General features: G+C 47.2%; 1 long non-coding RNA gene across 1 annotated transcript; it reads right to left on the minus strand.

Moving 5' to 3' along the window:
• Positions 1–1,672: 1,672 nt before the first annotated feature.
• Positions 1,673–116,360, minus strand: LOC135051351 (uncharacterized). The gene is made up of 3 exons (XR_010242205.1): positions 116,230–116,360; positions 3,457–3,572; positions 1,673–2,809 (listed from the first exon to the last, which is right to left on the minus strand). It is a non-coding gene; the product is annotated as an uncharacterized LOC135051351 (long non-coding RNA).
• Positions 116,361–144,179: the final 27,819 nt, after the last annotated feature.

Consider the following 144,179-nt stretch of genomic DNA (forward strand, 5'->3'; position numbering starts at 1 on the left):
TGCAGTTAGTATTGTAAACACAAAACTTAGTAGATTTACTCACGTCCAAACGAAGATTTTTCATCGTTGAAGTGATCGGAGTGTGATTGACAGGAAGTGGGTGTTTCTGGGCGTAAACTGGCCGTTTTCTGGGAGCATGCGGAAAAACGCAGGCGTGTCAGGGAAAAACGTGGGAGTGTCTGGAGAAACGGGGGAGTGGCTGGCCGATCGCTGGGCATGTTTGTGACGTCAAACCAGGAACGAAACGGCCTGAGCTGATCGCAATCTGTGAGTAGGTCTGGAGCTACTCAGAAACTAAGATTCTGCTAATCTTTCGTTCGCAATTCTGCTAAGCTAAGATACACTCCCAGAGGGTAGCGGCTTAGCGTGTGCAATGCTGCTAAAAGCAGCTAGCGAGCGAACAACTTGGAATCACCCCCTATATGTATACTACTGGTCACCAAAATGCTGCACTGTCCTACTATATACTGCTCACAACAATGCAGCACAGATATGGATAGTATACTTGACACAGAGCTGCAAGATACAGCAATGGCCTACTGTACTGTACTACTATAATTATATACTGGTGGTCCCCACAATTCAGCACACTGAGCACAGATATGTAGCGTTTTCAGGCAGAGAATGTAGATATTTGCAGCACAATGAGCACAGATATTTGCAGCACACTGAGCACAGATACGGAGCTTTTCAGGGAGAGAACGCAGCCACGTCCTCTCCGTTCAATCTCCAATGCACGAGTGAAAATGGCGGCGACGCGCGTCTCTTTATATAGAATACGAATCTTGCGAGAATCAGACAGCGGGATGATGACGTTCGGGTGCGTTCGGGTTAACCGAGCAAGGCGGGAAGATCCGAGGCTGCCTCGGACCCGTGTGAAATAGGTGAAGTTCGGATCTCAACGAACCGAACCCGCTCTTCTCTAGTAGTTTCCAGTCAAATTGGAACGACACATCGGCCAGATCACTCAGGGGGGGTCATTCCGAGATGATCGCTCGCTAGCTATTTTTTGCAGCGCTGCGATCAAGTCAAAACTTGGCAAAACTGCGCATGTGTATGCACCGCAATGCGCAGGCATGTCGTACGGGTACAAAACAGATCGGTGCTGAGCGATGGATTTAACTAAGAATTCATTCGCACAGCCGATCACAAGGAGATTGACACGCTGAAGTGATCGTAGCGGCTGAGTAAATCCAGAGCTACTCAGAAACTGCACAAAACTTTTTTGTACCGCTCAGCTGCACAAGCGTTCGCACACTTGCAAAGCGAAAATACACTCCCCCATAGGCGGCGACTATCTGATCGCAGCTCTGCAAAAAATAGCTAGTGAGCAAACTCCGAATGACCCCCAGTATGTATAGCCAATCTGTGTGCTCCCGCAGACGCATGCGATATTGTCCGATCGCCCGTGGGTGATATCACATGCAGCGCTGTGCAGTTTAATGCTGTATATACTGATGAACACAGCATTACTGGAGCAGTGTGTACTGTTGATACAGGGGATTATTCAGAGTTGTTAGCAAACCCAAAAAAATAGCAATTGGGCAAAGCAGGTGGGGCAGATGTAACAGAGAGAGTAAGGATGGAGAGACAGACTTACCGGCGAAACGCTTTGTTGCCAACCAATAATTGAGACAAGACCACGTAGCTTGGGCAATAAAATCGGTCACAGCTTTATTTCCATAATACAATCACAACAAAACAATCGCAAAACAAGGAAATGGGAGTAGTGCACACAAAAGGTCTCTCAATGTTGGAACCACCTGGGGCATGGCCAACCCAACCTTGTAGCTACATGATCACGCCCCCTACCATTTGCGTTTTTGCACAGTGGGTAATCAGGTCTGAACTGCACATGCACTGCAATGTGCATGCGCGTCGGACAGCTACAACAGGGATTGCCAGTCAGCGACGGGATGCTGCGAAAGATCCGATCGCACGGGCGTTCGCAAGGAGATTGACAGGAAGAGGACATTTGTGTGTGGCAACTGACCATTTTCAGGGAGTGTCTGGAAAAATGCAGGCATGTCCAACCGTTGGAAGGGAGGGTGTCTGACGTCAAATCCGGTCCCAGACAGGCTGAAGTGATCGCAGCGGCTGAGTCAGTCCTGGGCTGTGCAAAGACTGCACAAAATTAAAATTACATACACAGAATTCAAGCTTACTAAACACACAGGCCCTCATTCCGAGTTGATCGCTCGCTAGCTGCTTTTAGCAGCATTGCACACGCTAAGCCGCCGCCCTCTGGGAGTGTTTCTTAGCTTAGCAGAATTGCGAACGAAAGATTAGCAGAATTGCGAATAGAAATTTCTTAGCAGTTTCTGAGTAGCTCGAGACTTACTCCTACACTGCGATCAGTTCAGTCAGTTTCGTTCCTGGTTTGACGTCACAAACACACCCAGCGTTCGCCCAGACACTCTCCCGTTTCTTCAGACACTCACGCGTTTTTCCCAGAAACGCCAGCGTTTTTCCGCACACTCCCATAAAACGGCAAGGACCCGCCCAGAAACACCCACTTCCTGTCAATCACACTCCGATCACCAGAACGATGAAAAATCTTTGTTAGGCCTTGAGTAAAATACCAATCTTTTGTGTTAATTTACTTGGCGCAGGCGCACTGCGAACATTGCGCATGCGCAGTTTGCGACAAATCGCTCCGTAGCGAAAAAAAAATAACGAGCGAACAACTCGGAATGACCCCCACTGAGCGCTAAAAAATGATGTGATATTACGTCCTTTGAGTTTGAACATGAATACTCTTATGATGAATCTTCTTCCAATGATAAATGTCCGATATGTCGATTCCAATCTGAAAAGTAAAAACAGAAAAAAGCAACCATTGTGTTGTATGTTTTATACAAAAGGTAGGTACTGGTGATAGTAACACAGATGTTGTACTGCAGCGTACCCCACTCACACAAATAATAGTGAATATGTGCACATCATGGTATCTTTATCACAAACGTCCAATCCCGTGCCTATCAACCCTCACGGTTCAGAGGAAAGGTGGATCATAGGTAAACAAATAGCTTACAACAGTGTTTCCCAACCACGGTCCTCAAGGCACACTAACAGTCCTGGTATTAGTGATATCCAGGCTTGAACACAGGTGACTTAATTAGTAGCTCAGTTATTTTGATTTAACCATCTGTGCTGAAGCCTGGATATCACTAAAACCTGCACTGTTGGTGTGCCTTGAGGACCGCGGTTGGGAATGCCTGGCTTACAAGGTGAGAGGCATACCCAGAGGGGTAACTAGGATTTTTGCCCCCCCCCCCAAGGGAAAAAAAAAGAAGAAGAAAGAAGTTGCATAAATAAATTGTGTGCCGCCATAAAAATGGGCGTGGCCACATACCAGAAGGGGCGTGGCCACTGAAAATGGGGCGTGACAACATGACACGCCACCTGTTTCACGTCCCACTGGGAACATTCTTTTCAATTCAACATGCACCTTACCTGTATGATGGTTTCTCACAATATGGAACCTCTGGAGAACTGTATCCTCTGAGGCAGACGGCGTCTTCAGTCGGTATTCACTATTCGTGTAGGAGATCCCATCGTCCAGAAGATGCCTGTTTGTGTAGGAATATTAACAAGGTCAGCATCATGCAACAGCGGTTCAACAAAACTCAACATACTGTCCCCTGTGTCACATCCTGACTGCTGTGTCACATCCTGCGTATCTCAGCCATACCATCTCCCTCTCGTGCCATCTCTCAGTCACACCATCACCACCCTCTGCATCATCTCTCAGCCACACCATCACCTCCTCCTGCGACGTCTCTCAGCACACCATCACCTCCCCCTGCATCGTCATTCAGCACATCACCACCTCCCCCTGCAACGTCTCTCAGCACACCATCACCTCCCTTTGCGACGTCTCTTAGCACATCCCATACCCCTGCGTGGTCATTCAGCACACCATCACCTCTCCCTGCGTCGTCTCTCAGCACACCATCACCACCCTCTGCATCATCTCTCAGCCACACCATCACCTCCTCCTGCGACGTCTCTCAGCACACCATCACCTCCCCCTGCGTCGTCATTCAGCACATCACCACCTCCCCCTGCAACGTCTCTCAGCACACCATCACCTCCCTTTGCGACGTCTCTTAGCACATCCCATACCCCTGCGTGGTCATTCAGCACACCATCACCTCTCCCTGCGTCGTCTCTCAGCACACCATCACCTCCCCCTGCGTCGTCATTCAGCACACCATCATCACCCCCTGCATCATCTCTCAGTCACACCATCACCTCCTCCTGCGACGTCTCTCAGCACACCATCACCTCCCCCTGCGTCATCATTCAGCACGCGCCATCGCACTCTGTGTCTCTGTGTGTGTCCCTTGCGCTGGGAGCCCATGCTGATGCCGTCAGGGAGACTGCACTACACCTGAGCGCCCTGTGCTGGCATTCTGACAGATAGGGCGGGATGTATTAAACTACATTGCCACCAATCGCCACCTACTGCAGCGATGCTAATCGCATATGTACAAACATATGCAATTAACATCGCCCTGCGATGTTGAATGGAGATACTCACACTGCTGGCGGGGAGGGGGCATGGAGACACACTGGTGGGGGGGGGGGATGTAGGGCATAGACACACACACTGGAGGGGGAGGGGGGCATGGATTCACCCACTGCTGGTTGGGGCATGGAGACACACTGGCGGAGGGAGGGGAACATGGAGACACACACACACTGCTGATGGTGGGGAGGGGGGCATGGAGGCACACTGGTGTGGGGAGAGGGACATGGAGACACACACTGGTGGGGGGGACATGGAGACGCTCACTTCTGATGGGGGGGAGGGGGACATGGAGACACACTGCTGCTGATGGTGGGGAGGGGGACATGGAGACACACTGGTCTGGGGAGAGGGACATGGAGACAGACACTGGTGGGGGGGACATGGAGACACACTGCTGATGGGGGAGGGGGACATGGAGACACACTGCTGATGGGGGAGGGGGACATGGAGACACACTGATGATGGGGTGGGGGGACATGGAGACAGACACTGGTGATGGGGGAGGGGGACATGGAGACACACACTGCTGATGGTGTGGGGCGGGGACATGGAGACAGACACTGCTGATGGTGTGGGGAGGGGACATGGAGACACATTGCTGATGGGGGGGAGGGGGACATGGAGACACTGCTGATGGTGGGGAGGGCGACATGGAGACACTGGTGTGGGGAGAGGGACATGGAGACACACACTGGTGGGGGGACATGGAGACAGACACTGGTGATGGAGGGGAGGGGACATGGAGACACACTGCTGATGGGGGGGCATGGAGACACACTGCTGATGGGGGGGTGGAGGACATGAAGACACACACTGCTGATGGGGGGAGGGGGACATGGAGACACACTGCTGATGGGGGAGGGGGACATGGAGACACACACTGCTGATGGGGGGAGGGGGACATGGAGACACACGGCTGATGGGGGGAGGGGGACAAGGAGACACACACTGCTGATGGGGGGAGGGGGACACGGAGACACACACTGCTGATAGGGGGGAGGGGGACATGGATACACTGCTGATGGGGGGAGGGGGACATGGAGACACACACTGCTGATGGGGTGGGAAGGGGGACATGGAGACACACTGGTGATGGGGGGACGGGGACATGGAGACACACACTGCTGATGGGGGAGGGGGACATGGAGACACTGCTGATGGGGGGGAGGGGGACATGGAGACACACTGCTGATGGGGGGAGAGGGACACGGAGACACACACTGCTGATGGGGGGGAGGAGGACATGGAGACACACTGCTGATGGGGAGGAGGGGGACACGGAGACACACACTGCTGATGGGGAGGAGGGGGACATGGAGACACACTGCTGATGATGGGAGGGGGACATGGAGACACACACTGCTGATGGGGTGGGAAGGGGGACATGGAGACACCTGTGATGAGGGGAGGGGGGACATGGAGACACACACATCTGAAGGGGGGAGGGTTACATGGAGACACACTGCTGATGGGGGAGAGGGACACGGAGACACACCCTGCTGATGGGGGGGGGAGGGGGACACGGAGACACACACTGCTGATGGGGACGACGACACGGAGACACACACTGCTGATGGGGGGGAGGGGGGACACGGAGACACACACTGCTGATGGGAGGGATGGGGACACATGGAGACACACTGCTGATGGTGTGGGGAGGGGGACATGGAAACGCACACTGCTGATGGGGGGAGAGGGGGACATGGAGACAGACCCTTGTGATGGGGGGGACACGGAGACGCACACTGCTGATGGGGGGAGGGGGACATGGAGACACACTGCTGATGGGGGGGAAGGGGGACATGGAGACACACTGCTGATGGGGGGGAAGGGGGACATGGAGACACACACTGGGGATGTGGGGGACATGGAGACCCACGCTGCTGATGGGGGGAGGGGCACATGGAGATACACTGCTGATGGGGGGAGGTGGACATGGAGACACACACTGCTGATGGTGTGGGGAAGGGGACACGGAGACACACACTGCTGATGGGGGGAGGGGAACACGGAGACACACACTGCTGATGGGGGGGAGGGGGACACGGAGACACACTGCTGATGGGGGGGAGGGGGACACGGAGACACACACTGCTGATGGGGGAGGGGGACATGGAGACACACACTGCTGATGGGAGGGATGGGGACACATGGAGACACACACTGCTGAAGGTGTGGGGAGGGGGACATGGAAACGCACACTGCTGATGGGGGGGAGAGGGACATGGAAACACACACTGCTGATGGGGGGAGAGGGGGACACGGAGACAGACCCTTGTGATGGGGGGACACGGAGACGCACACTGCTGATGGGGGGAGGGGGACATGGAGACACACACTGCTGATGGGGGGAAGGGGGACACGGAGACACACTGGTGATGTGGGGGACATGGAAACACACACTGCTGATGGGGGGAGGGAGACACGGAGAGACACACTGCTGTGGGGGGAGGGGGACACGGAAAGACACACTGCTGATGGGGGAGGGGGACACGGAGAGACACACTGCTGATTGGGGAGGGGGACACGGAGAGACACACTGCTGATGGGGGAGGGGGACATGGAGACACACTGCTGATGGGGGGAGGGGGACATGGAGACACACACTGGTGGGGGAGAGAGACATGGAGACACATGCAGTTACGGTCACACACACACACACACACACACACACACACACACACACACACGTGCTCTCACCTTTTATGACTTGTAGCCTCCAGCAGCTGCCGGTTGATGCTAGATCCAAGTGGCCTAAGGGACGTTTTATGTCAGGGGGAGGAGCCACAATACTAGGGGGAGGAGCTAGGCCAGCAAGATAGTTCCTCTACTATCCACGCCACCAACCATTACATTTAGTAATCAGGTGGTGAACGAAGGAGAGCGAGCCACCGAGCCCGAAGCGTGACGAGCGAAGTGAGCCCGCGAGGGTACTTTTCGGGTACCCTGTTCGGCCGTAGCTTCTCCCCCTGGTGACGTGTCTTCTCCCCTAGTGACGTCAGAAGGTCCCTTCTTCCACTCCGATTTAGAACCAACCATCACAGAGCAGGCACCCGGCAGCAGCAGCACATTAACGGAGGCGAGCAGGTACGATGGCCTGGCCGGAGGCGCCCCCTTCTGCTGGGCCTGTCACGGCGCCCAGAGCACGTGACCTATTCGACCCCCCCTTAGTTACGAGACTGGGCGTACCCCAAAACTTACAGGAAACAAACAGGTTGCAAGCACATCTAGGTATCTTTGGGGTGTAAATAATTATTACACACAGCGTACCCCGACTCACAATCAAAGGTATAAAGCTGCTCCTATCAAGGTATCTTTGCGCATATAAGGACGTATTCTTTCCTTAGATCCCTTTCCAGAAAAATCACTTGTATCCACAGTTTGTCATAAAAAAGTAACAAATTTATTGGATCATACAGGGATCCTCACAGAAGGCAAAGTCACAATGTAGCATCCAAAAGACAAACAGTATCAATAAAAAAGGTGTCCAATATGCAAAATATATAGGGGTATATGCAATTGCGGTCGAATTCCGGCTGGAATTCAACCGTTTTTGGATTCGACACAATTCGACAGGCTAAACCCTCCCGCCGGGACCCGAATTCGACATATTGAATAAATAACGGATTCGACAGTCCCGCTGTCGAAAAACGGACCGATTGATGAATAGTGGGCGGCCTGGATTCGACTTCATGGACGGCACAAAAGTGTTCAATAAATCCTGAAAAAAATTGCATGAGGTCCCCCCTCCTAAGCATAACCAGCCTCGGGCTCTTTGACCCGGTCCTGGTTGTAAAAATACGGGGGGAAAAATGACAGGGGTTCCACCGTATTTTAACAACCAGCACCGGGCTCTGCGCCTGGTCCTGGTGCCAAAAATACGGGGGACAAAAAACGTAGGGGTTCCCCGTATTTTTAACACCAGCACCGTGCTCCACTAGCCAGAGAGATAATGCCACAGCCGGGGGACACTTATTTTGGTCCCTGCGGCCGTGGCATTAAATCCCCAACTAGTCACCACTGGCCGGGGTACCCTGGAGGAGTGGGGACCCCTTAAATCAAGGGGTCTCCCCCTCCAGCAACCCAAGGGCCAGGGGTGAAGCCCAAGGCTGTCCCCCCCATCCAAGGGCGGCGGATGGGGTGCTGATAGCGTTTTGTGACAAAAAAAGAATATTGTTTTTTGTAGCGGAACTACAAGTCATGCTGTTGGATTTTTGGAATTCCTATAAATTTTAAGCCATTCGGATTCTTGCCATGATGGTCCGAGAGTTTGTAAGGCAAAGATCCATCCATCCATGTGTCGAAACATTTTCTGGACCATCATGGCAAGAATCCGAATGGCTTAAAATTTATAGGAATTCAAAAAATCCAACAGCATTGGAGAGGCGGAAACATCTCAGATCTTCTTAAGAAAAAAGAAACAGAATGGATCTTTGCCTTACAAACCCTCCAACCTTTTGGTCTAAATGTGGACATTGAATTAAATGTATTCTTGAAATAAAAAATAAGAAAAACATACATATATATATATAATTTTATTTTTAATAATTATAGAATTTATATACATATAGAGTGCAATACCTATAGGCATTATTTTTGCCATGTGCATGCCGCTTTTTATCTTTAAACTTCCTGGCAAAGAGACCTTGGAATGTTTTTTTATTAATAAAGTTTTTTACTTTTTAATTAAAAAAAAGGGGATTGTTTTCCTATAAAAAATCAAGTCGGCTAAACCTGCTCCATCCATGACTAAGGGCTTGCAGCCTGAAACGCGTTGGAGGAAGCGCTGATCTTACGGATTCCACCAAACAAAAAAAAGACTCCTTTTTTCTTCATCCAGCACGCTGCTGGTTTCTCTTTAAAGCTGCCTCACAGACCGGGACAGCAATTAGTCTTTAAGTGCCGTACAGCGCACGAGTCGAGCGGCCGGAGAAAGCAGGAAGATGGAGCGGGGGAACCAGCCGGAGGAGGACGGAAGCGGACGGGCTTCAACACCCTGTTAAGGTTGGTAGCATAGGGAAAGTTAGGTGACCGGGACTGTACCTACATCTACCCTCCAATAAACTGCATATTTGGAACCTGAGAATAACATCTGGAGACCGCAGCACATTTTTTAAAAGGGCTGTAAACATTTATCTAACCCCTTTTTTATTTCAGGTATTGCACTACCCCTTACACTTTAACGGTCACAACTTACACACATTTATTACATATATTCTCAAGCGCTTTGTTTCACAATTAAAAAAAAAAAAACGAAAAACCCGGACCACGCACTGAAAGGGGTCCCATGTTTACACATGGGACCCCTTTCCCCGACTGTCGGGAACCCCCATGACTGCTGTCAAAGAGGGTCCCTTCAGCCAATCAGGGAGCGCCACGTAATGGCACTCTCCTGATTGGCTGTGCGCGTCTGAGCTGTCAGTCAGGCGGCGCACTCGAGATACAATGTAGCGCATAGGCGCTCCATTATATCCAATGGTGGGAACTTTGCGGTCTGCGGTAGACCGCGAGGTTGTGGGGGCAACCACAAGAGTGACCCCACTTAACCTCGTGGTCTACCGCAGACCGCAAAGTTCCCACCATTGGATATAATGGAGCGCCTATGCGCTACATTGTATCTTGAGTGCGCCACCTGACTGACAGTTCAGGCATGCACAGCCAATCAGGAGAGTGCCATGACCTGGCGCTCCCCGATTGGCTGAAGGGACCCTCTTTGACAGCAGTCACGGGGGTCCCGCCAGTCGGGGAAAGGCGTACCATGTGTAAACATGGGACCCCTTTCAGTGCGTGGATTCGGGTTCTTCGTTTTTTTTTTTTACCAAGTACATGGATTACAAACAAAGAAGAGGACCAATCTACACAGGATTGTTGAGAGTATAATTTTATTTACAGGTACCCCGTGGATTCTACGTGGAGAAGGATACCGACTCTTCATGTTAACATAGGTAAGTATGTATGTATGTTGGTGTGCATGTATGTAATAAAGTTATACTGTCACGGTGTCTGTGTATTATTTTTATTTGGGCATTTTTTTTGTAGTAGAACTACAGGTACCATCAGGCCCGTCCCCCCCCCCGCGTGCTGGTACTTGTGGTTCTCCAAGTACCAGCTTGTGGGGGAGGCTTGCTGGGACTTGTAGTACTGCTACAAAAGACAATATTCTTTATTTGTCACAAAAGGCTATCAGTCCCCTATCCGCCACCCATGGATGGGGGGGACAGCCTCGGGCTTCACCACTGGCCCTTGGGTGGCTGGAGGGGGGGACCCCTTGATTTAAGGGGTCCCCACTCCTCCAGGGTACCCCGGGCAAGGGGTGACTAGTTGGGGATTTAATGCCACGGCCGCAGGGACCAATATAAAAGTGTCCCCCGGCTGTGGCATTATCTCTCTGGCTAGTGGAGCCCGGTGCTGGTGTTAAAAATATGGGGGAACCTACGTCTTTTGTCCCCCGTATTTTTGGCACCAGGACCAGGCGCAGAGCCCGGTGCTGGTTGTTAAAATACGGGGGAACCCATGTCATTCCCCCCCCCCCCCCCCGTATTTTTACAACCAGGACCGGCTCAAAGAGCCCAAGGCTGGTTTTGCTTAGGAGGGGGGACCCCACGCATTTTTTTTCAGGATTTTTAACCATTTCACACCCCTTCCAACTGAAAAACATGCACTGATCTCTTCATATTATTGTAGTTAGTAAAAAAAAAAATATATATATTCTTTAAAAAAAAACTGATTAAATAATACTTGTGGCTTCTAAATAGACAAACCAAGTAGATAATCCCTTCAAATATAAATAGATATGCTATTAGCAATAAAAAAAGCACCAAAAAATACATGTTTTTAAAAAAATTTATTAGATCACAGAAAATTGAGGCGGAATGAATTTGACTAAATGACTGTTGAAAAGCACTGTTGTCGAATCGACAGCCTTCAATTGAATATACTTTTGTCGAAAAGCCGCATTTTAACATTGCAGACATGTCGAATTGAAAAAATCTCGAATTGCCAAAAGTCGAAAATGAAACGTCAAGTTTTTTGTCGAAAAGTACTGTATTGAATTGTCGAATAAAATGCGACAGGTTTTTTGTGTCGAAAATGACAAGTTTTTCAACATTTTCGGCAATTCGACCGCAAGTGCATATACCCCATAAAGTAAAAAAAAAAAAAAAAAAACAAGATCCAAGTAGTTAAAAACAGCTACTCACACTCCAGGTGTCCGTATCAACGCGTTTCAGTCATGTAACCTTTTTCAAGATGTAATGGAGTGTGCAGGAGCTGGATATACTGTATATAGTGCAAGTAGCCAATTGCATAGGAAACAGGAAATTACATTGCATAACTTTTAAAATGATTTACCCGTGCTCTATTCAGTAATATTACTTTTCAGGTTATATACATACACAGAACATAGTCACAGTAATTCTAATAAAGACAGAAATATTTTTTTTTTACATAGAACAATAATCAAGTGAATTCCATCGCCGAAACAGGTCCATGTACTAAACAGGTCATGTCAGGTTTGTGCAACTCTGCTACACATGCGATCCCACACTTGCACAGCAAAAATACACTCCCCCTGTAGGCAGCGACTATCTGATCGCAGGGCTGCAAAAATCGCTGCTTAGCGATCAGGTCTGAATTACCCCCTTAGTACATATCACACCATGTGTATAAAGCTTGCGATTCCAATGCGCTGTCCCGCGAGGTCAGCATCGCTAGGAAAAATAGACTGTGCAGGCAGGCCAATATTGACTATATCGGAGGTTCATGCCCGCGGCCAGATCGCATATTCAATATCGGCCATAGCCTGCATCGCACTGTGTGTATGCAGCTTTACCTACAGCAGCTACGTGTTGTAGATGGGGATGAGAGAGCAGGTACTATATTACTAAGTCCCTCTCCCTTTTCAACTTTAGATTGTTCCCAATTACTAATTTCTCTTACGTCCTAGAGGATGCTGGGGTCCACATTAGTACCATGGGGTATAGATGGGTCCACCAGGAGCCATTGGCACTTTAAGAGTTTGAGAGTGCGGCGCTGTGAGGGGCGCCCTGAGCCAGCGCCTGATCCCTGCACTGGTCAGCAAGCCTGTCGGGGTCCGTGGATCTCAGCCAGCATTTACCTCAGGCCAGTATAATCCTTGTGAAGAGTGGGAAGGCAGCGCCATTTTGGGGGCGGAGCTTCTCCTCAGAGCGGACCCAGCAGCGTTCATTTTCCTGCCTGCACAGCGCTGTCCAGGAAGAGCAAGTCCCTCCACAGCAACTCCAGGTATCTCTCACGGTACTAGGGGGTTGTAGAAGGGGGAGGGGAGGCTGCATAAAGACTGTGTAACCTATTAAGGTGCACAGTCAGCGCTGGTAGGGGGTCTCCCTTTACCTTAAAAGCGCTGTGTGTGGATTGGCTCCAATCTCTGTGTCTCTCTTGCCATTCTTGGGGGTGAAACTCTGTCTGTCCGTGTGTGTGTGTGTGTGTGTGTGTGTGTGTGTGTGGAGTGTCTGTGGTCTCCATTAAGCTATGTCCAGGGACTCTGTGCCATATGCTGCAGAGGGTATGCCCTCTCAGGATGATCCCATTCCATGTAATCAGAATTGCACTGGTTTAGCACATATACCAGCAAGGGAGCCGGAGTGGTTATCCTCTATCAAAATAGGGTTGCACAAAATGAATCTGCAACTCAGGCTTTACAGAACTCTATGGCAGTAAGTCCCCCCCCCCCCCCGCTGTATATTCACAAAAACGTGCTCTTGCACAGATCATGCAAGACGACATGGATACCGACTCTGACACTGCGGAAGGTGACGGGGATGTGTTGCGGGGGGCAGATATCTTGCAAGAGGGGTGCAGATGATGATAGAGCCCATTAGGGATGTGTTGAATATTGCCGATACACCACCCGAGCAGGTTGAGGAGGCTTACTTCACGGAAAATAAGAAAGCCTCGCTAACCTTCCCTGCGTCAAAAGAATTAAATGCTATTTTTGAAAGGGCTTGGGAAATCCCTGAGAAAAAATTCCAGATCCCTAAAAGGGTCCAGGTGGCGTTTTCCTTTCCCTGAGGTGGATAGAAAAAAATGGGAAAACCCACCCATTGTTGACTCGTCAGTATCCAGACTCTCAAAAATGGTGGTTTTACCTGTTCCAGGATCTACTGCCTTGAAAGAGCCGGCTGTTCGTAAAATTGATAATACGCTCAAATCCATGTACACGGCTTCAGGGGCTATACTACAGTGCTTGGATTAACAAAGCTATAGTAAAGTGGTCAGGCACTTTACTTGAAGATTTGGATACTATGGATAAGTGGGATGTTGAATTGTTTTTGCGTCACATTCAGGATTCGGCAGGATTTCTGGTGGAATCCATGAAAGACCTGGGTTCCATGGCTGCAAGAATTTCTTCCATGTCTGTCTCCGCTCGTCGAGGACTGTGGCTGAGTCAGTGGTCTGTCGACATGGAATCCAGGAGAAGTGTGGAGACCCTACCCTACACAGGTCAGGCTCTCTTTGGGGAAGCGCTAGATGCGTAGATCACCAGGGTTACAGCGGGTAAGTCACCTTTTCTTCCCTCAGCTACACCTGCTCAGAAGAAAGCCTTTTCTTCAACTGCATCACAGCCCTTTCGGGCTGCCAAACCCAGAAAGGCCAGGCCGTCCAACACCTTCTTTCGGGGAGGTCGGCCCAAGTCCAAGAAACCTGCTGCTGCAGTTTCCCAGGAACAGAAACCTGCTTCAGGTACACCAAAGTCCTCCACATGACGGTGGACTGCACGCCCCAGAGGTGGGGCCGGTGGGAGCGAGACTCGGGCATTTCAGTCATGATAGTGTCCCAGGTGTACAGGCTAGAATTTCAAGCTCTGCTGGCAGACAGGACTGTCCTGCAAGAAGCCGTCCAGAAGTTTGTGTTTGTGGAGGCACAGGTCATTGTGCCAGTACCACCTCATATGCAAAACAAATGTTACTATTCGAACCTTTTCGTGGTACTGAAACTGGATGGTTCGGTCAGGCCCATTCTGAACCTAAAATCGCTGAACCCCTTTCTAAAGGAGTTCAAGTTCAAAATGGAGTCTCTAAGGGCGGTGATATCAGGTCTGGAAGAGGGGGAATTCCTGGAATCCCTGGATATCAAGGATGCATACCTCCACATTTCGAATTGGCTGCCACATCAGGCTTATCTCCGCTTTGCATTGTTCGACTGTCATTTCCAGTTCCAGTCCCTGCTATTCGGCCTCTCCACAGCACCAAGGGTATTAACCAAGGTGATGGCGGAGATAATGGTTCTCCTCCGCAAGCAGGGGGTGAACATCATTCCATATATGGACGATCTGCTGATAAAGGCATCGTCCAAGGAGAAGCTGTTGCAGTCCATTGTTCTCACGACTCACCTACTCAGAGTCCACGGCTGGATTCTGAACCTTCTAAAATCACATTTGGAACCAACCAGGAGGTTGTCCTTTCTGGGATTGATCCTCGACACGGAAGTGCAGAGGGTGTTTCTTCCACAGGTAAAAGCGTTGGTGATACAAACAATGGTCCAGGATGTCCTGAAGCAAGCCCAGATGTCGGTTCATCAATGCATTCACCTTTTGGGAAAGATGGTGGCCTCATACGCGGCTCTCCAGTAAGGGAGGTTTCATGCACGGTCCTTCCAGCTGGACTTTCTGGACAAGTGGTCAGGATCGCATCTTCACATGCACCAGAGAATACGTCTGTCGCCATAGGCCAGGATTTCACTCCTCTGGTGGCTCCACTTACCTCACCTTCTGGAGGACCGCAGGTTCGGGATTCGGGACTGGATCCTTCTAACCACGGATGCAAGCCTCTGGGGCTGGGGCGCAGTCACCCAAGGGGAAACCTACCAAGGAAGGTGGTCAAATCTGGAAGCCGGCCTACCGATCAACATTCTGGAACTAAGAGCCGTATACAATGGTCTTCTTCAGGTGGCCCATCTTCTAAGAAATCGGGCCATTCAAGTGTAGTCGGACAATGTGACGACAGTGGCTTACATAAACCGACAGGGCAGAACGAAGAGCAGAGCTGAAATGTTAGAGGCGACAAGAATCATCCTCTGGGCAGAAAAACACGCGTTGGCAGTGTCAGCAATCTTCATTCCGGGAGTGGACAACTGGGAAGCAGACTTCCTCAGCAGACACGATCTCCATCAAGGGGAGTGGGGCCTCCATCCGGAGGTGTTTAAGGAAATAGCAGACCTTTGGGGGGTGCCCCAAATAGACATGATGGCCTCTCGTCTCAACAAGAAGCTTTGGCGTTATTGTTCCAGGTCGAGGGACCCACACGTAGTGGCAGTGGATGCCCTAGTGTCTCCGTGGGTGTTCCAGTCGGTGTACGTATTTCCACCTCTTCCACTTATCTCCAGAGTTCTAAAGCTCATAAGGAGAACAAGAGTTCAAGTGATCCTCATTGCTTCAGACTGGCCAAGAATGGCTTGATACGCGGACCTTCTGGATCTACTGCAAGAAGAACCGAGGCCTCTTCCTTTTTGGGAGGACCTGCTGCAGCAGGGGCCGTTCGCCTATCAAGACTTACCACGGCTATGTTTGACGGCATTGAGGTTGAACGCCTGATTCTAGCTCAGAAGGGCATTCCGAACAAGGTTATTCCTACCCTGATACAGGCTAGGAAAGGAGTAACGTCTAAACATTACCATCGTATTTGAAAAAATTGTGTCTTGGTGGGAGTCCAAGAAGTTTCCTATGGTGGCGTTTCAACTGGGATGGTTTTTCCTCTTCCTGCAAGCAGACGTGGATATGGGCCTGAGGTTGGGATCTGTGGTGGTCCAGATTTCGGCCTTATCCATTTTCTTCCAGAAACAATTGGCTGTCCTCCCTGAGGTTCAGACTTTTTTGAAGGGAGTTCTGCACATCCAACCTCCCTTTGTGCCGCCTACGGCGCCATGGGATCTTAACGTGGTGTTGCAGTTTCTCCAGTCTGACTGGTTTGAGCCTCTACAGGAGTTTGAGGTCAAATTTCTTACGTGGAAGGCTGTCACTTTGTTGGATTTAGCTTCTGCTAGACGTGTGTCGGAGTTGGGGGCTTTGTCCTGTAAAAGCCCATACGCGATCTTCCATGAAGATAGAGCTGAGCTCTGGACACGTCAGCAGTTTCTTCCAAAGGTTGTGTTGGCTTTTCATATCAACCAACCTATTGTGGGGCCAGTTGCTACTGACTCCTCAGTTTTATCAAAGTCCTTGGATGTTGAAAGGGCTCTGAAAATCTATGTGAAGAGGACTGCTCGTCACAGAAAATCGGACTGTTTGTCCGATATGATCCCAAGAAAATTGGGTGTCCTGCTTCTAAGCAGACTATCTCGCTGGATCAGGTTCACTATCCAGCATGCGTATTCTATGGCAGGATTGCCGTGTCCTACGTCTGTTAAGGCCCACTCTACTCGCAAGGTGGGGTCTTCCTGGGCGGCTGCCTGGGGTGTCTCGGCGTTACAACTTTGCCGAGCAGCAACTTAGTCTAGGTCGAGCACGTTTTCAAAGTTCTACAAGTTCGATACTTTGGCCTCTGAGGACCTGAAGTTTGGTCTATCAGTTCTGAAAGAGCCTCCACACTCTCCCTCCCGTTCTTGGAGCTTTGGCACATCCCCATGGTACTAATGTGGACCACAGCATCCTCTAGGACATAAGAGAAAATAGGATTTTGGTTACCTACTGGTAAATCCTTTTCTCGTAGTCCGTAGAGGATGCTGGGCGCCCACCCAGCACTTTGTTTTCCTGCAATCATTATCTTGTTCAGTACAACTTTGTTTTGCTTACGTACTGCATTGTTACTTGGTAAGTAATGTTTCAGCGGTTGCTGAGTTTTCAAGCTAGTTAGCTTGATGTGCCTTGTATGTGTGAGCTGGTGTGAATCTCGCCACTATCTGTGTATAAAGTAAACCTTCTCTCGAAGATGTCCGTCTCCTCGGGCAAAGTTTCTAGCCCGAGTCTGGTAGAGGGGCATAGAGGGAGGAGCCAGCCCACACTGTCAAACTCTTAAAGTGCCAATGACTCCTGGTGGACCCGTCTATACTCCATGGTGCTAATGTGGACCCCAGCATCCTCTACGGACTACAAGAAAAGGATTTACCAGTAGGTAACCAAAATCCTATTTTTTTTGCCCTGAAATTTGCCATGCAGCATCGAGCAATGATTCTATGTACCCATGCGTGCCCTCATAATCTGTAGTGAGGACATTGGCCAATTAATCTATTACTCCTTACACACAGCCATTTTTCAAGGTTGCAGCGGCTGCGTTTGACGTCACACAGCTGCCCCAAACCCACCCCCATTTCTGATGACCCACCCGCCCAATGCTGAGTTGACGCCCCCCCCGCAACGCTACGTTGCCACTCCCTTCCACCCCACAAATGCCTCTGCCTGTCAGTCATAATAAGATGTGATCGCATTTTCCTGGCTCGCGCAGTGTAGGTCCCACACATGCACACTACAGTGGGACACAGGGAGATGCGATCGCATATTAGTAGCAATTGCTACTGAATAGGATCCATAGTATCATTTTGCCAAATACAAATAAATACTATTTACGTTTAGATTTACATTAACATATAATTATATGGGTCATGGGTGTGTGGTTTGGGGACCCTATGATGGGGGCCACGTTGGTGCAGTTCTTCCTCATAGTTTTTAATATTTCCTTCCCTGCTACAGATCCGGATTAAGGGCCTCATGGCCCTGGGGCTGAAAATGTTCACGGGCCTGTTATGAGAAGTAGAGGCTAATGCTGTGTACAATAATCATGAAGACCAAATACACTATCTGTCCTGAACCAGGGGGCATGTTATGAGGGAAAGGGGACTGTGTGCAGTGTCTAAGCAATCCCCCCTCATGCTGGCACATGCACACTGTGCTACAGTCTACTGCACGTGCACATACATTATGGAAAATGGTGTTGGTGAAAGTTAACTCAGATGTTGCACAGGGTAAGTACATTTAATGAGTGCAGGGTATGTGGTGTGGACCCCTGGAGTCAGGGTTCCATGTGCACCCATTGCAGATACGCTACTGCACAAGATGCTTCTATATGTAGACATCCTGAAGGGAGTAACATATGTTAATATAAAACTGATCTGTTGAAACAGTGCTGACATAGCAGCACGTTGCAGGGTGCCTAGCATAGCTTCCTGATCCCCATCCAGGAGGGGACCTAAATCTTCTCACTTGGAATGAAACTGGAGAGGTCATCTTCCAAAACAGTTATAAATGGCAATAGCAATTGATCGTAAGCTGTCCTTCCGGAATGCGTTTAACATACCATCCGCTGGAATCCCGGCGGTCACAATACTAACGCTGGAATCCCAATAGGGGTACAATGCTGCCTCTGGAATACCGGCGAAGTAGGTGATTCTCCCTCTGTGGGTGTCCACGATACCCATAGAGCGAGAATAGAACCTGTGGCGAGTGAAGCGGGCCACCGTGACTGCAATGGGCTTCGAAGCACTAGTCCGTGCCCCGGGATCCCATACCATCCTGTCCTTCCGGAGTACGATCGCATCATGATAGCCCTATTTACTGTTGTGACATTAACATGAACTGATCGATTTGAGCCGTTTAACCACTTAACTGACAATTTTTTTTTTTATCAAATACTGCTCAGAAACTCATTTTTTATGAGTGAATTAGGTAAAGAACCTATATTTAACTTACCCAAAATTATTATTATTATTTTTTAATGTTTGAGTTATCAAACATCGGAACATGGGCCAGCACCATCAGAAACATAGTAACCATCGCAACTTTAATTCTGAAAGCCAGGCTGCCACCAGGTACACACTGGGGAGCTGGGGGTAATTTACACACTGGGTGGCCAGGACACTAATTTACAATTCCCCAGTGGCTGCTATTGTCTGCAGCAGTTGGGTGGGGAGTCTTGCCTTGCTGACTGATTATCAGTGATCGGTAGCACGACAAACACTGGGTGAGGGTGCAGGGCGGCAGAGGGTGATTTTATTCATGTATACTGCTTTAGTGAATGCCTATATGCATGGGGTGAGTGGTGGGATGCTGCGATGATTAATACATCCCATCCCCTATCTTGCCTCTCTCCCCTTTCTGTTTCTCTATCTTGTCTCTCTCTACCTAACCACTTCCCCTTTCTTCCTATCTTTTCCCCACTTCCTCCCTCTCCGTACTTTCTCTCTCTCTCTCTCGTACCCATTTCCTCTCTCCTTATCTTGTCTCTTGCTCTCCCCCTTACCCACTTCCCCATCTTTCTATAATATGTCATGCTCATCATGGACATATTCTCACCATGGACATATGTGCGCCATCGGTGTGCAGATGCGTTCTTCACCGATCAAGAAAAATGTCAAAATTGGTGAAAGATGGGGTGGCTTTGTTATGCAAGGTTACTGGGTGGGTGGTTTGTGCAAACTCTGCATAGTCTCTTAAAGACCAGAGGGACAGGTAGTCCTTCAGCCATGGGTCCCCAGAGGTTTCATCATCAGGGGCTATTGCCTCTTCTGAGTGCTGATTGATGATTCTATAAGAGTCATGACACTTCCACCATTTTGTTCCTCTTATAGGACAAGTTTGCAAGAATTCTGGACCAATCTTGGTAGTATAGGATAGGAAAGTATAGAAAATGGTGTAAAATAATCAGGCTTAGATGACAATATAAATTAGTAGGGTTTATGGAGAAGTTATGAGAATAAATCGATGCCTCAGAGTAATACGTGATTAAGAATTGGTAGGGAAACATTGTAAAAGATTAATACATGGCAACAATTTTATTGTATAAAGGGAAGAAGAAGAGTGAAGAAGACAAAGGGAGGGGGAGGAGACAAAGGTGACGAAGTAGAAGAAGATGACAAAGTAGAAGATGATGATGACGATGAAGGAGAAGAAGGGGATGGAGGTGAAGAAAAAGAAGAAGAGTGAAGAAAAAGTAGACAAAGAAGAAGAGTGGTAGAGCATAAGAAGACAAAGAAAAGTGAAGGAGTTATGAAGATTAAGGGAAGGGGAGAAGATGAAGGAGATGAAGTAGAAGAAGATAATGACAAAGGAGACGACAAACAGAGGGGGAGGAGGAAGAGATGAAGGTGATTAAGGAGAAGAAGGCAGAGTAGAAGATTAAGATGGGGAGGAGACAAAGGTGATGAAGTAGATGAAAATGACGACAAAGGAGAAGACAAAGGGAGAGGGAGGGGGAGGAGATGAAGGTGATGACGAAGAAGACGACAAAGGAGAAGAAGATGAAAACGAGGGGAGGGGGAGGAAGAGGAGGAGAGAAAAGTGATAAAGTAGAAGAAGACAACAACGAAGAAGACAGAGAAATAGAAGAATAGTGAAGAAGATGAAGGTGACAAAGTAGAAGATGATGATGAAGGAGAAGAAGACGAAGGCCGCGAAGAAGAACAAGGTGGCAAAGAAGAAGGCAGCAAAGAAAAAGAAGGTAGCTGTTATGAGCCACTGCTGTGACTCATTCCTGTTTGTGTTCTGTGTAACTGCAGCCTGTCTCCTGTATGTGTGGCCTGTGCAGTTTCACCTGTCAGATAATTAGGCCATTACCTTGTGTCTAGTTTTCCAGCTGCAGTTAACCTGTGTTTCAGGAGGCTTGTCCTTTTTCAGCCATCCTGATTAGAACTGGCTACATTTTTTACCCAGCGTGCCCTCTACCAGAGGCCAGTTATAGGTTCGTATTCCTGTTTGTACCTGGTTCCGGTCCCTGTCCTATGGTGGGACAATTCAGACAGCTCCAGTTCCAGCCTTACCTTGCCATGCCTGGAGTCCAGGGGACTCCTGCAGCTAAGTTATCTCATTATCTGCACCTTGCTTTGCTCTGCCAAGTTCCTTAAGGGACTCACAGCTAAGTTATTTTCTCTTACGTCCTAGAGGATGCTGGGGACTCCGTAAGGACCATGGGGTATAGATGGGCTCCGCAGGAGATATGGGCACTCTAAAGAACTTTTAGTATGGGTATGCACTGGCTCCTCCCTCTATGCCCCTCATCCAGACCTCAGTTAGATTCTGTGCCCAGAGGAGAATGGGTGCTCTACAGGGGAGCTCTACTGAGTTTCTCTGATAAAAGAATTTTGTTAGGTTTTTTATTTTCAGGGAGCACTGCTGGCAACAAGCTCCCTGCATCGTGGGACTGAGTGGAGAGAAGCAGACCTACTTAAATGATAGGCTCTGCTTCTTAGGCTACTGGACACCATTAGCTCCAGAGGGATCGGAATGCAGGTCTCCCCCTGCCGTTCATCTCAGAGCCGCGCCGCCGTCCTCCTCAGAGAGCCGGAAGATAGAAGCCGGGTGAGTATAACGAAGAAAGAAGACTTCTAAGGCGGCAGAAGACTTCATGATCTTCACTGAGGTAAGCGCGCAGCGGTAACGCTGCGTGCCATTGCTCCCACAAGTTACACACACGGCAGGCACTGATGGGTGCAGGACGCAGGGGGGGCGCCCTGGGCAGCAATATATACTTCTATTTTTTGCATGTTAGATACATATGGGCTGCGGTGTCAGTGAATACGTTCATCCCCCGTCATTGTTTGTGAATTTGAGCGGGACCAAAGCCCGCCACTAGAGGGGGCGGAGCTTGGTCGCACAGCACTAACCAGCGTCATTTTCTCCACAGTGTGCTGAAGAGAAGCTGTCTCCCCGGACTCTCCCCTGCAGAATGGTGATACAGGGCTGAAAAAGAGGGGGGGGGGGGGAGAGCACATTTTGGCGCAGTGAGTGTATTACACGATTGACTTAATATAAACGCTAAATCTGAGAATTGTTTCCAGTGTCAGTTGGCGCTGGGTGTGTGCTGGCATACTCTCTCTCTGTCTCTCCAAAGGGCCTTGTTGGGGAACTGTCCCCTTATAGATATATCCCTGTGCGTGTGTGAGGGTGTCGGTACGCGTGTGTCCACATGTCTGAAGCGGAAGGCTCATCCAAGGAGGAGGTGGAGCAGATGATTGTGGTGTCTCCGTCGGCAACGCTGACTCATGATTGGTATGATATGTGGAATATTTTAAATGCTAATGTGACCTTATTACATAAGAGAATGGACAAAGCTGAGTCCAAGGAAACAGCAGGGAGTCAATCCGCGGATGTGACTGGGTCACAGGGCCCGTCAGGGTCTCAAAAGCGTCCCTTATCACAAATAGTAGACACTGATACCGACACGGATTCTGACTCCAGTGTCGACTACGATGAGACAAGGTTGCACCCTAAGGTGGCCAAAAGTATTCATTATACGATTATGGCAATAAAAGATGTTTTACATATCACAGATGACCCCTCTGTCCCTGACACGAGGGTGCGCATGTATAAGGAAAAGAAACCTGAGGTAACGTTTCCTCCATCTCATGAACTGAACGAATTTGAAAAAGCTTGGGAAACTCCAGACAAAAAACTGCAGATTCCCAAGAGGATCCTTATGGCGTATCCTTACCCTGCAAAGGACAGGGTACGTTGGGAATCCTCGCCCAGGGTGGACAAGGCATTAACGAGTCTGTCCAAGAAGGTGGCGCTACCGTCTCCCGACACCGCGGCCCTTAAGGATTCAGCGGATCGTAGACAGGAGACTACCTTAAAGTCTATTTATGCACATACAGGGGCTTTACTCAGACCGGCAATAGCATCGGCATGGGTCTGTAGCGCTGTTGCACTTGCAGCATGGACAGATATCTTGTTGGCTGACATGGATACCCTGGATAAGGATACCGTTGTCCTGACTTTGGGCCACATTAAGGATGCAGTCTTGTATATGAGAGACGCTCAGAAACATGGGACTGCTTGGCTCCAGAGCCAACACCATGGCAGTTTCGGCAAGGCGAGCTCTGTGGACCCGCCAATGGTCGGGTGATGCCGACTCAAAAAAGCATATGGAGGTTTTACCTTACAAGGGTGAAGTTTTGTTTGGGGGTGGTCTCGTGGACCTGGTTTCCACAGCTACAGCGGGTAAATCTACTTTTTTGCCTTTTGTTCTCCCACAGCAAAAGAAAACCCCACAATATCAGATGCAGTCCTTTCAGTCGCATAAGTCCAGAAGAGGTTAGGGCTCCTCTTTCCTCCCCAGAGGTAAGGTTAGAGGTAAGAGAACACCTGCTTCGCTTGGTTCCCAGGAGCAGAAGTCCTCCCCGGCTTCTGCTAAATCCACCGCATGACGCTGAGGCTCCACGGAGGGAGTCCGCACCGGTGGGGGCACGTCTTCGACTCTTCAGCCAGTTCTAGGTCCTATCAGGCGTGGATCCTTGGGTGTTGGAAATTGTATCCCAAGGTTACAAACTGGTGTTTGAAGAGGTGCCCCCTCGCCGATTTCTCAAGTCAGCCTTGCCAACCTCTCCCCGGAGAGGGAAGTGGTATTAGATGCAATTCAAAAGCTGTGTCAACAGCAAGTGATTGTCAAGGTTCCCCTAGGCCAACAGGGCAAAGGGTACTATTCAACAATGTTTGTGGTCCCGGAGCCGGATGGTTCGGTCAAACCAATTTTGAATCCAAAATCACTAAACCTATACTTGAAAAAGTTCAAATTCAAGATGGAATCACTCCGGACTGTGATATCCAGTCTGGAAGCGGGGGATTTTATGGTGTCGCTGGACGTGAAGGATGCCTACCTTCATGTCCCCATATTTCCTCTTCATCAAGAATACCTGTGTTTCGTGGTACATGACTGTCAGTACCAGTTTCAGACGTTGCCGTTTGGGCTTTCCACGGCCCCGAGGATTTTCACCAAGGTAATGGCGGAAATGACGGTGCTCTTGCGCAAGCAGGGTGTCACAATTATCCCATACTTGGACGATCTCCTGATAAAGGCGAGATCAAGGGATCAATTGCTGAAAAGTGTGTCACTCTCCCTGAGAGTGTTACATCAACACGGTTGGATTCTCAATCTGCCAAAGTCACAGTTGCTTCCAACGACTCGACTATCATTCCTAGGCATGATTCTGGACACGGAACAAAAGAGGGTTTTTCTACCAATATAAAAAGCCCAGGACATCCAGAACATGGTCAGGGACCTGCTAAAACCAAAAAGAGTGTCTGTTCATCAATGCACTCGAGTTCTGGGAAAAATGGTGGCAGCCTACGAGGCTATTCCCTTCGGCAGGTTCCATGCGAGGACGTTTCAGTGGGACCTTCTCGACAAATGGTCGGGGTCCTATCTACACCTTCATCGAAAGATAAGCCTGTCCCCCAGGGCCAGGGTGTCTCTCCTGTGGTGGCTGCAGAGTACTCACCTTCTAGAGGGTCGCAGGTTCGGCATTCAAGACTGGGTTCTGGTGACCACGGACGCGAGCCTCCGAGGATGGGGAGCAGTCACAAAAGGAAGAAATTTTCAGGGGGTATAGTCAAGCCAGGAGGCTTGTATACACATCAATGTACTGGAATTGAGGGCCATATACAACGGCCTACGACAAGCGGAGTATCTTCTTCGCGACCTACCGGTTCTGATCCAATCAGACAACATCACAGCAGTGGCTCATGTAAACCGCCAAGGCGGGACAAGGAGCAGAGTGGCGATGGCGGAAGCCACCAGAATTTTGCGCTGGGCAGAAAATCACGTAAGCATTCTGTCAGCAGTCTTCATACCGGGAGTGGACAACTGGGAAGCAGACTTCCTCAGCAGACACGTTCTCCATCTAGGAGAGTGGGGACTTCATCAAGAGGTCTTTGCAGAGATAGCAAGTCTTTGGGGACTTCCTCAAATAGACATGATGGTGTCACGCCTCAACAAAAAGCTTCGGAGATATTGTGCCAGGTCAAGGGACCCTCAGGCAGTAGCGGTAGACGCCCTAGTGACACCATGGGTGTTTAAGTCGGTCTATGTGTTCCCTCCTCTACCTCTCATCTCAAAAGTGTTGAGAATCATAAGACGAAACAGAGTACAGGCAATACTCGTGGTTCCAGATTGGCCTCGAAGGGCCTGGTATTCAGATCTTCAGGAAATGCTCACAGAAAATCCATGGTCTCTTCCTCTCAGGGAGGACCTGTTACAGCAGGGGCCTTGCATGTTCCAAGACTTACCGCGGTTGCGTTTGACGGCCTGGCGGTTGAACACCGAATCCTAGCAGAGAGAGGTATTCCGGAGGAGGTTATCCCTACTCTGATAAAGGCTAGGAAGGAGGTAACGGCGAAGCATTATCACCGTATCTGGAGTAAGTATGTATCTTGGTGTGAAACCAAGAATGCTCCTACGGAAGGTTTCCATCTGGGCCGTTTTCTCCACTTCCTACAGACGGGAGTGGATATGGGCCTAAAATTAGGCTCCTTTAAGGTACAGATTTCGGCCCTATCTATATTTTTTCAAAAAGAATTGGCTTCTCTCCCTGAAGTTCAAACTTTCGTGAAGGGAGTGCTGCACATCCAGCCTCCTTTTGTGCCACCAGTGGCACCATGGGACCTTAACGTGGTGTTGCAGTTCCTTAAATCACAATGGTTTGAACCTCTTCAAATGGTGGAATTAAAATTTCTCACCTGGAAGGTGGTTATGTTATTAGCCTTGGAATCTGCACGGCGGGTGTCGGAGTTGGCGGCCTTATCTCACAAGAGCCCCTACTTGATTTTTCATGTGGATAGAGCAGAATTGAGGACTCGTCCTCAATTTCTGCCTAAGGTGGTCTCTTCTTTTCATTTGAACCAACCTATTGTGGTGCCTGTGGCTACGGGTGACTTGGAGGATTCCAAGTCCCTGGATGTGGTCAGGGCCTTAAAAATCTACGTAGCCAGGACGGCTATGGTTAGGAAAACAGAGGCTCTGTTTGTCCTGTATGCAGCCAACAAGATTGGCGCGCCTGCTTCTAAACAGACTATTGCTCGCTGGATCTGTAACACGATTCAGCAGGCTCATTCTACAGCTGGATTGCCAGTACCAAATTCGGTAAAGGCCCATTCCACTAGGAAGGTGGGCTCTTCTTGGGCGGCTGCCCGAGGCGTCTCAGCATTGCAGTTGTGCCGAGCTGCTACTTGGTCGGGTTCAAACACTTTTGCAAAATTCTACAAGTTTGATACCCTGGCTGATGAGGACCTCGCGTTTGCTCAATCGGTGCTGCAGAGTCATCCGCACTCTCCCGCCCGGTTTGGAGCTTTGGTATAAACCCCATGGTCCTTACGGAGTCCCCAGCATCCTCTAGGAAGTAAGAGAAAATAAGATTTTAAGCCTACCGATAAATCTTTTTCTCCTAGTCCGTAGAGGATGCTGGGCGCCCGGCCCAGTGCGGACTAAATCTGCAAGACTTGTATATTGGCCCTCATTCCGAGTTGTTCGCTCGCAAGGCGAATGTAGCAGAGTTACACACGCTAAGCCGCCGCCTACTGGGAGTGAATCTTAGCTTATTAAAATTGCGACCGACGTAGGCGCAATATTGCGATTACAAACGAGATAGCAGTTTCTGAGTAGCTTCAGACTTACTCTGCCTGTGCGATCAGTTCAGTGCTTTTCGTTCCTGGCTGACGTCATAAACACACCCAGCGTTCGCCCAGGCACTCCCACCGTTTCTCCGGCCACTCCTGCGTTTTTTCCGGAAACGGTAGCGTTTCCAGCCACACGCCCCTCAAACGCCGTGCATCCGCCCAGTAACACCCATTTCCTGTCAATCACAATGCGAACGTCGGAGCGATGAAAAAGCCGTGAGTAAACTTACTTTCTTCATAGTAAAGTTACTTGGCGCAGTCGCAGTGCGAACATTGCGCATGCGCACTAAGAGAATTCTCACTGCGATGCGATGAAAAACTCCGAGCGAACAACTCGGAATGAGGGCCATAGTTGTTGCTTACATAAGGGTTATGTTACAGTTGGAATCGGTCTTTGACTGATACTGTTTTTTTCCCCGTTCATACTGTTAACTAGTTGCGTATATTCTAAGTTATATGGGGAGTAATTCCAAGTTGATCGCAGCAGGAAAAATTTAAGCAGTTGGGCAAAACCATGTGCACTGCAGGGGAGGCAGATATAACATTTGCAGAGAGAGTTAGATTTGGGTGTTTTTTTTTGTTTCTGTGCAAGGTAAATACTGGCTGCTTTATTTTTACACTGCAATTTAGATTGCAGATTGAACTCACCACACCCAAATCTATCTCTCTCTGCACATGTTATATCTGCCTCCCCTGCAGTGCACATGGTTTTGCCCAACTGCTAACAAAGTTCCTGCTGCGATCAACTCAGAATTACCCCCAAGGTATGATTGGTGTGGGCTGGTATGAATCTTGCCCTTAGATTTACAAAATCCTTTCCTCATATTGTCCATCTCCTCTGGGCACAGTTTCTCTAACTGAGGTCTGGAGGAGGGGCATAGAGGGAGGGGCCAGTACACACCCATACTAAAAGTTCTTTAGAGTGCCCATATCTCCTGCGTAGCCCATCTATACCCCATGGTCCTTACGGAGTCCCCAGCATCCTCTGCTGACTAGGAGAAAAAGATTTACCGGTAGGTTTAAAATCTTATTTATTGCTTATGCTTAGTTGCTTATGTATTGTTGCATTCACATACAGTTTGTATTTACTTGCTAATACCATCATGTGTGCACTCACATACAATCTGTTACTTATCCCAGCCCGTGAATTGGTCAGCTAAATAAAGTTATACCATATTGTGCATTGTTGCATTCACATACAGTTTGTGTTTAGTTGCTAATACCATCCTGTGCATTGTTTCACTCAAATATTCTGTTACTTATACCAGCCTGTGAATTGGTCAGCCAAATCAAGTTTTAATCCAGTGAGCTTTTCTCTGCACTTGTATTTACTCTTGTCCAGCCTCCTATAGTCACCTTGTCCATCCATAAGTCCTTGGGGCATCTGAGTACGGGATGGACCTAATTCACCCTGGAAAAGTGGCTGCTAAAAGTCTAGCATGCCAGGAGGCTAAAAGACTGCTGGGCAACTGTAATCATTCGAGTGCCACCTTGTACCACCTGGTGGCCTCTGTAACAGCACCAAAGAAGAAGGTGGCAGCAAAGAAGAAGGCAGCAGCAAAGAAGGCAGCGAAGAAGAAGAAGAAGGCAGAAAAGAAGAAGGCAAAGAGGGGGAGGAGACGAAGGTGATGAAGGAGAAGAAGGTGGAGGAGACAAAGAAAGCAGTAACGAAGAAGAAGGCGGTGGTGAAGAAGGAGATGATAACGACGAAGAAGAAAGCAAAGATGAAGGCGATGTAGAAGGAAGAAAGAGAAGAAAGAGAAGAGAGAGAAGAGAGAAGAAAGAAGAAATAGAAAAGAAATAGATATGTACAAAATAACAATAAAATTATGTATATTGCACTTTTCTCCAGTAGGACATACTATGAACAAAGGCCCTAATTCAGGTTGGATCGCAGTGTGCATTCTAAACAGAATTTTTGAGAAAAAGATGCAGGCGGGGGAGCTCCAGAAAATGAGGGGGAGCCCCAGAAAATGCAATAGCCTCTACCTGTGAATAAGGCATAGGCGGTCGCGGGGCGGAGGGGCAATGCTCCGTTTCCAGGAAGGAGACGGAGCATTGCGGGGTCGGAGCCTGACAAACGGGGGACAGTGCAACACGAATGGGGGCATGTCGGGGGCGTGATCACTGTGGCTGTGTGATGACACACGCAGCCATCGTGACCAGGAAGATGGTGGCGGGTCTCCTGCGGGCACAGCTAAGCTGCACCGGCAGGAGACTTCCTCTATTTTTGCTAACAAGCAGAAATTGTGATGTGATCGCAATTTCTGCTTGTTGAAGTGGGGGAGGCTCCGGTCAGCATGGTGGGCAGCCTTGCCCAGCGATGGGTGGCCCCCAGAATGTGCTCCATAGAATAGCAAATTCTGCTAATTAGCAAAATTTGCAATCCTTTTGTTAGCATGCTGGGGGCCGCCCATCGCAGGGCAAGGCCACCCAGCATGCTGAACAGTGCCTCCCCCCTTTCAACAAGCAGAAATTCTGATCGCATTGCAATTTCTGCTTGTTAGCAGAAATTAAGGTTGCCTCCTGCGTGCGCAGCTAGCTGCGCTGGCAGGAGGCAACCTTCATTTCTGCTAACAAGCCCGCTGCCATGTTTCCAACCATGGCGGCTTTTGTGTGTAACATCACGCAGCCACCACGGTCATGCCCACTGTTTCACTGACTCTGCCCCCGTTTTTGTCGCCGTCTCCGCAACACTCCGTCTCTGCCTTGGAAACGGAGCATTGCCACCCGTCCCCCCCACCCTGCGATTGACCCCGGCCTGATTGACAGGCAGAGGCAATCACATTTTCTGCTCCCCCCCCCCCCCCCCCCCCAACACACAGAAAATGCGGGTGCATGTACAGGACGGGCACTATGCATGCGCCCACATCTTTTTCGTATTTTTTGCAGTTGGATCGCACACTGTGATCCAACCTGAATGATGCCCATAATACAGATGTTTAGGTTTACATAAAATACAGAAACCATGAAAATACAAAAGTGTGGCTGCCATTTTCGGTTATCAATTACAAGAATTATTCATTTTACTGACGAAGGATCCAGATGAGGCAGCCATTTTAGGCACAACACATAGGGATTATACTAGGCAGAATAGACAATGCCTGGAAGAGATTACACCTAATTGGAGAGAGAAAAATACTAGGAGAGATCATTGCTAAATAATCAGAACTATGGATTGTTTTTTCTACACAAGAGAGCAACAGTCCATTGAGCTTTCTTGGGCGCACTATATACTGTAGGATACAATCTGCAATACATGAAAATAAGGCAAGCAAGGGTAAAATTAAAAGCTACTAACAGGATTCCCACTGCAGACTAAGGAATATTGGCCCTCATTCCGAGTTGATCGCTCACTGCCGTTTTTCGCAGCGCAGCGATCAGGTTACTACGCGCGTCGTATGGGTACAAACAGCATCATTGCTGTGCAATGCTTCTAGCGACGAATCCATTCGCACAACCGATCGCAAGGAGATTGACAGGAAGAGGGCGTTTATGGGTGTCAACTGTCTGTTTTCTGGGGGTGGTAGGGAAAATGCAGGCGTGTCCAGGCAGGGGCGGATCCAGAAGAAAATGATAGGGGGGCACCATGGAAGGGGCAAGTACATTTGCGTGCGGCTTTGGTGCATGTGAGGTGGCGCTTCTTATACAATGCCCACAGTTGTAGCGCTCATTATGCAATGTCCACTGTACTGGTAGTGCCCCTTATATAGACCCCATAGTAGTGGTGCCCCTTTTGCAATGCCCGTATTGCCCCCAGTAGTAATGTTGCCTGTAGTAATGCCCCTAGTCATTATGCTCCCAGTGGTAATTCCCCTGCAGTTATGACCCCAGTAGTTTACCCCCCCTTTAGTTTAGCCTCCCAGTGGTAATGCCCCCAGTAGTTTAGCCACCATTAGTAATTCCCCCCTGTAGTTTGCCCCATTGTAGTTTAGCCCCTGTAGTTATGCCCTCTTGTAGCTTAGCCTTCAGTAGTAATGCCCCAGTAGTTTGGCCCCTGTAGTTATCCCCCAGTAGTTTGGCCCCTGTAGTTAAGCCCCCAGTAGTTTGGCCCCCCTGTAGTTTAGCCCCCAAGTAGTAATGCCCCTGTAGTTAAGCCGCCAGTAGTAATACCCCTGTAGTTACGCCGCCAGTAGTTAGCACCTTTGTAGTTGGCCCCCAGTAATAGTCCCCCAGTAGTTTGCCCCAGTAATAATGTCCCCCAGCAGTTTGCCCCCAGTAGATGCCCCCCAGTAAAAATGTCCCCAAGTAGTTTGCCCCCAGTAGATGCCCCCCAGTAATAATGTCCCCCAGCAGTTTGCCCCCAGTAGATGCCCCCCAGCAGTTTGCCCCAGTAGATGCCTCCCAGTAATAATTTACTCCAGTAGTTTGCCCCCAGTAGTAATGCCCCCTGGGAGTTTGCCCCCAATAGATGACCCCCCAGTAGTAATGCCCCCAGTAGAAGCCCCCCAGTAATAATGCCCCCAGTAGATGGCCCCCAGTAAAAATGTCCCCCAGTAGCTGCCCCCAATAGATGACCCCCAGTAATAATGCCCCCAGTAGCTGTCCCCAATAGATGACCCCCCAGTAATAATGCCCCCTACGAGTTTGCCCCAATAAATGACCCCCCAGTAGTAATGCCCCCAGTAGATGGCCCCCAGTAAAAATGTCCCCCAGTAGCTGCCCCCAATAGATGACCCCTCAGTAGTGATGCCCCCCAGTTATAATGCCCCCAGTAGTTTGCCCCCCAGTAGTAATGCCCCTTGTTGATGCCCCCCCAGTAGTAATGTCCCCCGTAGTTTGCCCCCAGTAGATGCCCCCGCTGCATTAAGGAAGAAAAAAAACATACTTACCGAACCCCGTTCCCGCTTCCAGGCCGCTGCAGTCCTCCTCCTCCCTGGGCGTCCGCTCCTCAGTCAGCACTATGAGAGAGACGTCATGACTGACGTCTCTCCCATAGCGCACGCCGCACAGTGACAGCGCCGGAAGCTGGAGCTCAGTACTGAGCTCCTACCTCCGGCTGCCGCTGTGCAGGGAGATGGGCGCCCGCTAGTAACACAGTCTCAGCGGGCGCCCGTCATCTCCCTGTGCGGCGCCGGGGGGGGGGGGGGGACGGACGGACAGAAGGCCACAAATGACAGGGGGGGCACGGGCCCGGGAGCCCCGTTCCCCCCCCCCCCTGGATCCGCCACTGTGTCCAGGCGTTTGCAGGGCGGGTGTCTGACTTCAATTCCGGGAATGGACAGGCTGAAGTGATCGCAAGGGCTGAGTAAGTCCAGAGCTCAGAAACTGCAAAAACTGCAAAAAACTGTTTCATCCCGCTCGGCTGCACAAGCGTTTGCACACTTGCAAAGCGAAAATACACTCCCCTAGAGGCGGCGAATATCTGATCACTGCTCTGCAAAAAATAGCCAGCAAGCGATCAACTCGGAATGAGGGCCATTGTCTTACTCAGTAATTGCTTTTATCTACTGTCTCATTACAACATATTTAAAGTGAGCTGAAGGGACAATAATAAAAAGAGGGTCCAGTCACACACAATAATTCCATATCTGGCCAGAAAAAAAGCTATATTAATTCTGCAACACTCTTAAACTCATAATCTGATTTGCTTAAAATATGTATGCGAAGTCCACATGGATTGCTGACACCACAGAAGTGATGCAATAAGTTTGGGCTGTGGTAAGGGTTGCATTGACACTGACTTTGGTGCAATATAGACAAACGCAAGCGCTATGAGACCACCTAAACATATATTAATAAATATATTATATATTAGTGATGAGCGGGTTCGGATCCTCGGGATCCGAACCCCCCCGAGCGTGCCCGAACGTCATCATCCCGCGGTCGGATTCTCGCGAGATTCGTATTCTATTTAAGGAGCCACGCGTCGCCGTCATTTTTCCCTCGTGCATTGGAGATGATCGTAAGAGGACGTGGCTGGCGTCCTCTCAGTTTCTATGTTCAGTGGGCTGCAAATTGTGCTGCAAATATCTGTGCTCAGTGGGCTGCAAATATCTATGCTCAGTGTGATGCAAGTGCAAATATCTACGTTCTCTGCCTGAAAAACGCTCCATATCTGACTGTGCTCAGTGTGCTGCAAATATCTGTGCTCAGTGTGCTAATTGCTTTATTGTGGGGACTGGGGACCAGCAGTATTATATAGTAGGAGGACAGTGCAGAGTTTTGCTGACCAGTGACCACCAGTATTATACGTTCTCTGCCTGAAAAACGCTCCCTATCTGTGCTGCATTGTAGTATACAGTAGGAGGACAGTGCAGAATTTTGCTGACCACCAGTATAACTATATATATAGCAGTACGGTACAGTAGTCCACTGCTCTACCTACCTCTGTGTCGTCAAGTCTACTATCCATCCATACCTGTGGTGCATTTCAGTTTTGCACAGTTTGCTGACCACCAGTATATACTATATAGCAGTACGGTACAGAAGGCCACTGCTCTACCTACCTCTATGTTGTCAAGTATACTATCCATCCATACCTGTGGTGCATTTAAGTTTTGCACAGTTTGCTGACCACCAGTATATACTATATAGCAGTACGGTACAGTAGGCCACTGCTCTACCTACCTCTGTGTCGTCAAGTATACTATCCATTCATACCTGTGGTGCATTTCAGTTTTGCACAGTTTACTGACCACCAGTATATACTATATAGCAGTACGGTACAGAAGGCCACTGCTCTACCTACCTCTGTGTCGTCAAGTATACTATCCATCCATACCTGTGGTGCATTTCAGTTGTGCGCAGTATATATAGTAGTAGGCCATTGCTATTGATACTGGCATATAATTCCACACATTAAAAAATGGAGAACAAAAACGTGGAGGGTAAAATAGGGAAAGATCAAGATCCACTTCCACCTCGTGCTGAAGCTGCTGCCACTAGTCATGGCCGAGACGATGAAATGCCATCAACGTCGTCTGCCAAGGCCGATGTCCAATGTCATAGTAGAGAGCATGTAAAATCCAAAAAAATAAAGCTCTGTAAAATGACCCAAAAATCTAATTCAAAATCGTCTGAGGAGAAGCGTAAACTTGCCAATGTGCCATTTACGACACGGAGTGGCAAGGAACGACTGAGGGCCTGGCCTATGTTCAAGGCTAGTGGTTCAGCTTCACATGAGGATGGAAGCACTCATCCTCCTGCTAGAAAACTTAAAAGAGTTAAGATGGCAAAAGCACAGCAAAGAACTGTGCGTTCTTCTAAATCACAAATCCCCAAGGAGAGTCCAATTGTGTCGGTTGCGATGCCTGCACCTCTTTTTTCTTTCATTTTTCTTTGCATCATGTGCTGTTTGGGGACTATTTTTGGAAGTGCCATCCTGTCTGACATTGCAGTGCCACTCCTAGATGGGCCAGGTGTTTGTGTCGGCCACTTGGGTCGCTTAGCTTAGTCATCCAGCGACCTCGGTGCAAATTTTAGGACTAAAAATAATATTGTGAGGTGTGAGGTGTTCAGAATAGACTGAAAATGAGTGGAATCTAAGATCACACTGGTTGTGACTTGAAGCTATTGTAGCTACTGGTAAGGTTACACACGCATATGAAATTGTGGTAGACCTGTGTATTTGAACTTGTTATCCAAATCCCTGAATCATAAGGTCGCATACCTATATGAACTTGCGTTCAGGCCTATGCGTTTGAACTTGTTATTCAAGCACTTAACCATAAGGCTTTATCTAACTTTCACCTGTGTACCCCACCGGTGTGTGGTTTTTTCAAGTATCCAGAATACGTAATTGCCATTTCATTGATGCACTAACAGTATTTATCAAGCACTAGAGACATACCTCTGATGAAGTCTTAGAGTAAGACGAAACGCGTCGGGTTATTTGTTCATAAACATCAAATCTCCGAATTGTCAAAGGAGAAGGAGGAATCTATCAAAGTTATTTCAACTGGTCCTCTGTACTATATGGTGTTATCTGCAAGAAGAGATACTATACCGTTTTGTATCATTGCTTTTATGTTGTAATACATTTTTACATGGAACATGTTAAATGTGGTTTTATGCTCACGAATTAGGAGTAAATATCTTAGGGAGACTGCTGTTTTCCCCATTGAATATTGGGTGGAAAAACAACCCAAGTGCGCCCATTCCTCTACGCACATATATATATATATATATATATATATATATATATATATATATATATAGACTCTATACGAGGCGGGCTGGACAAAAAAACCTTTGAGGAGGCTGCCTCCTGAAGGAGAAACCATAACCGAGAGATACCACCTAGAGATGTGCACCGGAAATTTTTCGGGTTTTGTGTTTTGGGTTCGGTTCCGCGGCCGTGTTTTGGGTTCGAACGCGTTTTGGCAAAACCTCACCGAATTTTTTTTGTCGGATTCGGGTGTGTTTTGGATTCGGGTGTTTTTTTCAAAAAACCCTAAAAAACAGCTTAAATCATAGAATTTGGGGGTCATTTTGATCCCAAAGTATTATTAACCTCAATAACCATAATTTCCACTCATTTTCAGTCTATTCTGAACACCTCACACCTCACAATATTATTTTTAGTCCTAAAATTTGCACCGAGGTCGCTGGATGACTAAGCTCAGCGACCCAAGTGGCCGACACAAACACCTGGCCCATCTAGGAGTGGCACTGCAGTGTCACGCAGGATGGCCCTTCCAAAAAACACTCCCCAAACAGCACATGACGCAAAGAAAAAAAGAGGCGCAATGAGGTAGCTGTGTGACTAAGCTCAGCGACCCTAGTGGCCGACACAAACACCTGGCCCATCTAGGAGTGGCACTGCAGTGTCAGGCAGGATGGCCCTTCCAAAAAACACTCCCCAAACAGCACATGACGCAAAGAAAAAAAGAGGCGCAATGAGGTAGCTGTGTGAGTAAGCTCAGCGACGCTAGTGGCCGACACAAACACCTGGCCCATCTAGGAGTGGCACTGCAGTGTCACGCAGGATGGCCCTTCAAAAAAACACTCCCCAAACAGCACATGACGCAAAGAAAAAAAGAGGCGCAATGAGGTAGCTGTGTGAGTAAGCTCAGCGACCCTAGTGGCCGACACAAACACCTGGCCCATCTAGGAGTGGCACTGCAGTGTCACGCAGGATGGCCCTTCAAAAAAAACACTCCCCAAACAGCACATGACGCAAAGAAAAAAAGAGGCGCAATGAGGTAGCTGTGTGAGTAAGCTAAGCGACCCCAGTGGCCGACACAAACACCTGGCCCATCTAGGAGTGGCACTGCAGTGTCACGCAGGATGGCCCTTCAAAAAAACACTCCCCAAACAGCACATGACGCAAAGAAAAAAAGAGGCGCAATGAGGTAGCTGTGTGAGTAAGCTCAGCGACCCTAGTGGCCGACACAAACACCTGGCCCATCTAGGAGTGTCACTGCAGTGTCACGCAGGATGGCCCTTCAAAAAAACACTCCCCAAACAGCACATGTCGCAAAGAAAAAAAGAGGCGCAATGAGGTAGCTGTGTGACTAAGCTCAGCGACCCAAGTGGCCGACACAAACACCTGGCCCATCTAGGAGTGGCACTGCAATGTCACGCAGGATGGCCCTTCAAAAAAACACTCCCCAAACAGCACATGACGCAAAGAAAAAAAGAGGCGCAATGAGGTAGCTGTGTGAGTAAGCTAAGCGACCCTAGTGGCCGACACAAACACCTGGCCCATCTAGGAGTGGCACTGCAGTGTCACGCAGGATGGCCCTTCAAAAAAACACTCCCCAAACAGCACATGACGCAAAGAAAAAAAGAGGCGCAATGAGGTAGCTGTGTGAGTAAGCTAAGCGACCCTAGTGGCCGACACAAACACCTGGCCCATCTAGGAGTGGCACTGCAGTGTCACGCAGTATGGCCCTTCAAAAAAACACTCCCCAAACAGCACATGACGCAAAGAAAAAAAGAGGCGCAATGAGGTAGCTGTGTGACTAAGCTCAGCGACCCAAGTGGCTGACACAAACACCTGGCCCATCTAGGAGTGGCACTGCAGTGTCAGGCAGGATGGCCCTTCCAAAAAATACTCCCCAAACAGCACATGACGCAAAGAAAAAAAGAGGCGCAATGAGGTAGCTGTGTGACTAAGCTCAGCGACCCTAGTGGCCGACACAAACACCTGGCCCATCTAGGAGTGGCACTGCAGTGTCAGGTAGGATGGCCCTTCCAAAAAACACTCCCCAAACAGCACATGACGCCAAGAAAAATTAAAGAAAAAAGAGGTGCAAGATGGAATTGTCCTTGGGCCCTCCCACCCACCCTTATGTTGTATAAAGAGGACATGCACAGTTTAACCAACCCATCATTTCAGTGACAGGTTCTGCCACACGACTGTGACTGAAATGACGGGTTGGTTTGGACCCCCACCAAAAAAGAAGCAATTAATCTCTTCTTGCACAAACTGGCTCTACAGAGGCAAGATGTCCACCTCATCATCATCCTCCGATTCATCACCGTGTACATCCCCCTCCTCACAGATTATCAATTCGTCCCCACTGGAATCCACCATCACAGCTCCCTGTGTACTTTGTGGAGGCAATTGCTGCTGGTGAATGTCTCCATGGAGGAATTGATTATAATTCATTTTAATGAACATCATCTTCTCCACATTTTCTGGAAGTAACCTCGTACGCCGATTGCTGACAAGGTGAGCGGCGGCACTAAACACTCTTTCGGAGTACACACTTGTGGGAGGGCAACTTAGGTAGAATAAAGCCAGTTTGTGCAAGGGCCTCCAAATTGCCTCTTTTTCCTGCCAGTATACGTACGGACTGTCTGACGTGCCTACATGGATGCTGTCACTCATATAATCCTCCACCATTCTTTCAATGGGGAGAGAATCATATGCAGTGACAGTAGACGACATGTCCGTAATCGTTGGCAGGTCCTTCAGTCCGGACCAGATGTCAGCATCAGCAGTCGCTCCAGACTGCCCTGCATCACCGCCAGCGGGTGGGCTCGGAATTCTGAGCCTTTTCCTCGCACCCCCAGTTGCGGGAGAATGTGAAGGAGGAGATGTTGACAGGTCGCGTTCCGCTTGACTTGACAATTTTCTCACCAGCAGTTCTTTGAACCCCTGCAGACTTGTGTCTGCCGGAAAGAGAGATCCAAGGTAGGTTTTAAATCTAGGATCGAGCACGGTGGCCAAAATGTAGTGCTCTGATTTCAACAGATTGACCACCCGTGAATCCTTGTTAAGCGAATTAAGGGCTCCATCCACAAGTCCCACATGCCTAGCGGAATCGCTCTGTGTTAGCTCCTCCTTCAATGTCTCCAGCTTCTTCTGCAAAAGCCTGATGAGGGGAATGACCTGACTCAGGCTGGCAGTGTCTGAACTGACTTCACGTGTGGCAAGTTCAAAAGGTTGCAGAACCTTGCACAACGTTGAAATCATTCTCCACTGCGCTTGAGACAGGTGCATTCCACCTCCTATATCGTGCTCAGTTGTATAGGCTTGAATGGCCTTTTGCTGCTCCTCCAACCTCTGAAGCATATAGAGGGTTGAATTCCACCTCGTTACCACTTCTTGCTTCAGATGATGGCAGGGCAGGTTCAGGCGTTTTTGGTGGTGCTCCAGTCTTCTGTACGTGGTGCCTGTACGCCAAAAGTGTCCCGCAATTCTTCTGGCCACCGACAGCATCTCTTGCACGCCCCTCTCATTTTTTTAAATAATTCTGCACCACCAAATTCAAGGTATGTGCAAAACATGGGACGTGCTGGAATTTGCCCATATTTAATGCACACACAATATTGCTGGCGTTGTCCGATGCCACAAATCCACAGGAGAGTCCAATTGGGGTAAGCCATTCTGCGATGATCTTCCTCAGTTGCCGTAAGAGGTTTTTAGCTGTGTGCGTATTCTGGAAAGCGGTGATACAAAGCGTAGCCTGCCTAGGAAAGAGTTGGCGTTTGCGAGATGCTGCTACTGGTGCCGCCGCTGCTGTTCTTGCGGCGGGAGTCCATACATCTACCCAGTGGGCTGTCACAGTCATATAGTCCTGAGTCTGCCCTGCTCCACTTGTCCACATGTCCGTGGTTAAGTGGACATTGGGTACAACTGCATTTTTTAGGACACTGGTGAGTCTTTTTCTGAGGTCTCTGTACATTTTCGGTATCGCCTGCCTAGAGAAATGGAACCTAGATGGTATTTGGTACCGGGGACACAGTACCTCAAACAAGTCTATAGTTGGCTCTGCAGTAATGATGGATACCGGAACCACGTTTCTCACCGCCCAGGATGCCAAGGCCTCAGTTATCCGCTTTGCAGCAGGATGACTGCTGTGATATTTCATCTTCCTCGCAAAGGACTGTTGGACAGTCAATTGCTTGGTGGAAGTAGTAAAAGTGGTCTTACGACTTCCCCTCTGGGATGACCATCGACTCCCAGCAGCAACAACAGCAGCGCCAGCAGCAGTAGGCGTTACACGCAAGGATGCATCGGAGGAATCCCAGGCAGGAGAGGACTCGTCAGAATTGCCAGTGACATGGCCTGCAGGACTATTGGCATTCCTGGGGAAGGAGGAAATTGACACTGAGGGAGTTGGTGGGGTGGTTTGCGTGAGCTTGGTCACAAGAGGAAGGGAATTACTGGTCAGTGGACTGCTTCCGCTGTCGCCCAAAGTTTTTGAACTTGTCACTGACTTATGATGAATGCGCTGCAGGTGACGTATAAGGGAGGATGTTCCGAGGTGGTTAACGTCCTTACCCCTACTTATTACAGCTTGACAAAGGCAACACACGGCTTGACAAATGTTGTCCGCATTTCTGTTGAAATACTTCCACACCGAAGAACTGATTTTTTTGGTATTTTCACCAGGCATGTCAATGGCCATATTCCTCCCACGGACAACAGGTGTCTCCCCGGGTGCCTGACTTAAACAAACCACCTCACCATCAGAATCCTCCTGGTCAATTTCCTCCCCAGCGCCAGCAACACCCATATCCTCCTCATCCTGGTGTACTTCAACACTGACATCTTCAATCTGACTATCAGGAACTGGACTGCGGGTGCTCCTTCCAGCACTTGCAGGGGGCGTGCAAATGGTGGAAGGCGCATGCTCTTCCCGTCCAGTGTTGGGAAGGTCAGGCATCGCAACCGACACAATTGGACTCTCCTTGTGGATTTGTGATTTCGAAGAACGCACAGTTCTTTGCTGTGCTTTTGCCAGCTTAAGTCTTTTAATTTTTCTAGCGAGAGGCTGAGTGCTTCCATCCTCATGTGAAGCTGAACCACTAGCCATGAACATAGGCCAGGGCCTCAGCCGTTCCTTGCCACTCCGTGTGGTAAATGGCATATTGGCAAGTTTACGCTTCTCCTCCGACGATTTTATTTTAGATTTTTGAGTCCTTTTTTTACTGATATTTGGTGTTTTGGATTTTACATGCTCTGTACTATGACATTGGGCATCGGCCTTGGCAGACGACGTTGATGGCATTTCATCGTCTCGCCCATGACTAGTGGCAGCAGCTTCAGCACGAGGTGGAAGTCGATCTTGATCTTTCCCTATTTTTGGAACCTCCACATTTTTGTTCTCCATATTTTAATAGGCACAACTAAAAGGCACCTCAGGTAAACAATGGAGATGGATGGATACTAGTATACTTATGGATGACGAGTGACTGCCGACAGAGGTAGCTACAGCCGTGGACTACCGTACTGCGTCTGCTAGTATAGACTGGATGATAATGATATAAAAAATATATATATATCACTACTGCAGGACAGGTATATATTATATAATGACGGACCTGCTGGACACTGTCAGCAGCAGACTCCTAAACTACTAGTATGAAGAAGATAGAAAAAAAAAAACCCACCACAGGTAGGTATACAATTATGGACGAGCACTGCCGACACAGAGGTAGCTACAGCCGTGGACTACCGTACTGCGTCTGCTAGTATAGACTGGATGATAATGATATAAAAAATATATATATATCACTACTGCAGGACAGGTATATATTATATAATGACGGACCTGCTGGACACTGTCAGCAGCAGACTCCTAAACTACTAGTATGAAGAAGATAGAAAAAAAAAACCCACCACGGGTAGGTATACAATTATGGACGAGCACTGCCGACACAGAGGTAGCTACAGCCGTGGACTACCGTACTGCGTCTGCTAGTATAGACTGGATGATAATGATATAAAAAAAATATATATATCACTACTGCAGGACAGGTATATATTATATAATGACGGACCTGCTGGACACTGTCAGCAGCAGACTCCTAAACTACTAGTATGAAGAAGATAGGGAAAAAAAAACCCACCACAGGTAGGTATACAATTATGGACAAGCACTGCCGACACAGAGGTAGCTACAGCCGTGGACTACCGTACTGCGTCTGCTAGTATAGACTGGATGATAATGATATAAAAAATATATATATGTATATATCACTACTGCAGGACAGGTATATATTATATAATGACGGACCTGCTGGACACTGTCAGCAGCAGACTCCTAAACTACTAGTATGAAGAAGATAGAAAAAAAAAACCCACCACAGGTAGGTATACAATTATGGACGAGCACTGCCGACACAGAGGTAGCTACAGCCGTGGACTACCGTACTGCGTCTGCTAGTATAGACTGGATGATAATGATATAAAAAATATATATATATCACTACTGCAGGTATATATTATAATATAATGAATGACGGACCTGCTGGACACTGTCTGTCAGCAGAATGCGTTTATAGAATAAAAAAAAAAACACCACACGAGTGTTTAACTTTTTCAGGCAGACAATATACTGGTGGTCACTGGTCAGTTACACTGGCAGCAAAAGTGTGCACTGTTATGTACTCCTGCTATAACTGCTCCCCAGTCTCCCCCACAATTAAGCTGTGTGAGCAGTGAGCACTCAGCACAGTCAGATATACATAGATGATATTATTATCATGCAGCACACTGAGGCTGAGCACAGATATGGTATGTGACTGTGTATCTTTTTTTTCAGGCAGAGAACGGATTTTAAATAATAAATAAAACTGGTGGTCACTAGTATAACTATCAGCAAAACTCTGCACTCTGTGAGTACTCCGTCTCCTAATGCTCCCCAAAATTACTAAAATTAAATTACTAGTAAATCAAGTGTCGCACTCTCTATCTAAACGGAGAGGACGCCAGCCACGTCCTCTCCCTATCAATCTCAATGCACGTGTGAAAATGGCGGCGACGCGCGGCTCCTTATATAGAATCCGAGTCTCGCGATAATCCGACAGCGGGATGATGACGTTCGGGCGCGCTCGGGTTAGCCGAGCAAGGCGGGAAGATACGAGTCTGCCTCGGACCCGTGTAAAAATGCTGAAGTTCGGGGGGGTTCGGATTCCGAGGAACCGAACCCGCTCATCTCTAATACCACCATCTGCACCCAAGCATCTGTCGTCGACTGTTGCCATATGTGTGCAAACTGAAGGAGTCGGCTCCAAACCCTGGAATCCTCCAGGCTGAGGCCTGTATCCTCAGGCTGATGGCTTCTGTTCATTCTTGGAAACTGGCCTTCTACTAACCCATTGCTTCCTACCCCTTGCTGATCTATTGAACTGGGGTTGATTAGGCTCCTCTTTAGCTTTTGCTTTGCCTAGCCATCGAAATGGCCGACATTTTGAACCCCTAGTCTTAGGGTTATAACTAGCCGGAAATCTGACCTTTTTGGAATCAGCTTCTGATTATAGAATATCTGACAATTGTTTTCCAAACAGTATATTATCAGTGAAAGGCAATGCTTCCAGAGCTTTCTTGAATTCTGCATCTGCTTTCCAAGTGCGTAGCCAAACTGCTCTACGAGCGTCTACTGTCAAGGCTGATGCTTTAGAGGCAGTTGTACCCATATCAATTGCTGCTTCTTCCAAATATTGCGCAGCTTGCCTTATACGGCCTAGATGAGACTCCTGCACCCTATTAGGAGGAGAGAGGTCATTCTCTAGTTCCTCCACCCATTCTACCATTGCCCTTGCCATCCAGGCTGAAGCCATAGCAGGCCTTGCCACCGCTCCTGATAGCTTCTTTAAAAATATTTTTTTCTCTATCTACCCTTCTGTCTGTGACATTTAGTGAGGTAGATGACAATGGTAAAGCAGATTTATGCACAAGTCGCAGCACATGTGCATCTACTTTAGGAGGAACTTCTCTTTTGAACAATCCGCAGCTGGGAATGGATACTAAAAATCCCACTTTTTCGGAATCTTATATTTTTTACTGGGCGTAGCCCAACGTTCTTCCATCATTTCCGTCAGATCCTCTGACCCTGGGAATTCAGTTTTAACTGATTTTGTTCGTTTAAGCACAGGTGCTTTCTATTTTGACACTGTTTTGGCTGCTTCCTCCAAAGAGAGAATAGCCTTCATTGCATCAATAAGCTCAGCTATATCCTCTGAGCTGAAACCCTGCGACTGATCATCATACGGAGTATTTGAATATACTGTATCATCATCTGTTGTATCATCTTGTGTAGTCTGCAGCATTGTCGTATCTATATTAGTCTTACCTGCACCTTGGTTAACCTGGTTACTTGTAGATGCTACTGGAACCAAACCATAAGCTGCATGTATGGGTTAATAGTGTAACCTATTCCCTGGGGTGGAACTGCCGGAGTTAATCTGTCCGCTATTGAAGACAAGGTCTGCGCGAACATACTCCATGGTGGTTCTACTGGTTGCTGAACCAAATCCTGCTTTTTTACTTTGCCGATAAGCAAAACAGTTTGCACATAACCCCTCATAAGTGACCAACTGGACTATTACAATTAACCCTGTTTTACAAGATAAACATGTTAAGGATGCAGGAGTGGCTGATAAATTATCATCGTCACTTTTGCCGCTCACAGACATAGTAAAATATTCTGTTTTCACAACTACACAATTTGTGACTGAAAATCACCTATATATAGATATATAGAAGTGAGATCAATCTGACCACAACCGTGCACCTGAATTGAGGTTCAGAACAGAACTGACAACATATAAAAGTCAGCACACATACTAGCAGTCAGTTACATGTTAAAATATTAGACATTGTCATATGAGAATACAATCACCATCATAATAACTTACAAGTAAGTGGGAAAATTGTATTTCTGTTTTTAACCAGTTTTTCAGACATATCATGCGGAAAACAGTAATATACAGGCCTCATATGCAATATGTACCAAAATGTGGTAGCGTCTGAGACGGAAGTGAGGTCATTAGTTCATGGACCGGAGACGCGCGGAAACTGGTCATGAACTTGGGGGAGGGGCGACTAGGAGAGCGTCTAACTCCCCCCGTTGACCTAAACTCTAAGGATCGCAGCCTCAACCTAGTCCTGGCGCCTATGATCCCTAAAGCATAGCGCTGTTGCACTTAAGAGTGGCGGCGCATCAACCACTGTTTCTAGTCTCCTCCAATACAGTGAAGCTGTGTCCGGACCCCCTAGTACTGGCTGGAGGCTGCAGTACCAACAAACTACTCTGTCATCCACAACCCAAGACTGGACCGCAGGGGTGGCGGGGTGGCTATCTGCTTCAAAAAAGAACTTAAACTTAGGGTCCACCCTATTGAAACTACTCGCTCATTCGAGTGCATTGCTGCCCGGAGTTCGACAGGATTAGGTTTCAGAGTACTTCTCATTTACCGGCCACCTGGAGATGGAAAGATATTTCTACAAGAAATTGCAGACACTGTTGCTGGCCTGGTTCTGGAACATCAAAGATGGCTCATCCTCGGGGATTTCAATGCATGGGTGGATGATGAGCTCTCACGCCTTGGCCAAGACCTCCTGTGCACAATGAATGGTCTGGGCTTCACACAGGTCGTTCCCTCTGCCACACATAAAAGCGGTCACACTCTCGACCTTGTATTTCAGATTGGATTAGAAGTCACTGACCTAAAAATAAACCCAGTCATCTGGTCAGACCACTACTCCCTCTGGTTCTCAGTTGCAACCCCTCAAATAAGATCTCTGCCCGTGGAGTTGACCAGGTATCGTCCAAGGAGGGGTATGACTCCCCAGGCTCTTGCAGCAAATCTGGATCTCTCTGCTATACTGGGTGCCTGTGAAGATCCTTGTTCCCTAGTCCGTTATTATAATAGGGATGTTATGGCTGCAATTGATGTTATCGCCCCTGTGCGTTTAAGACCTCGTAAACCACAACGTCAAGCTCCATGGTTCGACAACAGTGTTAGTGAGCTCAAGAAAAGGGGGCGTAGACTGGAAAGACGATGGAGGAAGACTAACCTAGTGGATGACAAAATAAAACTAATAAAGCATAACGAAGAATATCAATCGACAATCACTCGTAAGAAGGCACAGTTCCTGTCAAATGAGATCACAGCAGCAAACAATAGGCCAGCTCAGCTTTTCCGCACAGTGGAGATGCTTTGCAAGCCAGCATGCCTGCAGACTGATGAGACCCTCTCCCAGGCAAGATGCAACGAGTTTGCAAACTTCTTTGCAGATAAAATATCCACCATCCGGGCTGGAATCTCCACAGTGCCATCAAAGGAGTGCCAAACTACAAAGCCTGCCAATATAAGCTACCTGCCTTCATGGACCAGCTTTGACCCAGTGGATGTAAAGGACACTGCTGAAATTGCTCGAATTTTGCGCCCCACCACCTGTGATCTGGACCCAGCCTCAACCAAGCTTCTAATAGGTTGTATGGATATAATTGGTCCTGTCTTTACAAAAATTGTTCAATGTTCTTTGCAGACAGGCATTTTTCCTGGACCCCTAAAGGAAGCAATTGTTAGACCGCTTCTTAAAAAACCTAATTTAGATCCCGACTGCATGACCAACTACAGACCGGTATCGAACCTTCCTTTCCTAGGAAAGGTTATTGAGAAAGTCGTTGCAAATCAACTGGAAACCTGCCTGACAACCCATGATATTTATGATCCATTTCAATCAGGATTCAGGAGAAGACATAGCACTGAAACAGCCCTGGTGTGTGTGTTAAATGATCTTCTGATGGCAAAAGACAGAGGTGACTGTTCAATATTAATCCTTCTGGATCTCTCAGCAGCATTTGATACCGTGGACCATGGGCTTCTGATTGAGCGACTGATACATTTCTGTGGTCTGGATGGCACAGTCCTAAGCTGGTTCAAATCATTTCTCACAGGCAGGTCACAGAGAGTATCATCTGGATTATACTCATCACCACCAGTGCCATTGCCATGTGGTGTCCCACAAGGTTCTATACTATCCCCCATGCTTTTTGCAGTATACATGCTCCCATTGGGCGAAATAATCAGGCGCCATGGCCTGGTCTACCACTGCTATGCAGATGATACACAACTGTACTTGTCCTTTGCTCCGGGCACTGATAACCCAATAGCAACCCTAAATGGCTGTCTAGCTGAACTACAGGAGTGGATGAGCGCCAGTTGGCTGCGACTGAACCCGGATAAAACAGAGGTCCTTTTGATACGACCGCAACATCAAAGGACAAGACTGCAGCATAGCCAACCAACTGGACTTACACTGGGGGATTCAGAATTACAGACCAGTGATCGTGTGCGGAATCTTGGCGTTGTCCTGGATGGTGGCTTGACACTTAAACATCAGATATCAGCCACAATCAAATCCTCATTCTTTCACCTGAGGAACATAGCCAGAATCAAGCACTTAATTCCCTCAGATGACATGCCAAAAGTCATACATGCATTTGTATCATCTCGTTTAGACTACTGTAATGCCCTCTACCTTGGTCTCCCAGCAAAAGAATTGCAACGCTTACAGCTGGTGCAAAACACAGCTGCCAGGCTATTAACCAACCAGCCCCGTTCTAGCCACATAACACCCATCCTCTACTCCCTTCACTGGCTGCCTGTAAGATGGCGAATCATCTTCAAGATTGGCTTACTGAGTTTCAAAGCATTACATGACCAAGGCCCAAGGTACCTGAAACAGCTTCTGACCCCATACTGCCCCACTCGATTACTGCGATCTGTAGATGAAGGACTTTTAGCAGTACCTAGAATCTACCGTAATTCATCTGGGGGTCGAGCTTTTAGTCATGCGGCTCCGACTCTATGGAACTCACTTCCCCGCACAGTGCGAGAGGCCCCAACTATAGAATCCTTCAAAAGTAGACTCAAGACTTTTCTGTTTACTAAAGCATTTCCATAGTGTCCCTTTTAGTATCTTCATGCTTCTGTATTTTATGAAAATGTACTTCATTATTTTCTGTACTATATTATGCAATGTATCTGTTAAGCGCCTTGAGTCCTATTGGAGAAAGAGCGCTATATAAATAAAATTATTATTATTATTATTATTATAGTAAGAGGAAACCGATGCTTTACCTTCTCCCCATGCTCCGGCCACAGCCTGGTAACGTCTGCTGGACCTGCTAGAATCATCCGACACAGACGCCCGTCGAGACAGCACTGTACCGCGAAGGTAAGCGTTGTTGCGACCCGGTGGAGAGTTGTTGGAGCGACTCTTTCTAGCATGCGTTTAAGACGCTGTTAAGAAAAGTCACTCAAGAGAAAAAAAAACATAGTAAGACTATAAAAATAAAATAATAAAAGCTTCAGGCTGCTATTAACAGCAGCCCTGTGACCATGGTCTGGCTCCTGCCGCACCAAACAAAAAAACTGATTTGACTGAGTCGGTGGGCGGGATTATATGGAGGAGCCCCGATGCATCCTGGGAGGCCAGAAAGCTCATGGCCGTTTGGTGCCATTTCTGCTGTCGCTCCGGCATTTCCCCAATGTTATCCTGTGGACCCAGCCAGAGAAAAAACATTTTTACTCTGAGAAATCCTGCAGTGCCATGTCTGTCTTCTGCTTTGTCAGAGAAGACTTGGATGGTATATTATTTTCACAAAGGCACGCAGGTGCATGCATAGATGTTTTGGAGTTAAATACCTACTTGCAAAATATATTATATAATATATATATATATATATATATATATATATATATATATATATATATTCTATAGCAGCCGGCACTTCCATTCAAATGTAGCAGCTTCGCCCCGTGCCTGGATATCAAACAACAGATAGATCCCCTAAAAACGGCACTGAAGGCTGGTATATGCAAATCAACTTGTATTCAAGGTAGACGTGACGTTTCGGAGCTTGCGCCCCGTCCTCTGTACCAAATACAGACAACAACATATATAGACAAAACAGACATTTAAATACCTTACATTAAGGCGAGCCGTAACGCTCAAGAAGAACACCTAGTCTTTAATCTGTCCAAGAGATCTTTTTCAGACATCGAGATACAGGTCCTTAACAAGGGCCTTAGCTTCGTTCCAACCAACGGTCATGATCCATTTAATTGGTCTCGTGACCTACACAATTTTTCACGTAAGCTGCGTTTGAAAGAACATTTCCAAAATTCTCAGTTAGCTCAAACTCCATCAATATTTGATCCATTTCTCTATAAGGCCTCTAGGTCACGTTTCGATCCTATTTCACATAATGCCTCAATTAAGACGTTTAGTCGTCTAATGGATGATTCGGTAGCAAGATTTATAGCAGCTCCTGCAAAATTCAAGTTTAATCTATCCCGGGAAGAACGGGTGGCCCTGGATAAACTTTCTGCCTATCAGGACATCGTTATTCGGCCCGCCGATAAGGGTGGGGCCATTGTCATCCTTGATTTAGAATATTACAGAAATGAAATCAATGGTCAACTCTCGGAAGCAGGGGTATATAAAAAGCTAAGAGCCAATCCTGTTACAGAATATCAGAAGGAACTGTTTGGGATTCTTAAACAAGCTACGGATCAAAACCTACTACCAGACAAAGTGACAAAAGCATTGTATGTGAGTTCCCCAAAGAATCCGATACTTTATACTTTGCCCAAGTTACATAAGCACGCTACCCTTCCACCGGGAAGGCCTATCATTTCCGCGAGGGACTCTCTTTACCAGCCTGTGGCCCAGCTGTTGGATAGTATACTGCAGCCTTTATTGATGTCTCAGAAATCTTTTCTTAAAGATACTACTTCTTTTTTGCTCAAATTGCAGGAATATAATGAGGTTCCACCTCACACTTTGCTGTGTTGCCTAGACGTGTGCAGCTTGTACGCGTCAATTCCACACGATGAAGGCATGCGGGCAATGAAATTGTTTCTGGATGCGAATTTGTCCCCTGAACTGTTTGACCATAAGCTGTTCCTCACATTACTGGAATTAACATTGCATCGCAATTATTTCTTGTTTGATGGCAATTTTTTCTTACAGCTACGGGGGTGCGCGATGGGATCATCGGTCGCACCCTCGTATGCTAATGTATATATGTTTGAACAAGAAGGCAGGATGTTCTTTGGTAATCCAGCTGTTAGAGATAATATTCTTATGTACACGAGGTACATAGATGATGTGTTCCTACTGTGGGTTGGAGGACAGGCTGAGTTTGATTCTCTTATGTCTGAGATTAACAACCTTGAGTCTCCCATCAAATTTACCTATACTTGCAGCAGCCATGAAATCAATTATCTAGATGTTAAAATACGTCTAGAGGATGGCATCATTCATACTGAGATTTACTCTAAGCCCACAGATAGGAACACACTTCTACTTGCCTCTAGTCATCACCCTGAGCCCCTTAAGAAAGGGCTCCCAGCATCCCAAATGATGAGGGTGGCTCGCATTACGAGCGATGCTAAGAAAGTACCACCATTACTAGATGACATGATTGCCAAGTTTGAGTGCCGGGGTTATGACAAACAGCTTTTGGAAGAACAAAAACAAAAGATCATGTCGATGTCTAGATCAGATCTACTACAACCTGGACAAAAGAGCAATCAAAAGATCTTACCATGGGCTTGCGACTTCACCACAGCTAGCCCCATAATACGCAGAGCAACTAAAGCACTGTGGCCCTTAGTTAGCTCAGACCCTGACCTCCCAGTGTTTAAAGAAAGTAGACCCATTGCAGCATTCAGGCGTGGCAGTAATCTCAGGGACCGTTTGGTCAAATCCGACATTACTGGGATGGGTAATAAAGCCATCCCGAATGTCTCCTATAAGGCACCAGGGTGCTATAGATGCCCCAAATGTGCTACTTGTAAATACATGGTGGTGTGCAAAGAGTTCAAACATCCCCACATTGATAAAACATATAACATCAGACACGTTATCACGTGCAGCACTTCTTTCGTGGTGTACGTTGTGGTCTGTCCGTGCGGCTTGTTTTATGTGGGGCAGACCACACGGAAACTTAGTGAGAGGATGGCAGCACACAGGTCGGCCATCAAGCTAACCCTTGAAGGCAAACCCATTGACCAACCTGTAGCGCGTCATTTCAAGAGGGCACACCACACCCTGGATGACATCAGATACTTTGGGATTGACCATGTACCCCTTACTTTAAGGGGAGGTGATAGAGCAAAGGTCCTGTTGGAAAAAGAGTCCAGATGGATAATGAGATTGAACACCTTCTCCCCGGGTGGTCTAAATGATAAGATCAATTGGAATTTACTTTAGATTTGTTTAAGGGTATAGTGCTTAGATATCTTTATTTAGATAGAGTTGTCTTTAATATGTCTTGGATCGATTTCTGTAGGTGGTGATTGGTATGGTATTTAGGCCATATTATATGGCACAAGTAATCCAATGCATTTCCATTCAGTGTATTGTTATGTCACTGTGAATTTGTATATTCATATGTTTTTAATTTTTACAGCCCGTCTCACCCCTTACCCACGATGAGAGTCACCTTCCTGGACCCATGGATCTACCCCCTGTATTATACGAGCCGCAATATGATCTGTGACACGCATGCTAAGCGTGTCCATGGTAACGGTGGCACGCAGGTCCCGCGTGTCCAAGGTAACGGTTACGTCTGCAGAACAGGATGTGACGTGAGATGAGGACAGGAAGTGTGGACTCCGGCGTGTGGCAGCGAGGACGGGCGCCTTAATGTAAGGTATTTAAATGTCTGTTTTGTCTATATATGTTGTTGTCTGTATTTGGTACTGAGGACGGGGCGCAAGCTCCGAAACGTCACGTCTACCTTGAATACAAGTTGATTTGCATATACCAGCCTTCAGTGCCGTTTTTAGGGGATCTATATATATATATATATATATATATATATATAGTGTAAGTCACTGTCTTCATGTTTTGCTTGTTTACTCTGTAATTGGGCACTGCGGATCCCACATGGCGCCATGTAAAGGATAATAAATATTATATATATATATATATATACAGGTTGAGTATTCCATATCCATATATTCCGAAATACGGAATATTCCGAAATACGGACTTTTTTGAGTGAGAGTGAGATAGTGAAACCTTTGTTTTTTGATGGCTCAATGTACACAAACTTTGTTTAATACACAAAGTTATTAAAAATACTGTATTAAATGACCTTCAGGCTGTGTAGATAAGGTGTATATGAAACATAAATGAATTGTGTGAATGTAGACACACTTTGTTTAATGCACAAAGTTATAAAAAATATTGGCTAAAATTACCTTCAGGCTGTGTGTATAAGGTGTATATGTAACATAATTGCATTCTGTGCTTAGATTTAGGTCCCATCACCTTGATATCTCATTATGGTATGCAATTATTCCAAAATACGGAAAAATCCGATATCCAAAATACCTCTGGTCCCAAGCATTTTGGATAAGGGATACTCAACTGTATATATATATATATATATATATATATATAAATGAAGAGAGAGAGAGAGAGAGAGAGAGAGAGAGAGAGACACACACACACACACACACACACACACACACGTGTGTATATGTGACAAGAGTACACTACATACACATGCATATAAACAAATACTGTACATATACATATAAACATATTCTGTAAACGCACATATAAACATATACTGTAATCACACATACAAACATATGCACACATGGATATCACAGTTACACATACATCACACACACACACACACACACACACACACACACACACACACACACACACACACACACACACACACACAGTGACAGGTGTTATAGGGGAACAGGGTGGCAGGGGTGACAGGTACTATAGAGGTACAGGTTGGCAGGGGAGAGGGCGACGGGTACTATAGGTACACACGGTGACAGGGGAGAAGGTGACAGGTACTGTAGGGGCATTGGTAGGTTACTCAACAAAAATTTTAAAAAAGTATGTGCATGCACATAGACTAGATGGGCCAAGTGGATCTGGTCTGCTATCAAAGTCTATGTTTCGTTTCTCAAGATGACTGAAGCAGACCTGGGTGTGAGAATTTTTTCTCTGTTTCAAGAAATCAGGGAGAATAAAAAATAAAAAAAATATATGTGGTAAAATGCATATGACTCACATAAATTGTGGGAGACCTGACAGACTACGAGCAGAGAGATCAGTATGTGGCCTGCTTGCAGTACACTGGCATTTCTATAATGGCTGCAGTGTGTGCGTTGCACACGGGCCCCTGAGTCCAGAGGGGGCCCCTACCGCACACGCTGCACCCATTTTCTGAATACTCACCCCTCCGGAGTCCCGCTGCGACGTCCACGGCGGTGTTAAAACTCTGTGAAAATGGCCCAGCTGCCATTTTCATGGAGTTCTGCGCATGCGCAGTAGAGAAATCTCAGGGAAAATGGCCACCACAACATTTTTACGGAGATCTGCGCATGCGCAGTAGAGTCTGAGCGCTCTAGTACTCAGACTCTCAGTGCTGCCGGCAGAGAGGAGGGGGCCCGAACGGAGGAGGCTGCACCCAGGCCTCCTCCTCTCTTAAAACGCCCCTGTTGCAGTACATAGAGATGTAGTCATTAGGTAGTGACATTTACAGAGTTAGGGGTAGGCATTAGGGAAAGGTTAAGGTTAGGCTACGTGGGGGGTAGGGTAGAGCCAAGATATATAAAAAAAAAAAAAAAAAAAAAAAAATATATATATATATATATATATATATATAAACAGGTCTTTATCACAGCAAGTTTACTGGATACCTTAACCAGGAACCGTCCACAAACGGCATATACAGCAATCTCAGGCTCTCTGTCTCTAACCCACTGGCCCGCCCTCTATCGCCTGGCCACTTGTTGTCATCAGGAGCCCTGAGCCCTTGCCCTAGCGAGCTTTATAAAAGTGTGCCACATGTGTGCCTGATTGCTGGGAGCGCTTGCTCCAACACCTGGACCGGACCTGCATGGATGGGATCTCATGTATGAAACTGCAGGGTATTTCTGCGTATCAACAGCAATGCAATAATATAATTTCCAACTGACAGATAATCTTTGACACAATATTAAAGAGACAACCTGAATGTACCCAACACCACCCCCCTGGGGCTTCCTCTTGGTCCAGTCCTAAACCCAGGTTGCTTTGGCTGGGGCACCCGAACTATTGTGCCCTGTCCTGCAAACACCCGGGTGGCATCTGGACTGGACTGCCACACATCTTCCCCCTAAGCTTCGAGCCTACAGATGAAGCTTTGTCCTTCTTTTTTTTTTTTTTTATCATCAATAGTTTTTATTGAGTTTTTTTCATTGCAAACAGGGGTACAAAAGGAAGAGAGAGGGAGGGGGGGAGTAGGTACATAAACATATAAGAGAACGTTACAATAGACATGTGCAAATAAGTGCAAACAGTTCAAAGTCGATCACACAGGTACATCGTAAGGAAAAAAAAAAGAAAAAAAAAGAAAGGCATTTATAGAGATGGAAGGACGGCAATGGGCTCACTATAAATACAACCCAAATAGGGGTTCATTGTGGTCTTAGAAGGGGGGGGAGGCCCCATCAGCCGATGGGGCTGGGAGGTGGCTGTCCAGGGGGGAGGGGGTGTAACATCAATGCAGCACCTTCACCTTCCGTAGTAAACAGATGCCACGGCATCCAGCGCACAAAAGGAGATTTAGCAGTGAAGGAGTATGGGATGTGTTCAGTCTCCATCAAAAAGTGCAGCTGTATTTTGTGTATTACCTTCGACAATGGAGGCAGCGTGGCCTGTTTCCAGTTTTGGGCTAAAGCCGCCCGCGCGGCTAGACAGATGTGGCCCAAGACATAGTGTAGATGTACACCCACGCCTCGTGGGTATGTATTCAGTAAGGCTATAAGGGGGGAGGGGGACAGGTCAAGATTCCAAACTTTATTAATAAGGCCAAATATTTCTGTCCAGTACGCCTGGACATGGGGGCATGACCAAAAAATATGGAAGAGGTGGCCTACCTCTCCGCATAGACGCCAACAAAACTTTGAACATGCAGGCCAGATCGTATGTAGCCTTTCCGGTGTAAGGTATAATCTATGGAGTAGCTTAACATGCATTTCGGAGTGATTCAGGCATTTAGACATGGTAAAAGATGACATAAAAATGCGGTGCCATTGAGAATCCTGGAGAACACATCCCACATCTGCCTCCCACCTGATTTGGGCTTTAGATTTAGGAGCAGGGAGTAATGAGAGCAATGTTTTATACCAGAAGGAGATCTCCCTTCTAGAAGTGGCACAGGAGAATCGGCCTATAGCTTGCTGAATACCAGGTGGCGGTGGGGAGGTGGAGAGGTGGAGGCTAGTCCACCAGTGCTGTATTTGGTAATATCGAAGCCTCTCAGAGTCAGGCAGAGAAAAGCGTCCCTGTATATCAGAAAAGGAGGCGAGCACAGATCCATTAAACAAGTCTCCCAGGACCTCCATCCCCCTGGACCTCCAGCCCGCCAGGTTAAGATTAGGGACCAGGGCGGCCACCGTACGTAGCGATATCAGGGAGAGATTATGATATGAAGGGGATATGGCCGCAGTCAATTTGTCCCAAACCTGGAGCGTGGCTCGGGTAGAGGGGAGGAGGTTTAAGCTCCGTGGGCGAAGGGTTCCAGGAATCAAAAAAAGATCTTTCAGGGGAAAACGGGGGCAGGTTGCCTCCTCCAAACACGTCCACCCCGGAGGCACGTTTTTGTAGAATTCTTTAATCTGGGCCAGAAGGGAGGCCTCCTGGTACAGTGATAGATTGGGCATATCCAGGCCACCCACTCTCCTTGGTAGGGACATCCTCGCGCGGGCAAGTTTGGGCGGTCGCGAAGACCAAATATAATTAGTGAGGATTGTGGTGGCTTTATCTAGATACTTCTTGGGGAAGATAAAAGGAATAGTGCAAAACAAGAACATTAATTTAGGGAGCAGCGACATCTTGAAGGCGGCCAAACGGCCCATCCAAGAAACCTCATAGTTGAGCCATGATTTGGTAAACAACTGAAGGGAGGACAGCAGAGGAGGAAGATTAACCTCAAATACAGAAGAAGAAGATGGAGGGATATATATACCCAGATATCGTATCGAGGATGTTTGCCAATTATATGGATACTTAGCGCGTAGTAGGGGCAAAGAATTAGAGAGATTGATGGGCAAAGCATCCGTCTTGGAGGCATTTAATTTATAATACGATGCTGCAGAATACCTATCTAAAACATTGTGTAAGTGGGGGAGTGTTGTGGCTGGATCTGTTACAAATAAAAGAACATCATCTGCGAACAGACATAGTTTGTGCGACGTGACGCCCAACCCCAGTCCAGGGAATTGCGGGTCCGCACGAAGCCTAGCCGCCAGTGGTTCTATGGCCAGAACGAATATGAGAGGGGAGAGAGGGCAGCCCTGGCGGGTACCGTTATAGATTGGAAAAGAACTAGATAAAAAAACATTACTGAATACCCGGGCCGTCGGGGAGCTATATAGAGCTAATATTGACGAGAGGATATGGTCACGTAGGCCAAATTTTAGTAAGACTTCTCGCATATAAGACCAGTTTAAGCGATCAAAGGCCTTCTCTGCGTCCAAAGATAGCAGTAGGAGACCTTGCTTGGGGGTTAGATAATCGACAAGGTTGAATACCCTGCGTGTATTGTCGGACACCTGTCTTCCCGAGATAAAGCCAACCTGGTCCGGATGTATCAGGGAGGGGAGGAGGGTGTTCAATCGAGAGGCGATTAATTTAGCATATATTTTAATATCCCCATTCAGTAACGCAATGGGGCGATAATTTTGGCAAAAGGTCGCATCTTTACCCGGTTTAGGGATCGTGACAATACGTGCCTCGAGCATCTCCTGAGGGAGAGTGCCCTGTGAGGTAATATCGGTGTAGACTGCCACCAAAGAGGGAGCTAGAAGATCTTGGAACGAAACATAGAAGTCATTAATAAAGCCATCGGGGCCAGGCGCCTTACCTTGAGGGAGGGACTTGATCACCTGGAGGGTTTCTAATAAAGACCATGGGGCATTCAGTAATGCTAATTGATCATCTGAGATATGTGGAAGGTTTAAATCCGCTAAGAAGGAGTTGATAGAGGAAGGGGTGGGTTGTGGGGTGGCAGGGTCTGATGCGAGGTTATAAAGTTGGGAGTAGAATTTGGCAAATTGGTTCGCTATCTCTCTTGGGTTAGATATTTTGGTGCCTGTGGGGGATATAATGAGCTTGATTCTATTCCGAGCGTGTTGAGCCCTAAGCTTCCGGGCCAGCATTTTCCCCGGCCTGTTCCCCGTTAGATAAAACTTCTGGCGTATCCTATTCAAGGAAGCCTGGGTGCGCGCCATTAGTAATGTCTGGAGTTGAGATCTAATATCGACTAACTGCTTCTGTAAAGATTTCGTAGGTCTAGATTGGTTTTTGTCCTCTAATTCCTTCAGTTTGAGCTCCAGATCAACATGGCGTTGTAGGTTGAGTTTCTTGAGCTGTGCTCCTGCCTGAATCGCTGCTCCCTGTATAACAGCTTTAAGTGCGCACCAGAAGTTCAGGGTGGACGTGTCTGAGGGAGAATTAAATTCCATATAGGACGAAATGCTGTCAACTATAATTTGTTTTGAGACTGGGTTGGACAGCAAATTGGGAGAGAGTCTCCACGGGCGGGGGGGAGAGTGTTGGCAAGCTACACTCCATTTAAGAATCAGCGGGGCGTGGTCAGACCAAGTTATAGGGAGAATGTCTAAGGATCTGGCGAACTGGAGAGTCCATTTGTCCGAAAATATAAAATCAATACGGGAGTAAGAGTTGTGAACGGGGGAATAGTAGGTGTACTCCCGCCCTGTGGGGTTTTGTACTCGCCATATGTCATAGAGATCAAATTCAGCCAAGAGGTTACGAAAGGCTAAGGAGTTAGCATTGGGGGAGGCGGAGGCGGGGGGAGAGGTCCTAGGAGACCTGTCCAACTTAGGGTCAAGAACTAAATTAAAATCTCCCGTGAGCAGAAGGGAGCCCGTACGAATCCTCTGAATAGCCACACATAGCTTTCGGATAAAAGCTACTTGGTTTGAGTTTGGGGCATATGCCAAGACCAGGGTGACCGGCTTGTCGTTTAATAGGCCGCTCAGTATAAGGTACCTGCCATTTTTATCAGCTAACTGAGAGTGCAAAATGAAGGAGACGGAGTCCCTAAATAATATAGCCACACCGTTCCTCTTAAAAGGCCCATTAGCAAAATAACCTAAAGGGAACCAACGATCTTTAAAAATAGGGGGTGCTACAGATGAAAAATGTGTCTCCTGTAGGGTAACTATATCAGCTTTATTCCTAGTAAAATAGCCCAAAGCCAGCCTACGCTTATTAGGGGAATTCAGCCCCTTGACATTCATAGATAATATCTGGACCATCGGGGCAGGTTAAAGTACTTTGTTAGAGGTGAAGGACCTTGACATAAACAAAAATAGAATTGTCTCGAGTAGCGAGTACCTACATCATAAAACAGAGGGTGGGGGGAGGTAGGGAACAGGGGGGCGAGGGGGGAGGGAAAAACCAAAACGACCCAGTATATCGGGTCGGCATAACTACTGCAAGGAAGGTAAAAAAATGCAGTAGTATATTACCCGGGGGGAACATGTGGCCTAGCGCCACCACCCATGGAGCTAACAGAAAAAGTAAGCGTAAGCAGAAACAAATATGCTTACCCACAATATACATGCGAACACATGAAAATGATAGAAACAAAAAATATAGATATATATATAATTAAAAAAAATAAAAATAAACTCAGACATAACATGAAAGGCTAGCGCACCGCCATCACAACAGGGCGCAGGGCAACTCACGTGACCCCAACAGGGACAATAATCAAGTCCATTCTGCGATGACGGTACCGGAAACAGTTCAATTTGAAATCCCAGGCTGGTTGTGTCAGCATCAGGCGGTGACCCATTCCGAGCGGATGGTGGGCTGTTTCTTGGATCCAGGAGGGAGTGTAACAGAGATATCCCACTCCGCTAGTAATTTGACTCCAGTCTCCAATGAAGTCACCGTGTAAGACTTATTTTCATACGAGATGACAAGCTTCACCGGAAAACCCCATCTGTATGTGATGTCTTGGTCGCGAAGTGCCAAAGTGACGGGGAGAAATGCTCGTCGTTTGGCCAAGGTGAGAGCGGAGAAGTCCGGGAATAGTTGTAAACCTCCAAGAACATCTGAGTCGGAGTTGCCTGCTTCTCTGGCCGCTTTCAGGATGCGTTCTTTGATTGTGAAGAAATGCACCCTCAGGAGTGTATCTCTCGGGAGCGAGGGGGCAACTGAGCACGGTTTAGGCAGTCTATGAATTTTGTCGATAAGCAACTCTCTAGCGTCAATTCTTGGCAGAAGCTTCTGGAACAAGACAGTAGCATAATTTTCCAACTCGGAATTCTGCACGGAGTCGGGGATGCCACGGATCTTAATATTATTCCGCCGGGATCTGTCCTCTATATCTGCGATTTTGAGTTTAAACGCCTCCAGGTCACTTTGCTGCTGGTCGTGGGCCGTTATGAGGTCATTATGAGACGAGACCAATTCCTCTACTTTCCTCTCCAGATGGTCCGTACGGTCGCCTATAGCGTGCAGCTCCGTCTTAACCTCCCGAAGGGCCGCTGTGAGGTCCTGAGTCAGCTCGGATTTAAATGCTGAGAGGGCTTGATACAGAGTTTTGACCGTGAGAGGTGCATCAGATTCAGGGTCAAACCCCGGCAGGGAGGCAGGGCTGCTAGGGGTATTTTGCGGAGAAGCGGCGGCCGGGGACTTCCGCAGAGAAGAGGCGGCCTGTGACGCTTTCTGAGACGGAAAAGATACTCTAGGGGGCAGCACCCCTTTGACCTTTTTAGGAGGCATTCCAACGGAGGGAGGTTCTGTAGGCCGAATGAGGATAATAATAAAGAAGCTCAGGATCTCGCAGATTAAATGACGGAGATTTAGGTAAGCATAAAAAGACACGGGTGGTGGCGGGCAGGTAATCTGCGCTACATCAGAAGATCAATATCACGCATGACCTGGAAGAGGATCCAGCAGGCAGCAGGCAGGAGAGGGGTGAAAGCTCAGTAGCTGCCATCCAGGGGAGCAGGACGTCTGAGCAGGACTTCTGGGCCAGCTAATTACAATGTATCCTGCAGCAGAAGCAGAAATCAAGATGGCCGCCGCACCTTCCTGGGAGTCTGTGTCCCGACTTTTTCTGCTTGCCAGGGGTCCCCCATGGCTAATTACTCCACAGGGTTACCTCCCTGGGGGTCAGAGGAGCTAATAGGGTGGCTGCAGAGGCTCCGGCGGGGTCCGCGTCTCTTTCCGGCGCCGCGTCTCCGCCGTGGAGCTCAAAACGCGGGCGCCGGGAGTACGCGAGTCCCTGGCTTCCGGATGTGCCTAGGCCGCAACCTGCGGGAGCCGTAAAAACAGCTCCCCGGCTCCGCGGCGGGCACTGCTGGGCACAGGGGGCTTTAGATAGAGAGGGGAGCCCTCAGATAAGGATTGCAGCAGACCAGGGGGGAGAATAAATACAGATATCACGGCTGGATAGAGGAGTGCAGCAGAAGCAGGTCTGCTCTCTTCTCCAGCTAGGCCACGCCCCCGCTTTGTCCTTCTTTGACGCACATACAGTACCTGCTCGCTAATCTCAGCAGGCGTATCCCTTTTCGGGTCGGTCTCTCTCCGAGTCCTCCTCTTTCCCTCTAACTTCACCCCACAGGGCTCTGCACCTTCTGAGGAGAGTGACTTCCTCAAAAGGGCATCCGCATTGCCCTGTAATTCTCCCACTCTGTGCTGGACCCTGAAGCGGTATGGCTGGAGGGCAAGGGACCACCGTATTACCCGGGCATTGGTTTCCTTATTTAGGCATATCCATTGGAGCAGAGCGTGATCAGTGATTAAGGTGAATTCCCATCCCAGGAGATAGTACCTCAGAGTCTCTACTGCCCACTTGATAGCCAGGCATTCCTGCTCTACCATGGCATATCACTGTTCCCTAGGCAGTAGTTTCCTGCTGAGGTAGAGGACTGGTCTCTCCTCCTCCCCTACCTCCTGAGACAACACTGCTCCGAGGCCTGTTCCTGAAGCATCTATCTGTAGGATGAACCTTTTACCACAGTCCGGTACTATCAACACTGGTGATTTATACAGGGCACTTTTCAAGTCCTTCCAGGCCTCATGTACCTAAAACGTTCACACAAGCTTGTCTGGACTTCGCTTCTTCAAGTCACCAGTGAGCAGAGCTGTTCAGGTGGCAAAGTTTGGGACAGTAATTTCCCCACCAGACATAAGAAGGCCCTGAGTTGGGTCTTCCTCTTAGGCCTTGGCCAGGCCGCAACCGCCTCCACTTTATTGTCCTGAGGTTTTATTTGGCCCCGGCCCACCATGTACCCCAAGTACTTAGCCTCCGTTATACCTATCACACACTTCTCTGGGTTGGCCGTGAAGCCGTGGAAGCGCAGAGTCTTTAATACGGCTTCCACTTTGGTGAAATGAGTCTCCCAGTCGTCACTGAAGATAACAATGTCATCTAGGTATGCGGCTGCATACTTTCGGTGGGGCTGGAGGAGCTTATTCATAGCACGCTGGAATGTGGCCGGGGCCCCATGAAGACCAAATGGCAAGACTCGATACTGAAACAGGCCATCTGGTGTGGAAAAGGCCATTTTCGCATTGGCAGTCTCGGTGAGGGGAATCTACCAATAGCCTTTGGTAAGGTCAAGAGTGGTCAAGTATTGGCTTTGGGCCAGTTGCTCAATCATCTCATCAACGCGTGGCATGGGATAGGCATCAAATTTAGACACCTGGTTCAACCTGCGGAAGTCGTTGCAAAAACTGCAGTGCTCCGGACGGCTTGGGGACCAGCACTATGGGGTTATTCAATAACCCCCAGGAATAACATGTCCTCCACTTCCTTGCGTACTGCATCCCTCTTTGCTTCGGGTATACGGTACAGCTGCAAATTGACCACTACCCCCGGAGGAGTAATGATGTTGTGCTGGATGATCTTAGTCCTCCCTGGAATCTCCGAAAATACATCTAAATTTCTCCTGACCATGTCTTGAGCTTGACGTGTCTTGACCTCGTCAAGAAATCTGTCAATTGGGATCGCACATGCCGAGATCTTGGCCACTCTTGCAGTTGCTGTCTCTTGAGCTTCCCTTCCAAGGCTTCAGCAGATTTATATTATAGATGTGTAGGCTTCCACTTTCCCGGTTGGCTCACATACGTTTCTGGCCTCACAGCCTCGAGCACTGTATATGGCCTTTGCCAATGGGCATACAGCCCAGGGTTAAAACTCAGTTTCTCAGCCGGGACGTCATTATGACGTTTCGGTCTAGACTGGGCATGAGTCATATGGTCCTTCTGCTGGAACCGCCCATAGAGCTGGTGGACGAACTGTACTACATTTTGCTCTGGGGACGTCTGTTGTTCCCAACCCTCCTTTAGGAGGTCCAGGATTACCTGTGGCTGTCTGCCGTAAAATAGCTCAAAGAGGCTGAAGCCTGTAGAGGCCTGGGGAATCTCTTGCATGGCGAACATCAGAAAAGGTAGGAGTTGGTCCCAATCCCTTTTGTAATGGGCAACTGCCCTCCTGAGCATCTGCTTGAGTGCAGTTAAAACGCTCCACCAAGCCATTGGTCTGGGGATGATACACCGAGGTGCCAATCTTTTTAACCCCCAGCACCCGATATAAGTTGCTCATCAGCCGGGACGTAAAGGGGGTCGCCTGGTCAGTGAGGACCTCTGTGGGTATGCCCAGGCGGGAGAAGATCACCAATAGTTCTTTGGCAATGGTTGCTGTCTTGATATTTCGTAGAGGGATGGCTTCAGGGTATAGTGTGGCATAATCAAGGAGGACTAAGATATACCGATGTCCCCTTGCTGATTTTTTCCACAGGCCCCACAACATCCATCCCAATCCTTTCAAAGGGAATGGAGATTACCGAAAGAGGGATAAGGGGACAGAGCGTACTGGGGCTTTGGTGCGGTACGCTGGCAGATGGGACACTACTAACAGTACTTTGCTACTTATACCTGGATTCCTGGCTAGAAAAAATGCTGCTCTACCCTCTGCAGAGTTTCCTCCTCCCTCAAATGTCCTCTCCACAACTGTGAATGGGCAGCTTCCAGGACCAGAGGCTGATGGACCCATAGCACTATAAGCTGCTCAACTTTCTTACCCCGTTCCTTGACAACCCTATGTAGTAAATCGTTCTCTCCTATGAAATAAGAGCTGCCCCTCCCCCCCCCCGGGTTAGGGCGAATACATTTTCCCATAATAACTACAAATGTTCTGGAAAGCATTCACGAGGTTCTTGAAGAATTCCTTGACCTTCAAGCCACAGAGCTGGGAGAAGAAGGCAGCTCCTCGAGTTGAAAAGCCAGCAGTTCCGACAGGCCAGGGAAATCCTACCCCAGGATCAAATGGTAGGGCGAGCGCGAAGCGACGGCTGCCACCAGCTGGATTGTCCGCCCCAGATGTTGCACTGGAAAGCGCACTCTGGGGTACTTGCGAGTGGCACCATGGACATAGAGCACCTCAACCGCAGGTAAGACCTGGTCAACGCCTTCAGGGACCGACCCCACGGAGATAATTGACAACTCGCTCCCGATATCAATAAGCGCCCGGATTGGCCTTGCTGCGATCTGGAGGGTCACCTGGAACCAGGAGGGCACAGAAGAACCCTTGGTTCCGACACAGCTGTAGGCTATTTCCCCTGATTTTCCTTCTCGCGCTCAAAGGTCCCCAGGTAGGCTTCTACATCGTCTGAGGGACACATCTTTGCAACGGCTTAGGCTCCTCATGATACTGTCACAGGAGACCCACTTCATCACGAATCAGGCGCAGGGTTTCCTGCTGAGCCTGTACTTGTGTTTGGAGAAGCTGCATCTAGAATTGTTGTCCCCCAGCCACATTATTAGGGCCCTTAACAACTCCTCCATGGTAGGCAGGACGGATGCACAATATATGAACCTTAGGTGTGGTATGGAAGGTAGATAGTAACTAGGTCGACAGTTTCTAGGTCGACCACTATTGGTCGACAGTAACTAGGTCAACAGGGTCTCTAGGTCGACAGGGTCTCTAGGTCGACATGAGTTTTTTATGTTTTTTTGGTGTCGTTTTCTTCGTAGAGTGACCAGGAACCCCAATTAGTGCACCACGTCCCCTTGCATGGTTCGCTTCGCTCGCCATGCTTCGGGCAAGATGCCTCGCTCCGCTACCGCTTCGCTGGGCACAGATTACCATTCCAATCGTGGTCCTCGTGGATCATTAAGTATGAAAAGGTTCAAAAACAGAAGAAGAAAAAACAATCATGAAAAACTCATGTCGACCTTTTGACCTGTCGACCTAGAACATGTCGACCTAGAGACCCCGTCGACCTAGAAACCCTGTCGACCTAGAAACCCTGTCGACCTAGTTACTGTCAACCAATAGTGGTCAACCTAGACACTGTCGACCTAGAGACCGGATCCCATGAACTTTGCATCCCTTAACATACACCACCAAACCACAATTCGACCAAAAAACACTTTTTTTTTTAAAACAAATAATTGACACACACACTCTGGCTGGTTACTAACCTGATCAGAGGAAATTTGCAGAGCCTGTGGAAACTGTCACAGCTTCGGTGGTTCCTGCAGCCGCTGGGGTCCCGCTGAGCTAGGTGCATCCAGCAGAGGGTCCCTGTTCGGGCGCCAATCTGTAACAAGTGACCTTCCACCAGACAAGATGCTGACATAGTTGTAGGGAAAAGCAGTATGTTTACTTTCACAGCACAGTAAACAGGTCTTTATCACAGCAAGTTTACTGTATACGTTTACCAGGCACCAGTTCACAAACAGCATATACACAAATTTCAGGCTCCCTGTCTCTAACCCACTGGCGCGCCCTCTATCGCCTGGCCACTTGCTGCCATCAGGAGCCCTGAGCCCTTCATCTAACAAGCTTTATAAAAGAGTGCCACAGGTGTGCCTGATAGTGTGCCACAGGTGTGCCTGATTGCTGGGAGCACTTGCTCCAACACCTGGACCGGACCTGCATGGATGGGATCTCATGTATGAAATTACAGGGTATTTCTGTGTATCAACAGCAATACAATAATATAATTTGCAACTACAAGATAATCTTTGACACAATATTAAAGAGACAACCTGAATGTACCCAACACCCCCCTGGGGCTACCTCTTGGTCCAGTCCTAAACCCAGGTCGCTTTGGCATACCTCCCAACATGACCCTCTCCAGGAGGGACATAATGCTCTGCTTCTGGACTTTTCTCTTAATTTATGATTGCAGGCACCTGTGTTGAACAGACTAATGGATAAGAAAGGTGTTTCACCACAAGTGATGGCAATCATAAACTAAGAGGGAAGTCCAGGAGCAGAGCATTCAATCCCTCCTGGAGAGGGTCATGTTTGGAGGTATGGCTTTGGCCCGGTGCACCCAAACTATTGTGTCCTGTCCTGCAAACACCCGGGGTGGCATTCGGATATATATGTGAGTGTCTTCAGTAGCTTCTATATGTAGTGAAACTTGCAATTTAAGCCAGCCACAGACTAAGCGATCTTGACAAACGGTCTGAGAGAGTCCTACTTTTTGATAACTGTAGTGACCAGGGACGTGCAGTCTGTAGCCAGGGGAAGCAGAGCCTGTCAAACGCCTGAGATTCTACAGAAAAATGATTAGAATAATACAAAGAAGATATTTATAACAAACATCTTCTTATTGTAATCCTTTTTATAGCTAATTCCAGCTTTGTGGAGATCCCTGGAGCTGCAGGGAGACAAGAGATAAGGCAACAACAGCTCTGTCTAGGCTCTACAGTCAGACACTGCTTTGCAGAGCTAGGGGCGGGGCCACACCATGGCAGTAAAGCTGCACAGAAAGGGAGCTAATAGAGGCATGCTTCTGAGTGTAGGAATGTGCCTTGTGCACTGATGGACACTTGGATGTTTCATGTGACCAGGTAGTGCACTGTTGTCAGAGCTCAGTCAGCAGCAGTATGAGAAGACACAGGGATGCAGATAGGAGACTCAATGGACACTGTAGCTGAGTGTAGAGAGGTGATAGTTATAGTGAGTAGTGTGTCTTCCCAGCTATTCACCTCACCACACCTCACTGGAAGTGACTAGGGCCTTCAGATAGCGGCACCTGGAAGTGCGCGGCTGCCCAGCAAGCAGTATGAGCATGTCTAACTGAGGTGGATATGGAACCAGCCCACCAGAGACTATCCCGGTACCTTGGGTGCCCAATCCGCCCTTGCCGACAGGAGAAGGAACATTCTTAGTAATCTGCATTGGAAAGCCAGTGCAGTATCTCTTCTCATTTCCCCCTCACTCAACTTCCTCACTCTCCAGAAGGGGACTTGTGTGAACCACACAAGCACACAGCCCAGGAAGAATGCTGCAGCATAGGTATCTCACCCAGTGTCTGCAGCTCTATGTTCTCTCTCTACCACCCTGCGTCTATGTACCTGTCTCTCCCATCTTTGCTTGTCTCTACACTGTAGCTTAGTATGTGTGCCTCTACCCCTCCTCATGTCCCATGTATGGTATGCCATTGCCTCTGTTCCCTTCTAACTAGGGCCAGATTAACAATATGGAGGATGAAGCTCCATCTCCAGGCCTTCACAGAAAAATAGGCCCATCATCATGACAGTATGATGATAACAAGCTGCCTAGCTGGCCACATGATTGGGTATAAATCTTAAGTATTAAAATTGTACTTCTAGTTTTCGTATCAAATACTGGAATGTTTCTATTTTTATGTATTCTGTGAGACAGTGGGTCTGATGGTGTAGGGGTGAGGCCCTAAGTACACCCACACAGCACTCGTCACAGCTCCTCCCATTCTCAGTATGGGCCTGTAACACCATGTGGCCCTTCATCTGGCCCTGCTTCTACCCCCCCCCCCTCCTTAATATGTGTCTCTCTGCACTCCACTCCCCATAAGTGGCTATGCCCCTGCCCTTCTCAACATGAGTGCCTCTGCTGACCTACAAAACAGGCAAGGGGGCGGGGTTGTTGGGGCCCTGTCTATTTTGTGAGTCCCGGCCTCTCAATTTCTTATGGTAGCCCTGGCCGTCACAGTTGTCCGCATACTTGCCTACTTCTGAAAAAGCATTTCAGAGTGATTATGAAAGTAACACCTATAAGCAGGGCCGTAACTAGATGTGTGCCAATGGTGCCTTGCCCACAGCGCAAATGCACTGAGGGCGCACCATCTGGCAGCACACCCCTCACCCACATGGCCGCTATCTCCAGCCCAACTCACTCCAGCTGGCGCATGTCTCCCGTCTCCTGCTTCCTTTGCTGCAGGGGACTCAGTAGCGCTGGCCCAGTATGCGGGCAAGCAAGGTGATCGTCCGTGGCACTGCTGCTGCCTGCTGCAATCATCCTGCTAACGCAGTCTAATCTGACAGCGCCTACTCACCCCTATAAACGCCTCAGCGTCCAGACTTCGCTGACCCAGCCCTCTGATCTCCGCGGCTTCATTCAGCAGCGTCCCAGCCTCTGCACTGATCACCAGCACCAGCAGCGGGCTGTTCTCAGACATAGTTGCAGCGATGGCTCCCTTACCTTCCCCCTGCAAGTTCCATACTTGTCGGTGCTGGGAGCAACTGCATTACACCGGGGCAGCGGCCGTGGGGGAGAGAGGATGGAGGAGCAGCAGTTCTGGCTCCCGAGTCCCGGGACATAAATGTTCGCCTCTGGATGCCAGATCGCCACCCCCTGCAACTCGGGAGAGACTGCACTACGAGGAGCTGAGAGCTGGGGGAGGAGGAGGAGGGCAGGAAGGAGAAGAAGAGAGGCCTGCTACTCTGCCTGCTGGTCACAGTTAAGTATAATACTTACACACACAAACACTGTCACTCTCACACAAACACACACACACTCTCTCTCTCTCTCTCTCTCTCTCTCTCTCTCTCATTCATGTAAAAAGGGGAATCTGTAATGTGTAAAATGAGACTCTGCCTGCTTAATGTGTAAAAAGGGGAATCTGATGCCTAATGTGTAAAAAGGGGCCCCTGCATGCTTAATGTGTAAAAAGGAGGCCTCTGCTGTCATAATGTGTAAAAAAGGGGACTCCCTGCTGCCGTAATGTGTAAAAAGGGGACTCTGCCTGCTTAATGTGTAAAAAGGGGACTCTGCCTGCTTAATGTGTAAAAAGGGGGACTCTGCCGTTGTAATGTGTAAAAAAGGGGACTCTGCCTGCCTAATGTGTAAAAAAGGGGGGCTTTGCTGGCATAATGTGTGAAAGGGAGCTCTGTAGCCATGTTCTTATAGTTTTGGCACGCACCTGAGGTGCGCATTGGCCCTGTTTTGTATATGTGGGGGTGCCGATGCTGTTTCTTGCACACAGCGCTAAAATGTCTAGTTACGGCACTGCCTATAAGTGCTGCCATATACTTCTACATCTGAGAGGTGCGTCATAAAATGACTTACATCCACATGTAAATGAGCTCCAAAGTTAGTAAGATTTACTTGTTGAAGAAAATACACTGACATTTTTTTCAGGATTTGTTTGTGTATTATGTTTTAAAAGAAGTTCCATATACTGTAAGTGGCCACGTGAAACATTATTTAAAATGAATGTAGCCATAGGGATCATTGGGGCAAATGTATTAACCTGGAGAAGGCATAAGGAAGTGATAAACCAGTGATAAATGCAAGGTGATAAACGCACCAGCCAATCAGCTCCTAACTGTTAATTTACATATTGGAGCTGATGGGATGGTGCATTTATCACCTTGCATTTATCACTGGTTTAAAACGTCCTTATGCCATCTCCAGGTTAATACATCTGCCCCATAGTGCCTTATAACCAACGCAGGAAAATGGCACTGATGGATCCTATTTGAATGTATGCATCTCTGATTTCTTTCCCCCCCCCCAAGAATATAACAGCTGCACAATAGCCCTCATTCCGAGTTGTTCACTCGCTAGCTGCTTTTAGCAGCATTGCACACGCTAGGCCACCGCCCTCTGGGAGTGTATCTTAGCTTAGCAGAAGTGCGAACGAAAGGTTTCTTGCAGTTTCTGAGCAGCTCCAAACCTACTCCTACCTTGCGATCACCTCACTCAGTTTAGTTCCTGCTTTGACGTCACAAACACGCTTTGCGTTCGGCCAGCCACTCCCCCGTTTCCCCAGGCATGCCTGCGTTTTTACCTGTCACGCCTGCGTTTTTTAGCACACTCCCTGAAAACGGCCAGTTACCACCCAGAAACACCCACTTCCTGTCAATCACTCACCGATCAACAGAGCGAGAGAAAAGCATAGCTCGACCTTGTGTAAAACTGCATAGTTTTGTGTGAAAGTACTTCGCGCGTGCGTACTGCGGCCTGTACGCATGCGCAGAAATGCCGCTTTTTCACCTAATCGCCGCGCTGCGACCGAAAGCAGCTAGCGATCAACTCGGAATGAGGGCCAATGAGGGTAAGGTACAATTATGGACATTGCTGGTCTATTGAGGGAGATTGCTACTATATCAGGGAGTCTCCTGCATAATGAGGGAGGGTAAGCAACTATGGAGTACACATAAGCAGCACTGGATGCAGAGCATGCAAACATCGACTCCCTGAGTGGAGACCTTATATGTGTAAGGGATTGCAGACACTGCCTGAGACAAGCCTCCAAAAATGACCAGACCATACCTGCATTTTTGTCATCACTACATTACCTCCCCCAAAACAGTAACTTGCAAACTCTCAAATTGCCAATAATTGCACTTCAGTTGCCATGCGTGTGCACTGCGGCTGGGATACCTGCAGACCAATAATCAATCAAATGCGAAAACATCAGAATAGCATGCAAATATTGATCAGGCATAAAGGGGCTAATTCAGTAAGGATAGCAAATTCTGCTAATCAGCAGAATTTGCTATCCTTTTGTTGGCATGCTGGGGGCCGACCAACGCTGGGCAATGCCGCCCAGCATACTGACTGGCGCCTCCCGCCTTCGACAAGCAGAAATTGCGATCGTTTTGCAATTTCTGCTTGTCAGCAGAAACTAAAGACGACTCCTGCCGACACAGCTTAGCTGCGTCCGCAGGAGTCCCGGCGCCATTTTACCTGTCACGGCGGCTGCATATGATGTCATGCAGCCGCCGCAACCACGCCCCCGACACGCCTCCGTTCATCTTCCTCTACCCACCATTCGGGTCGCCCCACCCCGGCAACGCTCCGTCTCCTCCCTGGAAACGGCGCGTTGCCGCCCCCCCCCCCGCCACCACCTCTGCCTGATTGACAGGCAGAGGCGATTGCTTTTTCTGCGCCTCCCCCCACAGAAAGTGCGGGTGCATGCGCCCACGGGGTCATCGTAAAAATTCCGGTTGGATCGTGATTTGCGATCCAACCTGAATTAGCCCCAAAGTCCATTATTCCTGTTGATCTCTGTGTGTGGTCAACGTTAGGTTTAGTGGGGAATTTAGTAGGGAATTAAGATTTGCTGATTTGTTCAGAGGTTAGAAATGTCTGTCTCATAGTTAGACTGCGTAGGTCATGAATGTGGCCGAAAGCAGCATAAACTCGCCGTATGGGCTTGCGGCACGCCTCTTCATGCAACACGCTGGCACGGAAGGGGTTACAGTTTTTTGTGGGAGGAACTTAAGGAAAACTGCCTGGATTGTGATTGGCTGGATTCTGTATAGGGGCTGGTCTGGCATACATATAGTCTTCCGACTTAGGACATTCTGCCTCTTCCAGTATTTTCCATGAGACTGATAGACTGATAAGTATACTGATTCCTATTACTCGTTTCATTTCCTCCTCCTATCATCTCCCTAGCTCTTTTCTCTCTTGTCTGTCCCTAATCTTCCTTCTATCTCCCCCTGTGTCTATTCTTTTGGTGTGCATTTCTAATTTTTATAGTAATATCATTTGTCTCGGATTCACCTACTATGCGGGGGCCCGTCGGCATATCAACCCCGGCGCAGCTCAGCCCTCCCGCCCGGCTCCTGGTATCAACGTGTGCCTGGACAGACCAGGGTAGGCCTTATGCGCTGCAGTGCAGGAGCCCTAGTGCGTGCGCGGCCGGGCTCGGCCGCCCGCCGTGCACGCATACATCCTCTGCCCACCGCTTGAGGTAGCCGGGGGAAGGCCGGGCGCGCCGCGTGCAGGGGACCTGGCGCGTGCGCGGCCGCCCGCCCGTGCTCGCTCTTCCACCCTTCTCTTTTCCGTCTCCGTCCCCGCCGCTAGCTGCGGCCGGGGACGGAGCGCCGGGGGTCCGGGGGCGGCTGCGGTGACTCGCCAGGGACGGAGTGTTTCCGTCCCTGACCCACCGCTTCAGGCAGCTGACGGCCGCACGAGTCACGTGGGCCGGGTCAGCGCTCAGCCCCCCCCAGATATATATATATATATGCAGGTGCTAATGGTTAGGCACATTGTGTATTTAACAGGGGGTTTTATCCCTTACATGGAAATAAAAAAAAAAAAAAAAAAAAAAAAAAATAAGTAAAAAGTCAGCCCATGCTAAAACTCCCCAGCGGAGGGGTTGCGCGGCTGCCGGACACAAGGGGTCGGTGCGGCGCACGCGTGCTGTCACCCCTTTTGTCACCAAGGGGGCCCATATTAGGCCTGCCCACGATGGAAAAGATTATTAAAATGCAGGACGGCGGCCGGCCGTACCCGGACGGCACGACGCGCTCTCCCTTCTGCTGCGCATGGCCTGTCAACGCCGTCGGACCTGGCAGGGCCCGTCGGCAGGGGTCGCGCCACGCCCGCCCATGGGTCGTTCGCGCGGCGCTTAGTTCTATAGCCAGCCTTGGGCATGCAGACCCTGCCGGTCACGGGCAGGGGCCCCGGGCTGCCGGTCACTCACCCCAGCCCCAACCCTCCATCGACCTTTGCGCTGCCCCCCTTTCTAGCAGTGACCAGGCTCCAGTATCTCGTTCTTAGGCCAAGGGTCGAGATCGGAGTAGTGCGAAGCACAGGTGGTTATGGCAGGATTTATTACAGCGGGACGGCTACGCCGTGATGCCCGACAGTGCTGGATCTTCGGGATCCTTGCTCCCGACGGGTGGTTTGCGAACCTCCCGTGGGGCGCGCGACTCGCGGGTTGGGTCTGATCTTCGGCCGACTTCACCCACGGCTGCCCCCCTTGGTGGACGCCACCGTTTTGTCCGCCATTCGCGCCGCTGTTGTGTCGGAAGTGGCTCCCTTGTTGGCCTCCGAGCCCGGTGGACTGGGTCTGCCCACTGTTTCTTTGTCGGATGACATTGTGCGATCTCTTACGCCACTCCTGTCCTCTGGGGCCACGCCCCCCCCCCACCAGCCCCGCTCACAGCGCTGCGAGACCGATGGGGGAGCATGAAACAATGTCTCGCTTTTGTCTCACCAGCCGTGGACGTCAGGACAAACCTGGAGTCAGCCGATGCATCCACCAGTTGTCCGGCGGTTGCAGGGACCGATGGAGGACCCTCTTGCGCAGGTTAGTCTTCATCGGACCCTGACTGGTTCCGGGGGAGCGCCGCTACTCCCCCGACGCGGATTTAGATCTAGTGCTCAGTCCCGGTCCTCTAGCCGGGGCACAGTACGCGTAGGGTTTCCAGCGAGCGCTGTATACACAGGCATAGGCATTGGGGCACAGACTCTTCCCTTGCCTTCACATCCTTAGAGTGTGTGTCCTCCTCCTACGGCTTTGCACTGGTCAAGCGTCGCAAACGGCGCGAGCGCCGGTATTCCACCTCTTCCGCCTCTCATGGGTCAGTTGCGTCAGACACCGTTCACTGCGCCAACACGGCAGTGCACCGTGCTCTCCGGCCCTGGGTCCGGGAGCGGATTCGAAGGGCCAATATGGCAATATTTTGTTTTTACTAGCTATGTTCGTATAGCCTTGCTTTCGGCTAAGCAAAGGGCAGGGGCAGCAAGGATGCTTTGCGCTCCTGCCCGACTTGAGTTAGGTACATGTTGATCTTTGCGGCGCGTTACTTACAGACGCGCCCGGATGAACACTTTAACATTTTGCGCCATAAGTTCCTTATACACGTGCTGCACCATAAGTATGAAGGGTCGGCTGGGCGACGTTACTGTGAGGACTTCCGCCGTAAAATCTGCACGGGCGGCAGATCTACTGTATAACTTCGGTAAAAAGGCGGTGGAATTGTTCTCGGAGCGGCCAAAGGGTTTGGCCGGCGCCTAGGACTGTAGTACATCGGGACGTTTGGGCTCAACGACCTGCCCTCGTTCTGCCGGCTTTCGAGGGGGTACATCGAGCGCGGGGCATAGTTAATGCTTCGCTTTCAATACTGCCCAATACGGCTTGGGGCGGCGGCAGCTTTTTGTCACCCCTACATCAGCTGTGGCGGAGGCCACGGGATCAAGGACTGCCCCACTCCATGGCCCGGGGGTAATTCTGGGTCGCATACCCGCGGCCCCAGGCGCTGGCCTCAGCCCCCACCCGAATTAGACTACGGGCGCTCATACCCTGGCTGCGACGGTACCCCCGGCCGGTGGACGCCCTATTCTTACACTCTGGTTTTGCATCTAGTACGAACTTGCGTTCGGCTCGGGAGTTTCCGGCCGTGCGCCGGCAGAAGGTTGCGGCTGCAGTGTCGTCGGGTTGGATGAGGGCCTTTTCCGGGAAACCCCCCCCCCCCCCCCCTTACCAGATTGGTCATTGTCCCCCGTAGGCATAGTGCCCAGGAAGTCCGTGGGCGGATCTTGACTCAACCGTCTTTCCTGTCCTCTCGGATCATTGATTAATTAGGCTAGCCCTATTAGCAGGTAGGGTCGTTTGCCTATCTGAAAGTTTGATTCGGCCATAGACGCCATTCGGTCGTCTGGTCCGGGGCCGGTGACGTGTGAATTGGACATCGAGTTAGCGTTTCGCTCCTCCCGTGCACCCCTTTCGCCTTTCGAGTTAGGGGTTTTTTTTTTTTTTTTCAACTGGATAATGGCTACTACATTTATCGCGGCCTCCCTGTGGGGTTTTTCTCTCTCTGGCGCATACTTCGAAAGGTGCAGTTCGGCCCACCTGGCTCTGTTCGCTGCGCTGTGTTGCTGCAGAGGGCATTGGCAGGGTCCCCGGAGCCTCCTTGTTTACCTCGGGATTCAGATGATATGGTCGGTGGTCTCTGTAGGCTCCTTGGGGACAAGGTGCTGCGTATTCACGATGATATCATCTATGGGCTCACCGTGGGCAAGCTTACTCTACACCAGGCTCACTACTTCTTGGGCCTGTTTCCTTTTGCTTGTAACGTTACCCCCATGGGTAAGGATTTTCGGTAGGAACTTGGAACGAGCGACAGTTGGGATTAGACACCCGCATCATTTTCTTGGTTTAGCACTCAAAGGATTTATGATTTGGGACGAATTTATAGTTCGTTTCACTACCTCCCTGGAAGCTTTTCGCGTCCGCCTCTGGTGCTGGCATTTCTGGCTGTTGCTGGATAATTTTTCCGATATGGGGCGCAGTGGAGCTCTGGCGCTATGCCCTGCGTAGTAAGCGGGTGGTCTGCTGGTGCGACAATTTGGCCGTGGGTTTGGCCATAATTAGGCAGGAGTCCACACCCTTGCCGGACTGCGGGTCTTCGCACAGATAGTCTTGCTATGCGGGGTTGAACGACATTACGTTGCGAGCCACGCATGTCCCGGCCGAGCGCGACTAAATTGATGATACCCTTTCTCGCGGCAACTAGCAGTGGATTAGGCAGTTGGCTCCTGCAACTCTAATCCAAGGGGACTTCTGTCCTGCTTCTGTGTGCGGATTGGAGGATTTAGCCCACAGGTCTTTGGCTCCTGCAACTCGCGCGGATTATCTGCCCGCTTGGGAGCGGTGGATTCGTTACCTTCTCGAGAGGGGCCATAGCGGTAAGACCCCTCACAAGGCAGATGGCCCATATTTGCATGGGATTCGGGATGTCTGGGATGGTGGCAGAAGGCCGATCCCTGAACATCCGGCCAGCAGGCCCTCAGGGATGGTGGCAGAAGGCCAATCCCGGAATATCGGGGGCAGAAGGCCCTCCAACATTTAGTTTATTATTTCAATTACACTTTTGAGATATTTTATTTTCATTTGCTCTCCGCTTTCTGCTATGGGTGATTAATAGGTCAACCGTCCTTTCGTTAGAGAGGGGCTTTTTTCATCCCAGTTTAGATTTAATTGACCTTCCTTTCAGTTCATAAAAGTCAGCGACGTACGTCCCGACGGTTTGGGGTGTAAGATTCAGCGCTCACGATACTAGGATACGTGGAGACCATACGGGGATACATGGTTCGCCTCTTCGCGGCTCCTTTACGATGGCCTTCCACGGTGCGTTCAGGATGGATGAGCTGGTGTCCGTCTCCCGGACTTTTGCCTCGCCCATGCTGGCGGCGCACATCGTCGTATGCCCCGACGGTTCGTGGTGTCGGATTCAGCGCTCCAAGACTGACGCAGCCAGCTGGGGGGCTGTGGGTTCGAATGGGTCAGGATCGTGCGCGGGGCATTTTGTCCGGTCGCCGCATCCCAGGCTTATTCGTCTGTACGGCCTCCAACGCCCACCGGGTGTTTCGTCCATTGTGACGGTTCCCCGTTTACCAGATATCAATTCCAGTCAGTTTTGGGACGTTGTCTTTGATACCTGGGTCTATCTCCGGCCGACTATGGGACTCACTCTTTCCGCATCGGCGCTGCGTTAGCAGCCGCTGCGGCGGGTTGGTCCGAAGTCGACGTTCGGGCACTGGGTAGGTGGAGGTCTGGTGCAGTCAGACGCTATATCAGGCCTTTTCCTCCCAGTGCGCCCCTTTGAGGACTAGCCGCTCGTCGCAGTTGCACTTTGCGATTGCGGGGGCCTTGAGGAATTTTTGTTTTATCGTTGGTTTTAATTACGGCTTTTGTCGGCTGACGAAGTTTTGCGTTTTTGCCTCAAGTCAAATTGGGCGACCCCCCCCCCTTCACCCCCCCTCTGTTAGGGATGCAGGTTAGGTTACCCATTTTCTCCATAACATATTTCATTTACTACCCTCAGTCATACCCTTCTTTTGCAGGAAGGCGTACGCTTTATATGGCTTGTCGGCCGTAGCTTTGTGTTCTGTTCTATTTAGTTTGGGTTGAGTTTAGGTTAGGCTACCCATTTTCTCTATACCATTTTCATTTATTACCCTCAGTCATACCCTTCTTTTGCAGGAAGCCGGCTAGACCCACGCTTTATATGGCTTGTCGGCCGTAGCTTTGTGTTCTGTTTTATTTAGTTTGGGTTGAGTTTAGTTTTCTTCGTGTTATGCTTTGATTAGTGAGTGGGTTTTTTCGGTTCAGGTGGCGGTGGCAGGTTGGTAACCTGGCAGTTGGCCGGTTTCTGAACGGTTATTTTAGTTTAACTTAAGGACTTTATTGTTAGTAACTTCGGGTGAACTTTTAGGTATTATTATAGTCTTAGTATTAATTTATGGGCACCACCGTACCTGGTGGCCCATATGATAGACCATAAACATGTGTGGATATCGGGGCCGGAGGCCCCAATTTTTACCCCATAGGGGCGGAGCGTACCTCCGTCCCTACAACTGTTGGTGGGCAGGGGTAGTGGCAGAAGGTCGACCCCTAGCCTTGGATTTTGGAATTCCGATGTCTGGGATGGAGGCAGGAGGCCGATCCCGGAACATCTGGGGCAGAAGGCCCCCTCACACATATATTTTTATTGCTCGGGATGGAGGCAGCAGGCCGATCCCGGAACATCTGGGGCAGAAGGCCCCCTCACACACATGTTTATTGCTCTATTTTGTCATATAATTTTGGATCACCCTTATTAAGTTGTTTATCATGCTTAACCGTTCTTCTCCCCGCCACCTTAGTTAGAGAGGGAAGTCTGCATTTTTAGTTTTAGAATTAATAGGCCTTCCTCTCAGTCAAAATAAAAAGCTGACCCCTTTCACGCCAATTACCGTTGTTGTGTCTTTATTTATTAGGATGAGTGTGCTTGAGTGGCGTGCGGATGCATCTGACGTGCGAAGTTTAAGACTGCGTAGGTCATGAATGTGGCCGAAAGCAGCATAAACTCGCCGTATGGGCTTGCGGCACGCCTCTTCATGCAACACGCTGGCACGGAAGGGGTTACAGTTTTTTGTGGGAGGAACTTAAGGAAAACTGCCTGGATTGTGATTGGCTGGATTCTGTATAGGGGCTGGTCTGGCATACATATAGTCTTCCGACTTAGGACATTCTGCCTCTTCCAGTATTTTCCATGACCCACCCTCCCGCCCTGGGGAGTAGGTTTTTTGTTGCTCCTCTGGGGATACTTGTGTCGGCTTTTGGTGGCCGGTTTCTGAACGGTTATTTTAGTTTAACTTAAGGACTTTATTGTTAGTAACTTCGGGTGAACTTTTAGGTATTATTATAGTCTTAGTATTAATTTATGGGCACCACCGTACCTGGTGGCCCATATGATAGACCATAAACATGTGTGGATATCGGGGCCGGAGGCCCAAATTTTTACCCCATAGGGGCGGAGCGTACCTCCGTCCCTACAACTGTTGGTGGGCAGGGGTAGTGGCAGAAGGTCGACCCCTAGCCTTGGATTTTGGAATTCCGATGTCTGGGATGGAGGCAGGAGGCCGATCCCGGAACATCTGGGGCAGAAGGCCCCCTCACACATATATTTTTATTGCTCGGGATGGAGGCAGCAGACCGATCCCGGAACATCTGGGGCAGAAGGCCCCCTCACACACATGTTTATTGCTCTATTTTGTCATATAATTTTGGATCACCCTTATTAAGTTGTTTATCATGCTTAACCGTTCTTCTCCCCGCCACCTTAGTTAGAGAGGGAAGTCTGCATTTTTAGTTTTAGAATTAATAGGCCTTCCTCTCAGTCAAAATAAAAAGCTGACCCCTTTCACGCCAATTACCGTTGTTGTGTCTTTATTTATTAGGATGAGTGTGCTTGAGTGGCGTGCGGATGCATCTGACGTGCGAAGTTTAATGTTCTTGTTTAATTACAGTGCTCAAGTAATGCACAGACCTGCACCTGGCAGCCGTGTTTTGTTTGCAGCTTGTTAAGTGAAAGCAGCAGCACATAGGAGAGTGAATCGTGTATGTTAGTAAAGGTTCTATCAGCCGGCAGCAACTGTGTAGGCCTGTGGTGTAAATGTTCCCAAAGATTCTATATACAGAGCTTCTGCTAGCCAGAGGAGGTACAGGAATGTGTGTAGTGGCTGAGAGATCACTGTGCTAGCATTGTGCTGTGCTCAGTATTCAATGTAGACCTTCCTTTCTTTGGAATGTAAATGACCATATGGAAAGTCCTGTGCTTGTTTCTGCTTACTCTTACTTAACTCCGTTGATGCCACAGAGACTGACATTTTCCTCAATTTCTCTGTAAAACCATTCTTGAACACAATTTTTTCAGTCGATACATTTAGAAGACGTCCCTACTCTTACGCAACTACAGCGTTACCACAACCTGCGGCTTTCCAGGTGTTGTGAAACCACAAGTCCCTGCATTGAATGCCACCTATCATCTGCTACAGCATGCTGAGGCCTGTAGGCGGATAGTCGCCCTTTCTGTACGTAACCTATATGAGAACGCCCAGTTACAACCAAGGGCCGCCTCTTGAGTAGTAAGTGTAAATGTGCATGACTCTGCATTGGCATTATATCATACTTGCCTTTTCTCCTGGAATGGCCGGGATTCTCCCGAAAATCGGGTGGCGCTCCCGGCCCCCCAGAAGAGTGGGTAAGTCTCCCGGCTGAGCGCCCACCTCCCGCAACTCCCCCCCCGCGCGCATCTCCCAGCAAACCCCCGGCAGCTTAGTTCAAAGTGGGTGGTCTGGGGGTCAGATGACGCAGTTCGCATCATCCCGGCCCTTCCCTCATGCCTTGCAACGACAATATTATCGCCATTGCTAGACAGGGGGCGAGGCCACGATGACGTAATCATGCAGTCATGCCCCCCAATCCCGCCCCTTTACGTCATCCTCCATCATCGCCACGCCCCTGCTGCTCTGACCTGGGGGCACAGTACGATATCATACTATGCAAACAGGCGTATGTTCCTCTTTGCATCAGCCATTAGGGGTCTATTCATGAAAAGAAAAAAAACGTCAATGCGATATGTATACTCACCTATCCAGCGATGCGCTGCGTAATCCAGGGGTCCCGTGGTGAGGTTTCCTCCAGGCAGTCCCCTCTCCTCCAGTCGGTGAGTCCGAGTCCTTCTGCACATGCACCGCCGACTGACCACCCAGAAGGCTGCAGTGGCTGATGGGAGGTCAGGGGGGCAGAGCTACGTCGGGTGCCGAGAGAACAGCAGGGGAGCATTGAGCTGCACCGCAGTTCAGGTTATGCCATCTTGCGATGGCGAACCTAAACCCCATGGAGAAGCGGAAAACTGGGCTTTCTGCTCCTTCATGAATCACACTCACCATACCAAAGTATGGTAATATGATTCAGCCGCAGAGTAGGGGTGCTGCTGGAGAAGTAAAGGACTTCTCCATGATAACCTGCTCCATGAATAGCATGAAGCAGAGAAAAGCCCTGTTTTCTGCAAAACAGGGCTTTTCTCTGCTTTATAAATAGACCCCTTAATGCATACCTACCAACTTTCATGTTTTCTAAATAGGGCGTGGGCCACGGATGGAAAGTGGGTGGATGGGGCATGGTCTCTATTTTTCTGTCATTTTGGGGGCGAGCCCAGCGCTCCCTAAGCAGCTGGACAGCCCCTGGCTACCCTCCTTGCACTGATAGATGCATGCGCATGGCATCTATTCACTGATCACCAGCTGCTTTGCAGAGCAGAGCAGCAGTGACACTGACGCTCCTAAATTCGGGACAGTTGGGAGGTATGCTTAATGCATACATTCCGACATTCTGGCTGCTCTCTCCGGGAGAGAGCAGTCAGGTCGGCTCAGCAGGGGGGCAGGGGTGGGCTGTGACATGAGAAGGGGGTCGACCGGAAGCGGGATGGAGGCAGGATGGGGTGGGGTTACAGCAACACCTCCTTTAAGCCACACCCATGCTCTTTAATGCCGCGATCAACGCCATTATACTGCAGGGGGCGTGGCTATGATGACGCGATTCATCGGATGGGCAGGGGGAACCTCAAGAATCGGCAGACTTGCCTGCTCTTCCGGGGGGCCGGGAGGGTCACCCGATTTTCGGGAGCCTCCCGGCCATTCCGGGAGAGTAGGCAAGTATGGCTTAATGTTTTATACTTTCCCTCGGCTCCCACAAGCCAGGGACGTGCCCGTGTGCTATTCACTTTCCCCAATCGCTATTATCCTAAAATGAAATTTTTTGAATTAATTTGCGCATGGAGGGAAGGGATATTCAGAGGTGACTACAAATGTACAAAAATCGCAAACAGTCGATTTTTGGCCATCTACGTGTGCGCGGTGATCAAATCACTATGCGAGCGCATCCTGGAATAGTGACTGACAGGCCGCTGGCTTCGGGGGCGGCGGCGCGGCATTGGGGGGGGTGTGAAGCTGGAAACACAGGCGTGTCATGGCCATTTTAAGGGCAGCCCGATGACATTGCTTGCGTTTTCTGCGATAAGAAACATTGCGTCGGACTGCCTGCACACGCAGCCTGGCTGCATATGCAAGGGGTCTACCTCTAATTCCCGAGTCTGCGATGCAATCGCAATTGAATTGCAATCGCATTGCTGGGCATCGCTACAAATGCTGGGCGGCCTTGCCCTGTGCTGGGCGCCCCCCCGCATGTTAGCGAAAAGAATTGTAATTTTGCTACTTTTAGCAAAACTACAACTCATGCTGAATCAGGCCTATTATCTGAACATTACTCTGAATAACCCCCAGGATACATACCGGAAATGGCTTTGTATTCTATTATTGCTCCTATGTAGCTGTTTAGCGTTCTGTAATGTGCATACATCTGCAATCTACAAGTGTGTATAGGTGGCAGAGAGGGGGAGAAGTCTGGACATGAACGCTGTGCAAATGTCCCAACAGTGTCTGTCCTATCTCTTTAAGGCATTTCACTAAATTAAACATTTCATTGTTCTGACTAAAATACTGTTTAGTTAATTAGTTTAACCTCATAATAGGCTTAAATTAATCATTATACTGAAGAAACAGTAAGATTATCTTTAATACATGCATTTTTTTTGTGTGTGTTAAATGCTTCTTCTTTTTGTTTTGTTTCAGGCAACGTGCATAGCTAAAATAAAGGCCGATTAGCCCGGGGCTGAAATGGTCAGGAGTTTTTTATAGGAAGCTGAGGAGACGTGACCATTGCTGTGTTGGTGTTGCCAGTGACATACTGTATGGGAATGGACACCCCTCCCCCTTGTAGCCTCATTGTCAACCTATATATGAAAAAGTAAAAAAATTTTGTTTGTGGAAAATAGAAACAGTAACAATTATGATTAATGGCCAACTGCGTTGCTGGCTGGGTGACTAGTGATCATCATACTGTCATGAGTATGGGCTTGTTATTATGTGGAGGCCTGTTTTATACTTAACTTGGTTAATGCTTTAAAATGACATTCAAAATGGGTAGAACATTTCAAGGCGTGAATATACCATTAGGATATCTAGTCTCCATGGGTCTCCTGTGCCACCTAACTGTACTTTCCATGGTGGCCAGTTGTTGACTGATTTGATAAACGCTCAAGACGTATTCAAAATCGGACTAACATAAAGCTTAGCAATGCACCACAAGCAGATGTTAGATCCTAATAAATATCGGGTTTAACTTTTTTAAATCAAATGTACTTTTACAAATGTCTCAGTGGTTAATTGTTAAGTACATGGATTAACAAATCATAGCGCGTGTGTTCAGTTGGACTTATCATCATAAGTACAAGAGTGTTTACTATGCTCCTCGATAGCTTAGAGCAGTGGTTCCTAAAAACAGCCCTCAAAGCACCCCAACAGCCCAGGTTTTAAGGCTATCCATGCTTAGGCACAGATTACTTAATTAGTACATCGGTCAGTTTGATTATACCAACTGTGTCCTAGCACGGATATCCAGAAAACCTGGACTGTTGGGGTGCCTTGAGGAGCGCATACGGAAACCACTGGCTTAGAGGCATGACAGTGTTAGTAGTATATGCTAACATTGCATTACCCTGTTTGTACATAATAAAATAACGCAATGAAGTGTTATATATGCAAGAGACCATTATTGTGTTTTGACCATTATTAGTAAATGTGAATATTGCATTTTCCATATAAAATGTAATTAAATACAAATTACATTATATTAAAATGAAATCACAGTATATAAAAAAGTTAATGTAAATAATATCTGTTGTTTGTTTTCACCTTTATTAATTAAATATAAATGTTGCTTCCTTCAGTAGCCAAATGGTACTATCAGTATTATCTATTGACTCATCAGATGAACATTAAAATAATTCCAGCTATATTACTGTAGATGTATCCATTGTTGTAGAATTGCTTTCCTGACACTCTTTAGTTCTTAAAGCAAGCATTTAATTCTGTTGTATATTAAAAATAACACTTTATTACCGGTTGGGTACGTGATACCGGCTGTTAGGATGCCGGTGGTTATAATACCGATGCTGGCATCCCAACTACCAAATTCCTGGCAGGTGGGACAAACTAAACTAACCATTACTCTACCAGTATCCGGCCTTTAGGTCGACAACACTTAAGTCGACACTCATTAGGTCGACCAATATTGGTAGACATGCATTAGGTTGACATGGTCATTAGGTCGACGTGGCAAAGGTCAACGCGTGAAAAGGTCGACATGAGTTTTTCACTTTTTGGTTCATTTTTTTAAACTTTTTCATACTTTACTATCCACATGGACTACGATTGGGAATAGTAACCTGTGTCGAGCGCAGCGGTAGTGGAGCGAGGCAACTTGCCTGAAGCATGGCGGGCAAAGTGAGACATGCGAGGGGACACTAATTGGGGTTCCCAGTCACTTTACGAAGGAAACAACACCAAAAAAAAAAACAAAAAAAACCTCATGTTAACCTTTTCCGTGTTGACCTTATACATGTCGACGTAATGACCGTGTCAACCTATTTCATAAGTCACTAGTCACTGTCGACCAATAGTAGTCGACCTAATGACTGTTGACCTAGTTACTGTCGACCAAACAAATCACACCCAACTCTACCCCTAACCCTCCTGTCCCACAGTCTAACCTTAACCCTCCCTTCCCGCAGCCTAACCCTAACCTTCCCTCTGCACAGCCTAAACCTAACCACCCCCAGCCTAAACCTAATACTCCACCCACAGCCTAGTGCTAACCCTCCGCTGTCGGGATTTCAGCGTCCACATTCTAACAGGTATTAGGATTCCCGTGGCGGTCTTCTGACCGTCGGGATCCTGGCCATCGGGGGACCACTGAATCCCTGTATTACTAATTGCTAGACACTATTCACTCTTGTGTCTATGAAACGTCATTATATTATTATACTGTGTACAACCAGGGTGATGTGACTTTAGAATGTAGTGTCTTTGTATAGCCACATCTGTACGCGGGTGGTCTTCAGGTTGCCGGCGGCCGAACTCCCGATGACCACCATACCGGCGCCGGAATCCCGACCGCTGGCATACCAACATCTTTTCTCCCCCTTGGGGGTCCACGAACCCCCTGGAGGGCAAATAAGCACGCCACCGTGCCCGCAGCGTGGTGAGCGCAGCAAGCCCGCAAGGGGCTCATTTGCGCTCGCCAGCTGTCGGTATGCTGGCAGTCGGGATTCCGGCGCTGGTATGCTGTCGCCGGGAGCCCGACCGCCGGCAACACATACTACACCCCTGTACGCTATAGTAGAGAGTAAATGTACTCTTGGCACAAATGCTTCTGTTTTTGAGCTGTAAGCTTCGGAGATGGATCCGGCTCAACATATGCACATAATACGCTTATTTTTACTTGCATCTTTTCCTATGTACGTTTGAAACTAAAATATGTTCACCTTTAAATAAGTCCCTTTATGATTTGTACCACACATCTATCATCTAATTCTGTGGTTCTCAAACTGTGTGCCGCAGCACCCGGGGTGCCTCGGGACACTTGCAGGGGTGCCGTGGACTAGTGGTCCAGGGCCAATTCAAATGACTAATGGTCAATGTAATAGGCAAAACCAGTGCTGGTCGCTACCAATCATAACTTATGTGGACAATCAGAAGCAAATCCTGTCCCTTACCACATAACTGACCCTAAGGGTGACAAAACACAATTTACTTAATTTAATATTTCTTTCTAAATTTCTCAATAAGAAACTTTTGGCGTAGGGGTGCCGTGAAAAGAAATCTGATATTCTAGGGCGCCGCAATTCAAAAAAGTTTGGGAACCAATGATCTAGTGACAGGAATTAATGTAAAGCATATTAATTATTATTTATTAAGCACCACAACCATTCCATAGCACTGTGCAAATTAAATAGGACAAACAACAAGTTACAGAAATGCAAAATTATATAAATAATTTAATGTATTTAATATATAATTATTACAGTGTTCAATTAATTAATTATGTAGAGTAGACAATGGGGCGGAGAGCTCACAAGAGCTTACAATCTAGAGTGCATGTAAGTGGACACACAGGGGTAAATTTACTAAGATTCGTATTTTCCCGTTTCAGGTCAAAGTTCAATCACGAATGACATCGAAAGTGTAAAACTGCAACTTTTTGAATTTGTTACGATGGATTTACTAAGCTGTCGTATTCGGGTTTTTCTTTTCTTCCGATGTCGATGTCATTCGTGTTTTTTTTGTGTTTTTTACGGCAGTGATTAGCAAAACACTGCCGACTTTTTTACAATTAATCTCGGCCGGATCTGTGTGATCCGTGCTGGGGTTCTATTTTTTTTTTTTTTTAATTAAACACTGTAAAATTTTAAAAAAAAATTGCGTGGGGTCCCCCCTCCTAAGCATAACCAGCCTCGGGCTCTTTGAGCCGATCCTGGTTGCCGAAATATGGGAAAAAAATTGACAGGGGTTCCCCCATATTTAAGCAACCAGCATCGGGCTCTGCGCCTGGTCCTGGTTCCAAAAATACGGGGGACAAAAAGAGTAGGGGTCCCCCGTATTTTTAAAACCAGCACCGGGCTCCACTAGCTGGACAGATAATGCCACAGCCGGGGGTCACTTTTATATAGTGCCCTGCGGCCGTGGCATCAAAAATCCAACTAGTCACCCCTGGCCGGGGTACCCTGGGGGAGTGGGGACCCCTTCAATCAAGGGGTCCCCCCCCCAGCCACCCAAGGGCCAGGGGTGAAGCCCGAGGCTGTCCCCCCCCATCCAATGGGCTGCGGATGGGGGGGCTGATAGCCTTTGTTGTAAAAGAAAAGATATTGTTTTTAGTAGCAGTACTACAAGTCCCAGCAAGCCTCCCCCGCATGCTGGTACTTGGAGAACCACAAGTACCAGCATGCGGTGGAAAAACGGGCCCGCTGGTACCTGTAGTACTACTACTAAAAAAATACCCAAAAAAACACAAGACACACACACCGTGAAAGTATAATTTTATTACATACATACACACATACATACATACTTACCTTATGTTCCCACGCAGGTCGGTCCTCTTCTCCAGTAGAATCCAAGGGGTACCTGTTGAAGAAATTATACTCACGAGATCCAGGGGTCCAGGGTCCTCGGGGAATCCAGGTGTAATCCACGTACTTGAAAAAAAATAACAAAACGGACACTCGAGCCACGCACTAAAAGGGGACCCATGTTTGCACATGGATCCCCTTTTCCCGACTGCCAGAAACCCACTCTGACTGATGTCTAAGTGGGTTTCTTCAGCCAATCAGGGAGTGCCACGTTGTAGCACTCTCCTGATCGGCTGTGTGCTCCTGTCCTAACTGACAGGCAGCACACGGCAGTGTTACAATGTAGCGCCTATGCGCTCCATTGTAACCAATGCTGGGAACTTTCTGCTCAGCGGTGACGTCACTTTAGGTCAACCGCAGGGCAGAAAGTTCCCAGCATTGGTTACAATGTAGCGCATAGGCGCTACATTGTAACACTGCCGTGTGCTGCCTGTCAGTGAGGACAGGAGCACACAGCTGATCAGGAGAGTGCTACAACGTGGCGCTTCCTGATTGGCTGAAGAAACCCACTTAGACAGAAGTCAAAGTGGGTTTCTGGCATTCGTGGAAAGGTGACCCATGTGCAAACATGGGTCCCCTTTCAGTTCGTGGTCGGGACACCGTTTTGTTATTTTTTTCAAGTACGTGGATTACCCCTGGATTTCCCGAGGAGCCTGGACCCCTGGATCTCGTGAGTATAATTTCTTCAACAGGTACCCCTTGGATTCTACTGGAGAAGAGGACCGACCTGCGTGGGAACTTAAGGTAAGTATGTATGTATGTGTGTATGTATGTAATAAAATTCTACTTTCACGGTGTGTGTGTCTTGTCTTTTTTTGGGTATTTTTTTAGTAGTAGTACTACAGGTACCAGCGGGCCCGTTTTTCCGTCGCATGCTGGTACTTGTGGTTCTCCAAGTACCAGCATGCGGGGGAGGCTTGCTGGGCCTTGTAGTACTGCTACTAAAAACAATATCTTTTCTTTTACAACAAAGGCTATCAGCCTCCCCATCCGCAGCCCATTGGATGGGGGGGGACAGCCTCGGGCTTCACCCCTGGCCCTTGGGTGGCTGGGGGGGGGGACCCCTTGATTGAAGGGGTCCCCACTCCCCCAGGGTACCCCGGCCAGGAGTGACTAGTTGGATTTTTGATGCCACGGCCGCAGGGCACTATATAAAAGTGACCCCCGGCTGTGGCATTATCTGTCCAGCTAGTGGAGCCCGGTGCTGGTTTTAAAAATACGGGGGACCCCTACTCTTTTTGTCCCCCGTATTTTTGGGACCAGGACCAGGCGCAGAGCCCGATGCTGGTTGCTTAAATATGGGGGAACCCCTGTCATTTTTTTTCCCATATTTCTGCAACCAGGATCGGCTCAAAGAGCCCGAGGCTGGTTATGCTTAGGAGGGGGGACCCCACGCAATTTTTTTTGAAAAAATAAGCACTTTCCCACCCCTTCCCACTGATATACATGCACGGATCTCATGGATCCGTGCATGCCTATCCAATCACGAATAAAAAAAAAAGGTCTGTTTTTTTTTAGCACTTTTTTACGAGTTGTAATTTTTCACGGCAGTGTTTGTTTGTTTTTTGCTTTGCACTTCTTAGTAAATGACCGAGATTCATACTTAAACAGCCGCGTTTTGACCGATGGTGTATTCATTCGTAATGTTTTACTTGGACTTGCAAAAAATTACGAATGCCCTCATCTCTGCCGTGATTAGTGTTTAGTAAATTACCGAGATGACACTTTGATGAAAAAACGGCATCTCGGTCAAAATCGGGAGCTTAGTAAATTTCCCCCACAGGGAGAAGTCGGAAAAGTAGGGGAGAGAAGAGTACAGTAGGTCAAAGCAGAAACTGCAGGGTTAGGACTGGAGGAGGGGTAGAGTAGACTAGAAAAAGTAATGGTGAAATGAGACAATCAAGTAAAGATAAATAACATGTTGTTAACAAGCAGACAACCAGTAATGTAATTCTCTGAACAAAACTGATCTGTTTAATGTAAACATAGAGAAAGGCTAGATCAGAGAAAGCGAGATTGTTTTAAAGTCTTTACCATATCAATTCAAACCTATTAAGTTTACAAAATACTTACTGACTGTGTGTAGAAACCAGATTGTACAGAGGGCAGAACCATTCCGTCTGCAAAGGCAGACACAGCCAGAATAAAGAAACCTTAACAAAGGCGGCTTATCTAATGTGTTATTATGATCAGTTCAAAGTTTCCTATAGAAAGAACTAAGAAGTAATATGGTGGTTGAAAAATATATCAGGAAGAGGAAATTACTATGTAGTTTTAATTATGGTAGATGCATGTTTTGTTTAATGAACTTAAATTAAAAATTTAATGACCAGTTAAAATTACTTTAAGCAAAGAAGTTCCATTATAGACTTTGTATTAGATTTAAAATAAGGTTCCACTATTATGTGTAACATCATTGCAGCTAAAATACATTTATGTGCAACACACTACAACATACCTCCCAACTGTCCCGATTTTCGCGGGACAGTCCCGTTTTTTTGGGACTGTCCCGCTGTCCCACCCGCGGGCCGCAGTGTCCCGCGGTGGTGGTGGTGGTGGGGGGGCCAGTTGGGAGGCTCCGTCTCTCGCTGCCCTGCTTAGCAGAGCAGCGGTAAATAGCACAGCGTCTATTCAGTGCAGACAGAGGGAGAGGGGGCATGCCAGCGGCTCACAGAGCGCTGGGCATGCCCCCTCAGTGACGAAAACGGGGGCGTGGCTCGCGATCGCGGGTCCTCCCGTGAAGCCATGCCCCCTTTTCGCAGGCCACACCCCTTTTCGGGAGCGCGCGCGGGATGCGCAACAGGAGTGACCTATGTATAATCATTAGTAGACAGACACTATACTATATATCAATAAATAAATGCACATGGTGGCCTTAATGAATCTTTCCCTATTCAGAGCCGTATGTAGCGCAATATAAAAACCCGAATGCCACCAAATTTGGTAAGGAGCCTAATTAGGACATGGGAAGCAGGATTCAGCTGAAAAAATGTTAGTGCAAAAAGTAACTGACGAAGGGAATATGGCTGTGTACAATGTGAAAACTAATGTTCAGAATTATACCGCTTTCACATCGCAATTAGCGGGTCACACTCGGGACTTGTACACGGGTTCTTCCCAGGTGCGACCGGCTTGAGACCCCTTTCAGACTGGCAGCACCAACCTAGCATATTGCCGAGTTAGTGACGTCAGCGGTGACGTGTGCGGAGGCAGCGCCTAGAGATCAGATCATTTCCAAGCACCGGCTGTCCCTCTGGCGCCGCCTCTCCCTATAGAGTGAACGGTTCTCAGGTCGGATCGACCCAGCAACTTGTTCCCACTGCACTTCAACCCGGGAATAACCCTGCTTTATTCCCGCGTTGAAATACTGGGTCAGTTGACCCGGGAAATTCTCACATACCCCTTTCACACGTCTCCTCAACCCGCATAGTTCCAGTAATATAATGGGTTATTTTTGGTGTGATATGAAAGGGGTATGACTGTTCTGGACTAAATTAATATTAAATGTTTTATTGCTGTGTCATCATTAGTGTAATACAGTACTGGTAATCGTTCCTTACAGTTTAATTCATGTGTCTGCCCATTTTCACACTGTTTTCAGATTGCACAGAGCCATATTCCCGCTATCGGTGACTTTTTGATGTTTGCGGTCATTGCACAGAAATGCTTGTGAAAGTAACAATAAAGCATCAATCTTCTAGAATATAAGAATACATCCTAAAATAAGGCTATATGCTAGTCATTTCTCCTCCACCTTATGGTACCATATTTAGCTGACATTTAAATTTAAGCATAAAATAAGTTTTGTCATTCTCACATTGAATAGTTGACCCATTTCTCTGTCCTTTGCCTTTTGTTTTGGCCACTCATGCAAAAACTTTTGCTAATGCGGATGACATTGTGCTGTAATTCATTGCTCCCTCTATGTAACCTTATGCTCTATGACATGTGAAGACCTGGTGGCTGAAGATGAGCTTCCTCCCACAATGACCTCTTATTCAATTTAATCATCACAAGATCATGTGATAGTTCAAAGACAGATAATATCCATGAGGAAAGGCAGGGAGCAACATGTAGTCATTGGCACATAACCATTATTATCTATTAACAGATGGCTGAAATAAATGCAATCTTGTAATAGGTTGTCATCTGACAGGTTATGCTTGAATGTTACCACGTTTGATCAATTTTGGTGGCTAAACTCGCACAATCACAGATGGTGGTCACTGATCACATTTTTCATCATTGCCAATTGACTTCTGACATCATGTGGATGTCACTGGAAATTAACTGCTGTGTTACCTACGTAAACTTTGCAAAAGCAGATTTTGGTCATTACATATAAGCACACTGACCAAACAGAACATGTTTGGATTTCTAAATGATGCCATGCCCAATAACGATCTGATCCTATCAAAAAACTTTATGATCCAGCTGAGGTCATTTGTAAATAAACACAGGAAATTTCAAAGATGCTTTTTATACTTGATGTGGGATATATGATTTGGATAAAATTTGAAGAACAGTAAAACATGATGGCTTGTCCAGTACACTGGATGCCTGATTTCATATCTTCCGGAATGTGAAGCAAATAAAGGTTCTAATAGTCCATTACCCTTCATGTTTTCATTCTTGTTTAATTGTATTATAAATGTATATACATTAGACAGGGACATCTTATGAGGGGAAGAGGCCATTTTCCCAGCAATTCTTGTATTTCACAAGCACAGATCTCCTGGAAAATGGTGCTGGATATTTCTTCAGAGGAGGTCGTAAAAGTTAAGTATATTAAAATGGGACAGGGTGCCTGGTGTGGGTCCCCATAGACTCAGGGGCCCATGTGCATCATGCACCGTTCCCCCTTTATAGATACTAAAATTAGAGTCTGTACTTTTATAGCTTTACTTGAGCAATACAATATCACTTCACAAAAGGCATTGAGCTCTCTGAGACACCATCTCTGAAATATTGTTGTTACTGAGCCCTCTATGAGTTATTTGATGCTCTCAGCATTGGAAGTCACTGGGATGCTAGCTGTATAGTGGTCACTGGGATGCTGTCTGTACTGCATGTCTGTAATGTATTGTTTTCACTGGGATGCTGTCTGTACTTTATGGCAGTATAGGGATGCTCAATGTACTATATGGCAGTCACTTGAAAGCTGTCTGTATGGTTGTCATGGTAATTTGTGTTGGGACATACCTACATTTGCTATGATATGCTTACATCATACCACTTTAATCATTTTCCACATCCACTTTCAGTTCCCAATACGCCACTGGACAATGGTAAAACAGCTTTAACTGCAATGGTTGTACTGTATTACGCCTTATGCTGGGAGTCATTGGAAGATTGGAATTTATTCCTGAATGTGGAATACCCACAGCAATGCCAGTTATGAATCCACTGTGGATCATGTTTCAAACAGTAGTTTGGAACATGAAATGTTAATCTGAACTTCAAGGGGGTTTGAATTGTAGACTCTTTTTTAATTTTGTTAAATGGCCACAGTTGTATATAATTTCTTAGATGGTGCTTATATAATCTTTACTATTTTAAAGTGTATACGTTTTGCTCCATCTAGGCACTTTTCAACTCATTAATACATGCACATAATATAATTGGTGATTTTAAAGTTTAGTAGAAAAAGCATTCACTGTCACTAGGACATGCCACCAAATTATTATAGTCTGAAAAGATTATATGCCACAATAAAATCTTTAGTATTTTGCTTCAAAACGGTTCTCAAACTCACATATCCCCTCTCCTGTATTATACAGCAGCGGTTTTCCTCTGGAACTTCGAGGCTAACAATGGAGAACCAGGATAAACAGGTTCATAGAGCAGATCCTAGAGTACAGGTAATTGGGAAGAAGCAAGTGAGCCACTGTCACCAGGTACATTCTCGAGACTCTCGACCCCGCTGTCCTGTCCTCTGCACTTGATAATCTCCTCTCTCCTCTATCCACCATGGCCTGCCCTAACCAGGTGACCTCCTTCTACAACATTCCCCCTTACCTCTATTCTGTTACCCACATCTCCTCCGTCCCCCTCTGCCGTTACAAACTCCAACCCTGGAATTCCAAACTTTCCTGGTTCCTGCAAAATGCTTGCATATCGCCGGGTACTTCTGGAAAAAAATCTTGCTCTCTGGCATACTTTCTCCATTTCAATTTCATCCTTTCTTCCTTCAGCTTCGCCTTCTTCCTTGCCAAGCAATCATTCTTCCAGTCACTCATCTCCTCTCAGTCCTTTAATCCCCACCACCATTTGGGTACTTTCAACACTCTCCTTCACCTCCCTCCTCCCCTCTCATTCTCCCTCAGTGCAACTGACTTTGCCTCCTTCTGTTCCAAAATTGAGGCAATCCATCATGAAATCTCCCATCTCCACACTGCAGCCCCCCCACGCACACACCATCTGTTCCCCCTGGACAACCCATTTTGTGCTCCATCTGCCCCACCACAGGCGATGAAGCCCACTCCATCAACTTGTTCTCTCCCCCGTCCACCTGCCCCCTGAAGCTTCTCCCTTCTTGCCTTCTCCGCTCCCTCTCCACTACTGGTTGCTTGTTCCCCTCTTCAACTTATCTATCTTTACCAGCATCTTTCCATCAACAATCAAACTTGCTCGTCTCACCTATTCTCAAAAAACACAACCTCAATCTGTCCTCACCCACTGGCTACCGCCCTATTTCTCTTCTCCCATTTTGCCTCTAAACTGCTTGAGTGACTTGTCTTCAACCATCTTACCAACTACCTCTCAAAGAATTTCATGCTTGAGCTCTTCCCATCTGGCTTTTGCCCACTTCCCTCCACTGAAACTGCTCTGGTCAAAGTCACCAATGACCTCCTTTTGGCCAAACCCAGGGACCACTCTCTGCTCATCCTCCTGGACCTCTCTCTCTTCAACATTGTGGATCATCCTCTCCTCCTCTGCACTCTTCAGACCAGTGGCCTCTCTAGCACCGTCCATGCTTGGTTCACCTCCTACTTTGTCAACTGCTTCTTCTCTGTGTCTTGCCTCTGGCTCCACCTCACCCTCTTCCATCCTTCCCGCTGGCATCCCAAAGGGTTCTATCATTGGCCCTCTGCTCTTCTTCCTGTACACTGCTTCCCTGGGAGAACTCATCAGTTCCAGCACAACACACCACCACTGAACTGATGCAGCACAACACAGCACCACTGTACAGCACTGGACATATGGCAGCAGATGACCCCACCACTGTGATTGATGCAGCACAACACATCACCACTGAACTGATGCAGCACAACACAGCACCACTGGACAGCACTGTACACTCCTCTCTATACACTCTCCAATACCGGAGTGAAAATGGCGGGGACGCGCGGCTCCTTATATGGAATCCAAATCCCGCGAGAATCCGACAGCGGGATGATGACGTTTTGCCTCGTTCAGGTTTCCGAGTCAGGCAGGAAAACCGGAGCCTGGCTTGGAACCGGACTCGAATGGTGAAGTTCTGTATGGTTCGGTTCTCTAAGAACCAAACCTGCTCATCTCTACTTTAGATGCAGCCATAGATCGCACCATAGAACCTTGCACCAGCCCCATGCTAGGTGCAGAATCTCCATCAGAGTATGTCTTCCAAGGTTAGTGATTATGCGCCTAAGGGTCTCACTCAGCATCAGTTGCAAATGCGAATAATCGCACAATAAGCGATTGTCAACACACTGCGCATGCGTACACAACCAATCAGAAGACAGTGCTCATGCGTCAAGTCTTGTTTCCGTGTTCCTTACTAGGTATTAGCAATGATAAAACGGAGTGATGGAGTCGTGACAGTCGGATGGGTACGCAATTTCCGTGATGAGGGGCATGTAGTGGGTGCGTCGCAGGCATTGCAATCACAATATACAGTATGCAAAACAGATTCCAGAAATTGCAAATACTTCAACAGTACAGGCTGAGTAGCTGGAGAGCTACACAGACTGTGGAAGGACTGGCGGAAGCAGCAAAAGTTCAGATGGTCATGCTAATAATTGCGAAATCACAGGCAGCTGATAGTGTTTACAGTGATGCAGTGAATGCTGTTTAGTGTACTGCATGCCTAATTAAATAAATTAGCTTTTTTTAAATCTACAAAATAACACTTATCTTTAGATATGCATGTTGCCATGTGTATATTCACTTTAGCAGTGTTGCGCATAACTTATTACTGCTATTGTAAGCAACACGTTACTTAAACATTTTCCATGTATGTATTGCATTTGCACCATGGGGGTCATTCTGACCCATTTGCTCGCTGCGTTTTAATGCAGCAGAGCGAACGGGTCCCTGCTGCGCATGCGCCGGCGCCATAGTACGCCGGCGCAAACCAGATGGCTGAAGGCCGTAGCAGGGATGCGATCACCTCTGCCTGATTGACAGGCAGAGATGATCGCTGGGCGGGACGGGGCGGAACGGCGGCATTTGGCCGCCGTTTTGTGGGTTTGGTCCAGCCAACGAAGGCGTGGCCGGACCGAATGGGGGGTGGGCCGCAGCGGCTGCGTGACGTCAAACACAGCCGCTGCGGGCCGGGGAGCGATGAGTAGCTCCCGGCCAGCACGCTAAAGCTGTGCTGACTGGGAGCTACTCCTGAAGTGCAAAGGCATCGCCGCAGTGTGATGCCTTTGCACTTCTGCGAGGGGGGTCGGACTGACATGCGGGGCTGGCTAGCCCGGTGCTGGGCGTCCCCCCGCATGTCAGTGTGAATGATCGTAGCTGTGCTAAATTTAGCACAGCTACGATCAACTCGGAATGACCCCCCATAACTCTTAATGAATGCCTAATGTTATTCTGACAGAGCTGTGTTTATTCGGGTGTGATTTGAATTCGGGTGTTTTTTTCAAAAAACCCTAAAAAACTGTTTAAATCATAGAATTTGGGGGTCATTTTGATCCCAAAGTATTATTAACCTCAATAACCATAATTTCCACTCATTTTCAGTCTATTCTGAACACCTCACACCTCACAATATTATTTTTAGTCCTAAAATTTGCACCGAGGTCGCTGTATGGCTAAGCTAAGCGACCCAAGTGGCCGACACAAACACCTGGCCCATCTAGGAGTGGCACTGCAGTGTCAGGCAGGATGGCCCTTCCAAAAAATACTCCCCAAACAGCACATGACGCAAAGAAAAAAAGAGGCGCAATGAGGTAGCTGTGTGACTAAGATAAGCGACCCAAGTGGCCGACACAAACACCTGGCCCATCTAGGAGTAGCACTGCAGTGTCACGCAGGATGGCCCTTCCAAAACCCCCCCCCCCAAACAGCACATGATGCAAAGAAAAAAAGAGGCGCAATGAGGTAGCTGTGTGACTAAGATAAGCGACCCAAGTGGCCGACACAAACACCTGGCCCATCTAGGAGTGGCACTGCAGTGTCACGCAGGATGGCCCTTCCAAAAAACACCCCCCAAACAGCACATGACGCAAAGAAAAAAAGAGGCGCAATGAGGTAGCTGTGTGACTAAGATAAGCGACCCAAGTGGCCGACACAAACACCTGGCCCATCTAGGAGTGGCACTGCAGTGTCACGCAGGATGGCCCTTCAAAAAACTACTCCCCAAACAGCACATGACGCAAAGAAGAAAAAAAGAGGCGCAATGAGGTAGCTGTGTGACTAAGATAAGCGACCCTAGTGGCCGACACAAACACCTGGCCCATCTAGGAGTGGCACTGCAGTGTCACGCAGGATGGCCCTTCCAAAAAACACCCCCCAAACAGCACACGACGCAAAGAAAAAAAGAGGCGCAATGAGGTAGCTGTGTGACTAAGATAAGCGACCCAAGTGGCCGACACAAACACCTGGCCCATCTAGGAGTGGCACTGCAGTGTCACGCAGGATGGCCCTTCCAAAAAACACCCCCCAAACAGCACATGACGCAAAGAAAAAGAGAGGCGCAATGAGGTAGCTGTGTGACTAAGCTAAGCGACCCTAGTGGCCGACACAAACACCTGGCCCATCTAGGAGTGGCACTGCAGTGTCACGCAGGATGGCCCTTCCAAAAAACACCCCCCAAACAGCACATGACGCAAAGAAAAAAAGAGGCGCAATGAGGTAGCTGTGTGACTAAGATAAGCGACCCAAGTGGCCGACACAAACACCTGGCCCATCTAGGAGTGGCACTGCAGTGTCACGCAGGATGGCCCTTCAAAAAACTACTCCCCAAACAGAACATGACGCAAAGAAGAAAAAAAAGATGCGCAATGAGGTAGCTGTGTGACTAAGATAAGCGACCCAAGTGGCCGACACAAACACCTGGCCCATCTAGGAGTGGCACTGCAGTGTCACGCAGGATGGCCCTTCCAAAAACTACTCCCCAAACAGCACATGACGCAAAGAAAAATGAAAGAAAAAAGAGGTGCAAGATGGAATTGTCCTTGGGCCCTCCCACCCACCCTTATGTTGTATAAACAGGACATGCACACTTTAACCAACCCATCATTTCAGTGACAGGGTCTGCCACACGACTGTGACTGAAATGACGGGTTGGTTTGGACCCCCACCAAAAAAGAAGCAATTAATCTCTCCTTGCACAAACTGGCTCTACAGAGGCAAGATGTCCACCTCATCATCATCCTCCGATATATCACCGTGTACATCCCCCTCCTCACAGATTATCAATTCGTCCCCACTGGAATCCACCATCTCAGCTCCCTGTGTACTTTGTGGAGGCAATTGCTGCTGGTGAATGTCTTCACGGAGGAATTGATTATAATTAATTTTAATGAACATCATCTTCTCCACATTTTCTGGATGTAACCTCGTACGCCGATTGCTGACAAGGTGAGCGGCGGCACTAAACACTCTTTCGGAGTACACACTTGTGGGAGGGCAACTTAGGTAGAATAAAGCCAGTTTGTGCAAGGGCCTCCAAATTGCCTCTTTTTCCTGCCAGTATAAGTACGGACTGTCTGACGTGCCTACTTGGATGCGGTCACTCATATAATCCTCCACCATTCTTTCAATGGGGAGAGAATCATATGCAGTGACAGTAGACGACATGTCCGTAATCGTTGTCAGGTCCTTCAGTCCGGACCAGATGTCAGCATCAGCAGTCGCTCCAGACTGCCCTGCATCACCGCCAGCGGGTGGGCTCGGAATTCTGAGCCTTTTCCTCGCACCCCCAGTTGCGGGAGAATGTGAAGGAGGAGATGTTGACAGGTCGCGTTCCGCTTGACTTGACAATTTTCTCACCAGCAGTTCTTTGAACCCCAGCAGACTTGTGTCTGCCGGAAAGAGAGATCCAAGATAGGTTTTAAATCTAGGTTCGAGCACGGTGGCCAAAATGTAGTGCTCTGATTTCAACAGATTGACCACCCGTGAATCCTTGTTAAGCGAATTAAGGGCTCCATCCACAAGTCCCACATGCCTAGCGGAATCGCTCAGTGTTAGCTCCTCCTTCAATGACTCCAGCTTCTTCTGCAAAAGCCTGATGAGGGGAATGACCTGACTCAGGCTGGCAGTGTCTGAACTGACTTCACGTGTGGCAAGTTCAAAAGGTTGCAGAACCTTGCACAACGTTGAAATCATTCTCCACTGCGCTTGAGACAGGTGCATTCCACCTCCTATATCGTGCTCAGTTGTATAGGCTTGAATGGCCTTTTGCTGCTCCTCTAACCTCTGAAGCATAAAGAGGGTTGAATTCCACCTCGTTACCACTTCTTGCTTCAGATGATGGCAGGGCAGGTTCAGGCGTTTTTGGTGGTGCTCCAGTCTTCTGTACGTGGTGCCTGTACGCCGAAAGTGTCCCGCAATTCTTCTGGCCACCGACAGCATCTCTTGCACGCCCCTCTCGTTTTTTAAATAATTCTGCACCACCAAATTCAAGGTATGTGCAAAACATGGGACGTGCTGGAATTTGCCCAGATTTAATGCACACACAATATTGCTGGCGTTGTCCGATGCCACAAATCCACAGGAGAGTCCAATTGGGGTAAGCCATTCCGCGATGATCTTCCTCAGTTGCCGTAAGAGGTTTTCAGCTGTGTGCGTATTCTGGAAAGCGGTGATACAAAGCGTAGCCTGCCTAGGAAAGAGTTGGCGTTTGCGAGATGCTGCTACTGGTGCCGCCGCTTCTGTTCTTGCGGCGGGAGTCCATACATCTACCCAGTGGGCTGTCACAGTCATATAGTCCTGAGCCTGCCCTGCTCCACTTGTCCACATGTCCGTGGTTAAGTGGACATTGGGTACAACTGCATTTTTTAGGACACTGGTGAGTCTTTTTCTGAGGTCTGTGTACATTTTCGGTATCGCCTGCCTAGAGAAATGGAACCTAGATGGTATTTGGTACCGGGGACACAGTACCTCCAACAAGTCTCTAGTTGGCTCTGCAGTAATGATGGATACCGGAACCACGTTTCTCACTGCCCAGGATGCCAAGGCCTCAGTTATCCGCTTTGCAGCAGGATGACTGCTGTGATATTTCATCATCCTCGCAAAGGACTGTTGGACAGTCAATTGCTTGGTGGAAGTAGTAAAAGTGGTCTTACGACTTCCCCTCTGGGATGACCATCGACTCCCAGCAGCAACAACAGCAGCGCCAGCAGCAGTAGGCGTTACACGCAAGGATGCATCGGAGGAATCCCAGGCAGGAGAGGACTCGTCAGAATTGCCAGTGACATGGCCTGCAGGACTATTGGCATTCCTGGGGAAGGAGGAAATTGACACTGAGGGAGTTGGTGGGGTGGTGAGCTTGGTTACAAGAGGAAGAGATTTACTGGTCAGTGGACTGCTTCCGCTGTCGCCCAAAGTTTTTGAACTCGTCACTGACTTATGATGAATGCGCTGCAGGTGACGTATAAGGGAGGATGTTCCGAGGTGGTTAACGTCCTTACCCCTACTTATTACAGCTTGACAAAGGCAACACACGGCTTGACAAATGTTGTCCGCATTTCTGTTGAAATACTTCCACACCGAAGAGCTGATTTTTTTGGTATTTTCACCAGGCATGTCAATGGCCCTATTCCTCCCACGGACAACAGGTGTCTCCCCGGGTGCCTGACTTAAACAAACCACCTCACCATCAGAATCCTCCTGGTCAATTTCCTCCCCAGCGCCAGCAACACCCATATCCTCCTCATCCTGGTGTACTTCAACACTGACATCTTCAATCTGACTATCAGGAACTGGACTGCGGGTGCTCCTTCCAGCACTTGCAGGGGGCGTGCAAATGGTGGAAGGCGCATGCTCTTCACGTCCAGTGTTGGGAAGGTCAGGCATCGCAAATGACACAATTGGACTCTCCTTGTGGATTTGTGATTTCGAAGAACGCACAGTTCTTTGCTGTGCTTTTGCCAGCTTGAGTCTTTTCATTTTTCTAGCGAGAGGCTGAGTGCTCCCATCCTCATGTGAAGCTGAACCACTAGCCATGAACATAGGCCAGGTCCTCAGCCGTTCCTTGCCACTCCGTGTGGTAAATGGCATATTGACAAGTTTACGCTTCTCCTCCGACAATTTTATTTTAGATTTTTGAGTCCTTTTTTTACTGATATTTGGTGTTTTGGATTTTACATGCTCTGTACTATGACATTGGGCATCGGCCTTGGCAGACAACGTTGATGGCATTTCATCGTCTCGGCCATGACTAGTGGCAGCAGCTTCAGCACGAGGTGGAAGTCGATCTTGATCTTTCCCTATTTTTGGAACCTCAACATTTTTGTTCTCCATATTTTAATAGGCACAACTAAAAGGCACCTCAGGTAAACAATGGAGATGGATGGATACTAGTATACTTATGGATGGACGAGCGACTGCTGACACAGAGGTAGCTACAGCCGTGGACTACCGTACTGCGTCTGCTGCTAATATAGACTGAATGATAATGATATAAAAAATATATATATATCACTACTGCAGCTGGACAGGTATATATTATATAATGACGGACCTGCTGGACACTGTCAGCACTGCAGACTCCTAAAGTAAGCTACTAGTATCAAGAAGATAGAAAAAAAAAACCACCACAGGTAGGTGGTATACAATTATGGATGGACGAGCGTCTGCCGACACAGAGGTAGCTACAGCCGTGGACTACCGTACTGCGTCTGCTGCTAATATAGACTGGATGATAATGATATAAAAAATATATATATATCACTACTGCAGCCGGACAGGTATATATTATATAATGACGGACCTGCTGGACACTGTCAGCACTGCAGACTCCTAAAGTAAGCTACTAGTATCAAGAAGATAGAAAAAAAAAACCACACAACAGGTAGGTGGTATACAATTATGGATGGACAAGCGACTGCCGACACAGAGGTAGCTACAGCCGTGGACTAACGTACTGCGTCTGCTGCTAATATAGACTGGATGATAATGATATAAAAAATATATATATATCACTACTGCAGCCGGACAGGTATATATTATATAATGACGGACCTGCTGGACACTGTCAGCACTGCAGACTCCTAAAGTAAGCTACTAGTATCAAGAAGATAGAAAAAAAAAACACCACAGGTATTTGGTATACAATTATGGATGGACGAGCGACTGCCGACACAGAGGTAGCTAAAGCCGTGGACTACCGTACTGCGTCTGCTGCTAATATAGACTGGATGATAATGATATAAAAAATATATATATATCACTACTGCAGCCGGACAGGTATATATTATATAATGATGGACCTGCTGGTCACTGTCAGCACTGCAGACTCCTAAAGTAAGCTACTAGTATCAAGAAGATAGAAAAACAAACAAACACCACAGGTAGGTGGTATACAATTATGGACGGACGAGCGACTGCCGACACAGAGGTAGCTACAGCCGTGGACTACCGTACTGCGTCTGCTGCTAATATAGACTGGATGATAATGATATAAAAAATATATATATATCACTACTGCAGCCGGACAGGTATATATTATATAATGATGGACCTGCTGGACACTGTCTGCACTGCAGACTCCTAAAGTAAACTACTAGTATCAAGAAGATAGAAAAAAAAAACACCACAGGTAGGTGGTATACAATTATGGATGGACGAGCGACTGCCGACACAGAGGTAGCTACAGCCGTGGACTACCGTACTGCGTCTGCTGCTAATATAGACTGGATGATAATGATATAAAAAATATATATATATCACTACTGCAGCCGGACAGGTATATATTATATAATGACGGACCTGCTGGACACTGTCAGCACTGCAGACTCCTAAAGTAAGCTACTAGTATCAAGAAGATAGAAAAGAAAAAAACACAACAGGTAGGTGGTATACAATTATGGATGGACGAGCGACTGCCGACACAGAGGTTGCTACAGCCATGGACTACCGTACTGCGTCTGCTGCTAATATAGACTGGATGATAATGATATAAAAATATATATATATATCACTACTGCAGCCGGACAGGTATATATTATATAATGACGGACCTGCTGGACACTGTCAGCACTGCAGACTCCTAAAGTAAGCTACTAGTATCAAGAAGATAGAAAAGAAAAAAACACAACAGGTAGGTGGTATACAATTATGGATGGACGAGCGACTGCCGACACAGAGGTTGCTACAGCCATGGACTACCGTACTGCGTCTGCTGCTAATATAGACTGGATGATAATGATATAAAAATATATATATATATCACTACTGCAGCCGGACAGGTATATATTATATAATGACGGACCTGCTGGACACTGTCAGCACTGCAGACTCCTAAAGTAAGCTACTAGTATCAAGAAGATAGAAAAAAAAAAAACACCACAGGTAGGTGGTATACAATTATGGATGGACGAGCAACTGCCGACACAGAGGTAGCTACAGCCGTGGACTACCGTACTGCGTCTGCTGCTAATATAGACTGGATGATAATGATATAAAAAATATATATATATCACTACTGCAGCCGGACAGGTATATATTATATAATGACGGACCTGCTGGACACTGTCAGCACTGCAGACTCCTAAAGTAAGCTACTAGTATCAAGAAGATAGAAAAAAAAAAACACCACAGGTAGGTGGTATACAATTATGGATGGACGAGCGACTGCCGACACAGAGGTAGCTACAGCCGTGGACTACCGTACTGCGTCTGCTGCTAATATAGACTGGATGATAATGATATAAAAAATATATATATATCACTACTGCAGCCGGACAGGTATATATTATATAATGACGGACCTGCTGGACACTGTCAGCACTGCAGACTCCTAAAGTAAGCTACTAGTATCAAGAAGATAGAAAAAAAAAACACAACAGGTAGGTGGTATACAATTATGGATGGACGAGCGACTGCCGACACAGAGGTAGCTACAGCCGTGGACTACCGTACTGCGTCTGCTGCTAATATAGACTGGATGATAATGATATAAAAAATATATATATATCACTACTGCAGGACAGGTATATATTATATAATGACGGACCTGCTGGACACTGTCAGCAGAATGCGTTTATAGAATAAAAACACCACACGACGAGTGTTTAACTTTTTCAGGCAGACAATCACAATATACTGGTGGTCAGTGGTCACTGGTCAGTCACACTGGCAGTGGCACTCTGGCAGCAAAAGTGTGCACTGTTAATGTACTCCTGCTATAACTGCTCCCCAGTCTCCCCCACAATTAAGCTGTGTGAGCAGTGAGCACTCAGCACAGTCAGATATACATAGATGATGCAGCACACTGAGGCTGAGCACAGATATGGTATACTGTGTCACTGTGTATCGTTTTTTTTCAGGCAGAGAACGGATTATATTAAATAATAATAAAACTGCACTGGTGGTCACTGGTCAGTCACTAGTAAACTCTGCACTCTCTGAGTACTCCTAAGCTCCAGTAAATCAAGTGTCTCACTCTCACTCTCTATCTATTTCTATTCTAAACGGAGAGGACGCCAGCCACGTCCTCCCCCTATAAATCTCAATGCACGTGTGAAAATGGCGGCGACGCGCGGCTCCTTATATAGAATCCGAGTCTCGCGATAGAATCCGAGCCTCGCGAGAATCCGACAGCGGGATGATGACGTTCGGGCGCGCTCGGGTTAGCCGAGCAAGGCGGGAAGATCCGAGTCTGCCTCGGACCCGTGTAAAAAGCGTACATCACTAGTACATCTCCCTGGAATGTACAATACATTTCTGAGGCCGTGCATCACAATCAGAACTGTGACTCTGGACCTCATTTAGCTTCTGTTGCAGTTCTGCGATTGAAGCACACCTGTAACTGCATAGAATCACGCAGCAAGACGATAAGCCGCTCACTGATGCATTCGCATTTGCGAATGCATTACAAAAATCAAGCACCATCGATATTTGCAGTTGACCCAGGGCTACTCAGAGTAATGAAAATGCAGTCGCACCGGTGCCATGTTTTAAATTGCACCAATCGCAGCTGATGTCAGATGCACGCCCCCAAAACGGCGCACACACGCAATTTTCTCGCAGTACATGCACAGATGGCCGATCTGTGATTTTACAATTTTGTAACTGAAGCTGAAAAAAGGCCCACTGACCGTACACACCTTGGGATGCATGGGCATGGACAGCTATTAAATATCAATCATATGAGTGAATATCAGCATGGCCTCTAACTCAGAATCAGGCCAATTGATTTAATTCTGTGGTTATCAGAGTAAGCTGTGCCATTGGCGTTTCTATAATGGGTGCAAAGTATGCAGTGCGCACGGGACCCTGGGTCTAGGGTAGTGATGAGCGGGTTCGGTTTCTCGGAAACCGAACCCCCCCGAACTTCACGCTTTTTACACGGGTCCGAGGCAGACTCGGATCTTCCCGCCTTGCTCGGTTAACCCGAGCGCGCCCGAACGTCATCATCTCGCTGTCGGATTCTCGCGAGGCTCGGATTCTATCGCGAGACTCGGATTCTATATAAGGAGCCGCGCGTCGCCGCCATTTTCACACGTGCATTGAGATTGATAGGGATAGGACGTGGCTGGCGTCCTCTCCGTTTAGATAGAGAGTGAGACACTTGATTTACTGGAGCATTAGGAGTACTCAGAGAGTGCAGAGTTTTGCTGATAGTTATACTAGTGACCAACAGTTTTATTTATTATTTAATATAATCCGTTCTCTGCCTGAAAAAAACGATACACAGTCACATACCATATCTGTGCTCAGCCTCAGTGTGCTGCATGATAATATAATCTATATGTATATCTGACTGTGCTGAGTAGTGCTCACTGCTCACACAGATTAATTGTGGGGGAGACTGGGGAGCAGTTATAGCAGGAGTACATATTTAACAGTGCACACTTTTGCTGCCAGAGTGCCAGTGTGACTGACCAGCAGTGACCACCAGTATATTGTCTGCCTGAAAAAGTTAAACACTCGTGTGGTGTTTTTTTTTTTTTATTCTATAAACGCATTCTGCTGACAGTGTCCAGCAGGTCCGTCATTCATTATATATCTATCTTCTTCATACTAGTAGTTTAGGAGTCTGCAGTGCTGACAGTGTCCAGCAGGTCCGTCATTATACAATATATACCTGTCCTGCAGTAGTGATATATATATATTTTTTTATATCATTATCATCCAGTCTATACTAGCAGACGCAGTAAGGTAGTCCACGGCTGTAGCTACCTCTGTGTCGGCAGTCGCTCGTCCATAATTGTATACCTACCTGTGGTGTTTTTTTTTTTCTATCTTCTTCATACTAGTAGTTTAGGAGTCTGCAGTGCTGACAGTGTCCAGCAGGTCCGTCATTATACAATATATACCTGTCCTGCAGTAGTGATATATATATATTTTTTATATCATTATCATCCAGTCTATACTAGCAGACGCAGTACGGAAGTCCACGGCTGTAGCTACCTCTGTGTCGGCAGTCGCTCGTCCATAATTGTATACCTACCTGTGGTGTTTTTTTTTTTTCTATCTTCTTCATACTAGTAGTTTAGGAGTCTGCAGTGCTGACAGTGTCCAGCAGGTCCGTCATTATACAATATATACCTGTCCTGCAGTAGTGATATATATATATTTTTTATATCATTATCATCCAGTCTATACTAGCAGATGCAGTACGGTAGTCCACGGCTGTAGCTACCTCTGTGTCGGCAGTCGCTCGTCCATAATTGTATACCTACCTGTGGTGGTTTTTTTTTTCTATCTTCTTCATACTAGTAGTTTAGGAGTCTGCAGTGCTGACAGTGTCCAGCAGGTCCGTCATTATACAATATATACCTGTCCTGCAGTAGTGATATATATATATTTTTTATATCATTATCATCCAGTCTATACTAGCAGACGCAGTACGGTAGTCCACGGCTGTAGCTACCTCTGTGTCGGCAGTCGCTCATCATCCATAAGTATACTAGTATCCATCCATCTCCATTGTTTACCTGAGGTGCCTTTTAGTTGTGCCTATTAAAATATGGAGAACAAAAATGTTGAGGTTCCAAAAATAGGGAAAGATCAAGATCCACTTCCACCTCGTGCTGAAGCTGCTGCCACTAGTCATGGCCGAGACGATGAAATGCCATCAACGTCGTCTGCCAAGGCTGATGCCCAATGTCATAGTACAGAGCATGTAAAATCCAAAACACCAAATATCAGTAAAAAAAGGACTCAAAAATCAAAAATAAAATCGTCGGAGGAGAAGCGTAAACTTGCCAATATGCCATTTACCACACGGAGTGGCAAGGAACGGCTGAGGCCCTGGCCTATGTTCATGGCTAGTGGTTCAGCTTCACATGAGGATGGAAGCACTCAGCCTCTCGCTAGAAAAATTAAAAGACTTAAACTGGCAAAAGCACAGCAAAGAACTGTGCGTTCTTCGAAATCACAAATCCACAAGGAGAGTCCAATTGTGTCGGTTGCGATGCCTGACCTTCCCAACACTGGACGTGAAGAGCATGCGCCTTCCACCATTTGCACGCCCCCTGCAAGTGCTGGAAGGAGCACTCGCAGTCCAGTTCCTGATAGTCAGATTGAAGATGTCAGTGTTGAAGTACACCAGGATGAGGAGGATATGGGTGTTGCTGGCGCTGGGGAGGAAATTGACCAGGAGGATTCTGATGGTGAGGTGGTTTGTTTAAGTCAGGCACCCGGGGAGACACCTGTTGTCCGTGGGAGGAATATGGCCATTGACATGCCTGGTGAAAATACCAAAAAAATCAGCTCTTCAGTTTGGAAGTATTTCAACAGAAATGCGGACAACATTTGTCAAGCCGTGTGTTGCCTTTGTCAAGCTGTAATAAGTAGGGGTAAGGACGTTAACCACCTCGGAACATCCTCCCTTATACGTCACCTGCAGCGCATTCATCATAAGTCAGTGACAAGTTCAAAAACTTTGGGCGACAGCGGAAGCAGTCCACTGACCAGTAAATCCCTTCCTCTTGTAACCAAGCTCACGCAAACCACCCCACCAACTCCCTCAGTGTCAATTTCCTCCTTCCCCAGGAATGCCAATAGTCCTGCAGGCCATGTCACTGGCAATTCTGACGAGTCCTCTCCTGCCTGGGATTCCTCCGATGCATCCTTGCGTGTAACGCCTACTGCTGCTGGCGCTGCTGTTGTTGCTGCTGGGAGTCGATGGTCATCCCAGAGGGGAAGTCGTAAGACCACTTTTACTACTTCCACCAAGCAATTGACTGTCCAACAGTCCTTTGCGAGGAAGATGAAATATCACAGCAGTCATCCTGCTGCAAAGCGGATAACTGAGGCCTTGGCATCCTGGGCGGTGAGAAACGTGGTTCCGGTATCCATCATTACTGCAGAGCCAACTAGAGACCTGTTGGAGGTACTGTGTCCCCGGTACCAAATACCATCTAGGTTCCATTTTTCTAGGCAGGCGATACCGAAAATGTACACAGACCTCAGAAAAAGACTCACCAGTGTCCTAAAAAATGCAGTTGTACCCAATGTCCACTTAACCACGGACATGTGGACAAGTGGAGCAGGGCAGACTCAGGACTATATGACTGTGACAGCCCACTGGGTAGATGTATTGACTCCCGCCGCAAGAACAGCAGCGGCGGCACCAGTAGCAGCATCTCGCAAACGCCAACTCTTTCCTAGGCAGGCTATGCTTTGTATCACCGCTTTCCAGAATACGCACACAGCTGAAAACCTCTTACGGCAACTGAGGAAGATCATCGCAGAATGGCTTACCCCAATTGGACTCTCCTGTGGATTTGTGGCATCGGACAACGCCAGCAATATTGTGTGTGCATTAAATCTGGGCAAATTCCAGCACGCCCCATGTTTTGCACATACCTTGAATTTGGTGGTGCAGAATTATTTAAAAAACGACAGGGGCGTGCAAGAGATGCTGTCGGTGGCCAGAAGAATTGCGGGACACTTTCGGCGTACAGGCACCACGTACAGAAGACTGGAGCACCACCAAAAACGCCTGAACCTGCCCTGCCATCATCTGAAGCAAGAAGTGGTAACGAGGTGGAATTCAACCCTCTATATGCTTCAGAGGTTGGAGGAGCAGCAAAAGGCCATTCAAGCCTATACAACTGAGCACGATATAGGAGGTGGAATGCACCTGTCTCAAGCGCAGTGAATGATTTCAACGTTGTGCAAGGTTCTGCAACCTTTTGAACTTGCCACATGTGAAGTCAGTTCAGACACTGCCAGCCTGAGTCAGGTCATTCCCCTCATCAGGCTTTTGCAGAAGAAGCTGGAGACATTGAAGGAGGAGCTAACACAGAGCGATTCCGCTAGGCATGTGGGACTTGTGGATGGAGCCCTTAATTCGCTTAACAAGGATTCACGGGTGGTCAATCTGTTGAAATCAGAGCACTACATTTTGGCCACCGTGCTCGATCCTAGATTTAAAACCTACCTTGGATCTCTCTTTCCGGCAGACACAAGTCTGCTGGGGTTCAAAGAACTGCTGGTGAGAAAATTGTCAAGTCAAGCGGAACGCGACCTGTCAACATCTCCTCCTTCACATTCTCCCGCAACTGGGGGTGCAAGGAAAAGGCTCAGAATTCCGAGCCCATCCGCTGGCGGTGATGCAGGGCAGTCTGGAGCGACTGCTGATGCTGACATCTGGTCCGGACTGAAGGACCTGACAACGATTACGGACATGTCGTCTACTGTCACTGCATATGATTCTCTCCCCATTGAAAGAATGGTGGAGGATTATATGAGTGACCGCATCCAAGTAGGCACGTCAGACAGTCCGTACTTATACTGGCAGGAAAAAGAGGCAATTTGGAGGCCCTTGCACAAACTGGCTTTATTCTACCTAAGTTGCCCTCCCACAAGTGTGTACTCCGAAAGAGTGTTTAGTGCCGCCGCTCACCTTGTCAGCAATCGGCGTACGAGGTTACATCCAGAAAATGTGGAGAAGATGATGTTCATTAAAATTAATTATAATCAATTCCTCCATGGAGACATTCACCAGCAGCAATTGCCTCCACAAAGTACACAGGGAGCTGAGATGGTGGATTCCAGTGGGGACGAATTGATAATCTGTGAGGAGGGGGATGTACACGGTGATATATCGGAGGATGATGATGAGGTGGACATCTTGCCTCTGTAGAGCCAGTTTGTGCAAGGAGAGATTAATTGCTTCTTTTTTGGTGGGGGTCCAAACCAACCCGTCATTTCAGTCACAGTCGTGTGGCAGACCCTGTCACTGAAATGATGGGTTGGTTAAAGTGTGCATGTCCTGTTTATACAACATAAGGGTGGGTGGGAGGGCCCAAGGACAATTCCATCTTGCACCTCTTTTTTCTTTCATTTTTCTTTGCGTCATGTGCTGTTTGGGAAGTAGTTTTTGGAAGGGCCATCCTGCGTGACACTGCAGTGCCACTCCTAGATGGGCCAGGTGTTTGTGTCGGCCACTTGGGTCGCTTATCTTAGTCACACAGCTACCTCATTGCGCCTCTTTTTTTCTTTGCGTCATGTGCTGTTTGGGGGGTGTTTTTTGGAAGGGCCATCCTGCGTGACACTGCAGTGCCACTCCTAGATGGGCCAGGTGTTTGTGTCGGCCACTAGGGTCGCTTAGCTTACTCACACAGCTACCTCATTGCGCCTCTTTTTTTTCTTCTTTGCGTCATGTGCTGTTTGGGGGGTGTTTTTTGGAAGGGCCATCCTGCGTGACACTGCAGTGCCACTCCTAGATGGGCCAGGTGTTTGTGTCGGCCACTTGGGTCGCTGAGCTTAGTCATCCAGCGACCTCGGTGCAAATTTTAGGACTAAAAATAATATTGTGAGGTGTGAGGTGTTCAGAATAGACTGAAAATGAGTGGAAATTATGGTTATTGAGGTTAATAATACTTTGGGATCAAAATGACCCCCAAATTCTATGATTTAAGCTGTTTTTTAGGGTTTTTTGAAAAAAACACCCGAATCCAAAACACACCCGAATCCGACAAAAAAAATTCGGTGAGGTTTTGCCAAAACGCGTTCGAACCCAAAACACGGCCGCGGAACCGAACCCAAAACCAAAACACAAAACCCGAAAAATTTCCGGTGCTCATCACTAGTCTAGGGGGGACCACACCAAACACATTGCAGCAATGTTTTATTAATACTTACCATTCTGGAGTCCCTCATCGGAGATCCAGCCACTTTAAAAACTGTGAGCAAAATGGCCGCTGCGCATGTGCAATAGGAATTTAGTCTTCGGAACATGGCGGACTCCACGTTTCCGGAGACCTGTGCATGCGCAGTAGGCTCTGGCACAATATCAGAGTCTACTGCGGCGTGAAAAGGAGGGGACCCAACCGGAATCTGCACATGGGTCCCATTCCTCTGTAAGAAAGCCCCAGAGCTGTGCATTGCATTGTGGTTGTTGGAATGAGCTCTGCATTATTTATGGTCATCTGAATGGGTTCTATATATAGAGATGAGCGCCTGAAATTTTTCGGGTTTTGTGTTTTGGTTTTGGGTTCGGTTCCGCGGCCGTGTTTTGGGTTCGACCGCGTTTTGGCAAAACCTCACCGAATTTTTTTTGTCGGATTCGGGTGTGTTTTGGATTCGGGTGTTTTTTTAAAAAAACACTAAAAAACAGCTTAAATCATAGAATTTGGGGGTCATTTTGATCCCATATTATTATTAACCTCAAAAAACATAATTTCCACTCATTTTCAGTCTATTCTGAATACCTCACACCTCACAATATTATTTTTAGTCCTAAAATTTGCACCAAGGTCGCTGGATGACTAAGCTAAGCGACACTAGTGGCCGACACAAACACCTGGCCCATCTAGGAGTGGCACTGCAGTGTCACGCAGGATGTCCCTTCCAAAAAACCCTCCCCAATCAGCACATGACGCAAAGAAAAAAAGAGGCGCAATGAGGTAGCTGACTGTGTGAGAAAGATAAGCGACCCTAGTGGCCGACACAAACACCGGGCCCATTTAGGAGTGGCACTGCAGTGTCACGCAGGATGTCCCTTCCAAAAAACCCTCCCCAATCAGCACATGACGCAAAGAAAAAAAGAGGCGCAATGAGGTAGCTGACTGTGTGAGTAAGATTAGCGACCCTAGTGGCCGACACAAACACCGGGCCCATTTAGGAGTGGCACTGCAGTGTCACGCAGGATGTCCCTTCCAAAAAACCCTCCCCAATCAGCACATGATGCAAAGAAAAAAAGAGGCGCAATGAGGTAGCTGACTGTGTGAGTAAGATTAGCGACCCTAGTGGCCGACACAAACACCGGGCCCATTTAGGAGTGGCACTGCAGTGTCACGCAGGATGTCCCTTCCAAAAAACCCTCCCCAATCAGCACATGACGCAAAGAAAAAAAGAGGCGCAATGAGGTAGCTGACTGTGTGAGTAAGATTAGCGACCCTAGTGGCCGACACAAACACCGGGCCCATTTAGGAGTGGCACTGCAGTGTCACGCAGGATGTCCCTTCCAAAAAACCCTCCCCAAACAGCACATGACGCAAAGAAAAATAAAAGAAAAAAGAGGTGCAAGATGGAATTATCCTTGGGCCCTCCCACCCACCCTTATGTTGTATAAACAAAACAGGACATGCACACTTTAACCAACCCATCATTTCAGTGACAGGGTCTGCCACACGACTGTGACTGATATGACGGGTTGGTTTGGACCCCCCCCAAAAAAGAAGCAATTAATCTCTCCTTGCACAAACTGGCTCTACAGAGGCAAGATGTCCACCTCATCATCACCCTCCGATATATCACCGTGTACATCCCCCTCCTCACAGATTATCAATTCGTCCCCACTGGAATCCACCATCTCAGCTCCCTGTGTACTTTGTGGAGGCAATTGCTGCTGGTCAATGTCTCCGCGGAGGAATTGATTATAATTCATTTTAATGAACATCATCTTCTCCACATTTTCTGGATGTAACCTCGTACGCCGATTGCTGACAAGGTGAGCGGCGGCACTAAACACTCTTTCGGAGTACACACTTGTGGGAGGGCAACTTAGGTAGAATAAAGCCAGTTTGTGCAATGGCCTCCAAATTGCCTCTTTTTCCTGCCAGTATAAGTATGGACTGTGTGACGTGCCTACTTGGATGCGGTCACTCATATAATCCTCCACCATTCTTTCAATGGTGAGAGAATCATATGCAGTGACAGTAGACGACATGTCCGTAATCGTTGTCAGGTCCTTCAGTCCGGACCAGATGTCAGCATCAGCACTCGCTCCAGACTGCCCTGCATCACCGCCAGCGGGTGGGCTCGGAATTCTGAGCCTTTTCCTCGCACCCCCAGTTGCGGGAGAATGTGAAGGAGGAGATGTTGACAGGTCGCGTTCCGCTTGACTTGACAATTTTCTCACCAGCAGGTCTTTCAACCCCAGCAGACTTGTGTCTGCCGGAAAGAGAGATCCAAGGTAGGCTTTAAATCTAGGATCGAGCACGGTGGCCAAAATGTAGTGCTCTGATTTCAACAGATTGACCACCCGTGAATCCTTGTTAAGCGAATTAAGGGCTCCATCCACAAGTCCCACATGCCTAGCGGAATCGCTCCGTGTTAGCTCCTCCTTCAATGTCTCCAGCTTCTTCTGCAAAAGCCTGATGAGGGGAATGACCTGACTCAGGCTGGCAGTGTCTGAACTGACTTCACGTGTGGCAAGTTCAAAGGGCATCAGAACCTTGCACAACGTTGAAATCATTCTCCACTGCGCTTGAGACAGGTGCATTCCACCTCCTATATCGTGCTCAATTGTATAGGCTTGAATGGCCTTTTGCTGCTCCTCCAACCTCTGAAGCATATAGAGGGTTGAATTCCACCTCGTTACCACTTCTTGCTTCAGATGATGGCAGGGCAGGTTCAGTAGTTTTTGGTGGTGCTCCAGTCTTCTGTACGTGGTGCCTGTACGCCGAAAGTGTCCCGCAATTCTTCTGGCCACCGACAGCATCTCTTGCACGCCCCTGTCGTTTTTAAAAAAATTCTGCACCACCAAATTCAAGGTATGTGCAAAACATGGGACGTGCTGGAATTTGCCCATATTTAATGCACACACAATATTGCTGGCGTTGTCCGATGCCACAAATCCACAGGAGAGTCCAATTGGGGTAAGCCATTCCGCGATGATCTTCCTCAGTTGCCGTAAGAGGTTTTCAGCTGTGTGCGTATTCTGGAAAGCGGTGATACAAAGCATAGCCTGCCTAGGAAAGAGTTGGCGTTTGCGAGATGCTGCTACTGGTGCCGCCGCTGCTGTTCTTGCGGCGGGAGTCCATACATCTACCCAGTGGGCTGTCACAGTCATATAGTCCTGACCCTGCCCTGCTCCACTTGTCCACATGTCCGTGGTTAAGTGGACATTGGGTACAACTGCATTTTTTAGGACACTGGTGAGTCTTTTTCTGACGTCCGTGTACATTCTCGGTATCGCCTGCCTAGAGAAGTGGAACCTAGATGGTATTTGGTAACGGGGGCACACTGCCTCAATAAATTGTCTAGTTCCCTGTGAACTAACGGCGGATACCGGACGCACGTCTAACACCAACATAGTTGTCAAGGCCTCAGTTATCCGCTTTGCAGCAGGATGACTGCTGTGATATTTCATCTTCCTCGCAAAGGACTGTTGAACAGTCAATTGCTTACTGGAAGTAGTACAAGTGGGCTTACGACTTCCCCTCTGGGATGACCATCGACTCCCAGCAGCAACAACAGCAGCGCCAGCAGCAGTAGGCGTTACACACAAGGATGCATCGGAGGAATCCCAGGCAGGAGAGGACTCGTCAGAATTGCCAGTGACATTGCCTGCAGGACTATTGGCATTCCTGGGGAAGGAGGAAATTGACACTGAGGGAGTTGGTGGGGTGGTTTGCGTGAGCTTGGTTACAAGAGGAAGGGATTTACTGGTCAGTGGACTGCTTCCGCTGTCACCCAAAGTTTTTGAACTTGTCACTGACTTATTATGAATGCGCTGCAGGTGACGTATAAGGGAGGATGTTCCGAGGTGGTTAACGTCCTTACCCCTACTTATTACAGCTTGACAAAGGGAACACACGGCTTGACACCTGTTGTCCGCATTTCTGTTGAAATAGTTCCACACCGAAGAGCTGATTTTTTTGGTATTTTCACCAGGCATGTCAACGGCCATATTCCTCCCACGGACAACAGGTGTCTCCCCGGGTGCCTGACTTAAACAAACCACCTCACCATCAGAATCCTCCTGGTCAATTTCCTCCCCAGCGCCAGCAACACCCATATCCTCCTCATCCTGGTGTACTTCAACACTGACATCTTCAATCTGACTATCAGGAACTGGACTGCGGGTGCTCCTTCCAGCACTTGCAGGGGGCGTGCAAATGGTGGAAGGCGCATGCTCTTCACGTCCAGTGTTGGGAAGGTCAGGCATCGCAACCGACACAATTGGACTCTCCTTGTGGATTTGGGATTTCGAAGAACGCACAGTTCTTTGCGGTGCTACTGCTTTTGCCAGCTTGAGTCTTTTCATTTTTCTAGCGAGAGGCTGAGTGCCTCCATCCTCATGTGAAGCTGAACCACTAGCCATGAACATAGGCCAGGGCCTCAGCCGTTCCTTGCCACTCCGTGTGGTAAATGGCATATTGGCAAGTTTACGCTTCTCCTCCGACAATTTTATTTTAGGTTTTGGAGTCCTTTTTTTACTGATATTTGGTGTTTTGGATTTGACATGCTCTGTACTATGACATTGGGCATCGGCCTTGGCAGACGACGTTGCTGGCATTTCATCGTCTCGGCCATGACTAGTGGCAGCAGCTTCAGCACGAGGTGGAAGTGGATCTTGATCTTTCCCTAATTTTGGAACCTCAACATTTTTGTTCTCCATATTTTAATAGGCACAACTAAAAGGCACCTCAGGTAAACAATGGAGATGGATGGATACTAGTATACAATTATGGACGGACTGCCGAGTGCCGACACAGAGGTAGCTACAGCCGTGAACTACCGTACTGTGTCTGCTGCTAATATAGACTGGTTGATAAAGAGATGTCGTAGTATGTATGTATGAAGAAGAAAGAAAAAAAAACCACGGTTAGGTGGTATACAATTATGGACGGACTGCCGAGTGCCGACACAGAGGTAGCCACAGCCGTGAACTACCGTACTGTACTGTGTCTGCTGCTAATATAGACTGGTTGATAAAGAGATGTCGTAGTATGTATGTATGAAGAAGAAAGAAAAAAAAACCACGGGTAGGTGGTATACAATTATGGACGGACTGCCGAGTGCCGACACAGAGGTAGCCACAGCCGTGAACTACCGTACTGTACTGTGTCTGCTGCTAATATAGACTGGTTGATAAAGAGATGTAGTAGTATGTATGTATAAAGAAGAAAGAAAAAAAAACCACGGGTAGGTGGTATACAATTATGGACGGACTGCCGAGTGCCGACACAGAGGTAGCCACAGCCGTGAACTACCGTACTGTACTGTGTCTGCTGCTAATATAGACTGGTTGATAAAGAGATGTCGTAGTATGTATGTATGAAGAAGAAAGAAAAAAAAACCACGGTTAGGTGGTATACAATTATGGACGGACTGCCGAGTGCCGACACAGAGGTAGCCACAGCCGTGAACTACCGTACTGTACTGTGTCTGCTGCTAATATAGACTGGTTGATAAAGAGATGTCGTAGTATGTATGTATAAAGAAGAAAGAAAAAAAAACCACGGTTAGGTGGTATACAATTATGGACGGACTGCCGAGTGCCGACACAGAGGTAGCCACAGCCGTGAACTACCGTACTGTACTGTGTCTGCTGCTAATATAGACTGGTTGATAAAGAGATGTCGTAGTATGTATGTATGAAGAAGAAAGAAAAAAAAACACGGTTAGGTGGTATACAATTATGGACGGACTGCCGAGTGCCGACACAGAGGTAGCCACAGCCGTGAAGTACCGTACTGTACTGTGTCTGCTGCTAATATAGACTGGTTGATAAAGAGATGTCGTAGTATGTATGTATAAAGAAGAAAGAAAAAAAAACCACGGTTAGGTGGTATACAATTATGGACGGACTGCCGAGTGCCGACACAGAGGTAGCCACAGCCGTGAACTACCGTACTGTACTGTGTCTGCTGCTAATATAGACTGGTTGATAAAGAGATGTAGTAGTATGTATGTACAAAGAAGAAAGAAAAAAAAACCACGGGTAGGTGGTATACAATTATGGATGGACTGCCGAGTGCCGACACAGAGGTAGCTACAGCCGTGAACTACCGTACTGTGTCTGCTGCGACTGGATGATAAATAATGATATAAAAAATATATATATATCACTACTGCAGCCGGACAGGTATATATATTATATAATGACGGACCTGCTGGACACTGTCTGTCAGCAGAATGAGTTTTTTATAGAATAAAAAAAAAAACACCACACAAGTGAAGTCACACGACGAGTGTTTAACTTTTTCAGGCAATCACAATATAGTATACTACTAACTATACTGGTGGTCAGTGTGGTCAGGTCACTGGTCAGTCACACTGGCAGTGGCACTCCTGCAGCAAAAGTGTGCACTGTTTAATTTTAATATAATATGTACTCCTGGCTCCTGCTATAACCTATAACTGGCACTGCAGTGCTCCCCAGTCTCCCCCACAATTATAAGCTGTGTGAGCTGAGCACAGTCATATATATAATATATACATAGATGATGCAGCACACTGGGCTGAGCAGTGCACACAGATATGGTATGTGACTGTCTTGTACTCCTGGCTCCTGCTATAACCTATAACTGGCACTGCAGTGCTCCCCAGTCTCCCCCACAATTATAAGCTGTGTGAGCTGAGCACAGTCAGATATATAATATATACATAGATGATGCAGGCATGCAGCACACTGGGCTGAGCAGTGCACACAGATATGGTATGTGACTGAGTCACTGTGTGTACCGTTTTTTTCAGGCAGAGAACGGATATATTAAATAATACAACTGCACTGCTGGTGGTCACTGTGGTCAGTCACTAAACTCTGCACTCTCTTCTACAGTATCAGCCTCAGGTCAATCTCTCTCTCTCTCTCCTAATCTAAATGGAGAGGACGCCAGCCACGTCCTCTCCCTATCAATCTCAATGCACGTGTGAAAATGGCGGCGACGCGCGGCTCCTTATATAGAATCCGAGTCTCGCGAGAATCCGACAGCGTCATGATGACGTTCGGGCGCGCTCGGGTTAACCGAGCAAGGCGGGAAGATCCGAGTCGCTCGGACCCGTGAAAAAAAACATGAAGTTCGTGCGGGTTCGGATTCAGAGAAACCGAACCCGCTCATCTCTAATATCATATACTGTAGAGGTCCCTAGAATAGATCACTTTGTGGATAAAGAGATTCTAGTATTTCTTATATTTTTACCATACATTTATGGAATATACTTTATTCCAAGTACTAAATTATAAGTAATTAGTAACTTTAGTCTTAATCATACATCTGCTGTTCTGTGATGTCATATTAGTGCCTGTGTTAAATGAGATGGGAAGCAGTGTTATTTGTTTTACATGGTGCAGTGGAGCAACAAGCTGGCTAGGGTACATCCGGCTTCCTGCAATGTCTGCCAAGAACATTTGTCTTGCTATACTTGTGCAATCTAGCTAGGAAACAAAGGCCAAATCATCAGTGGCTAATTGACAGAATAATATGCACTTTAATTCATGTGTGATTGGCACTGGCTTGTATGTTCTCTCTGTTTGTACAACACTGACCGAATATCAAAGTGTAGAGGATATTAAAAATATTTGAATATATATTAGATGGCAAAAAACATTGAGAAGAAATTTATAGGAGTGCAGTTTTTTATGCAAATTTAAAACCGTCATCAATCACACTAGCGCATGCATGGGGTGTTTCTGAGTACCCAGAAAGTCCCCCTGACAGGCCAATTTTCTTTTAAATATCGGTCTCCGAGCTAAGCCCCACTTAGATCATCTACGGTGGGTCTACTGTGAGGGTCTACGGTGATGAGGAGGGGCTAATATGACGCAATTCTAAAAGAATCGCATAACTTTTGGCCCCGCCCCTCCCAGACCCGCAAATTGCGGGGTCGTGAGTGGGTGGAGTCTAATACTGCAGTGTGCCTGGCCCCCGTTCACATCACCTAATGTGTTGCATCTGCCCTGCTGGCAGCAAAGCCAAAGTAAGTTTATATAAAATTTACACCTACAGGCTGGTAGGCACCTGTGCATCAGCATCATATTACTGTGTGTGGAGTTCCACAATATATATAGTATTATATATAAGATTTTGCGGCGGCACTCAAACAGGCTGCTTAAGTGGCTTAGGGTAATGTCCATTTATTTAGCCAACATGTTTCAGGGATACACCCCATCCTCAGGGCCAGAAAAAGTGAGTACAACAACAAAAACAACATTTATAGTGCTTAAACAAAGACATTAACTGTACTCACCTGCTCCAACTGTGCGTCCGCACGCCAGCGTGCACTGCCCGCATCCGCGTCGCATAGCCCTGACGTCACGGCGCGCCGTGCAGCAGGAGAGTTACCATAGAGACCACCATAGCAACATGCTAGACGCATCCACTAACAATACCTGCGTGATACATAGTAATACGTAGATAAATATAAAAAACATTTATAACATATGAGACTAGATGGTAGGCAAGGGTTACTCTAATAAGTAAACAAATATTTCTGCGCCTTAAATAATAATAAACTGTTACGACCACAATGAATCTAATATACAGATGTGCACCGGAAATTTTTCGGGTTTTGTGTTTTGGTTTTGGATTCGGTTCCGCGGCCATGTTTTGGATTTGGACGCGTTTTGGCAAAACCTCCCTTAAAAATTTTTGTCGGATTCGGGTGTGTTTTTTTCAAAAACCCCTCAAAAACAGCTTCAATCATAGAATTTGGGGGTCATTTTGATCCTATAGTATTATTAACCTCAATAACCATAATTTCCACTCATTTCCAGTCTATTCTGAACACCTCCCACCTCACAATATTATTTTTAGTCCTAAACTTTGCACCGAGGTCACTAGATGACTAAGCTAAGCGACCCAAGTGGGCCGCACAAACACCTGGCCCATCTAGGAGTGGCACTGCAGTGTCAGACAGGGTGCCACTTATAAAAATTGGCCCCAAACATCACATGATGCAAAAATAAATAAATAAAAAAGAGGTGCAAGATGGAATTGTCCTTGGGCCCTCCCGCCCACCCTTATGTTGTATAAACAGGACATTCACACTTTAACAAACCCATCATTTCAGCAACAGGGTCTGCCACACGACTGTGGCTGAAATGACTGGTTCGTTTGGGCCCCCACCAAAAAAAGAAGCAATCAATCTCTCCTTGCTCAAACTGGCTCTACAGAGGCAAGATGTCAACCTCATCACCATCCTCCGATTCCTCACCCCTTTCACTGTGTACATCCCCCTCCTCACAGAGTATTAATTCGTCCCCACTGGAATCCACCATCACAGGTCCCTGTGTACTTTCTGGAGGCAATTGCTGGTGAATGTCTCCACAGAGGAATTGATTATAATTAATTTTGATAAACATCATCTTTTTGTGGAAGTAACCTCATACGCCGATCGCTGCAAAGGTGACCGGCTGCACTAAACACTCTTTCGGAGTACACACTGGAGGGGGGGCAACTTAGGTAAAATAAAGCCAGTTTGTGCAAGGGCCTCCAAATTGCCTCTTTTTCCTGCCAGTATACGTATGGACTGTCTGACGTGCCTACTTGGATGTGGTAACTCATATAATCCTCCACCATTCTTTCAATGGTGACAGAATCATATGCAGTGACAGTAGACGACATGTCAGTAATCGTTGGCAGGTCCTTCAGACCAGACCAGATGTCAGCACTCGCTCCTGACTGCCCTGCATCACTGCCAGCGGGTGGGCTTGGAATTCTTATCTTTTTCCTCGCAGCCCCAGTTGCGGGAGAATGTGAAGGAGGAGCTGTTGACGGGTCACGTTCCGCTTGACTTGACAATTTTCTCACCAGCAGGTCTTTGAACCTCTGCAGACTTGTGTCTGCCGGAAAGAGAGATACAACGTAGGCTTTAAACATAGGATAGAGCACGGTGGCCAAAATGTAGTGCTCTGATTTCAACCCGATTGACCACCCGTGAATCCTGGTTAAGCGAATGAAGTGCTCCATCCACAAGTCCCACATGCCTAGCGGAATCGCTCCGTTTTAGCTCCTCCTTCAATCTCTCCAGCTGCTTCTGCAAAAGCCTGATGAGGGGAATGACCTGACTCAGGCTGGCAGTATCTGAACTGACTTCACGTGTGGCAAGTTCAAAGGGTTGCAGAACCTTGCACAACATTGAAATCATTCTCCACTGCGCTTGAGTCAGGTGCATTCCCCCTCCTTTGCCTATATCGTAGGCAGATGTATAGGCTTGAATGGCCTTTTGCTACTCCTCCATCCTCTGAAGCATATAGAGTGTTGAATTCCACCTTGTTACCACCTCTTGCTTCAGCTGATGGAGAGGTAGGTTCAGGAGTGTTTGCTGGTGCTCCAGTCTTTGGCACGCGGTGGCTGAATGCCGAAAGTGGCCCGCAATTCTTCGGGCCACTGACAGCATCTCTTGCACGCCCCTGTCATTTTTAAAAAAATTCTGCACCACCAAATTCAATGTATGTGCAAAACATGGGACGTGCTGGAATTTGCCCACATGTAATGCATGCACAATATTGGTGGCGTTGTCCGATGTCACAAAGGAGAGTCCAATTGGGGTAAACCAATCTGCGATGATGTTCCTCAGTTTCCGTAAGAGGTTGTCAGCTGTGTGCCTCTTATGGAAAGCGGTGATACAAAGCGTAGCCTGCCTAGGAACGAGTTGGCATTTGCGAAATGCTGCTACTGGTGCCGCTGCTGCTGTTGTTGCTGCGGGAGGCAATACATCTACCCAGTGGGCTGTCACAGTCATATAGTCCTGAGTCTGCCCTGCTCCACTTGTCCACATGTCCGTGGTTAAGTGGACATTGGGTACAACTGCATTTTTTAGGACACTGGTGACTCTTTTTCTGACGTCTGTGTACATTCTCGGTATCGCCTGCCTAGAGAAGTGGAACCTAGATGGGATTTGGTACCGGGGACACACTACCTCAAGAATTTCTCTAGGTCCCTGTGAATTAACAGTGGATACCGGACACACGTCTAACGCCAACACAGCTGCCAAGGCCTGAGTTATCCGCTTTGCAACAGGAGGACTGCTGTGATATTTCATCTTCCTCGCATAGGACTGTTGGCCAGTCAATTTCTTACTGGAAGTAGTACAAGTGGTCTTCCGACTTCCCCTCTGGGATGATGATCGACTCCCAGCAGCAACAACAGCAGTGCCAGCAGCAGTAGGCGTTACACTCAAGGATTCATCGGAGGAATCCCAGTCAGGAGAGGACTCGTCAGACTTGCCAGTAACATGGCCTACAGGACTATTGGCGTTCCTATCAAAGGAGGAAATTGACACTGAGGGAGTTGGTGGTGTGGTTTGCACTGGGAGCTTGGGTACAAGAGGAAGGGATTTAGTTGTCAGTAGACTGCTTCCGCTGTCACCTAAAGTTTTTGAACTTGTCAATGACTTCTGATGAATGCGCTCCAGGTGACGTATAAGGGAGGATGTTCCTAGGTGGTTAACGTCTTTACCCCTACTTATTACAGCTTGACAAAGGCAACACATGGCTTGACAGATGTTGTCCGCATTTCTGTTAAAATAATTCCACACCGAAGAGGTGATTTTTTTTGTAATTTGACCAGGCATGTCAATGGCCATATTCATCCCACGGACAACAGGTGTCTCGCCGGGTGCCTGACTTAAACAAACCACCTCACCATCAGAATCCTCCTTGTCAATTACCTCCTCAGCGCCAGCAACACCCATATCCTCATCCTGGTGTACTTCAACAGTGACATCTTCAATTTGACTATCAGGAACTGGACTGTTGGTGCTCCTTCCAGCACTTGCAGGGGGCGTGCAAATGGTGGAAGGAGCCACCTCTTCCCGTCCAGTGTGGGGAAGGTCAGTCATCGCAACCGCTGACACAATTAGACTCTCCTTGGGGATTTTTGATTTAGAAGAACACACAGTTCTTTGCTGTGCTTTTGCCATCTTAACTCTTTTCAGTTTTCTAGCGGGAGGATGAGTGCTTCCATCCTCATGTGAAGCTGAACCACTAGCCATGAACATAGGCCAGGGCCTCAGCCATTCCTTGCCACTCCGTGTCGTAAATGGCATATTGGCAAGTTTACGATTCTCCTCAGACGCTTTTAATTTAGATTTTTGGGTCATTTTACTGAACTTTTGTTTTTTGGAATTTACATGCTCTCTACTATGACATTGGGCATCGGCCATGGCAGACGACGTTGATGGCATTGAATCTTCTCTGCCATGATTAGTGGCAGCAGTTTCAGCACTAGGTGGAAGTGGATCTTGATCTTTCCCTATTTCACCCTCCACATTTTTGTTCTCCATTTTTTAATGTGTGGAATTATATGCCAGTAATATTATTATATCAATAGCAATGGCCTACTGTACTGTACAACTATATACTGTTGGTCACCAAAATGCTGCACTGTACTACTATATATACTGCTCACAACAATGCAGCACAGATATGGATACTTGAAGTGACACGGAGCTGCAAGATACAGCTATGGACTACTGTACTGTTCAACTCTATACTGTTGGTCACCAAAATGCTGCACTGTACTCTTATATATACTGCTCACAACAATGCAGCACAGATATGAATACTTGAAGTGACACAGAGCTGCAAGATACAGCAATGGCCTACTGTACTGTACTGTACAACTATATACTGTTGGTCACCAAAATGCTGCACTGTACTACTATATATACTGCTCACAACAATGCAGCACAGATATGGATACTTGCAGTGACACAGAGCTGCAAGATACAGCAATGGCCTACTGTACTGTACAACTATATACTGTTGGTCACCAAAATGCTGCACTGTACTCTTATATATACTGTTCACAACAATGCAGCACAGATATGGATACTTGAAGTGACACGGAGCTGCAAGATACAGCAATGGCCTACTGTACTGTACAACTATAATTATATACTGGTGATCGCCACAATGCAGCACACTGAGCACAGATATTTGCAGCACACTGAGCACAGATATGGAGCTTTTCATGCAGAGAAAGTAGATATTTGCAGCACACTGAGCACAGATATGGAGCTCCTCAGGCAGAGAACGTAGATATTTGCAGCACACTGAGCACAGATATTTGCAGCACACTGAGCACAGATACAGAGCTTTTCAGGGAGAGAACGTAGCCACATCCTCTCCGTTCAATCTCCAATGCACGAGTGAAAATGGTGGCGACGCGCGGCTCTTTATATGGAATACGAATCTCGCAAGATTCTGACAGCGGGATGATGACGTTCGGCCTCATTCGAGGCTGCCTCGAACCCGTGTAAAATAGGTGAAGTTCGGGGGGGTTCGGATCTCGACGAACAGAACCCGCTCATCTCTAATCTAATATAGGGTATATTTAGGATCTAAGAAACTATTCCAAGAATAGCTGTCATTAAACTATGCCATAAGTAGTACTACATGAAAAAAAACCAACCTAATATCCCCAATTTAGTATCTAAAGATATCGTAATTTACAGGTAACATTGTAACCCCAAATTTTCATTTAAGCCCCTGGGAGACAATGTGCCCAGCGTATATATCCAGCGGGACTCTTTCTGTAGGAGCAATCTGTCTCTATCCCCCCCCCACCCCCCCAATGAGGGTGGAACATGATCTTTGAGTATAGCTGTAATACTGGCCGCTCCATGTTTAGCAACTAGGCAATGGCGAGCAAAGGGCTGGTCACTGCATCCTTTCTCATGTGCTTTCTTGATGGCACTTCTATGTAGAGCCATCCTTTCACGAAATTGCCGTATGGTCTTGCCCACATAGGCAAGACCACACGGACATGTGAGCAGATTTATCACATGTGTTGTAGTACAAGTGAGACGATGTTTAATGGGTAATTTTCTACCTGTACGGGGATGATTAAACGTAACCTTAGTGATAAAAGTGTTACAAGTTGCACAACCCAGGCATTTAAAACAGCCTGCCTTGAATCTAAGAAAGTGTGATTGGTTATGTTCAATCATATTAGTGAAAGCGTATTCCTATCGGTCGGCTTGACAAATAAAGATGTAGTTAATTGTCTATCCTTACATGTATTAGTGACATCCAAATAATTAATTTGACATTCATCTATAACGTATGTAAACTTCACTACATGTTGTGTTTGGGTATGCTTGTCCCATAATTTGACGAGATCATCCTTAGGTCCCTTCCAAAATACTAAAAGATCATCAATATAGCGTTTGTAGTACATCACATGAGTGGATACTATGGGATCTAAACAGAACATGGTCTTTTCCAGTTGGTACATGAAGGCGTTGGCGTCCGATGGGGCCACTCCTGACCCCATCGCACATCCCACCACCTGCAGGAAGAAACCACCATTGAACACAAAGTAGTTTCTTTCAAGCACCAGATCCAACAATTGTAGGAAGAAACCAATTTCGGTACCCTGGTAGAGCTCATTGCCTTCAATAAGTGCTCTCACCGCCTCCACACCCGCATCATGTAGAATGCAGGTGTTGAGGCTGGTGACATCAGCTCTACATAAAAATAAGTCATCAGGCAAAGAACCCAGTGATTGTAACTGTAGCAAGAGGGACGTAGTGTCCTTCAAGGAAGATGGCAGAGCCTGAATACAGGGGTTGAGGTAAGCATCCAAATATATAGAAATAGGGTGAAATAAAGAACCTCTGGCCGACACAATAGGATGGTCAGGTGGATCTTTCAAGGTTTTATGCACCTTCAGCACTGTATAAAATAAAGGGGCTCTGGGGAATTCAACCATGATGGCAGAATACATTTCTTGCAAAATAATACCTTGGTCCCTGGAATACAACAATAAGCGATCAAGTTCGCTCTTATATTCCCTGATAGATTCCCTTTTATATATATATATATATATATATATATATAACAAAAAAGACAAAAGAAGAGGGGGCGCTCCATAGTGCATTAAAGTTTTAATTCAAACAGACAGATAAAAGACTGTGAACTCCAGAGAGATGTGACTCGTACCAGAGAATAAAACACTGTGGGCTGGTTACCACACGACATGTAATGTTACCATCCAGGCAATACTCGTCCCGCAGTTTAACGACTCTCCAGAGCAGAACACATGAAGCTGCCAGCCGGAAAAGATGTTTTAGCTTCACACGGACCCGCCGTGTGTGTGAGCTGCTGCACTGGATCGCTTAATCGCTTAGACACAGTAAAGGATTGCCGGAGGTGCAGATAGAGAGAGCGCTGTCAGATCACTGTGATCTGACAGCGCGCTCTCTATCTGCACCTCCGGCGGGTCCGTGTGAAGCTAAAACATCTTTTCCGGCTGGCAGCTTCATGTGTTCTGCTCTGGAGAGTCGTTAAACTGTGGGACGAGTATTGCCTGGATGGTAACATTACATGTCGTGTGGTAACCAGCCCACAGTGTTTTATTCTCTGGTACGAGTCACATCTCTCTGGAGTTCACAGTCTTTTATCTGTCTGTTTGAATTAAAACTTTTATGCACTATGGAGCGCCCCCTCTTCTTTTGTCTTTTTTGTTAGAAATTACACCCATGAATCCTGGGTTTCTGGAGTTGGAGTAGGGGAGCAGCGGCCCTGACATACGTGGTTATAAGTGCAGACTACTTACAGATCATCTGTTGGCTTTGCTGGACTATTTATACACAAGTACACTGGCGCTTTCACTAATTGTTTTATTTTTATATATATATATATATATATATATATATATAAAATCTGAAAATCATCACTCAGTGGTCCATACAGCCTCTAGCAACAAAACGCCTGGTTAGCTACGTTTCGGGATTTAATCATTACGTTGTCATGACTGTGGTTTTAGTGAACTCGGCGTGTATGTGAAGTCCGTGCGGGTAACTGGAGGACTATGTGTATATTTGGCTGGTCTGTGGGAATCAGTGAGATGAAGTAGGAAGGAGCAATCCCTGACCATGGGTCGAACCTGGGCCTCGGCAGAAGGAGCCGTATCCTGACCACTGGATCACCAGGGACTTGGTGTTGATAGCCAGATAGTGAATGTATTGGTGAGAATGAACTGGATATACTGTCACAGGAGTAGGTGTTTGTGTACTCAAGGTTACTATGAAATAGGTTCTCTTGGAGTTGCGCAAAACTGGGAGGAGAGCTGAAGACGTTGAACCGGACTGGTCACCAGTGAGACTGAGAACCGGGCTGGTTACCGTTGAGATTGAGAACCGCACTGTGAACTGGGTTGGGTACCGGTATAACTGGAACGAGACTGTAATCCGGACTGGTACTAGATATAACTGGAAACGCAACTGTATGTAGAACAATGACTGTGGCTGTGACTTTAAGACGAGGCTGCAGATTAACTGAAGACTGTGGTTGTATCTTTAAAATGAGACTTAAGAATACTGCGGCTGTGTCTTTAAGACGAGACTGAAGATACTACGGCATTGTCTTTAAGACGAGACTGATACTGGATATAACTGGTAACACAACTGTAATCCAGACTGGGTAGCAAAAAAGCTGTTTTTTACCGCAACCAAGGTAAAAGTGTTACCTCTTTAGGGAGCTCAGCTACTAAGCTCACACAGAGTCTCTTTACTTATACTTCCTGGTCCTTGGTGATTGGTGAACAAAGTCAGGTGATTCAGAGAGTCTCAGGCTGGCACAGGATTGGATAGCTCCAGGTCAGGTGATCAGACCCTGGCATGTTAGTATTCCAGGTTAGGCTCTGATGTGGATTAAGGCCTAGCAGGCCGGAAATACACTGAAGCCTAAACTCCTAAAATAAACAGTGGGTGCTGGTTTTTAGGTCCAAACACCAGAGAGCTGAGCACAGTGGAGAATATATCTGGTGACCACTGGAGTCAGAGAGGCATATAGTATAATGACAATAATGATTGCTGTGTAGGTACAGCATAGAGAGACTTGCTGAATTCAGTGTTCGCACAGAAGGTTAATCAACACTGGTGGAGCTCAATAACTCTCAGCACTCAGGAAACTCATGGTACTGGCAAGCTGTTTATCCCAGTGAGCAGAAAAGACACAGGATCCAGAACAGATGGCAGAGGTAATTCACCAGATATGAGAAATACAGTCAGGATCATGACATATGTGTACTGCCTGATGACGGGCAATTGAAGGCCGGAATATTGCTAACCTGGCATGTTATGTGTTTTGTTGATGGAGGCTGTATGGAGTGCCGATTTTCAGATTTTATATACAGGTAATTGATTCTGGCACTGTGGCAGCTGTATTACACTAAAGGAGTGCCGGCTATTTATGTATATATTTGTGTGTGTTTTTATATATATATAAAAATACAAATTTATTTTATGTTTATTTTATGAATAACAATTCCTTTTTATACACGATGGTGATGAACTTCTGATAAGTTAGGTGGATAAAGATATGGACATACCAGGGGCACATCTAAAGGCCCGTACACACTGGTTGATATATCGGCCGTTCAAGAGAATGGCCGATATATCGCGGGACCGTCGGCCAGTGTGTACGGCCGATACGTCTGTGAACTCCGTCGTTCACAGACGTATCGCGTCGGCCGCGCAGCACAGCCAACGGCCAATATATCTACCGATATATTGGCGCGTCGCTGTGTGTGTACGGGGCGGTCGGCCGATCGCCCGTACACATGCTGCGGCAGCCGGCGGTGATTGACAGCTGAACTGGGCGGGCGTGTGTACACGCCTGCCCAGTTCCTGACGTCAGTCCCCGACGGATCGGGCAGTGTGTATGCACAGCACACTGCCCGATCCGTCCATAGATATATCTGCAGATCAGTTGATCTGCAGATATATCTATTAGTGTGTACCCACCTTAAGGAGGAGGGGACCCATGTGCAGTCTCCGCGTGTGGGCCCCCTCCTCCCCCGTAGCAGGCAGCACAGTTAGTGCTCTGAGCATTAGCAGGGTCTGGCACAATGCCAGAGACAACTGCACTTGCGGCGGCCATTTTTTCGGAGACCTGCACAAGCGCTTTAGACTCTGGGACAGTGCCAGAGTCTCTCTAGTGCTCAGAGCACTAACTGCACTGCCTGCTACGGAGGAGGAGGGGGCTCACACGCGGAGATGCCAATGGACACCAGAAAAGTAAGTATAGATGAAATGGGTGTAGTGTTTGCGGTGTGGGCCCCCTCTGGACCCAGGGGCCCATGTGCACCACACACACTGCACCCATTATAGATACGCCACATACATACTGAATATTGTGTAGCTCCCTAGGGATTTTTCTTTGATTTTTGTATTTGTACCATTGTACCTCGCCTAACAGGAGGTAAAATATAGTGTAAATATACAGATGTAGCCACACTATATCTAGGTGCATTCACTCATCGTTCGCCATGAAATATATATATATAAATATATATATATATATATATATATATATATATAGCAATCCCACCCCCCAACAAATCCTGCGTTTGCCCTAGAATGAAATGTAGTTTCCAAACTCAAACAGCACTATTACTATTTACACTGCACTATTTACACTGACGTATCTATAATGCAGCACCCATTTTTTTAATACTCACCTCTCCGAAATCCTCATCGGTGGCAGCAACAGAGCAGAAATCATCGGGAAAATGGCGCAGTGGGCATTTATCCAGCATTTGCACATGCACAGTAGAGAAATCTCCTGAAAAATGTACGCTGCACCATTTTTCTGGAGATATGCACATTCATACTAGAGTCTGAGCTACTAGTACTCAGACTCTACAAAGCGCTGATGGCTAGAGAGGAAGGAGCCCAGACGGAGGCTGCACACGGGCCTCCTCCTCTCTTAAAATGAGCCTGACTATTTATTAATTTATTATTTTACCACTATCCCCATCCAGTTTAGAATGGCAATCTGTGCATCAGGCAAAACAATGCTGTAAAACAATGCTCTGCTGATCCCTTTCCCAATTATAGGATCCCTTTTTGAAAAAATAGGGGTTAATTTAGTGGGTCTCATTGAACCACTGTCTAAAGGCTATAAATTAATTTTACTTGTGGTTGACTTCTGTATACCACTTGTTATCCAGAAGTATTTCCCTTGAGGATCGCTAGAGCCAAACAAGTCGCAATTAAGTTACTGGAGCTGTTTTCCAGGGTTGGGTTACCTAAAGAAATTCTTACCGACCAAGGGACAAACTTTATGTACAAATTTATGTTTTTTAAAGTTATTAAAATTAAATCTGTTAGAACCTCAGTATATCGGGCCCGATTCAGACCTGGTTGCTGCTGTGTGTTTTTGCACAGCGGGCGTTTAGCGGAGTACTGTGCGTGCATATGCACAACAATGCGCATGCGTGACGGACAGCAGCGATGATTCTGGGTGAAAATTTAATTTGCACGCCGTATGCAAGGTGATTGACAGGAAGAGGCCATTTGTGTTTGTTAACTGGCCGTTTACTGGGTGTGTCTGGTGGAAAAACGCAGGCGTTCCCAAGCGTTTTCAGGGAGGATGTGTGACATCAGCTCTGGATCCGACCAGCCTGATTTATTCGCATCGGAGGAGTTAATATTGAGCTACGCACAGACTGCACACACTGCACAGAATGGGAAAAATATTCAGTGATGAGTGTGATGTGACCAGTTTTGCAGCTGTCCATTGACTGAGGGGAATTAGGCCCATCATCCCCAAACTGATGGTTTAGTGGAGAGATTTAATCGTACAGCGAAGTCTATGTTAAAGAAGTTTATAGAGACAGAAAAAAAGGTGGGATGAGCTTCTACCGTATTTGGTATTTGCAAGAAGGTAAGTGTCCCAGGAAAAATTTGGCAAATGCCCAGGAGGTTCAAAAACTTCTCTATGATCGCAATGCTCAAACTAGACTTTTTTTCGCCAGGCAATACAGTCCTTTTGTTGTTGCCTACTCAGGGAAGCAAGTTATTAGCAAAGTGGCAAGGACTGTTTTATGTAATAAGAAAGATGGGGAAGTACTGTAAATTAGGAGGTCTCTCAACTTGACCCCCATAGAAAGTAAGCTGATCTACCATGTTAATATGTTGAAAGCATGGAAGGACCAAAAGTTTTTTTTTGTAGACCCATAGTGACATTGGTCATCAGATTCTCCCCCTAGAATCTTTGGGTTTGGAAAATCTGAAGCCTCCATTGGGGGACCGTCTTAAATAGTTCTTAGATGTTCCTCTGGGAGGACCAATTTAAGTCTTACATGACATTGTTACCAAATCAGGGGTAGAAGTTCAACAAAGACCTTACAGGCTTCCAAAGGGGAAACAAGCGCAGGTAATCAAAGAAGTACAAGATATGTTGAAGTTAGGGGTGATTGAGGAGTCATTTAGCGACTGGTGTAGCCCCATTGTCTTGGTGCCAAAATCAGATGGCTCTACAAGATTTTGTGCAGACTTTTGGAAAGTTAATGCCGTCTCAGAATTTGATGCGTACCCAATGCCAAGGGTGGATGACCTGCTTCATAGCTTAGGTTTGGCCAGATATATATCTACCCTTGATCTTACAAAGGGGTAATGGCAAATTGAGTTGACGGAGGAAACTAGAAAGAAAACTGCTTTTTCTACTCCATTAGATCTCTATCAGTTTAAAACAATGCGTTTTGGCTTGCATGGTACCCTAGCCTCTTTTCAGCTGTTAATGGACTGGGTGTTTCGTCCTTATCATAATTATGCTGCTACATACCTGGACGATATTGTTATATATAATAAGCATTGGAATACCCATGTCAATAGGCTTTAGTGCTGTTCTTACAGGTCCATACACATGGTGAGATTCGGGCTAAACCTGATGTTCACTGTGCGATAGGAAGCATAGATGTCTGTGCTTGCGATACTGACTATGGGACTAATTCTGAGTTGATCGCAGCAGCAATTTTGTTAGCAGTTGGGCAAAACCATGTGCACTGCAGGAGGGGCAGATATAACATGTGCAGAGAGGGTTAGATTTGGGTGGTGTGTATTCAAACGGAAATCGAAATTGCAGTGTAAAAATAAAGCAGCCAGTGTTTACCCTGCACAGAAACAAAATAACCCACCCAAATCTAACTCTCTCTGCAAATGTTATATCTGCCCCCCCTGCAGTGCACATGGTTTTGCCCAATTGCTAACAAACTTGCTGCTGCGGTCAACTCAGAATTACCCCCTATGCGCGATTTTGGCTAAGTGTAAATTTTGACTATCTTTTCTACAAGAAAGTAAAAATTGACTTGCCTGCACAGTCTGTCTAGGCTTGTGATGCCGACCATGCAGGACCACGCATCGGCATCGCATCAGGTTCGCAAGGTGACTTTCACCTTGCGATCTGCACTAACTTTTCATACGATTTTGACTATATAGTCAAAATCGTAAGAAAATATCTCACCGTGTGTACACACCATAAGTCTTTCTAAGAGGCTTTTTAACTACTAATGTGAAGAAATGTGTTTTAGGTAAAAATTGAAACAGATTGTTTGAAAAATTCTGCTTCATGTAAACTTCAGTGGTCAAGGGAGTGTCAGTCTGTTTTCCCCACAATTAAATATCTTTTGTGTGAAGGCCCAGTTGTAAAGTATCCAGATTTTGCCAAGCTGTTTGTGGTACAACAGACACCTTAGATGTCTATATCTGAAAAGAAAATTGTTCCCACGAGAGACAAGGAATTCTCTAGTAGAAAAAGCTATAAAGTGGGCTCTTGAGGCTTTGAGGTATTATCATTGTGGTGCCAGGTTTACTGTGGTTACTGATCATGCACCATTAAAATGTTTGCAGTCCATGAAAGATTCTACTGCAAGACTGACAAGGTGGTACCTGGCTCTCTAGCCTTTTTCTTTTGAAGTCCGACAGCGACCCAGACGTCTACATATGAATGCAGCTTTTTTGTCTCGAGAGTCGGGCTTCTGCCGCGGTGATTTAGGTTTGCCCTTCTATGGGGGAGATATGTGGCAGAGTGGGTTTCTCCCACACCCTATCCTCAATTAAGACCAGGTATAAAAACCTGGTTAGATGAGTTAGCAAGGGGGAATATGAGGGAAAGGCTGCAACTTAAGCAGCCCTCTTTATGCTGGACAGTCTGATCCCTGACTTTGATGTGAATACTCTGCCTGTTTGAATAGCTGTCTTATGTAAGCTGAACTATTGTACCTGAACTTTTATTGGCATCCTGGGTTTGAAGCCATTGCACTGGCTCTGGCTTTCAGCCTGGAATAAAAGCTTACCTGTTTGAAACACCTCAGGCTCCCATTGGTCATCTGGAACTTATCTGCTACACTGCCATATAATGCAGAGAACATCACAGTGACGGCCATAAAATGCACTAAACATCTCAGTGACTGCAGTATAATAATGAAAGCATCAATGACTGCCATATAATATTAATTCACTCCACACACACAAAGACACAACATTAATACACCACCCAAATCCACAGACAATATTAATACACATGCTGCCTCCCACACAAAGCAAATACACCCTTCCCCATATCATAAATACACCACCCCCATAGATAACATTTAGACTTCCCTGCTCCTGTACTGACACTTACCTAGAAGGAGACTCAGAGAATGCAATAGGAGTAAAAAGACAGGCTAGAGGAAAGGACGGGTCCAGTTCTCAGGCAGGGATAGAGGGAGTATTTTGGCAATCTGTAATACAGTGCAAGAACTGCAACCAGTTCTATAGCAGGGACCAGCCATACTATTCAGATCTCCAGCAGGTCGGCTTCCAGCTGACGCTCCATCCATCACCAGGTATATTGGTCTCTCCTCCTCCTTCCCCCACCCCTACACTTACCCTGGCCCAAATGCATATGTCAGTATCAGGACATGCCAATATATAATCCTACACAGTGCCAAATTATTTATTGAAGCTGTCATAACAATGGGGCAGATGTATTAACCTGGAGAAGGCATAAGGAAGTGATAAACCAGTGATATGTGCAAGGTGATAAAGTCAGCAGCCAATCAGATCCTAAGTGTTAATTTACATATTGGAGCTGATTGGCTGGTGCCTTTATCACCTTGCACATATCACTGGTTTATCACTTCCTTATGCCTTTTCCAGGTTAATACATCTGACCCATTATTCTTTAGATTAAGCTTTTCAGAGTAGGGCCCTCTACATAACCTGTTTTACGTTCATATTTCCTTTGTCACCCTTATACACAGTTCATATATTATTTGTTAGACCTAGTGTCTGGCACTGCAGCATTTTGTGGTGCCTCACAAATAAATGATGATGACGATGATGATGATGATGACGACAATAATAACAAAATAATAAAAAGAAAAAAGAGAATGTACGCAATACAAACTGTGCCCATGGTGCACATGTTACTATAGATCTGCCATATGTACTACATTTAAAGACTAATAAATAATACACGTCTCTCGGAGTGTCAGTAAGGCTCCTGAATTTGTAGAGTAGAGCATTCCATGAAGTGGGCGAAGCAGGGTCTTCATGGTGCAGTTCCTTGCAAATCACTCCTATAATCCTGTGACCTGAGCAGTGGTTCTCACACAAGACACTACCCCTGGTCTGATGCAGGACAACACAGCACCACTGAAAGGGACTTATACAGCTACACCAGATATATGGCAGCAGAGGACACCGCCACTGTGACTGGTCACTGGAATGATGCTGCACACAGAGGCAGAACTCTGGGAGGCAACGGAGTCATCTGCCGCCGGGCTCCTGCTCTGAAGGGGGGCACCTCTCATCCCATTCTGTGACACCATTGAATTAAGTTAATTGATAGCTGCCGCTGTCTCTTCAGTGGCCGACTTCCTCACTGGTCCCTGCACCTTACAAATCACACCCTCTTTATTATACTGAATATACACATTTTACAGGTATCAGACCCAGGATTAGAAACCACAACCTATTACACTGGAAGCAGACACCTTACTGAGGAAGCTGTTTGCTCCTGTATAGAAAATATGATAATTTTAACTATATGAAGTTACTTCTCTGACAATTACACGTAACTTCATATAGTTAGAATTCTCATGATTCCTCTACAGGAGCAAATAACTCCATCAGTAAAGTGTCTGCTGTTAGTGTAACAGGTCATGGGTTCTAATCCTGGGTATGACTGCTAAGAAATGTGTGATTTAAAATAAACGACAATTAAATGTATAAATACAGTATATACTTTTTTTAGAACACTCCATACACACACACACACACACACACACACACACACACACACACACACACACACACACACACACACACACACACACACACACACACACACACACACACACACACACACATTTATCTTGCCTCCGGGCAACTGGGACGAACTTACGCCACTGGCTGCACAAGACACTACCCCTGGTCTGATGCAAGACAATACAGCAAAACTGCAAGGGATTTATACAGCAGCACTGGGGACATATAGCAGCAGAGGACACCACCACTGTGACTGGCTGGACTGATGCAGCATAAGACACTACACTGGACTAAGCAGCACAAGACAGCACTGGAATCGCAACCCCACTTACCCGCCCACACAGATACTGAGGACGGAGACATGTCCTATCGGTACACTCTCCGAGACTGGAGTGAAAATGGCGGCGACGCGTGGGTCCTTATATGGAATCCAAACCCTGCGAGAACCCGACAGCGGGATGATAAAGTTTTGCCTCGTTCTGGTTTCTGTGTCAGGCGGGAAAACCCAAGCCTGACTCGGATCCGGACTCAGGCAGGGAGGTTCGGTAGGGTTCGGATCTCAGGGATCCGAACCCGCTCATCTCTACTGTAAATACATAATTCACTTTTTCAACGCCAAGCCCTCCATCCATATCTCATCTCATCACCTGTATTTGGCAACTATAATTTGTAATGGAACACATGAAGAACTCCCCTCCTGCGCTCCCCGAGTCTCTTTCCACAGCAAATCTTAATAATCTCATTCCCACAGTGTAGTTCCCCAATCTTAACTAAACCTAGTTTGATATAAACCCCTACTACTATGCCCCTGAGTTAAATTCAATATTCCCTTTTTATCTCCTCCCACCTTCTTCCTTATCCCTTTTTCACATCCTGGAATATTAATGTTTTATGATACACACCAGAGGCAGAACTCTGGGAGGCAACGGAGTCATCTGCCGCCGGGCTCCTGCTCTGAAGGGGGGCACCTCTCCTCCCATTCTATGACACCATTGAATTAAGTTAATTGATAGCTGCTGCTGTCTTTTCAGTGCCGACTTCCTCACTGGTCCCTGCACCTTACAAATCACACCCTCTTTATTATACACATTTTACAAGTGTCACACCCAGGATTGGAAACCACAACCTATTACACTGGAAGCAGACACCTTACTGATGAAGCTATTTGCTCTTGTATAGGAAATATGAGAATTTTAACTATATGAAGATACTTCTCTGACAATTACACGTAACTTCATATAGTTAGAATTCTCAGGCTTTCTCTACAGGAGCAAATAGCTCCATCAGTAAAGTGTCTGCTGTTAGTGTAACAGGTCATGGGTTCTAATCCTGGGTATGACTGCTAAGAAATGTGTGATTTAAAATAAAAGACAATTAAATGTATAAATACACACACACACACACACACACCTTGATATAGGAAATAGGGGGGCACCAATATTTATCTTGCCTCCGGGCAACTGGGACGAACTTACGCCACTGATACACACACATGGAAAATGTACAAGGTACCCTGTACTGAATCTACTGCTGTCATTCTATTTACTTTATCTTGTGATATTTCTATTTACTTTATCTTGTGATATCTATTATATTGCAGGGTGTGGAATATTTAGTTGACACACATTATGTTAACATGAGTATGTTGACACTGATGTTATGTCTACATACTGTCCTTCAACAATAACCCTAATCCTTATGGTAGACCTAACACTAACGCTAGCCCTAAACGTAATGCAATTGTCAACTTCATGACAATGTCAATATTTACGGTGTTGACATTCTGTTAATTTGAACACTTTACAGGCATTGACATTAATAAAGTCAACATTTTAATCATGTTGACATAATCAGTGTTGGACTTCTGCTGTTGACATTGTGCATGTCGACATTTTGAACGGAGACAATGGGGTTAAATTTACTAAGAATCGTATTTTCCCGTTTGAGGTCAAAGTTCAATCACGAATGACATCGAAAGTGTACATATGCAACTTTTTGAATTGATTACGACTAATTTACTAAGCTGCCGTATTCTGCATTTTCGGTTTTTCCGATGTCGATGTCATTCGTTTTTTTAGGCAGTGTTTTACGTGAGTGACTTGTAAAACACTGCCGACTTTAATACAATGAATCTCGGCCGGATCTGAGAGATCCGTGCTGGGCTTCATTGTGCACCTTGTAAAAAATAAAAAAAATGTTTAAACTTAAAAAAAAAATTGCGTGGGGTCCCCCCTCCTAAGCCAAACCAGCCTCGGGCTCTTTGAGCCGGTCCTGGTTGCAAAAATATGGGGAAAAAATTGACAGGGGTTCCCCCATATTTTAACAACCAGCACTGGGCTCTGCGCCTGGTCCTGGTTCAAAAAATACGGGGGACAAAAAGCGTAGGGGTCCCCCATATTTTTGAAACCAGCACCGGGCTCCACTAGCTGGACAGATAATGCCACAGCCGGGGGTCACTTTTATACAGCGCCCTGCGGCCGTGGCATTAAATACCCAACTAGTCACCCCTGGCCGGTGTACCCTGGAGGAGTGGGAACTCCTTCAATCAAGGGGTCCCCCCCCTCCAGCCACCCAAGGGCCAGGGGTGAAGCCCGAGGCTGTCCCCCCCATCCAATGGGCTGCGGATGGGGGGCTGATAGCCTTTGTTGTAAGTTATGAATATTGTTTTTAGTAGCAGTACTACAAGTCCCAGCAAGCCTCCCCCGCAAGCTGGTACTTGGAGAACCACAAGTACCAGCATGCGGTGGAAAACCGGGCCCGCTGGTACCTGTAGTACTACTACTAAAAAAATACCCCAATAAAGACATAACACACACACCTTGAAAGTATAACTTTAATGCATACATACACACCACCATATACACATACTTACCTTATGTTCACACGAGGGTCGGTCCTCTTCTCCATGTAGAATCCATGGGGTACCTGTTGAAAAAATTCTACTCACCAAATCCAGTGTAGAGGGCTCCTCGGGTAATCCATTTGTAATCCACGTACTTGTAAAAATAAAAAAACGGACACCCGACCACGAACTGAAAGGGGCCCCATGTTTTCACATGGGACCCCTTTCCCCGAATGCCAGAAACCCCCTCTGACTTATGTCTAAGAGGGTTTCTTCAGCCAATCAGGGAGCGCCACGTTGTGGCACCCTCCTGATCGACTGTGTGCTCCTGTACTGTATGACAGGCGGCACACGGCAGTGTTACAATGTAGCGCCTATGCGCTCCATTATAACCAATGGTGGGAACTTTGTGGTCAGCGGTGAGGTTACTTTCGGTCACCCGCTGTATGTATGCATTAAAGTTATACTTTCAAGGTTTGTGTGTTATGTCTTTATTGGGGTATTTTTTTAGTAGTAGTACTACAGGTACCAGCGGGCCCGGTTTTCCGCCGCATGCTGGTACTTGTGGTTCTCCAAGTACCAGCTTGCGGGGGAGGCTTGCTGGGACTTGTAGTACTGCTACTAAAAACAATATTCATAACTTACAACAAAGGCTATCAGCCCCCCCATCCGCAGCCCATTGGATGGGGGGGGGCAGCCTCGGGCTTCACCCCTGGCCCTTGGGTGGCTGGAGGGGGGGGACCCCTTGATTGAAGGGGTTCCCACTCCTCCAGGGTACCCCGGCCAGGGGTGACTAGTTGGGTATTTAATGCCACGGCCGCAGGGCGCTATATAAAAGTGACCCCCGGCTGTGGCATTATCTGTCCAGCTAGTGGAGCCCGGTGCTGGTTTCAAAAATACGGGGGACCCCTACGCTTTTTGTCCCCCGTATTTTTGGAACCAGGACCAGGCGCAGAGCCCGGTGCTGGTTGTTAAAATATGGGGGAACCCCTGTCAATTTTTTACCCATATTTTTGCAACCAGGACCGGCTCAAAGAGCCCGAGGCTTAGGAGGGGGGACCCCGCGCAATTTTACCCCAAAAAAATGAACACTTTCCCATCCCCTTCCCACTGATAAACATGCACGGATCTCATGGATCCCTGCATGCCTATCCAAACACGGGATAAAAAAGCAGGTCTGTTTTTTTTTAGCACTTTTTTACGATTTGTATTTCAGCACGGCAGTGTTTGGCTATTGTCGGCAGTGTTTGTGATTTGCACTTTTTAGTAAATTCCCGATTTCTACCAAATTGCAGGCGTATTTGACCGATGGTGTATTGATTCGTGATTTTTTCCTAGGACTTCCAAAATATTACGAATGCCCTCATCACTGCCGTGATTTTTGCTTAGTAAATTACCGAGATGACACTTTGAAGAAAAAACGGCATCTCGGTCAAAATCGGGACCTTAGTAAATATACCCCATTATGTTAACATGAGCATGTTGACACTGATGTTATGTCTACATACTGTCCTTCAACAATAACCCTAATCCTTATGGTAGCCCTAACACTAACGCTAGCCCTAAACGTAATGCAATTGTCAACTTCATGACAATGTCAATATTTACGGTGTTGACATTCTGTTAATTTGAACACTTTACAGGCATTGACATTAATAAAGTCAACATTTTAATCATGTTGACATAATCAGTGTTGGACTTCTGCTGTTGACATTGTGCATGTCGACATTTTGAACGGAGACAATGGGGTTAAATTTACTAAGATGGGAGTTCTATTTAAGATGGGATGTTGCCTATAGAAACCAATCAAATTCTACTTCTCATTTATCTAGCACCTTTTTGAAGATAATACCTAGAATCTGATTGGTTGCTATAGGTAACACCAATCTTAAATAGAACTCCCATCTTAGTAAATTTACCCTATTGTGTAGCTTTCAAGTGAAGTGAAAAACAGGAGTATTTTGCGATTTTTCCAGATGTTTCACCGATAATTTTTGAGGTTTCAAATTAGAGCTCCCATAAAAAAATAGGATTTTAATACCTACCGGTAAATCCTTTTCTCTTAGTCCGTAGAGGATGCTGGGGACTCCGTAAGGACCATGGGGTATAGACGGGATCCGCAGGAGACATGGGCACACTATAAGACTTTGAATGGGTGTGAACTGGCTCCTCCCTCTATGCCCCTCCTCCAGACCTCAGTTAGAAAACTGTGCCCAGGGAGACGGACATTTCGAGGAAAGAATTTATTGTTTAAACACGGTGAGTGTCATACCAGCTCACACCACGAACATACCGCAGAACGTGGCATTCAATAGAATACCAGCCAACGGCATGAAAAGACACAGCCACATGCTGAGAGAATATGTAACACAACCAGTGTGTCAACAGAACCAATAATAAGATACCGCATGCCATGGCATGTACAACGTCAGCAACAGCCTGACAGAAAATAAACACCACAAGAGTGTAACCATTAGCAATAACTGCAGACACAGTACGCACTGGGACGGGTGCCCAGCATCCTCTACGGACTAAGAGAAAAGGAATTACCGGTAGGTATTAAAATCCTATTTTCTCAAACATCCTAAAGGATGCTGGGGACTCCGTAAGGACCATGGGGTTTATACCAAAGCTCCAGACCGGGCGGGAGAGTGCGGACGACTCTGCAGCACCGATTGAGCAACATGAGGTCCCCATCAGCCATGGTATCAAACTTGTAGAGCTTAGCAAAAGTGTTCGAACCCGACCAATATCCGCTCGGCAAAGTTAAACCGCCGAGACTCCTCGGGCATCTGCCCAAGAAAAACCCTCCTTCCTAGTAGAATGGGTCACCACCGAATTTGGTAACGGCAATCCAGCCGAAGAACGAGCCCGCAGAATCAGATCACAGATCTAGCGTGTAACCGACTACAGAGACGCAAGCGCCCCAAACATGCTGGGAGCATACCGGACAAACAGAGCCTCTGTTTCCCCAATCCGAGCCGAATTGGTGACATAAATATTCAAAGCCCTGACTACATCGAGAGACCTTGAATCAGCCAAATGCTTAAGTAACCACAAGCATCAAATAGGCTGGTTTCAGCGAAACACCTAAACCACTTTTGGCAGAACTATTATCCGAGTTCTCAATTTCGCTCTTTCCACCTGAAAGATCAAACAGGGGCTCCTGTGAGATCCAGCCACTACTTCCGACACCCGCCTTGCAGACGCCAAGCCAAAAGCATGACCACTCTCTAAGAGAGCATTTTTAACACAACCTTTCATAAAGGTTCCAATCATTGTGACACAAGAAACTCAACACCGTGGCAATGGTCCCACGGTGCTAATGGGGGCACAAATGGAGGTTGGATGTGCAGTGCTCCTTCCAAGAAGGTCCGAAGTTCCGGAAAGGTCACCAATTCATTCTTGAAAGAAAATTTAAAAGGCCAAAACCGCACTTGAACGGAGCCTAACCTTAGGCCTGTCTGGAGAAGAACGACCCAGCTGAAGCTCCCGCAGTAACCTTCTTGGAATCACACCAAGACACATATTTTCTCCAACACGGTGGTAAGGCTTTGCCGTTACTTCTGTTCTAGCCTGAAGAAAAGTGGAAATACCTTTACTGGGAATACCCTTTCTGGCTAGGATATGGCGTTCAACCGCCACGCCGTCAAACGCAGCCGCGGTAAGTCTTGATACACGCCCGGATCTTTCCGTAACAGTTCCTCACGTAGAGGAAGAGGCCAGGGATCTTCTATGAGTAAATCTTGAAGAATTGGATACCAAGCCCTCCATGTTCAGACCGGAACAATGAGGATCGCCTGAACCTTTGTTCGTCTTATGATTATCACCTTCAGAGAGTGAAAACGGAGGGGACACATAGACCGACTGAAAACACCCACGGTGTCCCGAGGACGTCCACTGCTATAGCCTGAGTGTCCCCTGACCCGGAACAATATCCTTGAGATCTCTCGTTGAGGCGAGACACCAACCTGTCCAGTTGAGGTACTCCTCAAAGACTTTTCACTTCAGTGAAACTTCTCTATGACGACAGCATTTCTCCCGGATAGAGATCACATCTGCAGAGGAATCTAATTCTCCGTCGTTCACATCCGGAACGAAGACTGCTAATATAGCGTTTACCAGTCTTTCCACCCAGCGGAAAACTTTTATAGCATCTGCCATCGCCGCTTTGCTCCTTGTTCCGCCCTAGCGGCTTACTTACACCACTGCTACTAAGTCATCCGACAGCATTAACACGGGCAGATTACTAAGCCTATGTTCACTGAAAATAGCTCTGAATTCAAGAAAACTTATTTCAGACAAGCTTCCCAGCTTGACCTTTTCCTCTGGAAATACTTCCCTTGCAAGGACTGCTCCCCAATCTCGGAGATTTGCATGCATGGACATCAGGATCTCCACATGGATTCCGAACCTTCGTCCCTCTAGGAGGTGAGAAATGAGCAGACACCACAGGAGCGATATCCTGGCCATTAGGATTATATTCCGCATGTGCAGGTGAGACCCGGACCACATTTCCAACTGGCCCCGTGAAAACCACTCTGGCAGTTGACCTGCTCACCGAAAAGCCTCTTAGGCCGCACTAACTCCTTCATCAACGGAACATATTGATGGATTGTCACTGCAAATCTGATCCGACTCTAAATCCTCAGACCTCTTTCCACAGGAAAACACAGAACCTACACCGTTCAGTATCTACTCTGATACCCACCTCCGACATCTGCGTCTTTGGGAACAACAGCCATTCCCTGTGTTGAAGAACAGTCAGAGAGAAATAACGATTTGCACCACTTGTTTCTTGACCTCGCCTAAATCAGGAGAGTGTCTCAGTACAGAATAACAATGGCTCTTATTATTGAAAGAAACGCAGCATACTGCCATCAAATGCATTTAACCCCTTTTTTACCTTTACGTGCTGAAGCACCTTCGTAAGTAGAAACTTAGATTCTAAAATTTTTATTTTTGTTTATTTTTTGGACAGCAGGACAATGTCCTGAACCTGACGCAACTCTGCTATGGCGTTGCATACTACCTCCCCTTCCAGAGGGGAATCGCTAAGATCTATTCAAAAAATCAGTGAGGGGAATCATTTGTAAACCCCAGCATGTCCCCTTTTGGATTCTATGAGTAACTCACAGGTCCAAGTCCAGTCTCGGACTGACTGAAGAATAGTAGACGAGTTCCCACCGGAGTGGGCTCCAGCCAGATAGACCCAGCGACATGTGGTGGATGTGGTAGAAACAGACAACAACATCCACTCCTGCGAACCTAACAAGGCTGCAGAATTCTTACCTTGTCACCTTCCACAATCTGCACCGAAAAGGAAAAAAGAAAAGTATCAAACTGGTTAAAATGACTGCATCCCACAACCGAATGCGTCACCAACCGTTGTGAGGGACTCTAACTCACGAAGTTGACTGAACTGAGGCCTCCCCAACAGCGGTACACCGTCCCCGGGAAACACTCCAGTATTTCTCGGATTCAGCCTCAGCATTTCTTCTGCAGTCGCACTGCAACCTGCCACCATGTTATAGAGAAGGATCAACATAAGACACATCCCCTCTCTCTATAGGGTAAATCTATCGGATGCCTTTCCGAATACAAACATTCCCCCCATGTGCAGGCAACGTAAATAACTCCAAAGTAAAGAATAAAATATCACTTAGCTTCCTGTGTACGATCCTTTGCGACAGGGCCCCGTGTCGACCAGGAGTTGACTTTCACAGTATTCTATCCGCAGCGGGAAAAGAATAAACGTTCGGACTTCTTTCTGAGACCAACTCGTCCCAGCCGACCTAGAGCTTTACCAACAGAGCGACCAGCACATGAGAAGGAATACTATTATTTCAGCATCCATTAAAAATTTAATATGAATATACATAATGTAATACACAACTACACACATATCCTAAATATATATGTATATATATATATATATATATATATATATATATATACAGTTCCAGTATGACCGGCACTCCAAACAAATTAATTAAATACCTGGGTGCCCTCCCACGGTCCAAAAAGAGCAAGTACAGAGAGAGCAAAACGGGCGGCACTCCACGGATTTTTCAGAAGAATTGAGACAGCAACACAAGCTTGATAATCAACGTTTCAGGTGCTGTTTTAATACCACCTTTCGTCAGGATACAGCATCTGTACTGTATCCTGATGAAAGGTGGTATTAAAACAGCACCTGAAACGTTGATTATCAAGCTTGTGTAGCTGTCTCAATTCTTCTGAAAAATCCGTGGAGTGCCGCCCGTTTTGCTCTCTCTCTCTCTCTCTCTCTCTCTCTATATATATATATATATATATATATATATATATATATATTGATAATGTCGATATTACCTTAGACCGAAAAGCTATACCTCTAAATACACTATTACCGCGGAGCCGCTATGGCCGCTAGACTGAATGCACGTGCTACGCACTTTGTAAGCTATTTGCATACAGAGTCCTGCACGTGGTACGTACTTGACGTACACACACCTCGCTGAGTGTACAGAGTACACACAGCGTGCGCACACACAACTGATAACCTTTAAACCTTGTTAATGATACAATGTAATGATTTGATTACACTTTAACCCTTAGCAGCAAAGTACTGCAACGATGTAATACCTTAAACCTTAAGTAGCGCTGACGGTATAATGTACCCGCAGTGCGTACACCTTATCAATACTTATACACCTTATACAGATAAATACACTCTAAAACCCTTGCAGGAAAGTGAAGACACAACACCGATTTGTAGTTGCAACCACAGGGTTCTAAGGCCACAGTGGATTATTCCAAAAGGTAAAACAGTACAAAACATACACTACAGGCTAACAATATAAATCTAAACAGAATAATGGCTACAGAGAATGTACATACGTGAGAATGTTCGCAAGCGCAACCCGGCCGGTCCTCCGCTAGTCAGATAGAAAGCGTTCAGAGTCTTCTGACCGGCCAGGCAACAATGGGCTTTTTATACACAACATGCATACACAATACAATGGTCACTGTAATCTCATTGTCCATTGGACACAGAGATGTGTCTTTTCATTACAGAAGAGGTCATAGGGTGATTTGAATAGATGGGCGATGTCTTTCCCCAACTGCTCTTGTGGGTGGTTTCCTCTGGATTCCCGCCGCATACATAATATACAATAAATAGTTAATGTTCATATTCTACTTTTGCACATAACTATACGCAGGAACATGCGATCTTTCTCTAACCAACACCGGAATGTTACTCTCAAAATACCCTACAGCTGGATACTAGACATCACCTTCCAACCTTTATCTGACCCTTCCTATCATGCAAAGGCGAATCTCTTAGTCCAGGAACTGTTTAAACTATTAATACTCGCTGATGTGGTGTAGGGGAGTTATATCTAAAATGTACACTATTTGGGTTAAATATGTAATGTTCTAATAACCCTCTACGCGCTCACAAACTCCGCCGTAAATACCCATATAACGCACATGATCGACGGAGCGATCCTACGCAAATTGCGGATATGTGCACGCACGGAGGACTGAGTGCACGAGCAGCAGGCATGTGCATGGGGTTAGTACAAGGCATATGCATTACAATATTTTTCGACTTTAACAGTCCACCCTTTGGCAGTCAACAATAACTGCCACTATCTAAACATTAAACAGAAAAATATACAATACAATATCTACAGATGGTTGGATAAAAATATACAATACATTATCCATAAAATGATTGGATGGTAGGAGGAGAGGAGTAGGCGGGAAATGTATGACCTAGTGGGATAGTAAAAGCATGTATGAAATCCATGTCTGAGGGGCATCGTGCCGTATATGTTCTAGATAAGCTTCGAGGTATTGCGAAGTATACATTAAATCCTTCTCATCCCGTATTAAGGGTCTGTAAGTGGGCCAACAAACACTACCAAGCTCTTTTCGGCTTCTTGTTCCAACAAATGGGGTGCACATTTAGTTGATGATACATGGAGGGGGAACACATGTGAAGGCTAATATATTTATTTATATATATCACCTGTCGACTATGTGTGTCACTACCTGAAGGTTGTAGAGATGAAGAAAAGACACGTATCACAAATACAATCACATAACATTTGTGCAATCGTTCTTGGGTGTTGATCGAAGTCTTGTCCGGATGGGTGTATTTTTGCTGAGAGTGTTCATCAAAGTCTTTTCTGGATGGTTGTATTTTTGCTGAGAGTGTTCATCAAAGTCTTTTCTGGATGGGTGTATTTTTGCTGAGAGAAAAACAGAGGAAAAACGGGTGAAAGAAGCGGACCGTGGAATCACGTTTTATCACAACATTGTCTCTATTGATGGGTCATAAATTAAATCAGTTGCTGTACCAATGCCCCCGCTCCTCAAACTCATCACTTTGGTACCGCACTTGCACCGCGTTAAAATTTGAACACATCTAAATATCAAACCAATCATTATGACAACTCCCAGGATACAAAGGAGAAACTTTCCTACACTCAATATAACATTTTGAGCCCATTCTCCTAAACCTGAGAACCAATTGCGTGGGTTCAACCATGAGACCCAGCCGGTCAGTTCATTACTCACAGCAGTAAGGGTAAGGTTGTGTCTCATCCGGAACTCCCACTTCAACTGCAAGATATCGTCCATCTTTCGATCTATGACCTCGGTTGGGTCATCAGTGCTGTTTGTAATGTACGTGCAGCACTTCACACCATACTGAGTTGCCAAGGTGACACAGTACCCGCCTGTCACCGCTGTGATATAATTTAGAACCATCTTGTGCTGGATCAGTTCCGTTTTGTAAACTTGCAACTCCCTCCCTGTATCCCTGAAGGTGTCATCATACATCTCGGTGATATTATCTATCAGGTTTGCTAGCGCATGAATATACCTATAATTTATAATTCCTCTGGCGGTACGGGTGATGTCTAACGCGAGAAGGAATTGAATCCCGGTGGATTTGTGGATCAAATCAGAGGCTGTGTACTCTGTCCTATCTATAAGGTGTCTCTTAACGATGTGTTCATAGTGAGTGTGAGTGTAAGGAACTTGAGCATTGCGGTAAACGTCTTTCATCTTATTATGGGTTATGGTCATAACTTCTGGCAACACTCTTCCAATGTAACACAATCCCTCTGAGTTTGGGGCAAGCCACTTATACGCCTTCCTCCCGCATATGAAATATGCATCATTAGGGAGAACATATGGGACAGAATATGACATTACCATATTGCAAACCTTCCAAGTGAAAAATCCTATCCCTAACTCTCTCATCTGTTCAGTACACGTATCAGGCTGTATGATATGCGCACAGTACCCT

The sequence above is a fragment of the Pseudophryne corroboree genome, chromosome 1 (assembly GCF_028390025.1).
Source record: "Pseudophryne corroboree isolate aPseCor3 chromosome 1, aPseCor3.hap2, whole genome shotgun sequence".
Lineage (NCBI taxonomy): Eukaryota > Metazoa > Chordata > Amphibia > Anura > Myobatrachidae > Pseudophryne > Pseudophryne corroboree.